General features: G+C 38.5%; 2 protein-coding genes across 5 annotated transcripts in view; one reads left to right on the top strand and one right to left on the bottom strand.

Moving 5' to 3' along the window:
• The window catches only part of soat2 (sterol O-acyltransferase 2), a 71,516-nt gene extending 60,829 nt beyond the window's left edge, over positions 1 to 10,687 (top strand). For both annotated transcript variants that reach the window (XM_062037668.1, XM_062037669.1), the window contains exon 16: positions 10,219 to 10,687. In XM_062037668.1, the coding sequence (XP_061893652.1) occupies positions 10,219 to 10,275 (57 nt within the window). In that variant the 3' untranslated portion in view covers positions 10,276 to 10,687. The remainder of the gene's footprint in view (positions 1 to 10,218) is intronic.
• A 5,597-nt stretch (positions 10,688 to 16,284) lies between these two features.
• On the bottom strand, positions 16,285 to 86,192 carry igsf8 (immunoglobulin superfamily, member 8). Of its 3 annotated transcripts, none has more exons than XM_062037665.1 (8): positions 86,050 to 86,192; positions 85,805 to 85,954; positions 63,699 to 64,079; positions 50,605 to 51,063; positions 35,757 to 35,911; positions 24,027 to 24,279; positions 23,526 to 23,966; positions 16,285 to 18,846 (listed from the first exon to the last, which is right to left on the bottom strand). In XM_062037665.1, exons 2-8 carry the CDS (start codon positions 85,845 to 85,847, stop codon positions 18,719 to 18,721), a joined length of 1,860 nt encoding a protein of 619 aa, XP_061893649.1. In that variant the 5' UTR covers positions 85,848 to 85,954; positions 86,050 to 86,192; the 3' UTR covers positions 16,285 to 18,718. The 3 variants fall into 3 exon arrangements, with proteins under 3 accessions (XP_061893649.1, XP_061893650.1, XP_061893651.1); XM_062037666.1 differs by having other exon boundaries at positions 86,063 to 86,182; XM_062037667.1 differs by lacking the exon at positions 85,805 to 85,954 and having other exon boundaries at positions 86,050 to 86,159.
• Between the last annotated feature and the right edge of the window lie 48,808 nt (positions 86,193 to 135,000).

Below are 135,000 nucleotides of genomic sequence, written 5' to 3'. Positions count from 1 at the left end.
TGCAGTGCTTGGATTTAGAATATTTTCTTCCCATAGAAAACAATGTCAATGAATGAATCTGTTCCAGGGTGAAACAGTCACCATCATAGTATTCATGTTTCAAGCAACATTCAAGTGTAAAAAGAAGTTAAGCACTGTGCATATGAAGACATGTAAACAACAAAACATTACACTTAAGAATAAGTCAACCTTGACTGTTCCTGGAGGTCAGTCCCTTCACATGTGTCATTATTGTCACTTAAACGGTATTGTACTTAGCAGTCAGGACAATATATACTATCATTAGTAGGGGTGCACACAAAACAATCATTTTGCATCCGAATTGCCGTTCTTATTTATCCCGATTCTAAATAGATTTTCAGAAATGTATAATATATATATATATATATATATATATATATATATATATATATATATATATATATATATATATATATATATATATATATATATATATATATATATATATATATATATATATATATATATATATATATACACTTATACAGTATATATATATTATACATGTGTGTATATACATACATATATATATATATATATATATATATATATATATATATATATATATATATATATATATATATATATATATATATATATGTATATATATATATATATATATATATATATATATATATATATATATATATATATATATATATATATATATGTATATATATATGTATATGTATATATATATATATATGTGTATATATATGTATATATATATATGTATATATATATGTATATATGTGTATATGTGTGTATATATGTAAATACATATATGTATATATATATATATATATATATATATATATATATATATATATATATATATATGTGTATATGTGTGTATATATGTAAATACATATATGTATATATATATATATATATGTGTGTGTATATATATATATATATATATATATATATATATATATATATATATATATATATATATATATATATATATATATATATATATATATATATATATATATATATATGTATATATATATATATGTATATATATATATATGTATATATGTATATATATAGTAGGGGTGCACACAAAACAATCATTTTGCATCCGAATTGCCGTTCTTATTTATCCCGATTCTAAATAGATTTTGAGAAATGTATAATATATATATATATATATATATATATATATATATATATATATATATATATATATATATATATATATATATATATATATATATATATATATATATATATATATATATGTGTATATTAGGGCTGCAACTAACGATTAATTTGATAATCGATTAATCTGTCGATTATTACATCGATTAATAATCGTATAAAAGAGACAAACTACATCTATCCTTTCCAGTATTTTATTGAAAAAAACCAGCATACTGGCACCATGTTGTGGACATTGGGGGTGCAGCATACACCAATAATAACACAGAAATGTAACTAATCAGAACTGAATCAGATATTGTACACGTTTCTGTTGTGAATAATAAAGGATTCATTTCAGGCTGCCTCTGAATAATAGCATGAAATATTCCAGCACCTTCATAACGTTTAGTTATACTAAAGCGTCACTCAAATCTAAATATATTTGTATAGCTTTATCGGCCCGGCTACATTGATCCATTATGAAACCAACCTGAGATATTTCTGTCTGTTACGTTTATTTCCTAATTGGTAACCGTGCGTTTTGTCTCTCAAAACGGAGTCAAATGTGCCGGAGACACATTATCATCCCCGCGTTGCAACAAAGGCATAACTTTAAAGTTACTCACAAAAAAGCTGAACTCATGAATGCTTGTTGCCACTATGGACTTAAAAAGTTACATACTGTGAGTTCTTCCCTTCATCCATGGCTCCAACATGTTTCTTCTTCAGGTGCTCCTGAAGCAATGTTGTACTTCCGTGCCATTTTGCAGGAAACGGTCTTCTTTGAAGTCTTTAAAGTGAAGTGTTCCCACACTTTTGTTGACTTAGGTCGTACACTTTTCTCCATTGAAGCAATAACCTCAAGATGTTTCTCCGCTAAACTATCGGTAGTGTTTTCCTGCGCCATTTTTCAAATTTTTCCGGCAAAGGAGACGCCGTCGTCACGTGAGCTGCACATGACCACATCATTGGCTAGCTTACGCCACCTCATGAGACGTAGCCTCACCGCCGCCCTGGCGCTGTTTTGTACTGTTTTTGTACTTATTTTGATTATTGTTTCTCAGCTGTTTGTAAATGTTGCAGTTTATAAATAAAGGTTTATAAAACAAACAAAAAACAACAATAACAAAAAAACAAAAAACAAAAAAAAAGCCTCCGCGCATGTGCATAGCATAGTTCCAACGAATCGATGACTAAATTAATCGCCAACTATTTTGGTAATCGGCTTTAATCGATTTAATCGATTAGTTGTTGCAGCCCTAATATATATATATATATATATATATATATATATATATATATATATATATATATATATATATATATATATATATATATATATATATATATATATGTATATATATATATATATATATATATATGTATATATGTATATATGTATATATGTATATATATATATATATATATATATATATATATATATATATATATATATATATATATATATATATATATATATATATATATATATATAAATAAATAAATGTTGCAGTTTATAAATATATATATATATATATATATATATATGTATATATATATATATATATATATATATATATATATGTATATATGTATATATATATATATATATATATATATATATATATATATATATATATATATATATATATATAAATAAATAAATGTTGCAGTTTATAAATATATATATATATATATATATATATATATATATATATATATATATATATATATATGTATATATATATATATATATATATATATATATATATATATATATATATATATATATATATATATATATATATATACATATATATATATATATATATATATATATACGTGTGTGTATGTGTGTATATATATGTGTGTGTGTATGTGTATATATATATATATATATATATGTGTATATATATATATATATATATATATATATATATATATATATATATATATATATATATATATATATATGTATATGTATATGTATATGTATATATATATATATATATTTATATATATATATATATACAGTATGTGTATTTTTTTTTTCCAAATTTTTTTTTGGAATCAATTAATTCTTAAAATATGGTTCTTAGGCCATCTCTAAGTAACCAGGAGGAGGCTTTCTAACTTGTTTCATTATAATTATTATACCAAGCATTTCATCGCGAAAATCAGTTTGAATCTCGAATCGGTTCTGAATCGAATCGTCACCCCAGGAATCAGAATCGTTGGGTGTCCAAAGTTTCACACCCCTAACTATCCACACTACTTTCCCCCAGTTCTATGGTTATCATCACTATTTTCCTCTTTGCCCTCAGTGCAAGTGTATGTTGTGTCACGCTCAAGAAAAAAAACAAAAAAATGTCTTTAATGTGCTTATTAGCAAGCTAAACAATGACGACCCCAAACTGCGTGAGACTTTTCCCTGAAGTTGAGTTGACAACATAAAATAAATGTGCTTCATAAAACTTTAATAAAATAAAATAAAAAGGTGTGTAGTGTTTTCAGATACATTACACAATGTTGTATTTGTAGCCTCATTCCTGTATGAAGGAATTGAACCTGGATCATCTGCAATGTGCTCAAACAAACACTAGGTAGCACTGTGAGCAGATAATACTGGATCACAGGCCTGGGCAATTATATTGACTCAGGGGCCAAATTTAGAGAAAAAAAATATGTCTGGGGGCCGGTATATCTATTTTTAGGAACAAAACCTCACAATAATGTCTGATTGAAAGCTAAAAACTCCTCCTTAAAAAACGAAATGTATTTTAATTTTTTTTTTTACTGAATGAGACACCCAGAATGTACATTAAAATAAAGAATGTGGGATTTACAATATTAACTACGAAGGATAAAACACTGAATATTGACAAAATATTTTACAATCAAACAAAATGCAAAAAACACAGTGACATATGAACGTGAAGGGTAAAACAAAACCCACCGACAATCTAATATATCTGATACATCACTAAGCTTTAGAACTTTGTTGTACACCGCCTCTAAAAAGTACCGGTCCCCCCTTTGTCGTCACGTCAGGACATTGCTGGTTTTACGAGCAGGGGAGCATGTTTGGCGCCGCACACACACAGAGTACTTACAAGCAGACACAGTGTGTAGACAGAAAAGGGAGAACGGACACATTTTGGCTTAAAAAGTAAAGATAAAGGTGAAGTTATAACACTAAAACACCCTCAGGAAGAGATGCTTTAAAACATGGCTAGCTAGCTAGCGGCTAACGTCCATCCTCAGTGTTTTAGTTACTTCTAAATCACTAATCCTGGTCTCCATGGCGACAAATAAAGTAAGTTTCTTACACGTAACATTATCACTGGAGGACGAGGAATAGCTAAACATGCTTCACTACACACCGTAGCTCGCCCGCGTCACAATGTAAACAAACGCCATTGGTGGATCTACACCTGACATCCACTGTAATGATATCAAGTACAGGCACGTCGATACTACTATGATTACGTCGATATTTGTTGGCGTCACAACATCTTCTTTTTGAAATGTATATTATGTTTGTAAACTCAGGAAATATGTCCCTGGACACATGAGGACTTTGAATATGACCAATGTATGATCCTGTAACTACTTGGTATCGGATTGATACCTAAATGTGTGGTATCATCCAAAACTAATGTAAAGTATCAAACAAGAGAAGAATAAGTGATTATTACATTTTAACAGAAGTGTAGATAGAACATATTAAAAGAGAAAGTAAGCAGATATTAACAGTAAATGAAGAAGTAGATTAATAATCAATTTTTTACAGTTTGTCCTTAATAATGTTGACAAAATAATAGGTAGATAAATGACACAATATGTTACTGTATACGTCAGCAGACTAATTAGGAGCCTTTGTTTGTGTACTTACTACTAAAAGACAAGTTGTCTAGTATGTTCACTATTTTATTTAAAGACTTAACTGCAATAATAAACTAGAGATGCCCGATAATATCGGCCTGCCGATTGCATCGGCCGATAAATGCTTTAAAATGTAATATCGGAAATTATCGGTATCGTTTTTTTTATTATCGGTATCTTTTTTTTTTAATTATTATTTTTGTATTAAATCAACATAAAAAACACAAGATACACTTACAATTAGTGCACCAACCCAAAAAACCTCCCTCCCCCTCATTCACACAAAAGGGTTGTTTCTTTCTGTTATTAATATTCTGGTTCCTACATTATACATCAATATATATCAATACAGTCTGCAAGGGATACAGTCCGTAAGCACACATGATTGTGCGTGCTGCTGGTCCACTAATAGTACTAACCTTTAACAGTTAATTTTACTCCTTTTCATTAATTACTAGTTTCTATGTAACTGTTTTTATATTGTTTTACTTTCTTTTTTATTCAAGAAAATGTTTTTCATTTATTTATCTATTTTATTGTATACATTTTTAAAAAAAGGACCTTATCTTCACTGGTTGTCCAAATTAGGCATAATAATGTGTTAATTCCACGACTGTATATATCAGTATCGGTTGATATTGGTATCGGTAATTAAGAGTTGGACAATATCGGAATATCGGATATCGGCAAAAAAGCCATTATCGGACGTCCCTATAATAAACATATGTTTAATGTACCCTAAGATTTTTTGTTAAAATAAAGCCAATAATGACATTTTTTGTGGTCCCCTTTATTTAGAAAAGTACCGAAAAGTATCGAAATTCATTTTGGTACCGGTACCAAAATATTGGTATGGGGACAACACCAGTAACTAATTAGATGGCCGTAGTAACTAATTCGATTACCATAGTAACTAATTAGATGACCATAGTAACTAATTACATTACCATAGTAACTAATTATATTACCTTATTAACTAATTAGATTACCATAGTAACTAATTATATTACCTTAGTAACTAATTATATTACCAGAGTAACTAATTAGATTACCATAGTAACTAGTATATCATGCAAAAGCGCAGATTTCAACCATTGAAATACTTTGTATAGTTCAAGACTTACGGTCAGTAGAAAACATCACTGCACATCAGAAATTTCCATCTTAAAGATCTAAAAAAAATAATTTGGGAATGTCCGGTGGGCCAGATTGCAAAACTTAAAGGGGCCGCACGTGGCCCCCGGGCCTTAATTTGCCCAGGTCTTCCTCTTTGGGACTTATCAGGTCTGTTCTGCAGTCTTCACTTGTGCTTTCAGTGAGGGACGAGGCAAAAACTAACCCAGACCTACCAGGGTGAGACATCGTGTTTTCATGATCTCTGCTTTGTCCTCCACTCATGTGCACAAGACAAACACACACATGTATCATGTGCACAAGACAAACACACACATGTATCATGTGCACAAGACAAACACACACATGTATCATGTGCACTACAAAGAAGTGTATTTATTCTTAGAAAGCCCTCAGTGTTTGATGAAGTCAAAGCAGGATTTACTGATCACTGACTTACTGACAGATGGCCTACTTAACTATCAATTGTAGGACCTCCCCCTTGTAGGCACATCTGGCGGCGCCACACACACACACACACACACACACACACACACACACACACACACACACACACACACACACACTCTTGTATTTGTTACCTTCTTGAGACTTGCCTCCCTCTTTAGGACCAGCCTTTCTAGATATATAAAGATGTGTATTTACAACATGAATAATATGTACATACTATGCAAATATAAAAAAGCTTGTTGTGAAAAATGAGTTGGAATTGCACTAGAAAAAGGTCACAATTTCACAAGAAAAACTTAGAATTTTGGCAGTTTTATAATAAAAGTCGTCATTTTACTCAACGCAAGTCAAAATTGTACAAGAAAAACGGAACATTTGTGCAATGTTATGCTAAAAGTTGGAATTTTACTCAATAACAGTCGCGATTTTACAAGAAAAGCTTCACATGTTGGCAATTGTAATGTAAAGAGTCGCAATTTTACTCGACAAAAGTCACAATTTTAAAAGAAAACTTAAAAATTATGGGAATGTTATAATAATAATCGGAATTTAACTTGGCAAAATTATGACTATAGTCATAATTTTACTCCAAAAAAATGTCACTATTTTACAAGAACAATAAACTGGAAATTGTGATGTATCATGTTGTATGCTTGCATGTTCGAAATAAACTCAAACTCAACTCAACTCAACTCAATTGGCGACTTTTAAGTCAGAATTTTATTATGACAAATGTCACCATTTTGCATTAAAAAGTAATAATTTTACATAAAAATGTAATAATTGTATGAGAAAATATTGCTGTATTACAGAAACAGAAAGAATATGAGAAATTGTTCCCAATTTTATAAGAAAGAAGTCGACACATTGTGAGAAAAAGACAGCTTTTATTTTTTAAATATTTTTTTAAAAACTTTTTTGTTTGTACTTGTTTTTTAATCATTCATTATTGACTTCAAGTTATTACAGTATGTATACATATTTGTTTTATTTGTTTTATTAATTTTGGCCAAAGGGGGCACATTTCAATTTCTTACACACACTTGTTATTTCATATGTTGACACTTTTAAAAGCGACACAGTCAATTTGAAAAATCCCTCCTTTTTGGGACCACCCTCATTTTGATAGATGTCACCAGCAGGGGTGCAAATGAGACATTCTCTATTAGATGCAATGTTATTGGGACCATGATTTATGTCATCACTTGTTCACACCTCCTCATATGGAAGCTACTTTTCCTTCTTGGTGTCTCAAGAAGGGTAGAAATACAAGAACACACACATTCTTGTATTTGTTACCTTCTTGAGACCTCCGAATAACTCCTCCCTCTTTAGGACCACCTTTTCTAGATATATAAAGATGTGTATTTACAACATTAATAATATATACATACTATGCAAATATAAAAACACTTGTTGTGAAAAATGAGTTGGAATTTCACATGAAAAATGTCACAATTTCACAAGGAAAACTTAGAATTTGGGTAACATTATAATAAAATTTGTCATTTTACTCAACGCAAGTCAACATTTTACAAGAAAAACTGAACATGTGTGCAATATTATAATAAAAGTTGGAATTTTACTCAATAACAGTCGCGATTTTACAAGAAAAGCTTAAAATTTGGGCAATTTTATGAAAAGAGTCATACTTTTACTCGACAAAAGTCACAATTTCATAAGAAAACTTTAAAATGATAGCAATATTATAATAATAATCGGAAATTTATTTGGCAAAATTATGACAAAAGCCATAATTTTACTAAAAAAAATTCACTATTTTATTAGAACAACAATAAAATTGGCAATATTGTGATAAAAGTCAGAGTTTTATATGACAAATGTCACCATTTTGCATTAAAAAGTCATCATTTTACATAAAAAAGTAATAATTGTACGATAACATTTTGCAATATTACAGAAACAGAAAGAATATGAGAAATTGTTCCCAATTTTACTAGAAAGAAGTCAACACATTGTGAGAAAAAGACTGCTTTTAGTTTATTGTTTTTTTTTTTTTAGGACTTTTTTAAATTTGTAATTGTTTTTTAATTCTTCATTATTTACTTCAAGTTATTACAGTATGTCTCTATATACATTTTTATTTAGTTTGTTTAATTAATTTTGGCCAAAGGGGGCGCATTTCAATTTCTTACACACACTTGTTATTTCATATGTTGACACTTTTAAAAGCGACACACAGTCAATTTGAAAAATCCCTCCTTTATGGGACCACCCTCATTTTGATAGATGTCACCACCAGAGACATTCTCTATTAGATGCAATGTTACTGAGACCATGATTTATGTCATCACTTGTTCACACCTCCTCATATGGAAGCTACTTTTCCTTGTTGATGTCTCAAGGGTAGAAATACAAGAACACACACACACACACACACACACACACACACACACACACACACACACACACACACACACACACACACACACACACACACACACACACATTTTCTTGTATTTCTTACCTTCTTGAAACCTCTGAATAACGCCTCCCAAAGATGTGTATTTACAACATTAATAATATATACATAATATGCAAATATAAAAACAGTTGTTGTGAAAAATGAGTTGGAATTGCACAAGAAAAAGCTCACAGTTTCTCAAGGAAAACTTAGAATTTTGGCAGTATTATAATAAAAGTCGTCATTTTACTCAACGCAAGTAAACATTTTACAAGAAAAACTGAACATTTGTGCAATATTATGATACAACTTGGAATTTTACTCAAAAACAGTTGCGATTTTACAAGAAAAGCTTAAAATTTCTCAGTCATAATTTTACTCGACAAAAGTCACAATTTTATAAGAAAACTTTAAAATGATAGCAATATTATAATAATCGTAATTTTACTTGGCAAAATTATGACAAAAGTCATAATTTTACCCCAAAAAATTCACTATTTTACAAGAACAACAAAAAAATTGGCAATATTGTGATAAAAGTCAGAGTTTTATATGACAAATGTCACCATTTTGCATTAAAAATTAATAATTTTAAGATAACATTTTGCAATATTACAGGAACAAAAATAATATGAGAAGTTGTTCCCAATTTTATAAGAAATAAGTAGACATATTGTGAGAAAAAGACGGCTTTTAGTTTATTGTTTTTTTAATTTACTTTTTTTATTTTGTAATTGTTTTTTTTTTTTTTACACACACTTGTTATTTCATATGTTGACACTTTTAAAAGCGACACACAGTCAATTTGAAAAATCCCTCCTTTTTGGGACCACCAGAGACATTCTCCATTAGATGCAATGTTATTGAGACCATGATTTATGTCATTACTTGGTCACACCTCCTCATATGGAAGCTACTTTTCCTTCTACCCTTCTCAAGAAGGGTAGAAATACAAGCACACACACACACACACACACACACACACACACACACACACACACACACACACACACACACACACACACACACACACACACACACACACACACAATGTAAACAACTGTGAGTAGAATGTAACATGCTAATACAGGATAAAGGGTAAGAAGTATAAAAAGGATTATTACTGTTACTGGAAAGTTATTTTCTTCTTGCAGAATAGTGTGTGGGAGTTAGTGACGCCTCGCTCGTGGTCCTGTAGCCAGCAGAGATGAACGTGAAGGACGCAGATGTGACGGAATCGACCATTTATGCTCAGTAAAGCTCACATTTCTGCAGATAAAACACTTGATATAAAGTAGTCAGTGTACAGCTGGTGTAATCATTCTACTTGCATTAATGGCCCCATTCAAATAAGTCAATGCAGAAATGTGAGTAAGTCACTTTTTCCTGAAGAAAAGTCATCAACACACTTTGAGTGAGCTGTTTTAAAGATGTGTAGCAAAGCCTGAAGTGATGGGCGTGTTCTTTTTACTTTTTATGTGTATTGGATCTTATTGTATTGTGTGGTAAAGGTTGTACCTGAGTTGTAAAGTAATGCAGGAGATGTACTGTAATGTACTGCATAAATACTGCATAAATGTACTGTATGTTGGTGCATTTGCCAATAAAGTCTGTCTTTTCTTCTTCTGCTGTGTGAATGTGGAGCATGTCAAACTAAGTTTGGAGAAGTAACAAACATTTCTAACTGTACGTGGAAGAAAGCCCACCGAATTTGCATATGTATTACTGTATATATGTATTATATATGTATTATATATGTATTTACAGGACATGTTGAAGCATTTGATGTGTCCCAGCCAATCAGTGAACAATGACAATGTATCATTATTTGAAATACTTAAACATATTAAGCCCAGCCAATCACGCAATAAAACAAATACATTTGTTAAATATAATTATATATATGAATATATATGTATTTATATATATATATTTTTTAAAACGTTTTTAAATAAAAATCTATAGTATAGTATTATATAGTGTAATGTATGTGCTTTATATACATACACACATATACATGTGTGTGTGTGTGTGTATATAAATATATATATATATACATATATATATATATATATTTATTTTTTTACATTTTTAAATAAAAAAACATTTATAGTATTATATAGTGTAATGTATGTGCTTTATATACATACACATATACGTGTGTGTGTGTGTATATATATATATATATATATATATATATATATATATATATATATATATATATATATATATATATATATATATATAGTATATACAAACCCCGTTTCCATATGAGTTGGGAAATTGTGTTAGATGTAAATATAAACGGAATACAATGATTTGCAAATCCTTTTCAACCCATATTCAGTTGAATGCATTACAAAAACAACATATTTGATGTTCAAACTCATAAACTTAATTTTTTTTTTGCAAATAATAATTAACTCAGAATTTCATGGCTGCAACACGTGCCAAAGTAGTTGGGAAAGGGCATGTTCACCACTGTGTTACATGGCCTTTCCTTTTACCAACACTCACTTAAACGTTTGGGAACTGAGGAGACACATTTTTTAAGCTTCTCAGGTGGAATTCTTTCCCATTCTTGCTTGATGTACAGCTTAAGTTGTTCAACAGTCCGGGGGTCTCCCTTGTGCTATTTTAGGCTTCATAATGCGCCACACATTTTCAATGGGAGACAGGTCTGGACTACAGGCAGGCCAGTCTAGTACCCACACTCTTTTACTATGAAGCCACGTTGATGTAACACGTGGCTTGGCATTGTCTTGCTGAAATAAGCAGGGGCGTCCATGGTAACGTTGCTTGGATGGCAAAATATGTTGCTCCAAAACCTGTATGTACCTTTCAGCATTAATGGCGCCTTCACAGATGTGTAAGTTACCCATGTCTTGGGCACTAATACACCCCCATACCATCACAGATGCTGGCTTTTACACTTTGCGCCTAGAACAATCCGGATGGTTCTTTTCCTCTTTGTTCCGGAGGACACGACGTCCACAGTTTCCAAAAACAATTTGAAATGTGGACTCGTCAGACCACAGAACACTTTTCCACTTTGTATCAGTCCATCTTAGATGAGCTCAGGCCCAGCGAGGCCGACGGCGTTTCTGGGTGTTGTTGATAAACGGTTTTCGCCTTGCATAGGAGAGTATTAACTTGCACTTACAGATGTAGCGACCAACTGTAGTTACTGACAGTGGATTTCTGAGCCTGTGTGGTGATATCCTTTACACACTGATGTCGCTTGTTGATGCAGTACAGCCTGAGGGATGGAAGGTCACGGGCTTAGCTGCTTACGTGCAGTGATTTCTCCAGATTCTCTGAACCCTTTGATGATATTACGGAGCGTAGATGGTGAAATCCCTAAATTCCTTGCAATAGCTGGTTGAGAAAGGTTTTTCTTAAACTGTTCAACAATGTGCTCACACATTAGTTGACAAAGTGGTGACCCTCGCCCCATCCTTGTTTGTGAATGACTGAGCATTTCATGGAATCTACTTTTATACCCAATCATGGCACCCACCTGTTCCCAATTTGCCTGTTCACCTGTGGGATGTTCCAAATAAGTGTTTGAAGAGCATTCCTCAACTTTATCAGTATTTATTGCCACCTTTCCCAACTTCTTTGTCACGTGTTGCTGGCAGCAAATTCTAAAGTTAATGATTATTTGCAAAAAAAAATTTTTTTTATCAGTTTGAACATCAAATATGTTGTCTTTGTAGCATATTCAACTGCATATGGGTTGAAAATTATTTGCAAATCATTGTATTCCATTTATATTTACATCTAACACAATTTCCCAACTCATATGGAAACAGGGTTTGTATATATATATATCAGTGACATGCGGTGAAGTTCATGTCAGGTGAGGCACTGACTTTATCACAGTCAGATTTACAAACATATGAACCCTAAAGAGTATCTTATTCACCATTTGATTGGCAGCAGTTAACGGGTTATGTTTAAAAGCTCATACCAGCATTCTTCCCTGCTTGGCACTCAGCATCAAGGGTTGGAATTGGGGGTTAAATCACCAAAAATGATTCCCGGGCGCGGCACCGCTGCTGCCCACTGCTCCCCTCCCCTCCCAGGGGGTGAGCAAGGGGATGGGTCAAATGCAGAGGACAAATTTCAGTAGCACACAAAAAAGCACATTTAATAAAAAAACCTTATTATGGTCTTACCTTTACTTATAAATGAAGTCCATGAACAAAAGCATCGATAACTTGTTTATAGAAGTCTTCCTTATCTTTCTTCAGTTTTAAAAGTCTCTCTGTCTCGATGGAGATCTTCCTTTAATTATTACCTCCTGCTTCGATTGAAAGTTCAGTTTAGAAAACTGTTTTATTTTAGATATGTAATCCTCCATGTTAATAGTTCAGGCAAAAGGAAAAAATAAACAATCGCTGCTAACTGTTGCTGCTTGTTGTCACTTCTTCTGCAGCCGAGTAGTCACAAGAATGATCTCTGGGATCAGTACTGCCCTCTACCACCATGAGGCGGGATTACTGCAAGCCTCACACAGTGCGTCTTTTGCAGCAGTTTTATGATTGCTCAGCACAAGAAATACGTTACACACATACAGTTGTTGACCAAATACACTGTACATTATATACCTCAGCTAACTAAACTATGGAAAGATATAGTATAATTCATATAGCAATACTGTCAAAGGATCTGCGGGAAAAGGTAATTGAACTGCATAAAACAGGAAAAGGGTATAAAAAGATATCCAATGAATTGAGAATGCCAATCAGCAGTGTTCAAACGCTGATTAAGAAGTAGAAAATGAGGGATTCAGGTAGACCAGCAAAGATTTCAGCCACAACTGCCAGGAAAATTGTTCGAGATGCAAAGAAAAATCCACAAATAACTTCAGCTGAAATACAGGACTCTCTGAAAAATTGTGGTGTGGCTGTTTCAAGATGCACAATAAGGAGGCACTTGGAAAAAAATGGGCTGCATGGTCGAGTCGCCAGAAGAAAGCCATCACTCCAAATTACTTTGTTCCAGAAGTTTTGAGGCTTGTCTCTGTGCTGTTTGGCGTAATGTAAGCGGGATACTTTGTGACATTTGCGCAGAAATGGCTTTAGTAAGAGGGTAATATGTAATTATTTAAATACCAACACATTATTCACCTAGTCAATCAGGTATAAAGGCAAAAATAATATAAGTAATTATGTCAATATTTTATATATATTTAATATTGCATTTTAGAAATAAATATTTATAATATATCTCAGCAAATCAGTGTGGAGAGGCAATGTTATAAAGAAATTATAGTTAAATATTAGGAAATGTTTGAAATGTAAAAAAATGGAAGAAAACATGTTTGCATTGAAAACATGTTTGCATTGATGTCTGATTTATAAACACAGTATAGCAGACACCAGACCATAGTTCTCCTTTATAAAGAAGTTCATATTGTGGTTTTTTGAGATATTGAAGATGTATAATATACACATCTTCCTCAGTGTCAAACAATTCTTCATCCTTGACTTGGAAGATGTTTAAAAATACTGCAGAATCCCACACAAAACCTCCGCTAGGCTGGTTTTAACCCAGAAAAACCTCCATAAGGACCAGAACCTCAGCTGCAGGTCAACTGTGTGTGTGTGTGTGTGTGTGTGTGTGTGTGTTCTTGTATCTCTACCCTTCTTGAGACATCAACAAGGAAAAGTAGTTTCCATATGAGGAGGTGTGAACAAGTTAGGACATAAATCATGGTCCCAATACGGAAAACCATTGCATCTAATAGAGAGCCAAATACTAGAGTCCGTGAACATTGTTCCAAAGTCAGGATGTTTTGTTGATTTAATGTGCATACAAAAGTAAACATTGACAGGTGCAAAAGCAGCAATATATGATAAAACAAGATGGCAGCTAAAGAAGGACTTCCCTATTCATCCCCGAAAAAAAGCCGCCAGGTGAACAGCTGATTTTACCACTTCCGGTGCTGATGTAAGACAACTCATATGTGACCATAGGATGAACAAATACACTACGGTACTAAGACTATAGTGGCCATTAACGGTTAGCGTCTACAGCTGGGTTGCCCAAAGTGCGGCACAGGGGCCATCTGTGGTCCGTGACTCCTTTGTCATCGGCCTTAAGCACATTACAAAAAACAAATAAATAGATATATCATTTGCACCCCTGGTGGTGAAATCTATCAAAATGAGGGTGGTCCCAAAAAGGAGGTGTTTTTCAAATTGACTGTGTGTCGCTTTTAAAAGTGCTCCCCCTCTGGTCAACATAAGAAATAACAAGTGTGTGTAAAAATGTGAAGTGCTCCCCCTCTGGTCAACATATGAAATAACAAGTGTGTGTAAGAAATTGAATTGCGCCCCCTTTTGCCAAAATTAATTTAAATACAATAAAATAAAATAAATATGTATATAGAGACATACTATAATAACTTGAGGTAAATAATGAAGAATTAAAAAACAATTACAAAAAAAAAAAAAACTAAAAAAAAAGAAAGAACTAAAAGCAGTCTATTTCTCACAAGGTGTCGACTTTTTTTCTTATAAAATTGGGAACAATTTCTCATGCTCTTTCTGTTTCTGTAATATTGCAATACTTTCTCGTAAAATCATTACTTTTTTTATGTAAAATTATTACTTTTAAATGCAAAACGGTGATATTTGTCATATACAAATCTGACTTTTATTGACGCAATATTTCAAAATTTTTTGTTGTCCTTGTAAAATAGTGCAATTGTCATAACTTTGCCAAGTAAAATTTTAGTTTTTTTTGTAAAATTGTGACTTTTGTCGAGTAAAATTACAACTCTTTTCATAAAATTGCCAACATTTTGAGCTTTTCTTTTAAAATTGCGGCTGTTTAGTAAAACTCCAACTTTTATCAGAACATTGCGCAAATGTTCAGTTTTTCTTGTAAAATTTTGACTTGCGTTGAGTAAAATGCCGACTTCTATTATAATACTGCCAAAATTCTAACTTTTTCTTGTGAAATTCCAACTCATATTTCACAACAAGATTTTTTATATTTGCATAGTATGTATATATTATTAATGTTGTAAATACTAATCTTTATATATCTAGAAAGGGTGGTCCTAAAGAGGTAGACATTTTTCGGAGATCTCAAGAAGGTAACAAATACAAGTGTGTGAGTGTGTGTGTGTGTGTGTGTGTGTGTGTGTGTGTGTGTGTGTGTGTGTGTGTGTGTGCGCGCGTTCATGAACGACAACAATCATCAGTGACATCAGAAATGCAACAATTTATTAAAGTCAGTTATGGAGTGACACATTTTCCAAGGGCACCATTAGAGTCTTTAAAGACGCGTTCAGGGTCGATGGGGAACGACAGTGACGCTGTAGAGAGAACGAGGTTGGGTGATGACGGGGATTAACGATGTCTTGCATATGGAAAGCAGCCAGCGCTGTGGCGTGCACGTACATCACGCCAACGTGGACTCACCATGCAAAGCGGTAGTCTTTTATTTTAGTCCCCAATGTTCATTAGCAACATGAATAATCAGGATTTAGGACAGGACAGGTGAGCAGGGACAGAAAAGTGACATTTCACAACAAACTCACTCGTTTGTCCGTCACTTGATGGCAGCACATGCACAAAATATCAATAAATTAAAAACATCAACAAAGAAAATCATGCACACAAGGACAGTTTACTCCCAAAATACTTCTCTTTAAATGCAACAATGCTTGTGTCTTACTATCTTGCCACAATGCTAACGTCAGATTGGTTCATCATCCTTCAGGGAAATAAACAAACATTGTGTCTCCTCCAATTTAAAGCTAATTTAGCTACGCCTCATTAGCTAAAAATGGTTAGCATGCTCATGTTAGCATGCGTTACGTATCAAATCGTGTGACTAAGGTGTACGGCTGCGAAATTAACTAAAAAGGTGTGACATTAGCTCAAAAGTTAGCATGCTAGAATATGCGAACCGTTCCAACATACCACTCATCCCGGACATTTAAGACAATGTTTCCCAGTTCCTTAAATTCCCGGATTACCCAGAAATTACCAAAAAATGCGTTAGCATGCTAGATTATGTGAACCGTTCCAACATACCACTCATCCTGGACGTTTAAACCATGTTTCCCAGTTCCTTAAATTCCCAGAAATTACCAAAAAATTAATTAGCATGCTAACGTTAGCATGCTAGATTATGCGATCCGTTCCATCATACCACTCATCCTGGACATTTAAGACAATATGTTTCCCAGTTCCTTAAATTCCCGGATTACCCGGAAATTACCAAAAAAAGCATTAGCATGCTAGATTATGCGAACCGTTCCAACATACCACTCATTCTGGACGTTTAAACCATGTTTCCCAATTCCTTAAATTCTCGGATTACCCGAAAATTACCAAAAAATGAGTTAGCATGCTAGATTATGCGAACCGTTCCAACATACCACTCATACCGGACATTTAAACTAATATGTTTCCAAGTTCCTTAAATTCCCGGATTACCCGGAAATTACCAAAAAATGTGTTAGCATGCTAACGTTAGCACGCTACATTATGCGAACCGTTCCAACATACCACTCATCCTTGACATTTAAGACAATGTTTCCCAGTTCCTTAAATTCCCGGATTACCCTGAAATTACCAAAAAATGCGTTAGCATGCTAGATTATGCGAACCGTTCCAACATACCACTCATCCTGGATGTTTAAACCATGTTTCCCAGTTCCTTAAATTCCCAGAATACCCGAAAATGACCAAAAAATGCGTTAGCATGCTAGATTATGCGAACCGTTCCAACATACCACTCATCCCGGATATTTAAACTAATATGTTTCCAGGTTCCTTAAATTCCCGGATTACCCGGAAATTACCAAAAAATGTGTTAGCATGCTAACGTTAGCACGCTAGATTATGCGAACCGTTCCAACATACCACTCATCCTGGACATTTAAGGCAATATGTTTCCCAGTTCCTTAAATTCCCGGATTACCCGGAAATTACCAAAACATTTTCCGCACTGAAAATAAACAGGCAATATACAAACTTCAGCATAACCCACATTTGTCAACTGTTAGCATTGTAATCTTAGAATGCTAACTAATTTCACACTCTTTATAATATAACTTGGTTACGTGACACATGCTAACTGTTAGAATGCTAACTTTTAGGGCCAATTTTACCGCCGTGCACGTCAAGAGTCATATAACTTGGTACGTGACACATGCTAACTGTTAGCATGCTAACTTTTTTAGTAATTTTCGCAGGCGTACGCACCTTAAAAGCAAGAATGAAAGAAAATAAAAACTGGTAACGCGAGGCAGTAAAAGCGTGAGTAAGAATGCTAACCAACCAACCAACAGACAACTTTCCAAACACACACCTTGCTTCAAAGACGTGCCCGCTACTCTCTGCAGTTGAGTAAATAGGCAGTCACTATGGAAGTGTTTACAGGAAGAAGATGGAAGATGTTCATGTTCACATCTTCAGCTCAGTGCTTTTCCATCAAGTACTCAGTACTCAGTATTTAGCAGGAAGCTGCAGGCAGTGTCACACAAGTGGCTCATTAAGTGGACACAACATTTACATCTTTGTAGAAAAACAAAACCCGTAGAAAAAAAGAAAGAAAAAGGTTTTGACATTTGACACGTTGTGAAATTTCGCCGTCGGCCGCTCGCCGAGTGTCTTGGCGAACAAACTACTTGTGAGCGCGCTGCTTGGCCAGACGCGACATGAAGCAGCACGTTACCGTGGCGATGATGACCACGCCCACTAACAAGGCAGCGCCCGCGCCCGCCACCAGAGGGATGAGGAGCAGGTCGCCAGCTGTGGCAAAGGAAACATTTATTATACTAACATTTATTATCATGTATATACAAAAATTTATTATAATGAATATATACAAACATTTATTATAATGTATATATAATATGTATTATAATGTATATATACTATTTATTATAATGTACACTACCGTTCAAAAGTTTGGGGTCACCCAAACAATTTTGTGGAATAGCCTTCATTTCCAAGAACAAGAATAGACTGTCGAGTTTCAGATGAAAGTTCTCTTTTTCTGGCCATTTTGAGCCCAAAATATATAATAACATTTATTATAATGTATATATAACATGTATTATAATATATACATACTATTTATTATAATGTATATATAATAACATTTATTATAACGTATATATAATATTTATTATAATGTATATATAATAACATTTATTATAATGTATACATAATAACATTTACTATAATGTATATATAATATTATAATGTCTATATAAAAACATGTATTATAATGTATATATACTATTTATTATAATGTATATAAATAACATTTATTATAATGTATATATATGTATTATAATGTATACATAATATGTATTATAATGTATATATAATAACATTTATTATCTATATATAATAAAATGTATCATAATCTATATATAATAAAATGTATTATAATGTATATATAATAAAATGTATTGTATATATAATAACATTTATTATAATGTATATATAATAACATTTATGTATATATAATATTTATAATATTGTATATATATAACATTTATTATAATGTATATATAATAACATTTATGTATATATATTTATTATAATGTAAATATAATAGCATTTATGTATATATAATATTTATTATAATGTGTATATATATATATATATATATATATATATATATATATATATATATAAAATACCATTTATTATAATGTATATATATAATAACATAATGTATGTTATAATGGATATATAATACCATTTATTCCGATTGTAGCTGAGATAGGCTCCAGCGTCCCCCGCGACCCCGAAGGGAATAAGCGGTAGAAAATGGATGGATGGATAATGTATATATAATAACATTCATTATAATGTATATATAATACCATTATGATGTATATATAATAACATTTATTATAATGTATATACCGTAATTTCCGGACTATAAGGCGCTACTTTTTCCCCTCGTTCTGGTCCCTGCGGCTTATACAAGGGTGCGGCTTATATACGGCCTGTTCTTCTCCGACACCGACAAAGAGGATTTCGGTGGTTTTAGTACGCAGGAGGAAGACGATGACACAATGATTAAAGACTAACGTAGGCTGGTTATTTTGATAACGTACAGGTGAGCACTTTGTATTACTTTGCACCGTTGTATTATTTGTACTCTGCATGAATGCTGTTCGCCATGTCAAAGATGTGAAAGTTTGATTGAATGATTGAAAGATTTATTGTTAATAAATGGGACGCTTTGCGTTCCCAAACAGTCATCTCTGTCCCGACAATCCCCTCCGTGGTAGCAGGAACCCCTATATACTACGGTAATTACACATCAAAACCCTGCGGCTTATAGTCGGGTGCGGCTTATATATGGAGCAATCTGTATTTTCCCCTAAGTTTAGCTGGTGCGGCTTATAGTCAGGTGCGGCTTATAGTCCGGAAATTACGGTATATATATATTATAATGTATATATAATAAAATTGATTATAATGTATATTTAATAACATTTATTATAATGTATATATAATATTTATTATAATGAATATATAATAAAATTGATTATAATGTATATATAATAACATTTATTATAATGTATATATAATATTTATTATAATGTATATATATTTAATTTTCCTGAGGGAACTCTCCTGAAGGAATCAATAAAGTACTATCTATCAAATAACATTATAATGTAAATATAATAACATTTATTATAAAGTATACATAATAACATTTATTATAATGTATATAAAATAACATTTATTATAATGTATATAAAATAATAATATAATGTACGTATAATAACATTTATCATACTGTATGTATAATAACATATTTATTACCATGTCACATTAGGAGTTTCCTCATTTGTTTATCATTTCAATGAATTGATCTTCATCAAATACAAATTCTTCTAAAAACTGACATGTAATTATTTAAAAAATTTTAACAAATATTTTTGGACAGTTTCACTTCATGTTATTTAAAAGGTGAGAACATTTCATCACCTGCTCTAAACAACAGCAGAATTTTTAGGAATCTACTGTAAAAAGGCCAGTCCAAGATCCTCTATATGAAAAGAGTGCTTTGCTGTTTATATTTATCTACTCCAAAAAGGCCAGTCCAAGATCCTATATGACAGCTTTCTCTGCTGTTTTTAGGTATCTACTCCAAAAAAGCCAGTTCAAGACCCTCTATATGACAAGAGTGCTTTACTGTTTGTATTAATCTACTCCAAAAAGGCCAGTCAAAGATCCCCTTCATGACAAGAGTGCTTTGCTGTTTATATTTATCAACTCCAAAAAGGCCAGTCCAAGATCCTATATGACAGCCTTCTCTGCTGTTTTTAGGTATCTACTCCAAAAAAGCCAGTTCAAGACCCTCTATATGACAAGATTGCTTTGCTGTTTTTATTTATCTACTCCAAAAAGGCCAGTCTAATATCCTTTATGACATGTTCACTCTGCTGTTTTTAGGTATCTACTCCAAAAAGGCCAGTCCAAGACCCTCTATATGACAAGAGTACTTTGCTGTTTATTCGTCTACTCAAAAAAGGCCAGTCCAAGATCCTATATGACAAAAGCCCTTTGCTGTTTTTAGGTAACTACCCCAAAAAGGCCAGTCCAAGACCCGCTATATGACAAGAGTGTTTTGCTGTTTATATCTATCTACTTCAAAAAGGCCAGTAAAGATCCCAGTATGAAAATAGTGCTTTGCTGTTTATATTTATCTACTCCAAAAAGGCCAGTCCAAGATCACCCTATATGACAAGAGTGCTTTGCTTGGCCAGTCAAAGATTCCCTATATGACAAAGGTGATTTGCTGTTTATTTTTATCTCCTCCAAAACGGCCAGTCCAAGATCCTATATGACAGCCTTACTCTGCTGTTTTTAGGTATCTACTCCAAAAAAGCCAGTTCAAGACCCTCTATGACAACTTTGCTGTTTATTCGTACACTCCAAAAAGGCCAGTGAAAGATCTTATGACAATAGCGCTTTGCTGTTTTTAGGTATCTACCCCAAAAAGGCCAGTCCAAGACCCGCTATATGACGAGAGTGCTTCCCTGTTTATATCTATCTACTTCAAAAAGGCCAGTAAAGATCCCAGTATGAAAATAGCGCTTTGCTGTTTATATTTATCTACTCAAAAAAGGCCAGTCCAAGATCACCCTATATGACAAGAGTGCTTTGCTTGGCCAGTCAAAGATTCCCTATATGACAAGAGGGATTTGCTGTTTATTTTTATCTCCTCCAAAACGGCCAGTCCAAGATCCTATAGGACAGCCTTACTCTGCTGTTTTAGGTATCTACTCCAAAAAAGCCAGTTCAAAACCCTCTATGACAACTTTGCTGTTTATTCGTACACTCCAAAAAGGCCAGTGAAGGATCTTATATGACAAAAGCGCTTTGCTGTTTTTAGGTATCTACCCCAAAAAGGCCAGTCCAAGACCCGCCATATGACGAGAGTGCTTTCCTGTTTATATCTATCTACTTCAAAAAGGTCAGTAAAGATCCCTGTATGAAAATAGTGCTTTGCTATTTTTATTTATCTACTCCAAAAAGGCCAGTCCAAGATCACCCTATATGACAAGAGTGCTTTGCTTGGCCAGTCAAAGATCCCCTATATGACAAGAGTGCTTTGCTGTTTATATTTATCTACTCCTAAAAGGCCAAAGATCAACTATATGACACGAGTGCTTTGCTTGGCCAGTCAAAGATTCCCTATATGATAAGAGTGTGTTGCTGTTTATATTTATCTACTCCAAAAAGGCCAAACCAAGATCCTATATGACAGCCTTACTCTGCTGTTTTTAGGTATCTACTCCAAAAAAGCCAGTTCAAGACCCTCTATATGACAAGAGTGCTTTGCTGTTTTTATTTATGTACTCCAAAAAGGCCAGTCAAAGATTCCCTGTATGAAAATAGTGCTTTGCTATTTTTTATTTATCTACTCCAAAAAGGCCAGTCAAAGATCCCCTGTATGAAAATAGTGCTTTGCTATTTTTTATTTATCTACTCCAAAAAGGCCAGTCAAAGATCACCTATATGACAAGAGTGCTTTGCTGTTTATAATTATCTACTCCAAAAAGGCCAGTCCAAGATCCTATATATGACAAGAGTGCTTTGCTGTTTTTATTTATCTACTCCAAAAAGGCCAGTCAAAGATCCCCTGTATGAAAATAGTGCTTTGCTATTTTTATTTATCTACCCCAAAAAGGCCAGTCAAAGATCACCTATATGACAAGAGTGCTTTGCTGTTTATAATTATCTACTCCAAAAAGGCCAGTCCAAGATCCTATATATGACAAGAGTGCTTTGCTGTTTTTATTTAACTACTCCAAAAAGGCCAGTCAAAGATCCCCTGTATGAAAATAGTGCTTTGCTATTTTTATTTATCTACTCCAAAAAGGCCAGACAAAGATCCCCTATATAACAAGAGCACTGTGCTGTTTTTGGGAAGCAGCTGATGTAGTTACCTCGAGAATACAAGTAGACGGTGACGGTGTTGGACTCCGCCTTGGCGCCGGTGTTGTACCACCCTCCATGGGGGTCTTGGCTCCAGGCCTCGGCGTGGCAGGCGTACAGACCCTGGTCTTGATCGGTGGCGGTGTGGATCCTCAGACGGTATTGGCCAGCAGACAAGCGGTCCACGCTGACCTCGCTGCTGCCATTGTAGATGCTGACCACGCCGTCATACATGAGGGCGGCCACCATTTCAGGGATCACCTCGGCGGCCGCGGCTTCCGTCGGCCCGTCGTCGCCCGTCTTGATCTCCGGGACGGGCCGTCGCAGCCACCGCACCTGAGCTTGGGCGGGGCCTGTGGTCGTCACGGTGACGTTGCAGATGAGGGTGACGGTGCTGCCTCGTTTGAGCAGCGGGCCTCGGGGCAGCTGAGCCACGGCGGCCACCAGAACGTCTAAAGGAAGATGTAGTTCACACGCGTGCTGAGTTTGTGGGGTGAAGAAGAACTACTTACCTTTGCTCTTCAGATTGACGGTGACGCCCTCTGACCGCTGACTGATGGTGGCGGCGGAAGACGCAGCGGGCATCCTTCTTCCTGCGTACACACTCACCACGCACGTGTACTCGCCCGAGTCCGAGGGACGGGCGGAGAACAACTTGAGGGAATATTTCCCCTCAGACACTTTCTCCAGCGAGCCTCCGCTGGATCGGCTCAGGTCGTCGCCCCAACTGACCACACCCTCTGGGCTCATACGGCACACCTCCACCTTCAAAACAACACACACTGTCACTAATGCTGTTTTAAATAGTGTTTCTACAACTTACTTATACTAATACTGTTACTACTTTTACTACTACAACAGTTACTAATACTGTTATTAATAGTGTGTCTACCACTGTTACTCATACTAATACTGTTACTACTACAACTGTTACTAATACTATTACTACTACTGTCGCCCCAACTGACCACGCCCTCTGGGCTCATACAGCACACCTCCACCTTCAAAACAACACACACTGTCACTAATACTGTTACTAATAGTTACTCATACTAATACTACTTTTACTACTACTACAACTGTCACTAATACTATTACTACTACTGTTGGCCCAACTGACCACACCCTCTGGGCTCATACGGCACACCTCCACCTTCAAAACAACACACACTGTCACTAATACTGTTACTAATAGTTACTCATACTAATACTACTTTTACTACTACTACAACTGTCACTAATACTATTACTACTACTGTCGCCCCAACTGACCACGCCCTCTGGGCTCATACGGCACACTTCCACCTTCAAAACAACACACGCTGTCACTAATACAGTTATTAATAATGTTTCTACTACTGTTACATATACTAATACTGTTACTATTTTTAATACTACTACAACTGTTACTAATACTGTCGCTGTTACTAATACTGTCACTGTTACTAATACTGCTTTTAATAGTGTTTCTACTACTGTTATTCAAACTAATACCGTTACTACTTTTACTACTACTACAACTGTCACTAATACTATTACTACTACTGTCACTAATACTATTACTACTACTGTCACTAATACTATTACTACTACTGTCGCCTCAACTGACCACGCCCTCTGGGCTCATACGGCACACCTCCACCTTCAAAACAACACACACTGTCACTAATGCTGTTATTAACGTTACTCATACTAATACTGTTACTACTACTACAACTGTCACTAATACTATTACTACTACTGTCACTAATACTATTACTACTACTGTCGCCCCAACTGACCACACCCTCTGGGCTCATACGGCACACCTCCACCTTCAAAACAACACACACTGTCACTAATGCTGTTTTAAATAGTGTTTCTACAACTTACTTATACTAATACTGTTACTACTTTTACTACTACTACTACAACGGTTACTAATACTGTCACTGTTACTAATACTGTTATTAATAGTGTGTCTACTACTGTTACTCATACTAATACTGTTACTACTACAACTGTTACTAATACTATTACTACTACTGTCGCCCCAACTGACCACGCCCTCTGGGCTCATACGGCACACCTCCACCTTCAAAACAACACACACTGTCACTAATACTGTTACTAATAGTTACTCATACTAATACTATGTTTACTACTACTACAACTGTCACTAATACTATTACTACTACTGTCGCCCCAACTGACCACACCCTCTGGGCTCATACGGCACACCTCCACCTTCAAAACAACACACACTGTCACTAATGCTGTTTTAAATAGTGTTTCTACAACTTACTTATACTAATACTGTTACTACTTTTACTACTACAAGTTACTAATACTGTTATTAATAGTGTGTCTACCACTGTTACTCATACTAATACTGTTACTACTACAACTGTTACTAATACTATTACTACTACTGTCGCCCCAACTGACCACGCCCTCTGGGCTCATACGGCACACCTCCACCTTCAAAACAACACACACTGTCACTAATACAGTTACTAATAGTTACTCATACTAATACTACTTTTACTACTACTACAACTGTCACTAATACTATTACTACTACTGTCGCCCCAACTGACCACGCCCTCTGGGCTCATACGGCACACCTCCACCTTCAAAACAACACACACTGTCACTAATACAGTTATTAATAATGTTTCTACTACTGTTACATATACTAATACTGTTACTATTTTTAATACTACTACAACTGTTACTAATACTGTCACTGTTACTAATACTGCTTTTAATAGTGTTTCTACTACTGTTATTCAAACTAATACCGTTACTACTTTTACTACTACTACAACTGTCACTAATACTATAACTACTACTGTCACTAATACTATTACTACTACTGTCGCCTCAACTGACCACGCCCTCTGGGCTCATACGGCACACCTCCACCTTCAAAACAACACACACTGTCACTAATGCTGTTATTAACGTTACTCATACTAATACTGTTACTACTACTACAACTGTCACTAATACTATTACTACTACTGTCACTAATACTATTACTACTACTGTCGCCCCAACTGACCACGCCCTCCTGGCTCATACGGCACACCTCCACCTTCAAAACAACACACACTGTCACTAATGCTGTTATTAACGTTACTCATACTAATACTGTTACTACTACTACAACTGTCACTAATACTATTACTACTACTGTCACTAATACTATTACTACTACTGTCGCCCCAACTGACCACGCCCTCCTGGCTCATACGGCACACCTCCACCTTCAAAACAACACACACAGTCACTAATGCTGCTTTAAATAGTGTTTCTACAACTTATTTATACTACCGTAATTTCCGGACTATAAGCCGCTACTTTTTCCCCTCGTTCTGGTCCCTGCGGCTTATACAAGGGTGCGGCTTATTTACAGCCTGTTCTTCTCAGACACAGACGAAGAGGATTTCGGTGGTTTTAGTACGCAGGAGGAAGACGATGACACAATGATTAAAGACTGACTTTTCATATACCGGTAGGCTGGTTATTTTGATAACGTACAGGCGAGCACTTTGTATTACTTTGCAGCGTTGTATTATTTGTACTCTGCACGAATGCTGTTCGCCATGTCAAAGATGTGAAAGTTTGATTGAATGATTGAAAGATTTATAGTTAATAAATGGGACGCTTTGCGTTCCCAAACAGTCATCTCTGTCCCGACAATCCCCTCCGTGGTAGCAGGAACCCCTATATACTACGGTAATTACACATCAAAACCCTGCGGCTTATAGTCGGGTGCGGCTTATATATGGAGCAATCTGTCTTTTCCCCTAAATTTAGCTGGTGCGGCTTATAGTCAGGTGCGGCTTATAGTCCGGAAATTACGGTAATACTGTTACTACTTTTACTACTACTACTACAACGGTTACTAATACTGTCACTGTTACTAATACTGTTATTAATAGTGTGTCTACTACTGTTACTCATACTAATACTGTTACTACTACAACTGTTACTAATACTATTACTACTACTGTTGGCCCAACTAATCACGCCCTCTGGGCTCATACGGCACACCTCCACCTTCAAAACAACACACACTGTCACTAATACTGTTACTAATAGTTACTCATACTAATACTACTTTTACTACTACTACAACTGTCACTAATACTATTACTACTACTGTCGCCCCAACTGACCACGCCCTCTGGGCTCATACGGCACACCTCCACCTTCAAAACAACACATGCTGTCACTAATACAGTTATTAATAATGTTTCTACTACTGTTACATATACTAATACTGTTACTATTTTTAATACTACTACAACTGTTACTAATACTGTCACTGTTACTAATAGTGCTTTTAATAGTGTTTCTACTACTGTTATTCAAACTAATACCGTTACTACTTTTACTACTACTACAACTGTCACTAATACTATTACTACTACTGTCACTAATACTATTACTACTACTGTCGCCTCAACTGACCACGCCCTCTGGGCTCATACGGCACACCTCCACCTTCAAAACAACACACACTGTCACTAATGCTGTTATTAACGTTACTCATACTAATACTGTTACTACTACTACAACTGTCACTAATACTATTACTACTACTGTCACTAATACTATTACTACTACTGTCGCCCCAACTGACCACGCCCTCCTGGCTCATACGGCACACCTCCACCTTCAAAACAACACACACTGTCACTAATGCTGTTTTAAATAGTGTTTCTACAACTTACTTATACTAATACTGTTACTACTTTTACTACTACTACTACAACGGTTACTAATACTGTCACTGTTACTAATACTGTTATTAATAGTGTGTCTACTACTGTTACTCATACTAATACTGTTACTACTACAACTGTTACTAATACTATTACTACTACTGTTGGCCCAACTAATCACGCCCTCTGGGCTCATACGGCACACCTCCACCTTCAAAACAACACACACTGTCACTAATACTGTTACTGTTACTAATAGTTACTCATACTAATACTACTTTTACTACTACTACAACTGTCACTAATACTATTACTACTACTGTCGCCCCAACTGACGACGCCCTCTGGGCTCATACGGCACACCTCCACCTTCAAAACAACACACATTCACTAATACTGTTATTAATAGTGTTTCTACTACTGTTACTCATACTAATACTGTTACTACTTTTACTACTACCGTATTTTCCGCACTATAAGACGCACATAAAAACCTCCAATTTTGTCAAAAGCTGACAGTGCGCCTTATAATCCGGTGCGCCTTATATATGGACCAATATTGAGCCTCCAACAGGTAAAAGTTTCAATCAATCAATCAACTACGGTAAGCAGCCGCCCCCGTAGAAGAAGAAGCACGCGGTGCATGCTGGGATATATGACTGCGCGAGGCGTGCCGTTTTGATTTCCATTTGTTTGTTTATGTAAAGACCCCAAAATGTCTCCTATTAAGAGACACGCTTACGACGCAGAGTTTAAAGGCCTACTGAAAGCCACTACTACCGACCACGCAGTCTGATAGTTTATATATCAATGATGAAATCTTAACATTGCAACACATGCCAATACGGCCGGGTTAACTTATAAAGTGCAATTTTAAATTTCCCGCCACACTTCCGGTTGAAAAAGCCTTCGAAGGATGATGTATGCGCGTGACGTAGCCCGAGGAACAGAGGTATGCCTTCTCCATTGAATACAATACAAAAAAGCTCTGTTTTCATTTCATAATTCCACAGTATTCTGGACATCTGTGTTGGTGAATCTTTTGCAATTTGTTTAATGAACAATGGAGGCTGCAAAGAAGAACGTTGTAGGTGGCTGTAGCAACACAAGGACCACTTACTCGGATAGCAGATGCCTAGCCGATGCTAGCAGACGCCTAGCCGATGCTAGCAGACCCACCGCACGGATGATCTGGTGAAGTCCTTCGTCGCGCCGTCAATCGCTGGAACGCAGGTGAACACGGGTGTTGCTGAGCAAAGCAGATGAGGGCTGGCTGGCGTAGGTGGAGCGCTAATGTTTTTATCATAGCTCTGTGAGCTCCGGTTGCTAAGTTAGCCTTAGCGTCGTTAGCAACAGCATTGTTAAGCTTTGCCAGGCTGAGATCTATTAACCGTGTAGTTACATGTCCATGGTTTAATAGTATTGTCGATATTCTGTCTATCCTTCCAGTCAGGGATTTATTTATTTTGTTTCTATCTGCATTTGAGACAGATGCTATCACGTTAGCTCATGCTAAAGATGCTAAAGAGCTTCGCCGATGTATTGTCGTGGAAATAAAAGTCACTGTGAATGTCCATTTCGCGTTCTCGACTCTCATTTTCAAGAGGATATATTATCCGAGGAGGTTTAAAATACAAATTCGTGATCCACAATAGAAAAAGGAGAGAGTGTAGAATCCAATGAGCCATCTTGTACCTAAATTACGGTCAGAGCGGAAAAAAATATGTATTTCACTGCATTCTAGTCCGTCACTCTAACGTTCCTCGTCCACGAATCTTTCATCCTCACTCAAATTAATGGGGTAATCATCACTTTCACGGTCCGAATAGCTCTAGCTGTGTTAAAAACAATAGGAAAATATGAGGGAGTGAACAACTGACAACGTCACGCTACTTCCGGTAGGGGCAAGGTTTTTTTTTAATCAGAGACCAAAAGTTGCGAACTTTATCGACGTTGTTCTATACTAAATCCTTTCAGCAAAAATATGGCACTATCGCAAAATGATCAAGTATGACACATAGAATGGATCTGCTATCCCCGTTTAAATAAAAAAAAATCATTTCAGTAGGCCTTTAAACTTAAGACGATCAGTCACGCATAGGGATAATGTTTGATAGGAAATTATCGAGTTCTAGCCTATTATCGAATCCTATTATCGAATCCTCTTATCGAACCGATTCCTTATCGATTCTCTTATCGAGTCCAGATAGGTTGTTGTACATGGAAAAAAACACACAATATTTGGTTTAACAAAAGCTCACTTTTATTATATAAGAAAAAAATAAAATCTAATAAATAAATAAATATTGACTGTTACCCCCCTAAAAAAATAAAATAAATAAATATTGACTGTTGTTACCCAAAGTATGTATAAATAATAATATAATGTTAAATAAAATCAGTCCCTTGGGCACAAAACTTAAAATAATACAGCTCTCCAAAAAGTGCACTACTGCTGCTATTTGACATAACTGTTTGTTATGATGCTTTGACATTTTTGCACTTAATTTTTTTATTGAAAGAAAATTCTATGAAGAGAAAAGTTGTTTGCAAATGTGGTTACAATGCTAAAAAATTAAAAGTTAAAGCTAAAAAAAGAAATACACTTTATTGAGTTAACATTATTTTTTTATAGGGTAGATAGATAAATGTGATGTTATGTTATGAGCTAGGGCAGAGGTCGGCAACCCGCGGCTCCGGAGCCGCATGCGGCTCTTTGACCACTCTGATGCGGCTCAGCTGCATACTTGCCGACCCCCCCGATTTTCCCAGGAGACTTATGGATCTCAGTGTCTCTCATAGATAACTCCCCGGGAAAATATAATCCTATTTACACTCTAATTACTAAATAAAGGGCGTGCCCTAATAGCACTGCAGTAATTGTCCTCTATAGCATTTACAAACAGCGTGCCAGTCTGGCCACATGTTGCATGTTGTTATTACTTGCACACATAGGAGACAGCAAAGCATACTTACTCATCAGCCACACAGCTTACACTGACGGTAGCCGTATCAAACAACTTTAACATTGTTACGTTACAAATATGCGCCACACTGTGAACCCACACCAAAAAAGAATGAAAAACACATTTCTGGAGAACATCCCACCGTAACACAACATAAACACAACACAACCATTACCCAGAATCCCATGCAGCCCTAACTCTTCCGGTCTACATTATACACCCCCGCTACCACCAAATCCCCCCACACATCAACCCCCCCCCACCCCCCCTCCGTGCGTTGGTTGAGCGGAAGAGTTAGGGCTGCATGGGATTCTGGGTATTGGTACCGTCAGTGTAAGATGTGTGGCTGCTGACGTAGTACGCCTTGCTGTCACTTACGTGAGCAAGCTGAAACTGCATTCTACATGTGGTCAAGCAGGTGCACTGTTAGGGCAGACTGTAGAGGGCGCCAAATGCAGTGTCATCACGATCTGATATTCGGGAGTCTCCCGGGAAAAATGAGAGGGTTGGCAAGTATGACGCTTGATAGCGTCATTCAGTACTCGCGGGCTGCACTAACATCAAATTTCCACATTAAAGTGCGTGCCGGTGCGTGTGTCGGAGACCCCTGGTTAACATAGCACAAAGCATTTAAACTTTGTATGCGGTGATTTTCATTTTAAAAATTTTTTTGTGGCTCCCATTACTTTCTTTAATTTGTGAAACTTGCCAAAATGGCTCTTTGAGTGGTAAAGGTTGCCGACCCCTGAGCTAGGGAATATTACAACTACACTACCCAGCATGCAACGGGAGTGACGAGCATGCGCGGTAGCCCCGAAAAGTGTTGTTGCATGTCGTCACCCGGCAGCTAAGAATGAGGTTATGAGCACGCTGTGAAAGTAAACGTCAAGAACTCAGCCAACACGCCTCGTCTGCATTATTTATAATTAGACAGACAACACATATACAGTGTGATTTCGTTTTGTTTACAAGGAAAGAAAAACAAAAGTTAAAAAAGGGACATGTGTTGTATATATATGTATGTGCTGCGGTTGCTTTAAGAACGTTGCGACAGCTTTTTCAGGTCCATTTTTTTCCTGTTTTCCCTATCTGCGCCTAATGACTGAGCTACGTGACGTCATTTCTTGTGATGTCTCAAGGGGCATTTCTGGTCGGGACGGGATTCGTTCCCAGCGATTCGAATAAAGAACCAACTCTTTTTCTTTACTATAGTGGTCTCGATAACGGGTACCGGTTCTCAAAAAGGAATTCGAGTCCGAGGACTCGGTTCTTTTCTTATCGAACAACCGGGAAAAACGGTTTCGAGTATCATCCCTAGTCACGCAGTAGAACACGGGAATAGAGCAGCAGCGACACTGACTCGATTAATGACGACTTCGACGAGACGGATGCCGTATTTGCCCAACTGTTTAATTCGGACACTGAAGAAGAAGAATTTGAGGGATTCGTGGATGAGGAATAACTTCATAAAGTGAGCTTTACATGTTTATTTTGTGTGTTGTGTTGTGTGACATTAACGTTTGAGCAACGTTGAGTTATAGGTATATTGTTATTGCTCTGCACTATTTTGAGTGTTACTATATTGTGATTGCACTAACGTTTGATTTACCGTAACAGTATCACTGTTTTTTACGTGTTTATTGAATCAGGGAAAAGTTCCCCTCCACTATGTGATATAAATGTTGCACTACTGTTATACCTTGCTGTTGTTAAAAGATAAACAAAACACCACGTCACTGACTTTACCTCGGGGAAAATAATAAAACAGCTGTTTATTCATTTTGGGAGTGAACGGAGTTGTCAGAACGCTGGTTTGTAATCTGTTAATAAAGTTTGACTGACCTATCTGACTGTTTTGTTGACATTACCTTAAGCGCAGCTCCATCTAATGGATGCATAGGTGCGCCTTATAATCCGGTGCGCCTTATATATGAACAAAGTTTTGAAATATGCCATTCATTGAAGGTGCGCCTTATAATCCGGTGCGCCTTATAGTGCGGAAAATAGGGTACTACAACGGTTACTAATACTGTCACTGTTACTAATGCTGGCATGAATAGTGTGACTACTACTGTTCGTACTACTACTGTTACTAAGAATGTCACTACTACTACAACGTTACTAATACTATTACTATTACTACTACTACTACAACTGTTACTTATACTGTCACCATTACTAACCGCACCCTCTGGGTTCACACGGCACACCTCATTACAACACGCACTGTCACTAATATTATTATTAGTGTTTCTACTACTGTTACTTATACTAATACTGTTACTACTTTTACTACTACTACAACGGTTACTATAACTGTCAGTGTTACTAATGCTGGCACAAATAGTGTGACTACTACTGTTACTAAAAATGTCACTACTACTACTACGTTACTAATACTATTACTACTACTACTACTACTACTACAACTGTTACTAATATTGTTACTACTACTGTCACCATTACTAACCGCACCCTCTGGGCTCATACGGCACACCTCATAACAACACGCACTGTCACTAATATTATTATTAGTGTTTCTACTACTGTTACTTATACTAATACTGTTACTACTTTTACTACTACTACAACGGTTACTATAACTGTCAGTGTTACTAATGCTGGCACAAATAGTGTGACTACTACTGTTACTAAAAATGTCACTACTACTACTACGTTACTAATACTATTACTACTACTACTACTACTCATACTTGCCAACCTTGAGACCTCCAATATCGGGAGGTGGGGGGTAGGGGGTGGGGGGGGGGCTTGGTCGGGGTTGGGGGCGGCGTGGTTATTTACAGCTAGAATTCACCAACTCGAGTATTTCATATATATATATATATATATATATATATATATATATATATATATATATATTTATTTATTTTATTTACATAAAAGAAATACTTGAATTTCAGTGTTCCGGTGGCTAACCATTAGATGGCAGTATTGTCCTGTTTAACTTCTCCGTTCATGAATGAGTATATCATTTCGGCCACCGTGTTCAATGGAGAAGTCTGTTCTACATATTTACAGGCAACATACACCTTCCCCTTCGAACTGACCTGGATGAACTGAAATTCTTGTTTCCATTCGTTTGAATTCGTTAGGCAAGCTGTTTATATTGCGTGAGAACAGGCTGTCCCCCACTCAGTCTCAGGTCCGCAATGAGCTGGAGGGGGCGTGGCCTCCAGCTCCGGCTGAATACCGGGAGTTTGTCGGGAGAAAATCTCTGCCGGGAGGTTGTCGGGAGAGGCGCTGAATACCGGGATTCTCCCGCTAAAAACGGGAGGGTTGGCAAGTATGCTACTACTCCTACAACTGTTACTAATATTGTTACTACTACTGTCACCATTACTAACCGCACCCTCTGGGCTCATACGGCACACCTCATAACAACACGCACTGTCACTAATATTATTATTAGTGTTTCTACTACTATTACTCATACTAATACTGTTACTACTACTACAAATGTTACTAATACTATTACTACTACTGTTGGCCCAACTAATCACACTCTCTGTGGGCTCATACGGCACGCCTCTGCCTTCAAAACAACACACAGTTACTGTTACTAATAGCGTTACTACTACTTTTACTTATACTGTTACTACTACTACTATTACTACAGTTACTAATCCTTTTACTACTACTGTCGCCCCAACTATTTACACCCTCTGGGCTCATTTGGCACACCTCCCCTTAAAAAAACCACGCACACGTCTTGTCAACGTTACTATTCCTACTATTGTTACTACTACTACTACTACTATTCCTACTACTGTTACTAATACTACTAATGTTGCCCCAACTAACCACACCTTTGGGCTAAAACGGGACACCTACGACTACAGTACATTACATACGTCTTGCCAACGTTACTACTACTATTACTGTTATTACAACTAATACTGTTACTACTACTGTTATTACTACTACTACTGTTACTACTAATACTACTGTCACTACTAATACTGTTACTAATACTACCAATACTATTCCTACTACTGTTACTACTACTACTACTACTACTGTTACTACTTCTGCTAATACTACTACTACCACTGATACCAATACTGTTACTACTAATACCAATACTTCTACTATTACTGTTACTACTATTACTACTACCCACTGTTGCTACTACTACTACTACCACCAATACTGCTACTAATACTGTCACTACTTCTACGGTTATTGTTACTACTGGTACTACTACTCCTGCTAATACTACGACTACGGCTAATGGTACTACTACATATACCTATACTGCTACTACTACTGTTACTACTACTACTAATACTGCTACTATTTAATACTACCACTACTGCTAATGATCACTGCTGATGCTACTACTACCTCTAATACCACTACTACTATTGTTACTAATACTACTCATACAACTACTTCTACTGTTATTACTACTGCTAATACTGCTACTTATGTTACTAATATTACTACTATTGATACCAATACCGATACTACTACTGTTACTACGACTGCTACTTGTTTTGGTGCTTCACTTACTGTAGACTTTTCAAACCAAACTGACCTCCACACCCGCATTGCTGGTCTTCATCCACTGAACCAGCATGCCAGAGTTGCCGTCAGAAGGCAGCCCGTTGATCTGGCAGCTCAGCAGCACAGGTGAGCCCACTTGCAGGGTCACCTGGCCATTGGGGGATGACTCCACACTCATAGACTGAGCTGCAGGGAGAGAAAGTGTCAAGTCAGCACATTTTGTGACTATTTGATGTTTCGGTCATCTCCTGACAATTTGACAATACGTCAACACTTTCAACAGGGACTGAATAGAAACCTTTTTTAAAATAGTTGTGTATTTATCGTCATGAAAATACTGAAAAACTACTTTTATTAGACTAAATATGACTTGCATATTTACAAAAAATAAAATGTATATATAGTCATGAAAATACTGAAAAACTTTCAGACTAAATGACTTCCATTATTTAAAAAAAATAAATATATATATATATATATATATATATATATATATATATATATATATATATATATATATATATATATATATATATATATATATATATATATATAATGTGGCTGATTAAAATATTTAATTGCGATTAATCACATTTTGTTCATAGTTAATCAAAATTAATCATGATTAATCGCAGAAAGATAAAGTGTTTTGTCATTAATAAGTGTACCCTAGACAGATATTTTTCAAGTTTTTAATACCATGACTGGACAATGAATTTGCTTTAATGAAAATTAAAGCAAATTTTCATTAAAATTTTGCAAATTATTAATGTTTGTATTTCTATGTATCGGTTACAACAGGGGTGGGCAATTAATTTTCACCGGGGGCCGCATAAGCAACCCGAGCACTGCTGGAGGGCCACACGACAATATTTCAATTAAATTTTGCTCAATATTATTTTTGATATACCATAAGATAAATAATAATGATGATAATAATTAATAATAATAATAATAATTTCATTTAACCTAACTTAACTTTATACAAAAGCAGATTGCTTTTTAAGGTCACTTTATCCTGCATTATCCAACATTTTTCCCCATCAGATTTGGACAACCATCTGTTGTTAAAAATAGTTTTTAATCATATCTATTCTATATTGTTTTTTATATTGGTTTTATATGTAATTGTTTTTTCTTTTTATTCAGTCATTGGTGGAGCTAAGGATAATATTTGAATATTGTTTGTAATATTGTTGTGCAGCACTTTGGAAACATTTTGTTGTTTAAATGTGCTATATAAATAAAGTGGATTGGATTGTCACACCTGCCAGCTTGTCCCAACACGCATTTACCTCTGTGAACAAGTCATTACCTGTGGTTGTCTCTTTAATTGACTGCATCAGAGCTCTCATCCAAAGTTAGCGAAACACAGTCCATGTCTCCGGGCATTATCAGCGCAACAAAGTCCAATAAGCACTCCTTAATAAACTCTCCGTCAGAAAACGCCTTACTTTTTCTGGCGCTTTTGTGAGAAATGACGAAACTTGTCCTGACGGCTGCATCTCTGGGGGTGTGAAATATGGCACAAAGTCCTTGTTGGGTTTGCAGTTTTACCATCAACGCATCAGCCTCCCTTGCGCGCGCTTCATCAGACACATTCCGGTATTTTCCCTCGTGTTTCTTCGTGTAGTGGCGATTAAAATGATATTTAAACACAGCAACCTGTGTACCACACATTAAGCACACGGCTTTACCATTAATTTATGTAAAGAAATACTTGGCAGTCCATGTCTTGTTGGAAACACGCCATTCCTCATCAACTTTTCTTTTTTTAGCGTCTCATCACTTGTCTCTATGCACCTTCACTCACAGGTTCCCCCCGGACATACGGCATAAATAACACATTTCAAAATAAAAGCAGCACAGTTGTATTGCGCGCACGACATAGATGTTTTTTAAACTTTATTTTGTAATTTGTAATTGCGCCGTTCAATTCACTCACAATCGCACACGCGCATACGTCCACACGGAAGTAATACAAATAACGCTTTTCAAAACAAAAGCAGCACCGTTGTATTGCACACTCGACATAGATACTTTTTGAAATTTATTTTGTAATTTATGATTGGCCTCACGCGGGCCGGACAGGGATGCGCAAAGGGCCGGATGCGGCCCGCGGGCCGTACAATGCCCAGGTCTGGGTTACAAGATACAGACATGTTGCAAAAGCCTACATGTTTTTTTTGTTTGTTTTGTGTTGAGCTTTTTTTAAAACAGCTCAACACAAAAAGGATGTATACACGCTTTTAAAGAGAATTTCCAAAAAAAATACCTGCAGTGCGTTGGTGTCTTGCCAGATTTTGTATTTTGTAGGAATACACAATTTGTATTCCTGCTTTAGGAGCACTTGCTTGCATTTAGAGGAGAGGAGCTGCACTTCCATGTTTACATAGCAGTTTCACGCATTGGTAACACAAAATGTGGATTGTTACGATCATGCTTTGATTGTCAAAAATGTTAGGTGATATTTTTCTATCTGAATACATGTTTCTGAAATTCTGTACTTTACATGTTGTACAAGTTAATGACATTCATATCTCTGCATGACAATGTTTTAACCTTCTCGGTACTTACTTACTAAAATGTAATATTCAGCCTGTTAAACATTCTGTAATTGAGGACTATCAATCAGAACAGGTTATAAAATAACTTACCATAGGGATTGTAATATTCTGTAGTGAACTGTAGTTACCCAATGTGGGCTGCAGAGGGCAGTAGCAGGAATTCCTGCAGTATTAAACCTAGTCTCAGTGGTAGCGAAGATGCCAATTGTTCAAAGACAATCTTCCTCCTTCATATCGCCGCTATTACAATACACTTGAATTCAATCTGCCAGAAAACATTTATTTAGATAGAAATATCACAGAATATCTTTTCGTTGTTTTGTTAGTTAGACCGGATGTGAAGCGTAGCGCTATTATTGTGAAGCCGCTAACCGAAGGTGTGTGATTGGTATGAGAAAAGACCTGACATGTTTTGACGAAAATCCCAGATAAATGTGACTTTAGACTTCTTCTCTACCATCTTTGTTTTTGCTGAGCTTGTATTCCGAATCCATCTTACTAAAGCAGTTTGAGTAAAAATCTACTTTCTATGTAAAAAATGCACTTTGACTGTAATTTAAACATGGACATGAAGCTCCTGCATTCTACAAGCAGCAATGCACGCTCAGCGTTCGCTCCAATTATGTTGTCTCACGGCGATTGAAATACATATATATATACTGTATATTTATTTATATGTATATATATATATATATATATATATATATATATATATATATATATATATATATATATATATATATATATATATATATATATATATATATATATATATACACTACCGTTCAAAAGTTTGGGGTCACCCAAACAATTTGGTGGATTAGCCTTCATTTCTAAGAACAAGAATAGACTGTCGAGTTTCAGATGAAAGTTCTCTTTTTCTGGCCATTTTGAGCGTTTAATTGACCCCACAAATGTGATGCTCCAGAAACTCAATCTGCTCAAAGGAAGGTCAGTTTTGTAGCTTCTGTAACGAGCTAAACTGTTTTCAGATGTGTGAACATGATTGCACAAGGGTTTTCTAATCATCAATTAGCCTTCTGAGCCAATGAGCAAACACATTGTACCATTAGAACACTGGAGTGATAGTTGCTGGAAATGGACCTCTATACACCTATGTAGATATTGCACCAAAAACCAGACATTTGCAGCTAGAATAGTCATTCACCACATTAGCAATGTATAGAGTGTATTTCTTTAAAGTTAAGACTAGTTTAAAGTTATCTTCATTGAAAAGTACAGTGCTTTTCCTTCAAAAATAAGGACATTTTAATGTGACCCCAAACTTTTGAACGGTAGTGTATATATATACATATATATATATATATATATACATATATATATATATATATATATATATATATATATATATATATATATATATATATATATATATATATATATATATATATATATATATATTATATTTATTATATATAACATACAGAAAAATAATATATGTGTCACAGCAATTCATCTGAGGCTGTCATATTGACCATGCCTCTAACCACACCCCCACAGGTATTTTTGCAATTAAGGGGAAACCCTGCGAGTACATTCTATAATAACACCAGAAGAAGATGCTACATTTATTGCTAGTTGTTTTTCATTTTAAAAATCTCAACCCTACCTTGTACAAAAAGCACCAACAATTGAAAATATGGCAAAACGATCAACAAATATATATCTTCCCGCTAGTTAATAAAAACAGATGTTTTAATGTATGTTTTTTGAGCCTTTTTAAAAGAGGATCATATCATCATAGCAAATTATGCAAATTACTCGATGATGTCATTGTGACCACCCCCACCGCCACAGGTATCTTGGCAGCTTAGATAAAACCCTGTATATGTATGTATTTTAATCCGTGTATCATTTGTTCACAGGGATTATATATATTGTATAGCTGCCTACAATGTATAATAGTATAAACACTCCTCCTCCCCGACTATCATGCACATTTTGTTCCATCCAGGTTCTTATGTTTTTGTTTTTTTTATTTAAATGTACTCATTAAAAATGCTGCTATTGCAAAGATTATAAAGATCAGTTTTGATTGGATGTCAGTTTGTGCAGCTGTCCCCATTTAAAGTGTCATCAACAGCCCTACTAATAAAAGATGCATTATCTTTCCAAACAAAGGATGATGTGTTGGACGATTGTTCAACCAGAGAGCTTGTCACTGTGCACACACACACTGGTTTGTACACATAATAAGTACAACTATTTGACCTAAATTAAATACGTACGACCATAGAAAAGAGGATATGAAGTAAAAACCAACAACCGAGGAAATGGTCGGCACTACAACACAGAAAAGAGGCTGTAGAGTTCATGATATTTTGTGGCCTCCACCTTTATATAAAATTGTAATGTTAGTGCGGCCCGCACATTTTATATGAATGGCACTTTACAGTTTACGGAGCTGAAGGAACCTACCAATCACGGTGGTGTACCTGGCTCTCGGGGGCGGGATATCGACCGAGCTTGATGCAAGCAGAGAAACATGCCTCAACTAGAAGAGGCAATTCCTGTTGGAATTGCGTGTGAATGCTCCAATGCTGAAGTTGAAGTGAAATGCTGACAGAATGTAGCTTGAATGTAAGAATAGTTTAAATGTTGGAATGGTTTGAATGTTGAAGAGCTGACGCTGAACTGAAAGGCTAATGGAATGTAGGATGAATGTAGAAATGGTTTAAATGTTGAAATCGTTTAAACGCTGAAATGGTTTGAATGTTTGAATGTTGAAGCAGTGTTTCCCATAAACTGCCAAGATACCTGTGGCGGTGGGGGCGTGGCTATGGGCGTGGTCACCATGACATCATCGAGTAATTTGCATAATGTACTACAATGATATGATTTTCTCTAAAAAGGCTCAAAAAGTGTATACTTACTAATTAATAATAACAGTTTTGTTTTAAACGTCCATCCATCCATCCATCCATCCATTTTACAATATAATTACAACACTTTATGTACATATTTATAGACAGATTTGAACAATAAGTTATTCACTGAAATATATTTAGTAATTGTGGTTCTTACAAAAAATATATCTTATAAAATATAAAAGCTAAAATGTCTCTTAAAGCTCTGCCCCTTTAATTAGTGCATACTAAATAATTTAACTTTAACCTACTACTACAACCATATTATTTACCAGCAACATAAAGTGAAACAGAGGCAGAGGTGTCCTGCCACAGTCAGTAACAAATAAACAGAAAACAGTAGTGGTCAAATACAAATAAGGCAACAAGAGAAGTATCCTACACTTCTCTTTTGTAAAGTAAATCTGAACAGCCTATATGGGCATCTACATCAACTATATGATTTTCCTGAGAAGCTGGACAGGACAAAAAAACAAACAAACAAACAAACAAACAAAAAAAGTATTTAAATTTTTTTTTTTTTTTAATTTGTGGCGGACGTAATTCTTTCGTGGCGGACCGCCACAAATAAATGAATGTGTGGGAAACACTGAAGAGTTTGAATTTCCAGGAAAACCGGAATTTGGTTTGGAACTTGGGAAAGTATTAGTTTAAATGTCCAAGATAAGAGGAATGTGTTGATGTTGGAATGGTTTGTATAGATTGAAAAATGTCCTATTCATTTAAATGGGAAGTTCCTGGAAATTTGGGAATTTTGGCAAAAGCGAGATTTTTTGAAAATGATTAGGACCATGAATGTCCTAAATGAGCTGAATTGTTTGGTGTTGGAATTGTTTAAATCGGGCAAGAAATGTTGAAGTAATAAATGGTATTAGGGAATTTCGGGAAAATCTGGACTTTTTTTTTAACTTGGAAAAAGGGTAGTTTGAATTTCCAGAATGGTGGAATGTGTTGAAGGTGGAATGGTTTGAATGGGTTGAAGAATGTGGAAGTTTGAAAAATGGCCAATTCGTTTTGAATGGGGAAAATGCACAAAAAAAAAAGGAATTATTGGAAATCCGGAGAATTTTTTTTTTTAGAATTGTTGAAGTAGAGCACACAATTCCTGAACAGGCGGAATATTTTGAAGTTGGAACGGTTTGAATCTGATGAAAAATGTGGGAATTGTGGAACCTTGAAGAATGTCCCATTGATTTCAATGGGGATTTCCGAAAAAATGGGGAATTTCGGAAAAAGCAGGATTTTTTTTTTTTAATGTTAAAAAAAAAATGTAATGGTCTGAATGAGTTGAAATGGTTGGTGTGAAAATGTTTCGAATCGGTCCAGAAATGTTGAAGTAGTAACATGTTGAATTGAGAAATGGTATTACGGAATTCCTGGAATTTCAGGAAAACTGGGGAATTTTTCCAGTTCCAAAAATAACTCTGTTTAAGCGGAATGATTTCACGGTAAAATGGTTGAAATGCATTGATAATTTGGAAGGAGTAGTCGCCAAAAAAAAGGGTGGAAATAGGGCTTTGGAAAACCAGGAACTCTGGAAAATCCTGGATTTTTTTGGGACTTAGAAAAAGGGAAGTTTGATTTTCCAGAATGGTGGAATATGTTGAAGGTGGTATGGTTTGAATAGGTTGAAAAATGTGGACATGGTGGAAGTTTCAAAAATGGCCAATTCATTTTGAATGGGAAACATGTCCCGGAAAACCTGGAATTCTGGGAAACCTGGGAATTGGAATTTGTCAAGGGAAAGCCTGCAATTTCTGAATAGGCTGAACAGTTAGAAGTTGGAACAGTTTGAATCGGGTGAAAAATGTGCGAGGTAGAACGCGCCAAAATCCGGAGAAGAAGAAGAAGAAGAAAAACAGGAATAAACAGATGAATTTTAGTGTAGAAAACCATATGTGTGAATACTTTGGAGCATTCACACAATGAGTGAAAGTTACAGCAGCGTTGCCATGGAGAGTTTTCTTCCCTGCCTGGCTGGATGCCTCGTTTCTATCGTGCACACGCGGACATTTGTATCATGCCCAGCGGGACATTATACGTATATATTTCTCTCTCAGACAAAATAAATCTAAATGATGCGTATGCGGTGGGTCTGCAGTCACATAGCGACACCTGTGTAACAACGTGAAGGCTTTCATGGGCAACATGCAAACATGCAAACATGGACCAAGCACAAGGAGACGGGTCATCAACAACAAGAAAGCTCAACTCAGGCCAACAAGCTAAAGTGGACCAAGATGTGAAAGAGCAGGAAGACTTCCGCCAAACAAACAGTGAACTGAAAACTGCTTAGCAGGCGTAGACGCTGGCTTCAAATTGCAACACAAACAAGACTGGACTACAAAGGAGTCCCAAAAAAGCCAACAAAACTGTCTGACTCAACATGTTTTTAAAAAGACGCCTTTTATCTGCATTTTCCACACAACTGCAGTTTAAATTGTACATTTTAAGAGATCCTACAAAAATGTTGTGCTTGTTAGTTTTTGACATTCAAACCATTCTGGCTGTCTTGAAGGATATGATATTTAATCTGACACAATAGTTTACACTGTTTTTCACTTTTTTTATTTTTTTTTAACATGTTATTTATTGTTGTTCCTCTATTTTAACTGCACCTAACAGAGTAGTCACATGTATTTACGGCATGCTCTCCTGTTCAATGACAATAAAGCATGGGTATAAATTAGGGCTGGGCGATATAGCGATATACTCGATATATCGCGGGTTTGTGCGATATAGAAAATGAATATATCGTGATATTCGAGTATACACTACCGTTCAAAAGTTTGGGGTCACCCAAACAATTTTGTGGATTAGCCTTCATTTCTAAGAACAAGAATAGACTGTCGAGTTTCAGATGAAAGTTCTCTTTTTCTGGCCATTTTGAGCGTTTAATTGACCCCACAAATGTGATGCTCCAGAAACTCAATCTGCTCAAAGGAAGGTCAGTTTTGTAGCTTCTGTAACGAGCTAAACTGTTTTCAGATGTGTGAACATGATTGCACAAGGGTTTTCTAATCATCAATTAGCCTTCTGAGCCAATGAGCAAACACATTGTACCATTAGAACACTGGAGTGATAGTTGCTGGAAATGGGCCTCTATACACCTATGTAGATATTGCACCAAAAACCAGACATTTGCAGCTAGAATAGTCATTTACCACATTAGCAATGTATAGAGTGTATTTCTTTAAAGTTAAGACTAGTTTAAAGTTATCTTCATTGAAAAGTACAGTGCTTTTCCTTCCAAAAGAAGGACATTTCAATGTGACCCCAAACTTTTGAACGGTAGTGTACGTTCCACGCAGTTGTTTTCAGCTGTAGGCATTACACTACATGCAGGCTTTTGTCACTCTTTCTAGTCTCTATGGCGTGGCGAAGTTGGTAGAGTGGCCGGGCCAGCAATCGGAGGGTTGCTGGTTACTGGGGTTCAATCCCCACCTTCTAACATCCTAGTCACGTCCGTTGTGTCCTTGGGCAAGACACTTCACCCTTGCTCCTGATGGCTGCTGGTTAGCGCCTTGCATGGCAGCTCCCGCCATCAGTGTGTGAATGTGTGTGTGAATGGGTGAATGTGGAAATACTGTCAAAGCGCTTTGAGTACCTTGAAGGTAGAAAAGCGCTATACAAGTATAACCCATTTATCTTATATATATACTTCTCACAGCGACTTAAAGGGCTACTGAAAGCCACTACTACCGACCACGCAGTCTGATAGTTTATATATCAATGATGAAATCTTAACATTGCAACACATGCCAATACGGCCGTGTTAACTTATAAAGTGCAAGTTTAAATTTCCCGCCACACTTCCAGTTGAAAACGTCTAGATATGATGACGTATGTGCGTGACGTCAACGGTTGATACGGAAGTATAGGTACCCCATTGAATACAATACAAAAAAGCTCTGTTTTCATTTCAAAATTCCACAGTATTCTGGACATCTGTGTTGGTGAATCTTTTGCAATTTGTTTAATGAACAATGGAGACTGCAAAGAAGAAAGTTGTAGGTGCGATCGGTGTATTAGCGGCGGACTACAGCAACACAACCATGAGCACTTTGAGGATAGCAGACGCGCTAGCCGAACGACCTCACCTTGACTTCCTCCGTCTCCGGGCCGCCAACCGCAGCGGTGAAGGGGTGAAGTCCTTCGTCGTACCGTCGATCGCTGGAATGCAGGTGAGCACGGGTCGTGATGAGCAGATGAGAGCTGGCGTAGGTGCAGAGCTAATGTTTTTAGCATAGCTCTGTCGAGGTTCCGTAGCTAAGTTAGCTTCAATGGCGTCGTTAGCAACAGCATTGTTAAGCTTCGCCAAGCTGGAAAGCATTAACCGTGTAGTTACATGTCCAGAGTTTGGTAGTATTGTCAGGGACTTATGTTTTGTTTCTATATGCAGTAAAGCATGATGCTATCACGTTAGCTCAGTAGCTAAAGAGCTTCACCGATGTATTGTCGTGGAGATAAAAGTCACTGTGAATGTTCATTTCGCGTTCTCGACTCTCATTTTCAAGAGGATATAGTATCCGAGGTGGTTTGAAATACAAATCCGTGATCCACAATAGAAAAAGGAGAGAGTGTGGAATCCAATGAACCCTTGTACCTAAGTTACGGTCAGAGCGAAAAAAGATAAGTTCTGCACTGCACGCTAGTCCTTCACTTTCACGTTCCTCATCCACAAATCTTTCATCCTCGCTCAAATTAATGGGGTAATCGTCGCTTTCTCGGTCCGAATCTCTCTCGCTGCTGGTGTAAACAATAGGAAAATATAAGCAGTCCTTCCTCCGGTGTCGTCACGCTACTTCCGGTAGGGGCAAGGCTTTTTTTTTATCAGAGACCAAAAGTTGCGAACTTTATCGTCGTTGTTCTCTACTAAATCCTTTCAGCAAAAATATGGCAATATCGCGAAATGATCAAGTATGACACATAGAATGGATCTGCTATCCCCGGTTAAATAAAAAAATGTCATTTCAGTAGGCCTTTAAACAAGCGCACCTTCTTACATACATCACATACGTATACGCCCTCGCGAAGCAGAGAGGTAGCGACATGGGTAACATTAGTTGTGGTGCGAGTGGTAATACGAGAGAAAGGTGCGAATCTGATAACAAATGAAGGAAGAATTAATTCCCAAGAAAAACAGCACGGGGTCCATCGTCTGGCGGTGGTTTGGCTTCAAGTGGGAATACGTCGAACAGACAACCGTAATTTGTCAAGTGTGGGGCAAAAGCGATGCTATAAAAAGTAGCATTACTGCTAATATGTAGCATCATTTGAAAAGTCACCTGCTAGAGAATGAAGAGTGCTTACTCCGCATGTCAACATCTCCGTTCGGTGCCACACCAACAAAATGCCGAGGCAACCATTTCCACATCAACACCGAATGAAAAAAATAGTCCACAACATAAGGAGATAACGTCCGCCGGAACCTACCACATAGCGAAGGACATACACTATTTGATTTCCTATTATGCAGCTCATTTTTATTTGACAGTTATTGAAATATCTTGTGTGACATCATGCACAAAAGTGCACTTTATTTGTTTTAAACTATTGTAGTGGCGTTCTGTACAAAAAGTGCACTTTCATTTAGTGTTGTTTTGATTTGTCATCTTAGTGACATCATGCACAAAAGTGCACTAATAGCTTGTTTTAAAATGTCTTTGACAATCTTGCACTTTCTGTTTTGAAATGACATGAATGTTTGTGCCACTGCTTAATAACTCTTTAATAAATACACTTTTGGTCAATTGACTTAGTTGTGATTTCCCTCTCTGCATGAAAGTTTAAAATGAGCATTTATTAATGCAGTATGAACAAGAATGTTTTAATGTAGACACATAGAATCATCATACTGCTGTGATTATATGCATCAAGTGTTCATTCAAGGCTAAGGCAAAATAACGCGATATATATCGTGTATCGTGACATGGCCTAAAAATATCGAGATATTAAAAAAAGGCCATATCGCCCAGCCCTAGTATAAATATTAATAATAATTTATACAATACATAGTCTATGATATTCTATGGGTCCTTCAATCACACTACATGTACAGTCGTGGTCAAAAGTTTACATACACTTGTAAAGAGCATAATGTAATGGCTGTCTTGATTTTACAGTTATTTCAACAACTCTTTTTTTTGTGGTATAGTGATTGGAGCACATACTTGTTGGTCACAAAAAACATTCATGAAGTTTGGTAATTTTATGAATTTATTATGGTTCTACTGAAAATATGAGCAAATATGCTGGGTCAAAAGTGTAATACATACAGCAATGTTAATATTTGGTTACATGTCCCTTGGCAAGTTTCACTGCAAAAAGGTGCTTTAGGTAGCCATCCTCAAGCTTCTGGTTGAATTTTTGACCACTTTTCTTGACAAAATTTTCTCTCAGCAGCAAGTGATAGTTTTCTTCCTGAGTGTGGCAGTGACAAAACTGTGCCATGTACTTTATACTTACAAACAATTGTCTGCACAGTTGCTCTTGGGACCCTTAAGCTGCTTTGAAATGGCTCCAAGTGACTTTCCTGACTTGTTCAAGTCAATGATTAGTTTTTTCAGATCTGTGCTGAGTTCCTTGGACTTTCCCATTGTCGCGTTTCTAACCGAGTCTAATGACTGCTACACATGAGCCCTATTTAAATGGGCTCAGTGAAGTCAGCAGGTGTCGTCAATCACATGAAGTTGAGAGGCCATGCCATGGACCTAATTTGATTTGATTGTAACTTTTCTACATCACCAAAATAGATAATGTATGTTGCTGTATGTATACTTTTGATAAATAATAATACATTCATAAAAGAACCAAACTTCATGAATATTTTTTGTGACAAACAAGTATGTGCTCCAATAATTCTATCACAAAAAAATAAGTTGTAGAAATGATTGGAAACTCAAGACAGCCATGACATTATGTTCTTTACAAGTGTATGTAAACTTTTGACCACGACTGTACATAGATGAGATAAAGAGGATAAGAATAATGCTATACATTCTATATACTGTATCCATATCTCCTTCAATGCACTTTTGTCTAAGCTCGATATTTGGAAACATTTTCACTATGTTTGGGGTTAGTTTCTCTGCTGTAGCAGGTGTTCATCTGTTAAATTTTGAAGATAGTGTACATGTCATTGCACATCTAATATAGTGTCATATATTGAGTTTGTCGGCCCTCCAACCATCCCCGATAGTCTTGTGCATGGAGCGGCAACTGCGGCAGAGTCATGCTGAAGACGCCAACATTAACAAGCTGTCCAAATTGTGGGACTTGCTAACATTATATTATCACCTGACTCTCCAACCGACCATGGATATAAAAACAACCTCGTTGAATGATATGAAACCGTGTGTTAATCACAGAGATGATTAGTTATTTAGCACATAAACCTTAGGTTTAGGTCAGGCGGATTAGAAAGATATGTAGTGGCCAAATATACAGCATAAGAAGAAACTCAAATAACTGATCAAAAATAAATGTACACAGTTATGTTGTGCTAAAGTAAACTAAACAAATAATAAATATGTTTGTTTACTAAACTGTCAATAAAATGAAAGTGCAAATGAAAATACAGCTTGATCACTTTAGTCATAATCTTTGCGCTTAAGAAACTTCTCTATAGCTTTAGCTCCAGATTTCTTCGGTTTGTTTAATATTGTCATTACTGCCCCAAGTGGTGGAAAAGTGTATTACAACTAAGTACCGCTGCGACGAATACGGCCCGCAGTTGAAAAACAGATATTTTTCGGTAGTCCTTTGGGGGTCGCTCACGACTAGGGCAGCAACTAACGATTAATTTGATAATCGATTAATCTGTCGATTATTACTTCGATTAATCGATTGATAATCGGCGTGTGTGCATCGGTTGGGGACGTTTCTGCGCTACTGACCTGTCTCCGCCCGGGATGGTCTTCTGCTGGCCCCACTATGGACTGGACTCTCACTGTTATGTTGGATCCACTAGGGACTGTACTTAGAGGGGGGGTTACCCACATATGTGATCCTCCCCAAGGTTTCTCATAGTCTTTCACATCGACGTCCCTTGTGTGTTTTGTGATTTAGGGCTATATAAATAAACATTGATTGATTGATTGATAAGAGAGACAAACTACATTTCTATCCTATCCAGTATTTTATTGAAAAAAAAACAGCATACTGGCACCATACTTATTTTGATTGTTTCTCAGCTGTTTGTAAATGTTGCAGTTTATAAATAAAGGTTTAAAAAAATAAAATAAATAAATAATACAAAAAAAAAATTCTTTAAATTTTTTTTTAAAAAAAACTCTGCGCATGCGCATAGCATAGATCCAACGAATCGATGACTAAATTAATCGGCAACTATTTTAATAATCGATTTTAATCGATTTAATCGATTAGTTGTTGCAGCCCTACTCCCGACTAAACGCATGCGCAGTCCCGCATGCCTTCTGCTGCTCGCTCCTCCCGCATCACGGCCACGCCCCTGCTTGGCTGCAAGCAATCTGCAATCAGCGCACCTGGGTCTGATGAGGGCAGACGGCATAAAGACCAGTGTACCCGAAGATCCGGGGCCGGAACGTAGTTCTCTGTACACAGTAAGCTATCGCGTCTCTGGCTCCCCTCCCGCATACTTGCTCTCTCTCTGTGCCTTCCCAGTTCCCGTGTCTTTATGTCCTTTGTGTTTTCCGCAGTGCTTTCCCTGTCTCCCGTGATCCTCGACCCCTGCTTGGACACGGACCTTTTGACGCCTCGCTATCACCCCCGGACAACCTGCCTGTCTCACTGACATTCGAGCCTGCCTATCCCCTCCCGGACTTCTGCCTCTCACTTAACACTCACGGTAACACACAACAGTTAATTCCACACATAGTCTCACACACACACACACGTTTGGATTTTTGTCACACTACAATCACTAGTCATTGTTTATTATTATATATATATAGTGTTTATATATATATAATAAATCATAGCGCTACTACGCCCCCTTGTGGTCTGTGCCGTCTACTCCTCCTGTACGTAACACAATGGGCCCTATTGTAACTAAACTCTGTTTTAAACGACTGACTTGTTAAAAGTGGAAGTTTTTGGGAAGCTATGGGCCCTATTGTTAAGAAACACTGTTTTAAACGACTGACTCGTTAAAAGTGGAAGTTTTTGGGAAGCTGATATTTTTCGCTATTTTTTGCTCATCGAGTGTGTGATATAAATATCAAGCAATTATTCCTTGAAATGTATTTTATGAATGTTATTTCATTTTCTATAAATGTTAAAAACAGTGGAGTTAAGTTATAATATTTGACATGTAAATTTAACCTTAGCAATTTTGAAAGCTTGACTTGTTTTACGTGTAAAAAAAAATAATTTTCACAGCATGTATAAGGAATAATTTTAGTCGTGTTGAAATATTTCAAAAGAATGCGATGACACTCACAGAGTGGTTGAACAGTCAGGTTGCCTATGTCCAGCGTCCTGTGTGCAATCTTCTGCCAGGTGCGGTCCAGGTCCCGGATCCACTGTGCGGCCTCACAGTAATAAGAACCGCTGTCGTCTGGCTGCAGCGCTCTCATCTTCATCACGTACACGCCCTGGCCGCCCTCCCCGTTGCGCTTCTCCAGCGTGAGCTCGCCGTCGTCGTAGCGCTTCCTGTAGGCGCTTCCCGACACCACGCCCAGAAGCTTGTCGATGGAGACGATTTCCTGCATGGTGCTCGCCTCCGCGCCACCGCCATCGGAGCCCACTTGGCCACCTCGCTTCCCAAAGGTGACAGACAGGTGGGTGAGCTGCTCGGAGCGGATGGTGGCCGAGCAGGTCAGAGTTAGTTCTGCACCCTCCGGTACGGGCTGGCCGGCGAGGGAACGGGTATAGCTGATCTGGAGCGTGTCTGGGATTACTGCGGGAGGACAAAGACAGACATTTTGATCACATCTAGGAAGAAGACAAGGGAAGACAATTAGGGTAGTTTTTGTGAATTTTATAGTGGTTACATTTGAACTTTTGTATACCAGGTGATGTAAAAAAACTGTTTAATTTCAGTTTCAATATATTGATATTTACAAAACATATTGATATCGATTGATATTATTGATATTTCTGATTGAGTACAAAGCTTTGAAGAGGTCGTCACAGAAGTAAAAAGTCTTAATATTCAATTATAATAATTATTAATTATATATACAGTCGCGATCAAAAGTTTGCATACACTTGTAAAGAACATAATGTCATGGCTGTCTTGAGTTTCCAATACTTTCTACAACTCTTATTTTTTTGTGATAGTGATTGGAGCACATACTTGTTGGTCACAAAAAACATTCATGAAGTTTGGCTCTTTTATGATTTTATTATGGGTCTACTGAAAATGTGAGCAAATCTGCTGGGTCAAAAGTATACATACAGCAATGTTAATATTTGCTTACATGTCCCTTGGCAAGTTTCACTGCAATAAGGAGGTTTTGGTAGCCATCCACAAGCTTCTGGCAAGCTTCTGGTTGAATTTTTGACCACTCCTCTTGACAAAAATTGTGCAGTTCAGCTAAATTTGTTGGTTTAACGTCATTAATAAAGTATTTCTGATTCTGATTCTGATTTTCCCTCGCTTGCCGGCGTGTGTAAGAGTGCACTGATGTGTTTAGATGGAGACAGGTGTGGACAATATTGGAGACAGACACACTTGTCCCCACACTAAAAGTATACAGCGAAGAAGAAAACTATTTGATGTTTTGCAAGCAGGCGATGTGTCGTGAACGTTGTCACAATTTGTTTATAAAGTATTTACTTTGTTTACTGGGATGTTCACTCGTCCTTTATTTAACTGCAAACTGTATCAGTGTTCAAATAACATCAATACTGGCTAAAATGTTGTCATCTCATCGAATTGAACGCAGGCTGTGAAGATTGTTCATTTGATGTGTTAGTTAAGTTAAAGTTAAGTTAAAGTACCAATGATTGTCACACACACACTAGGTGTGGTGAAATTTGTCCTCTGCATTTGACCCATCCCCTTGATCACCCCCTGGGAGGTGAGGGGAGCAGTGGGCAGCAGCGTAGCCGCGCCCGGGAATCATTTTTGGTGATTTAACCCCCAATTCCATGTGAAAGGTATCACTCCAGTATTTTTTTTGTTGGACAAACTGTTGTACTAAACCACTAGGGAGTGGTTTAGTACACAATAGATCCACAATAGAAAAAGGAGAGAGTGTGGAATCCAATGAGCCAGCTTGTACCTAAGTTACGGTCAGAGCGAAAAAAGATGCGTCCTGCACTGCACTCTAGTCCTCCCCTGCACTCTAGTCCTCCACTCTCACGTTCCTCATCCACAAATCTTTCATCCTGGCTCAAATTAATGGGGTAATCGTTGCTTTCTCGGTCCGAATCGCTCTCGCTGCTGGTGTAAACATACAGCAATGTTAATATTTGCTTACATGTACCTTGGCAAGTTTCACTGCAATAAGGAGCTTTTGGTAGCCATCCACAAGCTTCTGGCAAGCTTCTGGTTGAATTTTTGACCACTCTTCTTGACAAAAATTGTGCAGTTCAGCTAAATTTGTTGGTTTAACGTCATTAATAAAGTATTTCTGATTCTGATTCTGATTTTCCCTCGCTTGCCGGCGTGTGTAAGAGTGCACTGATGTGTTTAGATGGAGACAGGTGTGGACAATATTGGAGACAGACACACTTGTCCCCACACTAAAAGTATACACCGAAGAAGAAAACTATTTGATGTTTTGCAAGCAGGCGATGTGTCGTGAACGTTGTCACAACTTGTTTATAAAGTCTTTACTTTGTTTACTGGGATGTTCACTCGTCCTTTATTTAACTGCAAACTGTATCAGTGTTCAAATAACATCAATACTGGCTAAAATGTTGTCATCTCATCGAATTGAACGCAGGCTGTGAAGATTGTTTATTTGATGTGAAAGGTATCACTCCGGGATTTTATTTGTTGGCCAAACTGTTGTACTAAAGCACTAGGGAGTGGTTTAGTACACAATAGAAAAAGGAGAGAGTGTGGAATCCAATGAGCCAGCTTGTACCAAAGTTACGGTCAGAGCAAAAAAAGATGCGTCCTGCACTGCACTCTAGTCCTCCAATCTCACGTTCCTCATCCACGAATCTTTCATCCTGGCTCAAATTAATGGGGTAATCGTCGCTTTCTCGGTCCGAATCGCTCTCGCTGCTGGTGTAAACAATGGGGAAATGTGACGGAGCCTTTCAACCTGTGACGTCACGCTACTTCCGGTACAGCAAGGCTTTTTTTATCAGTGACCTAAAGTTGCGAACTTTATCGTCAATGTTCTCTACTAAATCCTTTCAGCAAAAATATGGCAATATCGCGAAATGATCAAGTATGACACATAGAATGGATCTGCTATCCCCATTTAAATAAAATCATTTCAGTAGGCCTTTAATTCCTATATGACATATTTCTGCTCAAACTCTTAATGGATCTGTCCCGATACATCATCTACATGTACATATAAATGTACATAACTTAAAAATAACCAACAAAAAAAACTATCAAAATGTAAAAATAGAGATAAAGGCATCATGTAATGACAAAAAGCTGACAAGTTGATGTTATTAAAGAATTAAAAAATATATATATTTGTCTATAGATTTATGGATAACAATTATCTATAGTCTTTTTAATCGACATTACAAATGACATGATGGTATTACGTTCACACCCCAACACTGCTTTACCTAACAATAATAATAATTCATTATTACTTTGGCCATAATTGGCAGCCCAAATCGAAAGAATATCTTGTTTTCCTTGGTGCACTTCTAACTTGCCTTGGTGCCCTAAAATATGAGCCCTCCTTTAAGGCAACACTTGCCTTGACCTTAAAAAGTTACAATTCGAGGCCTGACATTGTAGTAACAAAATAAGCAGCATCAAATGAAAAATACAGCACAACTAAATACTATTACAAGAAAAAGATATGAAGATACTAATATCAGATATGTCTTTGTATGTAAAAATTGTTTTTGGGTTTCTAAAAAAAAATACACATGTTTTTGCCAATTATGCAAATGATACAATGATGTCACATTGTCATCACTCTGACCACACCCCTGCCACCACAAACTCTGTGGGAAACACGGCTTGTATCACGGATACAAATGTTTAAAATGTTACTGAAAACATCGCATGTACCAATAAAGGTTTTATGTTTGTCATAGTTTGACCCTGGAACAGGTTGTTTCTATGTCCATTATGTTCTATAGCAGGGGTCCCCAAACTTTTTGACTCGGGGGGCCGCATTGGGTTAAAAATATATATATATAAATATAGTCCTCACGCACTATTTGACTTCAAGAGTGCGCACTTGCCGCACGCTCGCCCGACATTGCAGCGCGAGTGCAATTATGTCATGTTATCGATGAAAAAAATTAATTTTTAGACAATATGATTTGACAGAGCGGTTAAGAGACCCACAGAGTAACACGCGGTAGAAAATAGTTTAGAAAGGACAAATTAAAAAAAAAACCTTGAGACTTCCCACGGGCTGGATTTTGGATGCTGGTAGTTTGGGGACCCCTGATATACAGTATAGTCTAAGGCAGGCCTGGGCAATTATTTTGACTCGGGGGCCAAATTTAGAGAAAAAAAAATGTGTCTGGTGGCATCTATTTTTAGGAACACTTAAAAAGCGGAATATCATTTTACATTTTCTTACTGAATGAGACACCCAGAATGTACATGAAAATAAAGAATGTGGGATTTACAATATTAACTATGAACGGTAAAACACTGAATATTGACAACATATGAACGTCACACCCCCTTTTGATCGACATATTTTACAACCAAGCGAAACGCAACAAAAATGCAACAAACACAGCGAAATATGAACGTGAAGGGTAAAAAAAACCCACCTACAATCTGATATATCACTAAGCTTTAGAACTTTGTTGTAAAAATATCCTTCCGCGTCTGTCCCCGACACCCGCATTTCAGGCTCTGGAAACACTCTGTGGAAACGCTCCCCACCCACACTGCTTGGTGCCTCGTCTGAGCTGCTGTGACTTAGATTACCATAGTAACTAATTAGATGACCATAGTAACTAGTATATAAGTTAAAAAGTTAAAGTTTAAGTGCCAATAATTGTCACACACACACTGGGTGCGGTGAAATTATCCTCTGCATTTGACCCATCCCCAAAGGGGAGCAGTGAGCAGCAGCGGTGGCGACACCCGGGAATCATTCGGTGATTTAAGCAGGGAGGTAATGGGTCCCATTTTTATAGTCTTTGGTATGACTCGGCCAGGGTTTGAACTCACGACCTACCAATCTCAGGGCGGACACTCTAACCACAAGGCAATAGTTTAGAGACCTCTGATCTAAACTTCACCGCTGCCGGGTATTTTTTTCTATACTTTTATTGTCATATTTTCAGAATGTGTTTGTTCTATTTTTGGCCAAAGCAAAACAAAGAAAACAATCTGAAGTTGTTTCAGCTTATTTTTTAGTTTCAATGCCATGGTTTTAATAGTCTGGCCCGCATGTGCACAGATTTCCCTCCATGCGGCCCCTATATTTATATTTATATTTCAATATTCATTTATTTATTTACAGACAGACATAATTTTGTATTTCATTATTGTTTCTTTTCTAATATCAGCTCAGTTAATATACTGTAAGCTCCAATGAGTTGGACACCCCCGATGTACAGTATTACAGCAAAAAGAGGGGAGCATAACATAGAGAGTAGATCCAGCAGAAAATAGACATTATAAACAAAGAGAGGTAGCTAACATAGAAGCGTCGGACAAAAAAAAAAAAAAAAAAAGTGAGACTTCTCGCTGGCCGGATTTTGGGGACCCCTGTTCTATAGGATAAATGGTTTCAAAATGTAAACAAAGCTGTTCATTAATTAACAGTTTATCGTGACATGATCTTGGGCGTGTCATTCATCTTTGTTAGAAAAAAAATCCAAGATTTTAGAGTCTTGAAAGCTGATGGTGAATTAACTATATGAATTAACCCAACTCCAATGACTACCTCTCCCCACTTAACACCTCACCCTCAGCTTGATGAACCCCCCCTCCCCCAATCACCTGAGACCCCCCCAGTGTGTCTGTCTGCAGAACAGGTGAATGCACAGCTAAATAAGCTACAAACAGGCAAGGCCGCGGGTCCTGACGGTGTGAGCCCCAGAGTACTCAAAGCCTGCGCCCCACAGCTGTGTGGTGTGCTCCAGCACATTTTCAACATGAGCCTTAGGCTGCAGAAAGTCCCCACACTGTGGAAAACCTCATGCGTGGTCCCCATCCCCAAGTGCACGCGACCCAGCACGTCGAAGGACTACAGGCCGGTGGCTCTAACCTCCCATATCATGAAGACCATGGAGAGGTTGGTCCTGGAACAACTCCACCCTATAGTCAAGCCCCACCTGGACCCACTCCAATTCGCCTACCAGCCCCGACTGGGAGTGGAGGACGCAGTCATCTACCTGCTGAACCGAGCCCACACCCACCTAGACAAGCCTGCGAGCAGTGTGAGGGTCATGTTTTTTTACTTCTCCAGTGCTTTCAATACCATACGGCCTGGGCTACTGGGTGTGAAGTTGGAGATGATGCAGGTGGAGGCCCCCTTGGTGTCCTGGGTTGTTGATTACCTGACTGACAGACCACAGTACGTGCGACTGCAGGACTGTGTCTCTGACAGGCTGGTCAGCAACACCGGGGCCCCGCAGGGCACAGTCCTCTCCCCCTTCCTCTTCACCATCTACACCACCGATTTCCACTATCACTCAGAGTCCTGCCACCTTCAGAAGTTTTCTGATGACTCTGCGATAGTGGGGTGTTTTGAGGAAAGTGATGATGAGGAATACAGGGCACTGGTGGAGGACTTTGTCACATGGTGTGGAAAGAACCACCTCCAGCTTAATGTGATGAAGACCAAGGAGTTGGTTGTGGACCTGGGAAGGAGGAGGAGTACTCCGGCGACCCCTGTTTCCATCAGGGGGGTCGATGTGGCCATGGTTGAGGATTATAAATACCTGGGAGTACACATCGACATCAAGCTGAATGGGTCAAAACACGCTGAGGTACTCTACAAGAAGGGACACTCTACTTCCTCAGGAGGCTAGGATCCTTCAACGTCTGTACAAAGATGTTGAAGATGTTCTACGAGTCGGTGGTGGCGGACGCCTTCTTGTACGCCGTGGCCTGCTGGGGCAGAGGGCTGAGAGCGAGGGACGCAAACAGACTGGGCAAGTTGGTAGAGAACTAGACTCTCTGGCGGTGGTGTCAGAGAGGAGAAGTCTAGCAAAACTCCTAGCCATTAGGGACAACACCTCCCACCCACTACACTCGGACCTTGCGGAGAGAATGAGCACGTTCAGTGGAAGGCTCAGACTCCCAAAATGCAACACGGAACGACACAAAAGGTCCTTCATACCAACAGCCATCAGACTGTGTAATGCATATGTTCCTTCTTGACTGCACTTAAATGTAGAGTATATGTAGAATATATTTATATTATTTATATATTATATATATAATGTTTTACATATATTATATTATTTATTATTATTCTTGTCTATTGTGAGCGAACTGTGGTGCTGAATTTCCCCCAGGGATCAATAAAGTACTTTCTATTCTATTCTATTCAGTACACATGGGTAATGTTGTAATCAAAGTGGAATGTACCATTGAAGTATTGAGAGCCCACAAATAACACACAGTGTTGGTGTGATGCAGTCAGTGAAAATTGTCACCTAACAGGTTGCTATCAACATCTTCTTAGCACAATTTGGACTTCCCGCTTTAAAGGCCTACTGAAAGCCACTACTACCAACCACGCAGTCTGATAGTTTATATATCAATGATGAAATCTTAACATTGCAACACATGCCAATACGGCCGGGTTAACTTATAAAGTGCAATTTTAAAATTCCCGCCACACTTCCGCTTGAAAAACTCCTTTGGATATGATTTATGCGCGTGACGTCACAAAAGCAACGGATGTGGTTGGACCCCATCGGACCCGATAGAAAAGCCTCTTGTTTTCTTCGACAAAATTCCACAGTATTCTGGACATCTGTGTTGGTGAATCTTTTGCAATTTGTTTAATGAACAATGGAGACTGCAAAGAAGAACGTTGTAGGTGGGATCGATCGGTGTCTTAGCGGCTAAGTACAATACTGTAATATCTGTGATATTTGCATTAGTGTACTGTGTCTTTAAGGGTTTGGGGAACGAGCATGCGCGAGTGAGTTGGCGGAGAACTTGAGTGTGTGTGAGCATGAGTTTTGGCTAACAGCAGCTCGTGTATGTGTGTGCGTTACTTTTTGAACTACAACCAGTTACCGCTTGTTAATAAAGCGATTGAGCAGCGCATCCTCGTCTGTGTGACTCCTTCTCCACTGCGGGGCATTACAATACTTACAGCAACACAACAAGGACTACTTACCCTGGCGCCTAGCCGATGCTTGCCGCCAAACCCACGGATGAAGTCCTTCGTCGCGCCGTTGATCGCTGGAATGCAGGTGAGCACGGCTGTTGATGGGAAGATGAGGGCTGGCTGGCGTAGGTGGAGCGCTAATGTTTTATCATAGTTCTGTGAGGTCCGGTTGCTAAGTTGCTAAATTAGCCTTAGCGTCGTTAGCAACAGCATAGTTAAGCCTTACCAGGCTGAGAATTTTTAACCGTGTAGTTACATGTACATGGTTTAATAGTATTGTTGGTCTTCTGTCTATCCTTCCAGTCAGGGGTTTATTTATTTTGTTTCTATCTTCATTTGAGAACGATGCTAGCACGTTAGCTCAGTAGCTAAGTGTGTCACCGATGTATTGTCTTGGAGATAAAAGTCACTTTAAATGTCCATTTCGCGTGCTCGACTCTCATTTTCAAGAGGATATAGTATCCGAGGTGGTTTGAAATACAAATCCGTGATCCACAATAGAAAAAGGAGAGTGTGGAATCCAATGAGCCAGCTTGTCTAAGTTACGGTCAGAGCGAAAAAAGATACGTCCATCACTGCCTCTCAAGTCCTTCACTGTAACGTTCCTCATCTACGAATCTTTCATCCTCGCTCAAATTAATGGGGTAATCGTCACTTTCTCGGTCCGAATCTCTCGCTCCATTGTAAACAACGGGGAATTGTGAGGAATCCTAGCTCCTGTGACGTCACGCTACTTCCGGTACAGGCAAGGCTTTTTTTTTTATCAGCGAGCAAAAGTTGCGAACTTTATCGTCGATTTTCTCTACTAAATCCTTTCAGCAAAAATATGGCAATATCGCGAAATTATCAAGTATGCCACATAGAATGGATCTGCTATTCCCGTTTAAATAAAAAAAAATCATTTCAGTAGGCCTTTAAACTTTGACTGACGGTCACACAGTGTGTACAGCTAATCTGTAATGGATCAATACAGGAGCTGCATCCAAACACTGAACAACACATTTATTATTGTGCTCAAAGTTTGGCAGATATTTGTAAGCGTTTTGAAAACAAATGATAAATGTATGCATTATCCTGAAATCTCACGTTCTATATTGTGTTTTGGAAAAAGGTTGTCATAAACGTTATTTAATTAATTAAAATAATTATACAAAAGAAAACATATTTTTATTCATATGTCAATGTATTCAGTTATAAACATTCATTCACTTTCTTCTTACCTTCATGGATCTAAACTTTACCGCTGCCGATAGTTTTGTCGATATTTGTATTTAATAAGTTGTAGGTGTATTTATTTTAGTATAAAAGTGTAAAAAAGTGTTTTGCTTCGGTTGTGAAATGATGATAATGGTGTGCCAGGGCATACATACATTATTAATTTAAGGCTTAAATCTCTAGAGTCTACATCAACTTCACATCTATCCGTCAATTTGAAGTTGTTTTTTTGTTGTTGTTTTTTGTTTGTTTGTTTTCTGCCCTTTTTGTCAAAGAAAACTTTTTTTTTTTTTTTTTATGGCAAACACAAAATATGCAAAATCTTCCACCAAAAATATTTTTCAAAGTGGGATATTTGATGTGAAGTAATCAGAGCCTTGGATAGGTCCGTAATTCATAAAAACATTGATTTAGATTCAATATTATGTTTTGAGCAATGACAGTTTTAAAGAAAAAAAACAGCTTTGTTTTATTAGTCAACATTGCAACTTTTTCTAAATTACATTTCACCTGTAAGCTTTTTTATTCCACTTTAGTTGTTTTTGTTTATTTTAATAGTATTTTTAGAATGTGTCATGGGCCTTTAAAACATCAGCTGCGGGCCGCAAATGGCTTCCGGGCCACACTTTTGACACCCCTGCTATAGATAATAAAAAATGTAATCTAATAAGTCTATCAATAAAAATCCGAGCCTGACAACGCATGCGCGTTTATCATAACGCAGTCAGCATCTTTGCTTCAGTAAACAATGACGGTGATGATGTCAGTGATGCGAGCGACACTCGCTAACTTGTCAGCCACTTCTCCAATAGACTCCTTTTGAACACTCCTCGCACATTAAAACTTCAAAAGGCACATATTCGCCCCGTTTGTTGACCTGCAAAGTATGTTTTTGGGGTGGAGGAGTCTGGTCGGGTGCTTTTTAGCTTGAAGCTAACAACTAGCCTGACTCCATCCTCGACGATGTCGATGCAGCAGGAGATAAAAGTGAAGTTTCCATGGACTCACAAAGACTAAAACAAGTCATTTACTGGAGACATGGCACAGGATGAAGTTAAAAAGGTTGACTTTACACTCACCAAAGTGTTTACCATGAAGTCCTTCTTTAGACAGCCCCTCACGGTAAAGTAAAGTAAATACTGCAAACTGAGGCAGTATTTGTAATTGATAAAACTTTCGGCGAATCAAAATTTACGGCCAATAAGAACGCAATAAACGGGGACGGAATTTGATCCAGAAAATACAAACAAAACAAAACACCGGCGAAAAGCGATAATCGATCAAATAAAAAAAAAAAACAAGCAAACCGGGCAGTAAAAATGTTAAATACATTTGCTCCGTGGAATTTTGCTTCTGGAATTGCGCGCCCTTTCTGATTTCAATGCGTCAAAAGACAGAAAAAGTGCGTTAACGGCAACAATGATGTCAGCTTCCCAAAAACTGCTGTAAATACATTGCAAATAATTATTTTTACACTTTTTAACAATAAGATGTTTTACAACTAATTCAGCCTGAAATATTACATATCAAATAGTTTACCTCTTCAAAGGCGGTACATTTTCATCACCAAAAAATTATTTCTATATACAGACGACGTCCCTCGCCACGAAACCAGTTGTAAGCCACAGCAAAGTTTGCGGCTTCACTCTTTTGTGGATTATGTTTGGTTTTTATTTTGTAAGTATTTTTTAAGTATTTGGGCCTACATTTTCAATCATAAAAATGGCTAAATGAGCTAAAAATATAAATATTTCCTTAGAACAGTAGTATAAACCATATTTAAAAGGTAACCAACAAGCGTTTATGCACCAGCTATGAAAATATTCCATTTATAATGAATAATTCCTACTTTGTGAAAATGTCTTTACCACGTCCGGGCCTGGAACTAACTAACAGCAATAAACAAGGCTTTATTGTAGATCACATAAAAAATGAAAAATACATACCCAGGAAAAAAATGTCAGCTTCCTAAAATTTGTATTGTTTTTTTCTACCATTTTAACAACTCAGTCTTTTAAAACTAGTTTTGCATAAATATGCATATCAGATATTATTTATTTATATTTATGGTGGTTTAGTAGGCCTTTTAGGGCCAGAATATGTTGTATAAATATTTGTCTTTAAATATGGAAAATATATACAGGTAAGTAGGGGCGGTATAGCTCGGTTGGTAGAGTGGCCGTTGAGGGTTCCAGGTTCGATTCCTGCTTACGTCATCCTAGTCACTGCCGTTGTTTCTTTGGGCAAGACACTTTACCCACCTGCTCCCAGTGCCACCCACACTGGTTTAAATGTAACTTAGATTATTGAGTTTCACTATGTAAAGCGCTTTGAGTCACTAGAGAAAAGCGCTATATAAATATAATTCACTTCACTAAATATGAAGTTTTTCTAATTTACATGTGCCATGGCCAATAATGCAAATGAGACGATAACGTGATATCACATCCTCCCTCTAACACAAATAGATTGCTGTCCAGTGGGAAAGTCTGCTGTGTAATGCTAATTTAAAGGTACAGCGACGACAATTGTTGAAATTATTTGTCCTATATTTATTTTAAACGGCCAAAATGACTTAAAACAATATACTGATTGGCACAAAAAGTATTTCCAGGGTTGGTACACCTTTTCCATGGCCAAATTCAAGCACTTTTTAAGGACTTTCAAGATCAATTTTCCAGTTTTTCCATTACCCTTCAAAGGCGAAAACCAGTGTGAATCAATCCATAGCCTTGTTGTTTGAAGTCACCAAATGCTGTCTGTAGGAAAAACACGGAAAATCTGCTAAAACCTAAGCCTAACATTGAACCAGCAGTTGTCATTAACTGAATGGGGAAAAGAAAATGAAGCATTGTTTCTGTAGACTATTCAATGTCATTGGTGTTTGCAAACGTGTCTCCATTTTTGTTGTTTTTCAAATTTCTTGTTCTTTTTCTTACTTACAGCACTCAATGACATCGAACAGCACGGATTGATTCACACCGTATTTGTGCTTGTAAACTGCATAAAGTGATATGAATACACGCACCATCAAAATGTCAATTTCACTCATTTATTAACAAAACTGTTCCACATTAATATACGGATAATAAATTAAAGGAAAATATTTACTTTGTTTCACTACACCTCAGTCACCTTTCATTCAGCATATCTAGCCTTATAACTGTGGCTATGATAACAAATCGATTTTTAGTCGAGGGAAGTTCTTAACCACTTCTAGATTCACTCGACGTCCATTGCACCGGTCGCCCTGGGGCAGTTAATAACTGTCCGTAATTAACATGTAATCTAGCGCTGATCTCACAGTTTAGGTCTAGCATGTAGCAAAAGGTTAGAAAACAAAACTTTAGCTAAAGTTAGTTAACTTGTAAGGCAAGTAATCTCAGGCTACACGTGCCACGTTTTATCCAAAGTTTGTATTTGTCATTTTCCATCCAATGTTCATTAAAACGACAACATCCCGGCATGATGGAGCGATGCACCACTGTCCTCTTGGGGGCGACACAGATATATACGGCTCTGGCATGACAACAACCTAATTAATGTAAGGGCTCGTGCAAAGCCAACTGATCAAGCGTGTAGCTTTAATTTTTAAGGAAACGTATTTTGGTTTTTTCCATTTTATAAATAGCCTATTGTGTCAGACTGCCGAGAAATATGATGAACATTTCCAAGCATTTACAAACACTTTACCCAAAATTCAAGCATTTTTCAAACCTTGAAAACACAGCATTAAAATCCAAGCCTTTTCAAGGTTTTTAAGCACTCGTACGAACCCTGGATTTCTTAAGAGTTTATACCTTTCAGACAAAAGTGAGCGTTATAATTTTTGTACATGTTTGATACAGCTGTTGTATTGGACTTTAGAGTGCCTAATGAAATGTCCAATGAGTCTCACCTTTAACGACGACAGATGCACCGTAGGTACCCAAGTATTTACTGTCGGTGTTGGGCGTCGTGCACTCATACGCCCCCTGGTCGTCTGTGCGGAGCTTCTGGACCACCAGTCGTACCTTGTCCCCCGAGTCACGGTCCACCCTCACCTCTCCATTTGCCACCCGGGATTGAAAGGGCTTGTAGGGGAAGCTTTCGTCTGCGGTGGACACCACTCCCATCTGCCTGTCGCCAGAGTCGTCCCTGGTCAAATACCACTCAAAGTTTTGCGTGCGTGGGCCTTCGTAGCCGGAGACGTTGCAGGGCAGGGAGAGGGAGAAGCCGGCCACGCGGTACAAGGGTCCCTTGGGGACGGTTACTTCGCGGCAGGCGGCGGGCTGAAGCACTGTGGACAGAAAATAATGCAAGTGTGAAAACTATGCAATTGTTAAAATTTCATTTCCTGTGTGTTGAGTGGTGCCTCGCAGCAGAGTTAGCACTCTGTGTGATCAATAAAGGAGGGAGGATCAATACATTATAGCTGAGGGGGAAATACGGCATGACAGTTTGGACAGCTATCACTTTCAATATTTGACCACTCCATAACAATTCATGAAATATTCATTCTTGTTTGCAATACTTTTAAAATGCAATCATATTTATACGCAGTATGTTGTGTTGCCACTTGCCAGTTGCTTTACGGATTAGACCACATGGTTCAAACTCAAGGCCTCCTGTGGCCAGATTTGGTCTGCCACATCATTTAACGCGGCCCGCGAAAGCCCTGAAATAATGTGCCAAAGCATTTATCGTTTACTAAATGTAATATTTTCATTGTGACAGACAGAAATACATGTATTGCATGCTATTGAGTATATTTTAAACTGTATTATCTTATAAGGTTGGTTAGTGAAAAAAAACAAAAGTTATGGCAAATTCCATGGTACCTCATGGACCTGTGACTGTTAATGGAAATGAAATTGATGAAGTTAATGAATATATCTATCTGGGGCAGAGATTTAGCCTGAAAGAAAAGAGTCAAGAACAGGAGATAGGGAGGAGAATCAGATTGGGCTGGTGCCAATATGGAAAACTGAGCAACATCATGAGAGGAGAAATACCGTTAAGCCTAAAAAGAAAGGTCTTTAATCAATGCGTGTTACCAACCATGACATATGGAGCTGAAACCTGGGCATTGTCAAATAAAATGGAAAAGAAAATAGCAGCAGCACAACACAACATGGAAAGAAATATGCTCGGAATCACATATAAAGACAGAAAAACAAATGAATGGGTGAGAAAACAAACGCAAGTCCAAGACATTATGAGAACTATCAAATTCAGTAAGTGGAAGTGGGCTGGACATATCAGTAGAACAGATAATAGATGGACTTCCCTAATGACATCATGGAGACCCATGGATGGGAGCAGAAATAGAGGAAGACCAAGAGTGAGATGGCGAGATGAGATAGACAAATATTGGGGAACAGTGCAGTGGCAGGGAGCAGCTAGAGATCGTTCACTATGGCAGAAACATGCTGAGGCTTTCGTCCAGCAGTGGACTGACAATGGCTGATGATGATGATGATGATGATGATGATCTTATAAGGCAACAAATATAATACCATCATTAATTTCAAACTTTTTAAAATTAAAACCAAATAAATATCTGCTCGAGTTATACCAAAGCAAGTTATTCATCAAATTGTACACTTTAGAAATAGATTTTACAGTAAAAAAAAAACGGCAGCTCAGTTGCCAGGATTTTACAGTAAAAAAACCCAACTATAGCATTGCTTTTCCATTTACAGTAATATGCTGTAAAAACCATCGTCAATTTTACTGTGAAGTTGGGACGACTCAGATGGCAGGTTTTTTTTTTTTTCCTGAAAAATAGATTTTATTTTACAGTGTATGTAATACAAATATAATAATCAGATGCTCAGCAATTAATTAATTTGCTTTGTACCTCATTTACATCGTTTTGTCGAGTTCCTAATAACGCTTTGAAGTCCGGTTCCACTTCAAGCAAAGCTGTACTGCTCCGCTGACGACTTATTGTCGTGCTCATGGTTGCTCGGGAGCGAAGTGAAGCCGTTGGTGTTTTCGGCGGAAAGCGGCGCTCTTCTAGTTTTCCCAGGAGAGTTCCCATTTTTTGAAACGCAATTGTTGATGCTCCTCTTAAGACACACGTAACAAAGATGTTTGTGAAATCCCTCGACACTGTTTGGTGCTAGATTAACCACACCATTAGTGCCTCATGAAAATTATGTCGCTACTGGTCGTAGAAAAATAAAAATAGCGCTTTGTCCAACTGTTTACTGATGTATACTATCCATCTTTAAATAACTTTTACTGCAAATGAAGATCAGCTCCAAATATCTCTAATCGGCCTCCTTGACTACTAAAAATCGGTATCTGCCCTGAAAAAACACGTATAGGTCGGTCTCTACCTATGACTATCTGTTGGCTTCCTGATGGACTTGACTCCCACATTGTCTATTAATGTAACAATTCAATAATTATACCCACTCGACATCAATTGCAGCCGATCCCTTCTCAAGGTTTCTTCTTTTTCCCCAGTCTTTAGTTTTTTTGTGCCTGGATGTTGTGAGTTTGTGAAGCCTTTTGAGACACTTGTGATTGATTGATTGATTGACTTCATAGCAGCAAATAAATATGTGGTACTTCATAAAAAAATTTAAATAACTTATCATGCAATTGTTTGGTTTTTACTAGAGATGTCCGATAATATCGGTCTGCCGATATTATCGGCCGATAAATGCGTTAAAATGTAATATCGGAAATTATCGTTATCGTTTTTTTTAAATTATCAGTATCGTTTTTTTTTGTTTTTTTAATTAAATCCACATAAAAAACACAAGATACACTTACAATTAGTGCACCAACCCAAAAAACCTCCCTCCCCCATTTACACTCATTCACACAAAAGGGTTGTTTCTTTCTGTTATTAATATTCTGGTTCCTACATTATATATCAATATATATCAATACAGTCTGCAAGGGATACAGTCCGTAAGCACACATGATTGTGCGTGCTGCTGGTCCACTAATAATACTAACCTTTAACAGTAGGGATGTCCGATAATGGCTTTTTGCCGATATCCAATATGCCGATATTGTCCAACTCTTTAATTACCGATACCGATATCAACCGATACCGATATCAACCGATATATACAGTCGTGGAATTAACACATTATTATGCCTAATTTGGACAACCAGGTATGATGAAGATAAGGTACTTTTTAAAAAAATTAATAAAATAAAATAAGATAAATAAATTAAAAACATTTTCTTGAGTAAAAAAGAAAGTAAAACAATATAAAAAAAGTTACATAGAAACTAGTAATTAATGAAAATGTGTAAAATTAACTGTTAAAGGTTAGTATTATTAGTGGACCAGCAGCACGCACAATCATGTGTGCTTACGGACTGTATCCCTTGCAGACTGTATTGATATATATTGATATATAATGTAGGAACCAGAATATTAATAACAGAAAGAAACAACCCTTTTGTGTGAATGAGTGTAAATGGGGGAGGGAGGTTTTTTGGGTTGGTGCACTAATTGTAAGTGTATCTTGTGTTTTTTATGTGGATTTAATTAAAAAAAAACAAAAAAACGATACTGATAAAAAAAACAACGATACCGATAATTTCCGATATTACATTTTAACGCATATCCATATCCAGACCGATATTATCGGACATCTCTATTTAACAGTTAATTTTACACATTTTCATTAATTACTAGTTTCTATGTAACTGTTTTTATATTGTTTTACTTTCTTTTTTATTCAAGAAAATGTTTTTAATTTATTTATCTTATTTTATTTGATTCATTTAAAAAAAAAAAACCTTATCTTCACCATACCTGGTTGTCCAAATTAGGCATAATAATGTGTTAATTCCACGACTGTATACTGTATATCGGTTGATATCGGTATCGGTAATTAAAGAGTTGGACAATATCGGCATATCGGATATCGGCAAAAAGCCATTATCGGACATCCCTAGTTTTTACTGATGTCCCAAAAGTAATGTGTCCTTAGAGCTTGTCTCTGAGAAAAATGTATCATCTCCCTAATTTGTTTGTGCCACTTTTGAGAGAAAAGACGCTCAAACGCCTGATTTTAAAGCCGAGTTCTTTCAAGACGTCAGTGGTAATTTTGACAGCAGTTTTTAATTTAGTTTTAGTTAGTCTTTTGACGAAAATATACTCAGGTTTTAATCAAATGTTAGGCATCTATATTGATATTAGTTTAGTCAAGTTTAAGTCACACCTTAGTCTGCTAAAATTACAGTTAATTTAGTCAACTAAAATATAAAGTGAAAGAGATAAGGCCTTTTATAAATGGTTGATTTATATAGGCTAGTAAGGTAAAGTTTTGTACCTGACAAGTTTCGGCTATCTTGCTTCTGCGGAAGGCTGCAGAAGCAAGATAGCCGGAACTTGTCAGGTACAAAACTTTACCTTACTAGCCTATATAAATCAATCATTTATAAATACACATTAGTAGGCTAAATTAACCTCTTCAACAGAGATAAGGCCTCTTTGAAGTTTCTTTGAAAGCACCTTTATTTAGACCAGTGGTGTCCAAACCACGGCCCACGGGCTAAGTGTGGCCCGCCGGCGCCTTCAGTTTGGCACGCCAGACGTCATGAGTTCATTAATAATGAATCTGGCCGGCGCCTTCAGTTTTGCACGCCAGACGTCATGAGTTTATTAATAATGAATCTGGCCGACGCCTTCAGTTTGGCACGCCAGACGTCATGAATTTATTAATAATGACTCTGGCCCGCCGGCTGTTGCCAAAGTAATTTTAAATATCTAGCAATTTGTTTGCTGCAAAGTTTTTGCCATCTTGTGGACAACGAGAGTACATAAGGTCAATACCAATGAATTGTGTTTTGAAGTTCACAAAGCGCAGCATTTCCCTGTATAACATAATCCAAACAACCTTCCCTACTCATGCGCAAAAAAACAAAAAAAGACAACACAGAACCAACCTCCTGCTTCACACATTACACAACTTGCACACTGAAATTTGTGGATATTATAGAAACGTCCAAACACCATACAAAATTACAAATTGCACCCATTTAAATCCATTACAATGCATGATGGGGGAAATGAAAAACACTCCCTACACCATTCCATGTTTGTCAGTTTATTTGCTTGATATTTCTGATTGATTACAAAACTTTGAGGTCATCACGGTAGGAGTCAAACTTTCACACACTCTTAATATACAATTATATTATTCAATAATGATTTGTTATACATGTATGATATGTACACATATATATGGTTAGGATTAGAGATGTCCGATAATATCGGCCGATAAATGCTTTAAAATGTAATATCGGAAATTATCGGTATCGGTTTAAAAAAGTACAATTTATGACTTTTTAGAACGCCGCTGTGTACACGGACGTAGGGAGAAGTACAGTGCGCCAATAAACCTTAAAAGCACTGCCTTTGCGTGCCGGCCCAGTCACATAATATCTACGGCTTTTCACACTGAGGGTAGCCGTATAAACAACTTTAACACTGTTACAAATATGCGCCACACTGTGAACCCACACCAAAGAAGAATGACAAACACATTTCGGGAGAACATCTGCACCGTAACAACATAAACACAACAGAACAAATACCCAGAACCCCTTGCAGCACTTACTCTTCCGGGACGCTACAATATACACCCCCCGCTACCCCCTACCCCAAAAACCCTGCCCCCCTCAACCTCCTCATGCTCTCTTAGGGAGAGCATGTCCCAAATTCCAAGCTGCTGTTTTGAGGCATGTTAAAAAAAATAATGCACTTTGTGACTTTAATAATAAATATGGCAGTGCCATGTTGGCATTTTTTTTCCATAACATGAGTTGATTTATTTTGGAAAACCTTGTTACATTGTTTAATGCATCCAGCGGGGCATCACAACAAAATTAGGCATAATAATGTGTTGATTCCACGACTGTATATATCGTATCGGTATCGGTTGGACAATATCGGAATATTGGATATCGGCAAAAAAGCAATTATCGAACATCTCTAGTTAGGATATATATTATGTTACTTTACATGCAGTCGGCTTTCGGCCGAATTATTTTATCCAAATGTGTCCTCTAAGTCAAAAAGTTTGGACACCCCTGATTTAGACCATCTGCAACTAATTTATTCAACACAAAAGTGGCATGAACTTAAGGTCAGGAATGATGCAGTTAGGGTAGTAACTTTTGCTTCACAGGTCAATGCCAAAAGATATCTTAACTTTTCCCTATTTATGCATGCTACGGCTCTGGCAAAGCAAGTGTGCATGTGTGTTGTGAAACGGATTAAGTTACGATGCATGCATTTATCATAATTTGTTTATGAGTGCAGGAGAACCGGAAGCAGGAAATACACATCCATCCATCTTCTACCGCTTGTGCCTCTTGGGTTCGCGGGGGGCAGGAACCTTTCATTTGTTAATAAATGTCCGCCTCCAATAAATAAAAAAATAGGAAACACTGCACCCACTTCCTCTTTTTGCCGCGCGTGTGACATAATTGCATTGGACCACATTAAATATTGTCATGTCTTCAGATTTACCATTAAATAAACGATTCCTTGAGGCAGTAACAATTACTTGAGCGTTCATTGTAAAGAAGTAAATACACTATATTGCCAAAAGTATTTCGCCACCCATTAAATGATCAGAATCAGGTGTCCTAATCACTTGGGATGGAGACTGTTTCTACAAACATTTGTGAAAGAATGGGCCGCTCTCAGGGATTTCCAGCGTGGAACTGTCATAGGAAGCCACCTGTGCAACAAATCCAGTCGTGAAATTTCCTCGCTTTTAAATATTCCAAAGTCAACTGTCGGCTTCATAATAAGAAAATGGAAGAGTTTGGGAACAACAGCAACTCAGCCACCAAGTGGTAGGCCACGTAAACTGACAGAGATGGGTCAGCGGATGCTGAAGCGCATAGTGCAAAGACTTTCTGCACAGTCAGTTGCTACAGAGCTCCAAACTTCATGTGACCTTCCAGTTAGCCCACGTACAGTACGCAGAGAGCTTCATGGAATGGGTTTCCATGGCTGAGCAGCTGCATCTAATCCATATATCACCAAGTCCAATGCAAAGCGTGGGATGCAGTGGTGTAAAGCACTGGACTCTAGAGGAGTGGAGACACGTTCTCTGGAGTGATGAATCACGCTTTTCCATCTGGCAATCTGAAGGACGAGTCTGGGTTTGGAGGTTGCCAGGAGAACGCTACATTTCGGACTGCATTGTGCCAAGTGTGAGATTTGGTGGAGGAGGAATTATGGTGTGGGGTTGTTTTTCAGGAGTTGGGCTTGGCCCCTTAGTTCCAGTGAAAGGAACTTTGAATACTCCAGGATCCCAAAACATTTTGGACAATTCCGTGCTCAAACCTTGTGGGAACAGTTTGGAGCGGGCCCCTTCCTCTTCCAACATGACTGTGCACCAGTGCACAAAGCAAGGTCCATAAAGACATGGATGACAGAGTCTGGTGTGGATGAACGCGTGTGGATGAACTTGACTGGCTTGCACAGAGTCCTGACCTGAAACCGATAGAACACCTTTGGGATGAATTAGAACGTAGGCTGAGAGCCAGGCCTCCTCGACCAACATCAGTGTGTGACCTCACCAATGTGCTTTTGGAAAAATGGTTAAAAATTCCTATAAACACACTCTGCAACCTTGTGGACAGCCTTACCAGAAGAGTTGAAGCTGTAATAGCTGCAAAAGGTGGACCGAACTCATATTGAACCCTATGGGTTAGGAATTGGATGGCACTTCAAGGCAGGTGGCCAAATACTTTTGGCAATATAGTGTATGTTAGAATTAGCTTTAACTTACAATTGTGTAGATGTCACGATAACTCGCCGGCTGATGACATTCTAGCATCAAAAATGAAATGTGTCCTCTTCACTTTGTCCCAGGTGTATCAATCAATCAATCAATGTTTATTTATATAGCCCTAAATCACCAGTGTCTCAAAGGGCTGCACAAGCCACAACGACATCCTCGGTACAGAGCCCACATACGGGCAAGGAAAAACTCACCCCAGTGGGACGTCGATGTGAATGACTATGAGAAACCTTGGAGAGGACCGCATATGTGGGTAACCCCCCCCCCCCCCCCCCCCCCCCCCCCCTCTAGGGGAGACCGAAAGCAATGGATGTCGAGTGGGTCTGACATAATATTGTGAAAGTCCAGTCCACAGTGGATCCAACACATCAGCGAGAGTCCAGTCCATAGTAGGGCCAGCAGGAAACCATCCCGAAGGGAGACGGGTCAGCAGCGCAGAGATGTCCCCAACCGATGCACAGGCTAGTGGTCCACCCGGGGTCCCGACTCTGGACAGCCAGGACTTCATCCATGGCCACCGGACCTGTGCAACTCCCCCTCCACAAGGGAGAGGGGAGCAGAGGAGAGAAGAAAAGAAACGGCAGATCAACTGGTCTAAAAAGGGGGTCTATTTAAAGGCTAGAGTATACAAATGAGTTTTAAGATGGGACTTAAATGCTTCTACTGAGGTAGCATCTCTAACTGTTACCGGGAGGGCATTCCAGAGTACTGGAGCCCGAATAGAAAACGCTCTATAGCCCGCAGACTTTTTTTGGGCTCTGGGAATCACTAATAGGCCGGAGTTCTTTGAACGCAGATTTCTTGCCGGGACATATGGTACAATACAATCGGCAAGATAGGATGGAGCTAGACCAGGGGTCACCAACCTTTTTGAAACCAAGAGCTACTTCTTGGGTACTGATTAATGCGAAGGGCTACCAGTTTGATACACACTTAAATAAATTGCCAGAAATAGCCAATTTGCTCAATTTACCTTTAACTCTATGTTATTATTAATAATTAATGATATTTACACTTAATTGAACGGTTTAAAATAGGAGAAAACACGAAAAAAATGAAAATTAAATTTTAAAACAGTTTATCTTCAATTTTGACTCTTTAAAATTCAAAATTAAACCGAAAAAAAGAGAAAAACTTAAAAAAAGAATTAGTAATTTTTCCTGATTAAGATTAATTTTAGAATTTTGATGAAATGTTTTAAATAGGTTAAAATCCAATCTACACTTTGTTAGAATATATAACAAACAATATATAACAAACAAAGCTATATTTCTAACAAAGACAAATCATTATTTCTTCTAGATTTTCCAGAACAAAAATTTTAAAAGAAAATCAAAAGACTTTGAAATAAGATTTAAATTTGATTCTACAGATTTTCTAGATTTGCCAGAATAATTTTTTTGAATTTTAATCATAATAAGTTTGAAGAAATATTTCACAAACATTCTTCGTCGAAAAAACAGAAGCTAAAATGAAGAATTAAATTAAAATGTATTTATTATTCTTTACAATAAAAAAAAATGTTTTCCTTGAACATTGATTTAAATTGTCAGGAAAGAAGACGAAGGAATTTAAAATGTAAAAAGGTATATGTGTTTAAAAATCCTAAAATCATTTTTAAGGTTGTATTTTTTCTCTAAAATTGTCTTTCTGAAAGTTATGAGGAGCAAAGTAAAAAAATTAATGAATTTATTTAAACAAGTGAAGACCAAGTCTTTAAAATATTTTCTTGGATTTTGAAATTCTATTTGAGTTTTGTCTCTCTTAGAATTAAAAATGTCGGGCAAAGCGAGACCAGCTTGCTAGTAAATAAATACAATTTAAAAAATAGAGGCAGCTCACTGGTTAGTGCTGCTATTTCAGCTATTTTTAGAACAGGCCGGCGGGCTACTCATCTGGTCCTTACGGGCTACCTGGTGCCCGCGGGCACCGCGTTGGTGACCCCTGAGCTAGACCGTGTAGTATTTTATACGCAAGTAGTAAAACTTTAAAGGCCTACTGAAATGAATTTGTTTTATTTAAACGGGGATAGCAGATCCATTCTATGTGTCATACTTGATCATTTCGCGATATTGCCATATTTTTGCTGAAAGGATTTAGTATAGAACAACGACGATAAAGTTCGCAACTTTTGGTCGCTGATGAAAAAAAAGCCTTGCCTATACCGGAAGTAGCGTGACGTCACAGGAGGAAGGATTCCTCACAATTCCCCGTTGTTTACAATGGAGCGAGAGAGATTCGAACTGAGAAAGCGACGATTACCCCATTAATTTGAGCGATGATGAAAGATTTGTGGATGAGGAACGTTAGAGTGAAGAACTAGAGAGGCAGTGCAGGGTGTATCTTTTTTCGCTCTGACTATTGTGGATCACGGATTTGTATTTTAAACCACCTCAGATACTATATCCTCTTGAAAACGAGAGTCGAGAACGCGAAATGGACATTCACAGTGACTTATCTCCACGACAATACATCAGCAAAGCTCTTTAGCTACTGAGCTAACGTGATAGCATCTGGCTCAAATGCAGATAGAAACAAAATAAATAAATCCCTGACTGGAAGGATAGACAGAAGAGCAACAATACTATTAAACCATGGACATGTAACTACACGGTTAATAATTCTCAGCCTGGCAAAGCTTAACAATGCTGTTGCTAACGACGCTGAAGCTAACTTAGCAACCGGACCTCACAGAGCTATGATAAAAACATTAGCGCTCCACCTACGCCAGCCAGCCCTCATCTGCTCATCAATACCCGTGCTCACCTGCATTCCAGCGATCGACGGCGCAACAAAGGACTTCACCCGGTCACAGATGCGGTTGGCGGCTAGCATCGGCTAGCGCGTCTGTTATCCAAGTAAGTCCTCTTTGTTGTGTTGCTAAAGCCGGCCGCTAATACACCGATCCCACCTACAACTTTCTTCTTTGCAATCTCCATTGTTCATTAAACAAATTGCAAAAGATTCACCAACACAGATGTCCAGAATACTGTGGAATTGTTCGATGAAAACAGAGCAGTTTGTATGGTGACACATTGGGTACGAATACTTCCGTTGCCGTCGTGACGTCACACGCATACGCATCATACATAGACGTTTCCAACCGGAAGTTTAGCGGGAAATTTAAAATTGCACTTTATAAGTTAACACGGATGTATTGGCATGTGTTGCAATGTTAAGATTTCATCATTGATATATAAACTTATCAGACTGCGTGGTCGGTAGTAGTGGCTTTCAGTAGGCCTTTAAAGTCACATCTTAAGTGCACAGGAAGCCATTGCAGGTGAGCCAGTATAGGCGTAATATGATCAAACGTTCTTGTTTTTGTCAAAAGTCTAGCAGCCGCATTTTGTATACATATTACGATGTGGAACATGTTAAATCCATACATTTTGGTTTAGGCGATAAACTGGTGTTTTTTTGGTTGTTTCTATTGCTGCTATTTAGACTGTCCTTTGATTCTTTGTTTTATCAAGACTTTGCCTGACCCTCCCTTTAAACAGACAACAGGCTATAAAATAAGTTAGTATTTTTTGTAACAATCTAATGAGCAGCATAGTTACAGTATAAATAAATATTTCTGAATAAGGTTAATCTTTATTGTCTTGAGTGTTACTTGGCAGTAGGGCTGGGATATACGGCTGGAAACTATCGGTCGATATCGATAATTATTGATATTTTTTATGACCTATCGAAAATAAGGATCATAAGTAAAATATACTAAATGTAAATATTTTTTATTTCAAACATGTATGTCCTCTAATTATAATCCCCTCAGCTATCAAGGCCGAAAGAAAAGAAAAGGTTAACACAAACATGGATAACACTAAGAAAAATAAAAATAATTCAAAAATCACATTAAACACTTAAGGGGAACTGAACTTTTTGGAGGAATTTTGCCTATCATTCACAATCATTAGACAAAATGTGGCTAATGGAAGTCACCGTTGTAGCCTTCAAATTCCTCTAAAAACAACTTAAAAACCTTCCATCAATGTTTTATATACACGCTGCAAGTCTATATATAATGTAGTACCAGGCACGTTCATAACAATATGTAATATGTTCAATATTTGCCGTATTTGGGTCATTTTGTGCATTACTGGAACTTCTTTCCAAATCGCGTTTATTTTCGTTTCCATAACAGCGTACTTTCGACTTCCGGCAACAAATGTGCGTTCCTGCTTCCAGAAACAAACGAGCATGTTTTCTAATCATGGCAGACTTAGTAACAGACAACGAAGACGACAATTTTTGGATAAATGAGAATTTACAACCTTATCTTTTTCAACCTGAATATACGGAGGATGAACTGTTGCTTAGAGAAAGCGAGCTTGAACAGAGGGTGAAACATTGGAGCAGGCGGAAGCTGAGCGAGTGAGGTTGGCATGATTTGCGGGTATAAATGTGGAACTTGGAGCCAAGCTACGCGTGCTTACCCAAAGTCAACTTGAAAAAACTTCCCCAGCCAGATGGACCAAACAGACAACTGTCCATTGAGTGAGTCACATGCCTGTTATTACAACTACAGTACATACGCTATCGAGCAAGCTGTGTACAAACAAAACATGAAATGTGCGCTAATACTTTACAGATACTGTAATATAATTGTTAACATTTTTCAGCTAATGCCGTCCCAAGACGCTACTAGACGCTACTACGCTAGAAAAAGAGTTCCTCAGTGTTCGCTCTTACAATAGCAATGTCGCTACAGCCTGGTTATAAACAGGTTAAGGAACTAATTTAAGATGAATAAATTGTTGGCGGTTTTTGTATGCATTTTTAAAAGTGATTTAGCGCCAGGATGGATTGCTCCCATTAGCTAAATTGCCAGCCATCAAAAACAAGCAGATATCTACAAATTGGAAAACAAAAAAAACCTAAAAACTTTTGCCTTCTTGTCGCTCATTAGGATTGTGAACGATAGGCACATTTTTTTTTTTTTTAAGTGCAGTTCCCCTTTAACAACGGCCTCTAAAAATTAAGGGGAAAAAATAAGAAATGTGTAAGAAATGCGTATCAAGTGTAACAAATAGTGCAAAGTGTGAAAATGTAAATCCAGAGCAACCTGATGAGAACTATTTTCTGCAGGTTTAGTGCTGGCTGTGTTCAAAGCCGCGCTCATCCTAAGGTGGTGTGGCATTACTAATTGCGAGCACCTTGGTCTGACTACGGTCCGTTTAAAAAAAAACTTAAAACTGCCATACTGTCGGGGTGACTTTTCCTGTTTTATCAAATATTTATTCGCTCTCCGCAGCACTCCTTTTTAGTCTTTTGTCTTCTCAGTCCATGCAAAGAATCAACCGCGCCACATCAAGACGGCGCAACCAGACTTGATAGTTGCTATATTACCTGATTGGCTGTGAGCGTATCACTCCCGTTGATCAGTGATCACTTCCTGCATTGCTCGGTTAGCGAATGCCTTTGTCTCTTCCTCGAACACATTTCATATTGATTTTGATTACATGTCTATTGCGATATAAATTTATATTGTTTTTTTATTGCCCAGCCCTAGTCAGCAGATAGCTAAAACTATCTCAAACTGAAGTCAAAAGTCGATGGCTAAATTAGAGCCACTGACAATGTAATTCTTTATAGTCAATGATTAGTCCACTATCAAAATAGTCATTAGTTTAAAGGCCTACTGAAACCCACTACTACCGACCACGCAGTCTGATAGTTTATATATCAATGATGAAATCTTAACATTGCAACACATGCCAATACGGCCGGGTTAGATTAGTAAAGTGCAATTTTAAATTTCCCGCGAAATATTCTGCTGAAAACGTCTCGGTATGATGACGTTTGCGCGTGACGTCACGGATTGTGCGGACATATTGTGACACCATTGTGGCCAGCTATTAAGTCGTCTATTTTCATCGCAAAATTCCACAGTATTCTGGACATTTGTGTTGGTGAATCTTTTGCAATTTGTTTAATGCATAATGAAGACTGCAAAGAAGAAAGCTGTAGGTGGGATCGCTGTATTAGCGGCTGGCTGCAGCAACACAACCAGGAGGACTTTGAGTTGGATAGCAGACGCGCTACCGTGAGTACGCAGCTTTGGCTTCCAAACATTTGATCGCTTGCCCGTACGTGCGTGCCGCTATGTGCATGTCACGTACGTAACTTTGGGGAAATATATGTGCTGTATGAACTTTACGGAGGTGATCGGTACATTGGGCTGTGGGATTGAGTGTGTTGTGCGGGTGTTTGAGTTGTATTGGTGGGTTATATGGACAGGAGAGAGGAGGTGTTTGTTATACGGATTAATTTGTGGCATATTAAATATATGCCTGGTTGTGTTGTGGCTAATAGAGTATATATATGTCTTGTGTTTATTTACTGTTTTAGTCATTCCCAGCTGCATATCAGGTCCCACCCGCCTCTCACAGCATCTTCCCTATCTGAATCGCTTCCACTGCCCTCTAATCCTTCACTCTCACTTTCCTCATCCACGAATCTTTCATCCTTGCTCAAATTAATGGGGTAATTGTCGCTTTCTTGGTCCGAATCGCTCTCGCTGCTGCTGGCCATGATTGTAAACAATGTGCAGATGTGAGGAGCTCCACAACCTGTGACGTCACGCTACTTCCGGTACAGGCAAGGCTTTTTTTATCAGCGACCAAAAGTTGCGAACTTTATCGTTGATGTTCTCTACTAAATCCTTTCAGCAAAAATATGGCAATATCGCGAAATGATCAAGTATGACACATAGAATGGACCTGCTATCCCCGTTCAAATAAGAAAATTTCATTTTAGTAGGCCTTTCAGCTTTATTATATAATAACAGCGCCAGAATTTTACAGCGGCACCGCTGCATTTACCGCGACCGCACTCGTCATTTGCCATAATGCACAAAAAATGGACCAACATTTGCGGCAAGAACATGCTGTGACCGCCCATGACTTTTTACTTGTTAATGGACGAGGAATGTAACAGTAAACGGTATAATGATAATTTGCAAGTTTAATTTTTTAATTACCAAAAAAACGTCATTTATTAATGCATTTTCAGCAACACAAAGCCAGGCGCAAGCGCACTAGCGTCGTTTGGCTTGATAACCATGGCGGACCAACGACACCAACTTTGCTGCGGAGATTTCCCCTCGCAGTAAACGGAGCCAAGCGCTTGGTTTAACGTAATTTTCCCTCGCTTCCCGCCGTGCGTTTAAGAGCGCACTGCTGTGTTTAGATGGAGACAGGTGTGGACAATATTGGAGACACTTGTCCCCACACTAAAAGTATACGGCGAAGGAGAAAACTACGGTATTTGATGTTTTGCAGCAGGCGATGTGTCGTGAACGTTGTCACAACTTGTTTATATCCGGGGATGTTCACTCCTTCACCTGCAAACTGTATCAGTGTTCAAATAACATCAATAATAGCTAAAATGTTTTTTCATCTCATCGAATTGAACGCAGGCTGTGAAGATTGTTTATTCGATGTGAGAGGTGTCACTCCAAGGTTTTTTTTTGTTGGCCAAACTGTTGTACTGAATCATTTGGGAGGCGTTGGAGAAGAACAAAGCTTGTTTATTAGACTTCATCTTCATTAGCCAAACTGCGTTGTGTTTTATTTTGATATCAAAAAGTAAACACCAGGTTTTGTTTACATTGTGGTTTTTTTCATGTCACTTCAAAAATCATTCATGTGACATCATTTTGTTAATGTGTTATTGTGTATAGTTAATTCCTATATGACATATTTCTGCACAATTTCATAATGGATCCGTCCCAATACATCATCTGCATGATGTACATAACTTTAAAAAAAAATACAAATAAAAACTATCTATAAATGTAAAAATAGAGATAATGGCATCATGTATGTGTATGTATATATATATATATAAATATATATATGTATATATATATATTATATATCTCCTGCCTCGAAAGAAAATAATGTTTGCCTTGGTGCCCTTATAACTTGCCTTGGTGCCCTAAAATATGAGCCTTCCTTTAAGGCAACACTTGCCTTGACCTTAAAAAGTTAAAATTTGAGGCCTGTAATAATATACATATTCATTTTAGAATAAATAGTGTCCTTACTTTGCGGAAATGTGCCACTACAAAAGGGGTCTGGAACCTAACTCCCACGTTAAAGGAGGTAACACTAAACTTACCATGAGCGCTAAAATTTATTTTAGACAATAAGCTTCCAATACACTACTAAGATGTATTCATTTGTTGAAAATACTATATTTTGGGACCTTTGGTTTTCTTTTAGAGTCATTTGCTGGTAAAAAAAAAAAAAAAAAAAGTAAAAAATAAGCTTGGCAGTTAAAGCTCTCGTGTTCGCAGCACGTTTTTGGCAGCAGCAATGGTTGTGTTAAGAGGGACTCATCCGGCCTGGGGAATGTAATCTGCAAGCAAAAGTGGAGTACCAAATACGCCATCTCTGGATGACAGAACACTCCCTCTAACCCGCACCTAAACTGGATTACTACTACTACAAACCTGATATACTGGTGTGTGTGTGTGTGTGTTGTAGCCTAACAGTGACACGCCCATGGATGATGACATGGTGGACGACTCAGCGGGAGGTTTAAGCGGATCAGGACCTAATTAATATGGCGCTGGGACTGATAGGGACAACGCAGCTTTGTGTGTCTCTCAATCAGACTGCGGGGGCAAAGATGCAACCTCATCGTTGTTACCTTTTTTAATCATTCATAATAAAGTGTACCGTATTTCCTTGAATTGGCGCCGGGAATATAGTATTCGCCTGCCTAGAATTACAGCCGGGTCAAACTCGTTTCGCAAAATAATTAGCGCATGCTTGGCACTTCCGCCGGGTCAAATATGAGTCATTAAATGACTCCCGCCTCCAGGTGGTAGAGGGCGCTAGTGATCCTTCTTGCGACTACCAGTACTGCAGGAGACAGGTACTGCAGAAGAAGACAACAAGCAGCAAGCATGCAGCAATTGTTTGCTTGCACTTTTACCATGGAGGATTACATATCTAAAAAAAAACCGTTTTCTAAACTGGACTTTCAATCGAAGCAGGAGGTAATAATTAAAGGAATATCTCCAGAGACTTTTAAAATTGAAGAAAGATGAGAAAGACTGCCTTTGATCAGAAGCAGCTGCACATGGACCCATCTACAAGTAAAGGTAAGATCATAATAACGTTTTTTTTATTAAATGTGTTTTTAATGATAAGGTATGCGCCGGAGTGAGAAGAGGTTTTAAAATAATTAGAGCATGCTTGCTCATTCCGCATGGTTTTGGTAACCGCAGGAGTGAGAAGAGGTTTTAAATTAATTAGCGCCCCTGCGGCTATTCAAGGAAATACGGTAACATGAATAAGGGGACGAGCAGTAAAGTAGAAGTATTTTAGTAGTTAGTCTAAGTAGTTTAGGGCAGGGCTCAAATTGAACAACGGCAACCGCCCTCTCATTTGCCGTAGTGCCCTAAAAAATGGACCCAACATTTGCGGCAACAACTTGCCGTGACCGCCCTTGACTTTTTACTTGTTAATGGACGAGGGATATAATATAATGGTCAACAGCATAATGATGACTCGCGATAAAATACCAGACGGTTAGTCATACAGGAGGGGTTAGTCATACCGTCTCCTGTCTCCTTTATAAATTACCATAACCCAGTCATTTGTTAATGCCTTTATGGCAACACAAAGTCAGGCGCATGCGCACTAGCATCGGTTGGCTTATAAATCATGGCGGACAAACAACGTTAATCTCGCTCGAAGGGTATCACCTCGGAGTATACTTAGTCAACAGACCTACATGTCACACTAAGGGTGGCCGTATAAACAATGCCAACACTGTCATAAACCTGTGCCATATAGTGAGACCACACTAAACAACAATGACAAACACATTTCGGGAGAATATTTGCACCGCAACAAAACAGAGCACATTCCCAGAAATCCTTGCAGCAACTCTTCCAGGACGCTAGTCATTTTCCCTAGCTTCCCATTGTGTGTTTAAGAGCGCACTACTGTTAGATGGAGACAGGTGTGGACAATATTGGAGACAATTGTCCCCTCCACTCTAAGTAAACAGCGAAGGAGAAAAACTATATTATGTTGCTTTCATTTTGACAATACAGTGTCCATCAGCTGCTGTAACAGAGTTAATGAGATGAGGAAACACGCTGTCACTCCTGTTTTATTTTGTTGTTGGTCAAACTGTTGTACTGAACCACAAGGTGGCGTTGGAGAAGAACACATGTTGTTTATTAGACTTTATCTTAATTAGCCAAACTGCTTTGTGTTTTACTTTGATATCAAAAAGTAAACACCATGGGTTTTTTTTACAACACTTGTGTTAATGGCTTCACTTTCATTAAGCCAAAATATGTCTATTGTTCTTGTTCTGTCTCTACACTGTTTCTGCTTCTAAGTGTTCTGTGTGTGTGTAGACTACAATGCCCACGCTCTTATTACTAATTATGTCACCACGGCGTGCAATCATGTCTATTAAAAAAAAAAACGTACAGGTATTTTTCTAAAGGCAGTATAGTACCTTTTTTATTAATTAATTAGTACCGCAATACTTTATTAGCACCTGTATACTATTCTACCCTACTATTGGCTCTGATATTTATAAAAATGCATTTTTTTTTGCACACTTATATCCAAACAGCATTTACTAAGAAATTACTAACACCAATAAAAGCCAAAAAACAAGCTATTTTCAAAGTGCCATCCATCACACCTTATCAAAAATTCATTACACCTTATCAAAAATTCAACAGCTTTTAAAAACCTTGAAAATTCAGCCTTTAAAAGCATGTCCAGCCTATAAAAACATAGTGGTACACGGGCTCTATCTAGTGGTAGGCCAACAAATCTCTTGGTTATAGTACTGTTTTACTTACTTCAATTAAAATACAGTGTTACTGTTCGAACTGTGTGTAATGTAAGTGGCCAAAAATATTAAATATAATAGTTAAATAAAGCCTCTGCCTTGTTTTTAATGAATACTTAGGCCTAAACCAAAATACAGTGTTACTGTTCGAACTGTCTGTAATGTAACAGTGGCCAAAAATATTAGATATACTTGTTAAATAAAGCCTCTGCCTTATTCTTAATGAATACTTAGCCCTAAATTAAAATACAGTGTTACTGTTCTAACTGTGTGTACTGTAACAGTGGCCAAAAATATTAAATATAATAGTTAAATAAAGCCTCTGCCTTGTTTTTAATGAATACTTAGGCCTGAATCAAAATACAGTGTTACTGTTCGAACTGTCTGTAATGTAACAGTGGCCAAAAATATTAGATATACTTGTTAAATAAAGCTTCTGTCTTATTTTTAATGAATACTTAGCCCTAAATTAAAATACAGTGTTACTGTTCTAACTGTGTGTACTGTAACAGTGGCCAAAAATATTAAATATAATAGTTAAATAAAGCCTCTGCCTTGTTTTTAATGAATACTTAGGCCTAAATTAAAATACAGTGTTACTGTTCGAACTGTCTGTAATGTAACAGTGGCCAACAATATTAGATATACTTGTTAAATAAAGCATCTGCCTTATTTTTAATGAATACTTAGCCCTAAATTAAAATACAGTGTTATTGTTTAAACCGTGTGTACTGTAACAGTGGCCAAAAATATTAAATATACTAGTTAAATAAAGCTTCTGCCTTGTTTTTAATGAATACTTAGGCCTAAATTAAAATACATTGTTACTGTTCGAACTGTGTGTAATGTAGGTGGCCAAACATTTTAAATATACTTGTTAAATAAAGCCTCTGCCTTGTTTTTAATGAATAATTAGGCCTTAATACGCTACTGTATTTTAATGTTGGTCATTATAGTGGTACTTGGAGAGTCAATGTTATTGCTGAGGTGGTACATGGTGAAACACTGCTCTAGTGTAGTGTTTTTCAACCACTGTGCCGCCGTGAGAGATTATCTAATTTCACCTATTTGGGTTAAAAATATTTTTTGCAAACCAGTAATTATATGTTAAATGTCGGTGCTGTCTAGAGTTCGGCAGAGTAACCGTGTAATACTCTTCCATATCAGTGGTGGCAGCCGGTAGCTAATTGCTTTGTAGATGTCGGAAACAGCGGGAGGCAGTATGCAGGTAAAAAGTTGTCTAATGCCTAAACCAAAAATAAACAAAAGGCGAGTGCCCCTAAGAAAAGGCATTGAAGCTTAGGGAAGGCTATGCAGAATGAAACTAAAGCTGAACTGGCTACAAAGTAAACAAAAACAGAATGCTGGACGACAGCAAAGATTTACTGTGGAGCAAAGACGGCGTCCACAATGTACATCTGAACATGACATGACAATCAACAATGTCCCCACAAAGGATAAAAACAACTGAAATATTCTTGATTGCTAAAACAAAGTAGATGCGGGAAATATCGCTCAAAGGAAGACATGAAACTGCTACAGGAAAATACCAAAAAAAGAGAAAAAGCCACCAAAATAGGAGCGCAAAACAAGAACTAAAACACTACACACAGGAAAACAGCAAAAAACTCAAAATAAGTCACGGCGTGATGTGACAGGTGGTGACAGTACACCTACTTTGAGACAAGAGCTATGTTGGGTTATGGTTTAAATTCATACCCAACAAACGGCTTTTTACTGTCAACTGAGTTTCGTTTTTTAATGATTTCTGCTGGTGGTGTGCCTCTGGAAAAAAATGTGCCTTGGCTCAAAAAAGGTTGAAAAATACGGAGCCCCTAAAGGGACATGGAAGGGAAAAAATGTTTTGCAAGATATGTCAGTGAACCGGAAGTAAAACAGACACAGCGATGGTGAACCGGAAGTGAAACAGACAAAGCGATGGAGGAGCCTACCCATCATCTGTGGGAGGGAGAAGTGTATTGATATCTATTTTAGTATCGGCCTAACATATGAAGACATCAAATCCGTTCTTGCACGCAGACATGGCTTTGACATAAGCGAGAGACATCTGAAAAGAATACTCAGGGCGAGGGGGCTTCCTCGTCGTAACGGGTACCTGTGTCTGTTATACTTCCGGTTCACTGACATAGGAAAAAAAACCTTTTGCGAGGTCTTGCAAAACATCCATGGCCTGGGCAATTATTTTGACTCGGGGGCCAAATTTAGAGAAAAAAATGTGTCTGGGGGCCGGTATATCTATTTTTAGGAAAACTAATACAAAACCTCACAATAAAGTCGGATTGAATGCTAAAAATGTTATGACAGACCGCCTTAAAAACGGAATGGAATTTTTAATTTTTGTATGAACGATAAAACCCTGAATATTGAGAACATATGAATGTTACACCCCCTCTCAATCGACATATTTTACAATCAAGCCAAATGCAACAAAAATGCAACAAACACAGCAAAATATGAACGCGAAGGGTAAAAAAATAAAAAAGACCTACAATCTGATACATCTGATACATCACTAAGCTTTAGAACTTTCTTGTAAAAATCATTTCAGGCTGGCCTCTCTGAAAACACTCTGTGGAAACGCTCCCCACCCACACTGCTTGGTGCCTCGTCTGACCTGCTGTGACGTAGATTACCATAGTAACTACAGTATACCTGTATTAGTATAGTACCGCGATACTAATGAAGCATATTCGGTACTATACCTCCTCTGAAAAGTACCGGTCTGCCACACCCTAAGATTTTTTGTTAAAATAAAGCCAATAATGCAATTTTTTCTGGTCCCCTTTATTTAGAAAAGTATCGAAAAGTACAAAAAAGTATCGAAATAATATTGGTATCAGGACAACACTAATCACTAAAATATCATGCAAAAGCGCAGATTCCAACCATTGAAATACTTTGTATAGTTCAAGACTTAGTCATTAGAAAACATCAGTGCACATCATAATGGCAGCTACACTTTCCATCTTAAAGATCTAAAAAAAATGTTTGGGAATGTCCGGCGGGCCAGATTGAAAAGCTTAAAGGGCCGCGTGTGGCCCCCGGGCCTTAATTTGCCCAGGTCTGCTTTAGGGGCTCCGTAGAAAAACACTGCTCTAATGCATAATAAAGCAACAAGTAAAAAACTTCACTTTAAAGTCCTTTAGTCCTGCAGAGCAGGGGTGATGTGGGCCATATTCCATATTTTATCCCCCACGATGTAAACATCTAGATTTCATTAGGCAGAGAAAACTAGCGACATCCTGGCATAAGATGGCTGCTGCATCCTATGACAAGTGCATCCATACTGCAAATAAACGGAACACAATCATGCAAATGAGTGTGACAGATGGAGGGAAATTAAATAAATAAAAAAACTCACCATATTGCAGACAGACAAGTAAAGCTGTTTTCATTAAAGCCATGGCACCTATTATCTCCCTCTCTGGGCTCCCGCTAATGATAGACTACTCTCTCGGTGTTGCTCCTCTCCTGGCTCGCTACCGATCATCCCGACACTGCCACGGAGCGTCTACGAACCGACATGAGCGGATTATTGCAACACACATGAACAAACAACACATCATTGACGCCAAGGCGGGAATGCAAACGTGTGTAAAGTACTACCTTCGTCACGTACCAGTGGCAGGTCTCACATACAATGGCGGGCGTTCAATCCAAACGCAAATGTAATTTGTTGCCGCGCCGTCCGGTTAGCGTCCTAAAGTGATGCCCGCGTCATTGTCGCGATCATCAGAGGGGGCGGGGGCAAGAACTGCTTCAAAGAAGGCAGACCTGTTTCTATTGGTCGAACAAGTGACGTCATCAGACCGTCAACCGGAAACGGACGCTACTTAGAAAAATACAGCCAAACGAGGAACCGGAAGTAGCTATATAGCACAATGTATTTTTTGTTTGTTTATTTAAAAAAATAATAGAATCAATTTGTTTTATTCAACGTAATCAAAACCGGCGTTGTCGTCACCATGCTCACAGCATACGTTTATGTTGTCCCTGCCCGGTTTAATGAGCTGTCCGATCCCCTTTGCCAGGAGTACAGTACTGAGCCTAAAATATATATATATATATATATATATATATATATATATATATATATATATATATATATATATATATATATATATATATATATATATATATATATATATATATATATATATAGTCAGTATCTTATTAATAATTGTATTCATCCATCCATTTTATACCGCTTGTGCCATATTAATAAAAATAAATAAATAAATATATATATATATATATATATATATATATATATATATATATATATATATATATATATATATATATATATATATATATATATATATATATATATATATATATATATATATATATATATATATATATATATATATATAAATGGATTGATGGCTGGATAATATATATCCATCCATTCATTTTCTACCGCTTGTCCCGTTCGGGGTTGCAGGGGTGCTGGAGCCTATCTCAGCTGTGCTGGAGCCTATCTCAGCTGCATTCGGGCAGGAGGCGGGGTACACCCTGGACAATTTGCCTCCTCATCAGGGCCAACACAGATAGACAGACAACATTCACACTCACATTCACACACTAGGGCAAATTTAGTGTTCTAATCAACCTATCTTTGGAGGTGGGAGGAAGCCGGAGTACCCGGCCAGCCATCACAGTGAAAACATGCACCAGGGGGTCAAACTACGCCACTCTTTAGGTGTGGTCATTGAAGGCAAGTACATCCCTTTTTTTTGTTTGTGCACATCACAATATATATACAGGTATGTATATGTATGTATGTATGTATGTATGTATGTGTGTGTTGTTTTTAATAAGGGTTAAAATTAATCCACCAAAAAGCAACATCGTCGTCATCCTCTCATGTGTTATCTAAACATTGCTATTTCAATTAGAGCACTAAATAATTCATGAACCTTTCAAGATAATTTTAGAGCAAACAATGCCTCGATTACATACTGTTTAAATACTGATATATGTGTGTATGTGTATATATATATATATTTATATATATACATACACACACTATATTGCCAAAAGGCTCCCCGCCTCTTACCATGCCGTTGTGTCCTTGGGCAGGACACTTCACCCTTGCCCCCGGTGCCGCTCACACCGGTGAATGAATGATAGGTGGTGGTCGGAGGGGCCGTAGGCGCAAATTGGCAGCCACGCTTCCGTCAGTCTACCCCAGGGCAGCTGTGGCTACGAAAGTAGCTTACCACCACTAGGTGTGAATGAATGATGGGTTTTTAACATGTAAAGCGACTTTGGGTACTTAGAAAAGCGCTATATAAATCCCAGTTATTATTATTATTATTAAAAGTATGTGGCCACCATCCCATTCCTAACCCATAGGGTTCAATATGATGTTGTTCCCCTTTTTTGCAGCTATTACAGCTTCAACTCTTCTGGGAAGGCTGTCCACAAGTTTGCGGAGTGTGTTCATAGTAATTAACGACCATTCTTCCAAAAGCGCATTGGTGAGGTCACACACTGATGTTGGTCGAGAAGGCCTGGCTCACAGTCTCTATTGTAATTAATTCCAAAGGTGTTATATCAGGTTCAGGTCAGGACTCTGTACAAGCCAGTCAAGTTCCCATAAAGTTGGGAGCATGGAATTGTCCAAAATGTTTTGGTATCCTGGAGCATTCAAAGTTCATTTCACTGGAACTAAGGGGCCAAGCCCAAATCCTGAAAAACAGTTGACTTTGGAATTTTTAGGAAAGAGGAAATTTCTCGACTGGATTTGTTGCACAGGTGGCATCCTATGACAGTTCCACGCTGGAAATCACTGAGCTCCAGAGAGCGGCCCATTCTTTCACAAATGTTTGTAGAAACAGTCTCCATGCCTAAGTGCTTGATTTTATACACCTGTGGCCGGGCCAAGTGATTAGGACACCTGATTATGATCATTTGGACCGGCGGCCAAATACTTTGGGCAATATAGTGTGTATATATATGACATTATTGCCCACTTTCGGCTTTTTAATTAAAAAGAGAAGCATTAAGACAAGGTAGTTAATTTTGTAAAACCATTGCAACAAAGGAATAAAACGATTATACAAGATTATATCCATCCATCCATCCAGCTGTATAATAACTCGCCATACAGCAATAGATGGAGTCATACCAAAGACTATGAAAATGGGACCCATTACCTCCCTGCTTGGCACTCAGCATCAAGGGTTGGAGTTGGGGATTAAATCACCAAAATGATTCCCGGGCGCGGCGCCGCTGCTGCCCACTGCTCCCCAAGGGGATGGGTCAAATGCAGAGGACACATTTCACCACATCTAGTGTGTGTGTGACAATCATTGGTACTTTAATCTTTAATCTTAATGATATCTGTCTATAATTACCTGACCCCTTCTTTGTTAGCTACCTCTCTTTGTTTATAATGTCTATTTTCTGGTGGATCTACTCTCTATTTTATGCTGCAGCTGTTACATATACTGTAATATTGCACATGGTAATTGTTATATATTGTATATATGATATAAACACATAATATAATTAGGGATGTCCGATAATATCGGCCTGCCGATATTATCGGCCGATAAATGCGTTAAAATGTAATATCGGAAATGATTGGTATCGGTTTTTTTTATTATCTGTATCGGTTTTTTGTTTTTTTTGTTTTTGTTTTTTTATTAAATCAACATAAAAAACACAAGATACACTTACAATTAGTGCACCAACCCAAAAAACCTCCCTCCCCCCATTTCTTTCTGTTATCAATATTCTGGTTCCTACATTATATATCAATATATATCAATACAGTCTACAAGGGATACAGTCTGTAAGCACACATGATTGTGCGTGCTGCTGGTCCACTAATAGTACTAACCTTTAACAGTTAATTTTACTCATTTTCATTAATTACTAGTTTCTATGTAACTGTTTTTATATTGTTTTACTTTCTTTTTTATTCAAGAAAATGTTTTTAATTTAGTTATCTTATTTTATTATTATTTTTAAAAAGTACCTTATCTTCACCATACATGGTTGTCCAAATTAGGCATAATAATGTGTTAATCCCACGACTGCATATATCGGTTGATATCGGTATCGGTTGATATCGGTATCGGTAATTAAAGAGTTGGACAATATCTGAATATCGAATATCGGCAAAAAGCCATTATTGGACATCCCTAAATATAACATATCGGTATATATCATATACTGTAGATATATTATGTAAACATTACATATATGTCATATTTTATATTGCTACTAGTCTATTTTATACCTGCATTGTCCTTTCCATCATTGTAACTGAGCTACTGTGTGGAACAATTTCCCTTGTGGATCATTAAAGTGTGTCCAAGTCTAAGTCTAAGTAATATAGATTCAATTACAGTGTCATCATAGCTGATCCAACCAGTTGTGCTAATAAAGAATCCACCACAGAAACAAAACAAAAGATGAAATAACTCAATAAATTGATATCATTTGTGTAAAAGAGCAGCCGGTTATACAACTGAATCACCTTCTTTACTGAATTAAATTATAAATGATATCAGTATAATAGTGTGTGTCTTCATTTATACCACCAGATGGCGACAAACACTCACCCATTCAAACAGTCCTGTGTTCTGGGCTTATTGTCGTCGACTGTGCACAGCAAACTCAAAAGTAAGGAATTAAAGTAGAATCTTGTGGTTAGCTACTTTTTACACTTAACATGTCAAAATGTCACTTACAAAGTACAGCGAATGCAAGTTATATATTGATGGGAAATTGTGTTTACTATTATTTACAATTCACACGATTAATGGCCTTCAACCTCACGGGCCTGCGTTGTACTTGGCGTTTGCTTTGTGACTGACGGAAGAAAAGCTTGTGCATCAGAGAAGAAAGCGTCTTTAGTGTGACACGTGGTGCGTGTCCAGAGAGCACGTCGTAGCCATGGTATGACGTAGCATGCTTCCTTTCCTCCCCGGGCAGACGCTCTTCCTCGCAGGCTTCTCTTCCAACTTGCAGCTACATGGAAAAGTGGATGAGTTCACAGTGTGGCTCAGCACACAGCGAGGAAGTCATTAGGCTATTCTCATGTTGCGGAATATGCAGACTTCAGCATTGACAACTTGAACTCAACCTTTAATAGTTTAGATGATGCAACGCTCTCTAAAACTCCTCCGTTTACTCGGTGTGCTCTTGCTCAGCCTGTGCAGGTAGTGCAACGAAACAGGAATACAAAGCTGCAAACTGCTGCTACTAGAAATAGTTTATTGAGGGTGGTGTTTGTGGCCCAAAACCATACAAGACTGGAATTGAAGGGTGGAAAAACCATGATTTGGCAGCCGCTGCTTTGAAACTGCATTGTATTTACTATCCACATCAAATCATTTTGTCAAGATTCTAGTTGTTTTCTCAACTATTTCCACCAAGCAGTACGGTCGGAGTTAGGGTATACCGGTACTATTATACAGAGGTGTGGACTCGAGTCACATGACTTGGACTCGAGTCAGACTCGAGTCATGAATTTGATGACTTTAGACTCGACTTGACAAAATGTAAAGAGACTTGCAACTCGACTTAGACTTTAACATCAATGACTTGTGACTTCACTTGGACTTGAGCCTTTTGACTTGACATGACTTGCTACTTTCCCCAAAACCCAAAGCTTAAAAAGTTATTTGGGAGCGCTCCGTATCTTTCATTTTGTACGTGTCTGTCTGTCTATCAGCGTGTGTGCTGCTTGTCAGCTGGTGTGCTGTCAGTACAACAGCCAATCAAATTAGTTGTACGTTGTTTTCATCACACAGCATTCATCCAATCAAATTGCAGGACAACCACCGAACATGAGTTGTCAAACAATGCGGCAGAGAGAAACAATTATGCCAAAGTTGGTTTCGTTCGGGTATAAAAACTACGACTTGGTCAACAAAAAACGAATTGCGTATGCAAATCACGCAGTTCGAATATTACAGACGGAGATGCAACAACTTCCAACTTCGTTCGACATTTGAAGTTGCACAAAGAAGGGTAGGTTTTGAATGTAAGATAACGTTTATTGGCTAAGTAACATGACTTTTATTTGCTGTGTAGTTAAATCAGTGAGGCTGTAAACTCACTGCTAACGTTATAACCATAGACATCTTATAAGGGTACGCAGCATCGAGCGCTACTGCCTACTGGCGCAGACGAGACGCGGGGCCGCCATCTTGGAGTGGTGATCCGCTCCACTCAGTGCAATTCATTTGGCAGGAGCAATGAACTGTCAGCGCATTTAATTCATTTTACCTCACTGAATACCACTGATTTTCACGCGGTTTTTTGTCATACGTGTAGCTATGATAACGGACACATGTTTTGGCAAGTTTTATTATTCATAGTTTGCTTAACAGTAATATAATATTCTTATACGCTATAAGTGACCAGACGTCCGAGATCAAAACTGGGAATATAATCCCAGAGAAGGGGGAAAAAACGGTAAGCTATTTTTAAATTGAAGCAACAATATGATTAGGTTATGTATACATGCGTATATCCTACATAAACAATGTATGAATACATTAGATATCTATATATCTTATAGACTGTATCTCTGTTGCTGCAGCAGCAGAGAGTTTATTCTGTCTTGACACTTTGTATTGATATTTTGTATTACATTCTTCCCTTAAATGATAATGTTTACAGTGATTGTTATGTATGTATTTTTTATGTATGTCGCTTTGGATAAAAGCGTCTGCCAAATACTTAAACATACATAAACACCTGAAAGTCTTTATATCAGCTAAAACCACCAATTTGTTTCACTACATTCAGAATAAAACCAAATGCTGTTTTACCCAACAATGTTAGTATTTGAATATTGTTACTTGAAGACTTATTCCTGGTTACAATTATACTGTTAAGAAAGTATTGTCTTATATTTTGCCTAAAATGAGAATGCATCATAATCAGTGGCGGCTGGTGAAGTTTGTTTTAGGTGGGGCTGAAAGTTTGTAAACCAAACCCCTGTAGGGGGGTCATCCTCCCCCAGAAGATTTATTTGTGATTTTCACATACAAATATTGAAGATCTTTGCTCCTTCTCAACTCTGTGGTAATATTATTTTCATAAAATACAACCAATAGTATGTTAATGTTTGTTTTTGCAAATGTGTTTATTCTGTAAAGGAATGAGTTAAATGTTTAAAATTGTTTAAACTATTAAAATGACTGGTTAATAGTGCTGTTATGAATTGCAATGTCAGCACTATTTTTTTTCTTGCAATTTCAAATGCACTTGTTTTAATAAATAAAAACAGCGTTTTAAAAGCATACACAATCTGTGTAAAAATATTAGTCTGTGGTTAAAAGGACTTGAAAGGACTCGAAACTCAAAATGCAGGACTTGTGACTTGACTTGAGACTTTCCAGTCTTGACTTTGGACTTGACTCGGGACTTGCCTGTCTTGACTCGGGACTTGACTCGAGACTTGAGGGCAAAGACTTGAGACTTACTTGTGACTTGCAAAGCAATGACTTGGTCCCACCTCTGCTATTATAGTACCGCAATACTAATTAATCGTATTCGGTACTATACCACCTCTAAAAAGAACAGTGTCTCCCCCCTCCTGCCCCCTCCTTTTTTTAATTGGCATGTGCGTTGTCGTCACGTCGTGACATTGCTGGTTTTAGGAGTAGAGGAGCATGTTCGGCAGTGCACACATACAGAGTACTTACAAGCAGACACAGTGTGTAGACAGAAAAGGGAGAACAGACGCATTTTTGGCTTAAAAACTAAAGATAAAGGTGAAGTTATAACACTGAAACGCCCTCAGGAAGAGGTGCTTTAAAACATGGCTAGCGAGCTAGCAGCTAACGTCCATCCGCAGTCGGCAGTGTTTTAGCTACTTCTAAATCACTAATCCTGGTCTCCATGGCGACAAATAAAGTACGTTTCTTACATGTACCATTATCACGGGAGGACGAGGAATAGCTAAACATGTTTCACTACACACCGTAGGAGAATACAATAGCACACAGGCATCACAATGTAAACAAATGCCATGGGGGGATCTACACATGACATCCACTGTAATGATACCATGTACAGGAGCGTATCTAGTCAATACCACTATGATTACATCGATATTTTTTAGCATCACAAAATATTTTTTCATTTAAAAAAAAATGTATATTATGTTTATAAACTCAGGAAATATGTCCCTGGACACATGAGTACTGTGAATATGACCAATGTATGATCCTGTAACTACTTGGTATCGAATCGATACCTAAATGTGTGCAAACTAATGTAAAGTATCAAACAACAGAAGAATAAGTGATTATTACATTTTAACAGAGGTGTAGATAGAACATGTTAAAACTGAAAATAAGCAGATATTAACAGTACATGAACAAGTAGATTAATAATCTCTTTTTACAGTTTGTCCTTCATAATTATTGACGAAATAATAATATGATTAATGACACAATATGTTACTGCATATGTCAGCAGACTAATTAGGAGCCTTTGTTTGTTTACTTACTACTAAAAGACAAGTTGTCTCGTATGTTCACTATTTTATTTAAGGACTAAATTGCAATAATAAACATTTATATTAATCTTATTATACCCTAAGATTTTTTGTTCAAATAAAGACAATAATGAAATTTTTTTTGGTCCCCTTTATGTAGAAAAGTATCGAAATACATTTTTGTATATTGGTATTGGGACAACTACTCTGAGTAGACAGTTGTTTTCAGAGTTCAACTGCGTTTGCATTGTTTTAATCACGGCTGTACACCAATACTCATAATGTAAAACACATTTACTAGTTAATCCAGAATATTGAAATGTTCGATGCAACAAGTGCGCCACAAATCTCTGACAAAATCTGACAAGTTTACACATGACAAAACTCCCCTGCAAAAACTTTACGGTGAATTAAATGTTCATTGGATTCTGTATTATAGTATAAGTTATTCATGTTTTTGTGAGCAGCTCATTAATATTGTATCCAGTAACATATGTGTCTGCATCACTCCACTTACTACGTCAAAAAAAAAAAAAAAATACCACTTCACTTCAATTTAAGGACAGCATAATTCCAAACAGTTGATTATAAAGAGGTGAGTAAATAAGTCGCCAGCTCATCACAGAGCTAGCACAGAGAGAAAGACAAGCATTTGGGCTGATATTGTATCAGATTCATATCATTATCGGCCTATACTAAAGGCTTTCATATCGGTATCGTATAAGAATAACAATGTATATTTTGAAGTATATATGCCAGGGGTGGGCAATTAATTTTTACCGGGGGCCGCATGAGCAACCCGAGCACTGCTGGAGGGCCACATCGACAATATTTCAATTAAATTTTGCTCAATATTATTTTTGATATATACCGTAAGATAAATAATAATAATAATAATAATAATAATGAATAATAATAGTAATACTTCAACATAGTGTATGTAACAGCATTTCATGACAAATATAAATAAATTAACATGAATAATAAATGACAGTAAAATAAGCACACGTATGACTGAGGAGTCATAGTGTAACTTTGTGTGATGTTTGAGTTGTCCGACTTTTTGTGTGGCCATAAACGCACCAGTGGTTTAGTGCTATGCGTGTTGGTGACAGATGACAAGTTGGTTTTGGCCTGGTTTGTACGGCAGAAAATGACTAGTTTTTCGAGATAGAAGTGTTTTACTTATGTTTTTGGTGTGGTTATGGCCGAATATAAACAGTTTTGCTCAATAAAGTGATCGATATAATTCCTGGCCTCGAAGCATCTCGATAGACGTTACAATAATTGAACGGTGTTCAATTGAACGGTGTTGACGAACACCGTTAGGGCCGCTTGTTGTCACTGTCACTCAAAGTTGCATTGCAAAATTACATAGAATAAATATGTTTATTTTGTTTAGAATTCAGATGGGATTTGATTTGGTGCGCGGCATATATTTGCTGCGCGCAGCAGACGCTTGAGCAGTGCGCAATTGCGCAGGCGCGCACCTTAGAGGGAACGTTGCTTGGCAGTCCATGTCTTGTTGGAAACACGCCATTCTTCATCAACTTTTCTCTTTTTAGCGTCTCGGGTGTAAACCGTGCATCACTTGTCGCTGCATGTGCACCTTCACTCGCAGGTTACACACTGACACACGCCCATAAATAATAATTTTCAAAATAAAAGCAGCACAGTTGTATTGCGCGCACGACATAGATGTTTTTTCAACTTTATTTTGTAATTAATGATTGCAGCTGTTCACATTCACTCACAATCACGCACACGCATACGTCCACACGGAAGTAATACAAATAACGATTTTCAAAACAAAAGCAGCACCGTTGTATTGCACACTCGACATAGATACTTTTTAAAATGTATTTTGTAATTTATAATTGGCCTCACGCGGGCCGGACAGGGACGCACAAAGGGCCGGATGCGGCCCGCGGGCCGCAGAATGCCCAGGTCTGATATATGCCGATATGGGCATCTCCATCAACTATATGATTTGCCTGAGAAGCTGGACAGGACAAAAAAATAAATAAATAATAAAATAATAAAATAAAATAAAATAAAAATATATATTTTTTTTTAATTTAATTGTATTTATTTTTTTTAAGTATATTTTTGCATTTTTTATAGAAAAAAAAATGCCTGAGAAGCTGGACAGGACAAAACATTTTTTATACATATATACATATATATATATATATATATATATATATATATATATATATATATATATATATATATATATATATATATATATATATATATATATATATTTTTTTTTTTTTATTTTTTTTTTTTATTTGTTATTTATTTTTAAGTATATTTTTGCATTTTTTATACAATAAAAAACAAAAATGGCCCCCACATGCATTGACTTTTTAGTACGTGGCCTTTGGTATAAAAAAAATGTATACATTGTTCAGGGCCACTATCACTAGAAGGACACATGATCATGTCCTGGGCTTTTGTAAATATCTAAAGTTTTTTTTTTTTCATTTCACTCCGTCAGTTACAGAATGTGTCATAAAAGATGAGATAAAACACAATTGTCTGTCATAGTTCCACAATAAGGTTGCGTGAATCAAATAAGAATGTGTAACACAACCTTCACACCCTTGAAAAAATACAAAATGGTTCAATTATTCTAATAGCAGCAGAACCAGCATGGAACACTTCGCTGTTCACGCAACACAGATGTCATAAGACCATCAAAGCTCACATTTATTCATTCACACTCAGCACCAACATTTGGCAACCAGGATGAGGAAAAAAATCAAACATATATTACATCTATTTGTGGCAGCATCGGAAAAAGTTATGTTTAAGTTTCACTTTTGCATGGCATAGCATGACTGCTGCGTCAGGTGCACTATTAACCACATTGTGAAGTATGCGGACGACACAACTGTAGTGGGCCTCATCCGTGACAACAACGACATGGACTACAGGGAGGAGGTGAAACATCTAGTTGACTGGTGCAGAACCATCAACCTGGTCTTGAACGTCGTCAAGACCGAGGAGATCATCGTCGACTTCAGGAGGCACCAGTCCAGCCACACTCCACTCTTCATCAACGGCACAGCAGTGGAGATCGTAAGCAGCACCAAGTTCCTGGGGGTGCAGATAACTGACAATATGACCCGGTCCCTACACATCAGCTCTTGTAAAAAGAGCTCAGCAGCGCACGCACTTTTTGCGTCGGAAGAAAAGAGCACAGCTCCCTCCCCCCATTCTCCCCACATTCTACGGAGGCACTATAGAGAGCCTACTGACCAACTGCATCTCTGTCTGGACTGGAGCCTGCAGTGCCTCAGACTGGAAGTCTCTGCAGAGAGTGGTGAGGACGGCGGAAAAGATCCTCAGGACTCCTCTTCCTCCTATCCGGGAAATCGCAAAAAGCCGCTGCCTGACCAGGGCTCAGAAAATCTGCAGAGACTCCTCCCACCCCCACCAAGGACTGTTTTCACTGCTGGACTCTAGGAAGAGATTCCGTAGCAGAACCTCCAGATTCTGTAACAGCTTCTTCCCTCAGGCCATAAGACTCTTGAACGCATCATAATAATCCCCTCAATTCCCCCCAAAAACGAATTAAGTGGCTGGAATATAAAGACAATATAACATACATCCATAAACGTGGATGCATATGCAAAAGTGCAATATATTTATCTGTACAGTAATCTATTTATTTATATCTGCACCTTATTGCTCTTTTATCCTGCACTATAATGAGCTAATGCAACAAAATATCGTTCTTATCTGTACTGTAAAGTTCAAATTTGAATGACAATAAAAGGAAGTCTAATAAGTTTAAGCATAGCACATAACTGTGATGCGTTCAAGGTCCCTTGATTAAAGTTTGAAACAGAGACATCAACCCCGCCCCAGTGGATGCACTAATAATAATACTTATCATAATAATGTTGATTTATTGTGATTATCCACTGATGATAATCCTCAAATAATTCCTGCATTACACTGCGAAGTAAAGGGAACGTTGATATATTTACTACATGCAGATGAATAATGGCAAGTTGCATGGTTATAAACACCCATTCTGGCTACTTTATGAAAAACCCCACCAAAAAAAAAAACAACTTAAAAAAAAAATTAAACACCACCGAATAATATTGGGGGGGGGGGGGGGTTAAGGACATTTTAAAGAGCATTCAGCCCCCCTAAAAAGGCCGAATGACACCACTGGTTTGAACGCTAGATAGAAAAACATTGGTGATGAAACAAAACACATGATATAAATATCGTGAACTTCCATGGAGTGCGCCATGACTGCCTGGGTTTTCGCTGAGTACTCTAGCTTCCTCCCACCTCCAATTACACGCACCTGGGGATAGGCTCCTCCCACCTCCAAAGACATGCACCTGGGGATAGGCTCCTCCCACCTCCAAAGACATGCACCTGGGGATAGGCTCCTCCTACCTCCAAATACATGCACCTGGGGATAGGCTCCTCCCACCTCCAAAGACATACACCTGGGGATAGGTTGATTGGCAACACTAAATGGTCCCTAGTGTGTGAATGTGAGTGTGAATGTTGTCTGTCTGTGTTGGCCCTGTGATGTGCTGGCGACCTATCCAGGGTAGGGTTGTACGGTATACCGGTACTAGTATAGTATCGCGGTACTAATGGATCAAAAATGGTACTACAATCTGTTTGAAAAGTATATGCCATATTTTTTTTCTTACAGGCATGACGGTGTGTCGTCATGTCATGACATTGCTGGTTTTACGAGCAGAGGAGCATGTTCGGCAGCGCGCACACACGGAGTACTTACAAGCAGACACATCGTGTAGACAGAAAAGGGAGAATGGACGCATTTTGGCTTAAGAACTAAAGATAAAGGTGAAGTTATAACACTGAATCACCCTCAGGAAGAGGTGCTTTAAAACATGGAAACATAAGCTAGCTGAATTCTGATTGGATACAAACTCTAACCTAAAAACAACAGCACTGGAAGGAGCATAATATGACATGAAGAGTATATGAGTACTTAAGGAAAGTAAATAAAAAAATACTTTTATCTTTAATTATGATCTTGATTTCTGGTTATGTTAGGCCAGCAGAGAAGGCCTTGCTGGACCTGGTGGTCCACCACTGTGCATACGTCAGCAGACTAATTAGGAATCTTTGTTTGTTTACTTACTACTAAAAGACAAGTTGTGTAGTATGTTCACTATTTTATTTAAGGACTAAATTGCAATAATAAACATATGTTTAATGTACCCTAAGATTTGTTGTTAAAATAAAGACAATAATGGCATTTTTTGTGGTCCCCTTTAGTTAGAAAAGTATCAAAAAGTATCGAAATACATTTTGGTACCGGTGTCCCCAAAAATAGAAAAATCTCAGATTTTAATTTGTACTGCATGTCATTGTTGACTACTGTGATATGTTACTTAATAAATATTTGCAGTTTGCAGCATCATTTTTGAGCAGTTCTTGAAAAGATTACAGGATATTTTTACTTTCTCTTTAGGTCCTCACGTATAGGCCCACTTCAAAATAAACACTGACGATTGCTATGGATTTGCCAATATATGTTGTCAAGTTACAGTAATCATTCATCACATATGAAAAAGGTCCCCCAAGATGGGAAGGTGTGTGTAAAGTATTGTGTGTAATATTTTGCAAAAAATGTGAAGCAGAGTCTATGCCTAATATGCACAGTGGTTTTGTTTACTGTGTGTTAGTGTTGTAACGATACCAATATTTTAGTACCGGTACCGGTACTAAAATGATTTCAATACTTTTTTGTACTATTGGGTACTTTTCTAAATAAAGGGCACCACAAAAAAATTGCATTATCGGCTTTATTTTAACAAAAAATCTTAGGGTACATTAAACATATGTTTCTTATTGCAGTTAAGTCTTTAAATAAAATAGTGAACATACTAGACAACTTGTCTTTTAGTAGTAAGTAAACAAACAAAGGCTCCTAATTAGTCTGCTGACATATGCAGTAACGTATTGTGTCATTTATCATTCTATTATTTTGTCAACATTATTAAGGACAAGTGGTAGAAAATTAATTATTAATTTATTTGTTTATTAACTCTTAATATCTGCTTACTTTCTCTTTTAACATGTTCTGTCTACACTTCTGTTAAAATGTAATAATCACTTATTCTTCTGTTGTTTTGATACTTTACATTAGTTTTGGATGATACCACAAATTTGGGTATCAATCCGATACCAAGTAGTTACAGGATCATACATTGGTCATATTCAAAGTCCTCATGTGTCCAGGGTCATATTTCCTGAGTTTATAAACATAATATACATTTTTTAAAAACGAAAGAAGATGTTGTGATGCCAAAAAATATGGACGTAATCATAGTAGTATCGACGAGATACGTGCCTGTACTTGATATCATTACAGTGGATGTTAGGTGTAGATCCACCCATGGCGTTTGTTTACATTTTGATGCCGGTGCGCTACGGTGTGTAGTGAAGCATGTTTAGCTATTCCTCGTCCTGCAGGGATGATACTTGTAAGAAACTTACTTTATTTGTCGCCATGGAGACCAGGATTAGTGATTTAGAAGTCGCTAAAACACTGCAGACGGCGGATGGACTTTAGCCGCTAGCTAGCTAGCCATGTCTTAAAGCATCTCTTCCTGAGGGCGTTTCAGTGTTATAACTTCACCTTTATCGTTAGTTTTTAAGCCAAAATGCGTCCGTTCTCCCTTTTCTGTCTACACACTGTGTCTGTTTGTAAGTACTCCGTGTGTGTGTGTGTGTGCTGCCGAACATGCTCCTCCGCTCGTAAAACCAGCAATGACTCGACGTGACTTTGACGCGGGCGCGGGCGGATGCGGGACCGGTACGTTTCACAGACGGTAAAATGATTAATTAGTATCACGGTACTATACTAATACCCGTATATCGTACAACCCTACTGTGTGTAGACTTTTGTTAACTGTGTGAAAATGTAACATTTTGTGCGTAAGCAATTGGAAAAAAAGTGTAAAGACAAACATGAATCTTGTGGGACCGTAGCACTTCAGGTCCCCACAAAGCCTGCACCGTGACTCTGGTGCTTCCCATGCATGCACTTCACATCCTCCCACTCTGTCTCCTTTAGGGCAGCTATAGACTAAACTGTGACCAACAGGAGACTGCCTCTAATTACAAAGTCACCCCCTGTGACGCTGCCACTGTCCACCTGACACTGTGTGTGGCACGGCTTTGTAACGTTTGTTTCTTTAGCTACTTCCACATCCACGTTCCCTACCAAGCACGCCGTCTGGCGACCGCTCGCTCCAAATCCGTCCTGGGTTTATTTGACTCACGTATGGATAGAAACATACACAAACACAGCTCTTCCTCTTTCTCACACCACTGTGCTGCTACTAGACACAAATAAAGAATGCACACAGACGTTGTAATTTATTGCTGGAAGTATATCCGTCATGGTCTCTCTGAGGATCATGCAGGTTTTCCTCTATTAAGGAATGCAAAGTCAATGTTTAGCTAAGCTTTGGAGCGCAACGTACTGAACTGGGATTTACTGTGTGAGGCTTCATGATGCTTGTGAATCGGACATAAAAGGGGAAAAACGAAAAGCTAAATATTTTCTGGACCAAAAATCACTTCATATTCTGTACTAGGGTTGTAACAATACCAATATTTTGGTACCGGTACCGGTACTAAAATTATTTTGATACTTTTCGGTACTTTTCTAAATAAAGGGCACTGTAGGAGGTCTCAACACTTCAAAGTAAAAGCACCTTTGCACCTATGCAAGTAAACATGGGCTAGAACGCAGTGAATTATAACCGTAATAATTAATAAGTGTCCTGTGTGTGTATATCCACCACAGCACCACAAAAAAATTGCATTATTGGCTTTATTTTAACAAAAAATCTTAGGGTACATTAAAACATATGTTTCTTATTGCAGTTAAGTCCTTAAATAAAATAGTGAACATACTAGACAACTTGTCTTTTAATAGTAAGTAAACAAACAAAGACTCCTAATTAGTCTGCTGACATATGCAGTAACATATTGTGTCATTTATCATTATATTATTTTGTCAACATTATTAAGGACAAGTGGTAGAAAATGAATTATTATTCTACATGTTCTTTTTAACATGTTCTATCTACACTTCTGTTAAAATTTTATAATCAGTTATTCTTCTCTTGTTTGATACTTTACATTAATGTTGGATGACACCACAAATTTGGGTATCAATCCGATACCAAGTAGTTACAGGATCATACATTGGTCATATTCAAAGTTCTCATGTGTCTAGGGACATATTTCCTGAAATTATAAACATAAACGACATTTTAAAAAAACAAAAGAAGATGTTGTGATGCCAAAAAATATCGATGTAATCATAGCAGTATCGACTAGATACGCGGCTGTACATGATATCATTACAGTGGATGCTAGGTGTAGATCCACCCATGGCGTTTGTTTACATTTTGATGCCGGTGAGCTACGGTGTGTAGTGAAGCATGTTTAGCTATTCCTAGTCCTGCAGGGATGATACTTGTAAGAAACTTACTTTATTTATTGCCATGGAGACCAGGATTAGTGATTTAGAAGTAGCTAAAACATTGCCGACGGCGGATGGATTTTAGCCGCTAGCTAGCTAGCCATGTTTTAAAGCATCTCTTCCTGAGGGCTTCACCTTTAAGCCAAAATGCGTCCGTTCTCCCTTTTCTGTCTACACACTGTGTCTGCTTGTAAGTACTCTCTGTGTGTGTGCTAGCGAACATGCGCGTCTGCTCGTAAAACCAGCAATGTCCCGACGTGAATTTGACGCGGGCGCGGGGTGGTGTGGGACCGGTACTTTTCAGAGGCGGTATCGTACCGGAAATCATTCATTAGTATCGCGGTACTATACTAATACCGGTATACCGTACAACCCTAGTCTCAACTAATTGCTAAAGTTACCATATCTCAGTTATTGTGTAGAAATATGGCAAATAACTACAAATGTGCGGCTTCATTCACTAACTGTGTTACAAAAAAGATCAATTAGAATAATACCTAATGTTGGATATAAAGAACACTCAAACCCTTTATTCATTGAATCAAAAAATATTGGAATTTAATGATTTGGTGCATTTGCAAACATCTAAAATGATGTATAAAGAAAACTATAACCTGCTAGCCAAGAATGTATAGCAATTATTCTCAACAAAAGAGGAAAATCTAATTTAAACATTTGTATGCACGTACAACACTTAAGACCTTTAGGCCATGTATACACTAAGTCGTTTAACCCCTTAAATTAATAATTATTTAGCCTAAGCCCCGTTTCAGCCACACTAAACCAGCATTTAAGGTCCCCATCCTCGGACCAATTTTTACACGGGTAAATCCGCTGTGTATTTCTTGAATCTCCGGCACTTAGCTTTGTATGGACTCATTGATCGTTTACAAACTGAGTTCGGAGAGGAAGTGACGCCAGAAAGACCACGCCCACACAGGTAGTGACGCCACAAAGCCAGCTTCATAACAACCGGAGCTAAAAAGATGGAGGCAATTCAACTAAGACATGCTGTGTTTCTCCTTCTACATGTACAGATGCTTATGGAAATCACAAATAAATACCTTAAGTGAAGGAAACGCACGATTGCAGCTATTTTGGATACAACACTTTTCAGACAGCAAGATAACTTTCCAATGTCCAGGTCAGCTGTGATTCTTAAGACCCACTTTTTTTCTTTGGCTTTTAACACTATGTGAGTTGTGTGGTCCTCTGTCCTCTGTTGTCCTCTGTTTTTTTTTTTTTTTATAAATTTTGATTTCTATTTACTGTTTTAATTGGTTTTACCCTTAAAATGTTTTTAATCATATTTATTTTCATATTGTTTTTATATTGGTTTTATATTGATTTATTTTTTGTTTTTATTCAGTCATTGGTGGAGCTAAGGATAATTTTTGAATATTGTTTTGAATATTGTTTTTAATATTGTTGTGCAGCACTTTGGAAACATTTTTGTTGTTTAAATGTGCTATATAAATAAAGTGGATTGGATTGGATTGGATTTTACTTAGCGAAAAACTTTGTCCCTTCCTCCCGTGGATGTGATACAGACAGTGTTTGACTACAAATATTGCTTTATGGATGTGACTGTGAAATGGCCAGGCAGCGTGCATGATGCCCGCATCTTCGCTAACTCCACCTCAGCGCGCAGCTGAAAGATGGAACCATCCCCTCGTGTCCCAAACAACTGCTGGAAGATGAAGATCCGGTCCCTGTTTTTCTTTTGGGTGACCCAGCTTATCCCCTGACGCCATAGCTCATTAAAGAATACCCCATCGGCGCAGTCAACCCACAACAATGGTTATATATATATATATATATATATATATATATATATATATATATATATATATATATATATATATATATATATATATATATATATATATATATATATATATATATATTGTGGAGAATGCACATATGTTTAAGAGTTCTTGTTTAAAGCAGCTAGTGTTTTTCCATTTGTACTCTTTCTATTTTTTCATTTTATGTCCGCAAGTAAACTGTGTGTGTTACCTTGAAGGCTTGGAATGTAGGAGTTGGAGTACTCCCTTATATATTTTATCTGTATTAGAACAATGAGGCTGTATTCCTTTCTGGACAGGGTGGGGGGTTTCTTCGTATGCAAGAAGTTGTCTCTTCCGTTTGAATGTTAGACCAATTCGAGAAGCCGGTATGAATGTATTGGTGTGGGCTGGTCTCCTGAAGCTTTAGTAAAACTTGATAATATTCTTATTCTGTCTTGATGGTCCTTCTTACTCTGCATATATGTCATCTGAAAGAACTTGGGATTGACCAGTGACTTTAATTCTCTGAGAGGGAATACTGGTCAGACACAACAATTTATATATATAGATACCTAGATTAATTGTTGTAATTGTTGTAAAATGTTCTTTATCGCATTGTCTGCTTTCTCATGTCGATTAAAGATTTGATTCATGTATGATGTCTCAGCTGTGATTCACTACAATAGGGCCCTACAGCACACTGGATCACAGTTCATTAAAATACCACAACACTGGATATTGTTCAAAGGAGATACATTTTAATTTAAAAACTTGCACACAAAACACAGCAAACAAATGTAAAATGCACAGCAAACTATTTACAATATGGCTCTTTTAAATAACAACTTCACAGTGCAGTAAAATCATCTACTGGAGAGCTTGGAGCAGATGGACGCTCAGGTGGATTTTATTAATTTTTTTCCGCGCATGCGTACTAGGTCGCGTTGTGCCCGCGGACGGACGGGGGCGGGGGTCTTAAATCGGTGACGTTGTTGTGTGTGGACACGGATAAGGTTAGGTGTGATTTACCCTGGATAACCTTATCCCGCTTAGTGTAAACGGGGCCTTAGTATATCAGTATGTGGACGATCAATGATGGAATGGATTAAGCAAAGAAATCAAACAAAGTACCAACATGATTCAGTTTAAGAAACTGTTCAAACTACAAGTGTTCACAAAGTACAAAGCAGAAGAATCCTAATACACATCTTGAAGATAAAACAAAAAACAAAAAAAGATAATCTCATTCATATCATAGGGCTGCTACAAACTGGGCTAGTCAGCTCGCTACAGCTAACGCTAGCAAACGTGTCCACGGCGTCTAAAGTTACGAAATAACTCTGCTCTGACTGGCGGACACGGTCCTCGAGTAGGGCCAACCTATGTACAAAGAACATGGAACCATACTCACCTTGTTTCTTTCACCGAGTCGAGTTCTTGTTGTCTTGGGAGCAATAGGCCAAGAGTGGCAGCGGCGTGATGGAGCAGACGCCTTCGGAGCGCAGTGGCTTCTGACCGGGACTAGCTTAGCTTTGCTAGCTTAGCAGCTAGCTGGCTGGAAGAGAGGCGGTGAACCAGAGAGTGGGTGCTGTGTAAGTTTGATAAGGCGACTGAATATGTTGGCGAAAAGGATTAAAGAAAGCTGTGAAACAATTAGAAGCACACAGATAGAATGATAGCACTTAGCTTTGGACCGGCAGCGAGCAGCAGTGGGTAAACTGGTTATATAAAATATTGCCCCTCCGCAATCTATAGAGGGACAATTGCGGTTCGAATTAGGATTAGTTTGAAATATTTTACTTTTAAACATGCCACTATATCACAAAGGATTTGAAACACTTTGACTCTTGTTTATTACTCAATTTATTAATAAAGCCCAGGAGAGCTTGTTGCGGTAGCAGCCACGACCACTCATGTTATTCTGTGTTGAAGCCACCACATTAAACTCTCTCGGTCACTTGATGTAAGTAAATGTTCATGTTTTAGCAGCAACTTAGTTTGTCAGAACTATTTTAGTCTTCTTCAAATACTGTAAGTTATCAGTAATGTTATATGCGAACAATTGAGGTTTTCTCGGTGTGTGCATTGTGCGTGTCACTGAGAATCTAATGTGGTGGCTTCAACACATCAACATGAGTCAGTGAGCGAGTATGGCGAACTCCTTTTTAAAAGTTGGCCTCAAAATGGTGCCGTGTAGTAACGTGAGGAGCCTTTGACAAATCATTTAGGAGAACCTACCCTCTCTGATAGGTCAACATTCCCTCACGTGACGACAGGGCGCCATATTGAGGTGAGAAAAAAATAAATAATTCAGTCTAAGCCTGGGCCAAGGGAAAACAACCTCATAGCCATATCACACATAAGCATGTGTGTAAGAGGGAAACATCAAACATCAAAGAACACAAAGGACATTAGAGACATTAAAAGAGCAGAGCTGATGCAACCAGCCATTTCTACATTTGTACAAAAGTAAAACAACAACAACAAAAAACTACAAAATGAAAAAAAAAAACATATACACTGCTGTGGCCTCTACGGTGGGGTGGGGGAAGCATGGCCAGAGACAGGAGCAGACCCAACAAAGCAACCAAGCGAGCCGACTCCACCCTCGGCCGCCCACTAACTCTCGGCCAGTATCCAGTCCGCATGGATGAGCGAGGATGCGTCCAAGGAGACCGAGGTGTCCGATACCTGCTCATTCTGCCAAGACACTGTGAAAGCTAAGCTAAGCTAATCAAAAATTCAAAAGTAGTTTGAAAGTGTGTGATGAGTTTTAATGACCAAAACAAATATGGTTGCCATCTGGATGCAAGTGGATAAAGCCGACATGTACAACTATGTTCGCATAGCTAGTGGTACGGTTAGCCTTTCGTACATGTTTACTAGGCCGGTTGCGAGTCAGTGCCCTAAGACTAGTTTCAATGTTGGGCGCTCTGGCCCCGAGAATACACTTAATTATGGTTGGGTTGCTTCCTGGTGATGGAGTCCCTAAGGTGTGGTGTCTAGCCATTTTAAAAATGTTTGACATGCTGACGATAAAATGTAATTTGTGTCTAAATAATGGGCTCTTTTTAGGCTAATTTAAATTAATTAAGCAATTTACTGTGATTAATCCAAATTCAATCAATCAATCAATCAATCAATGTTTATTTATATAGCCCTAAATCACAAGTGTCTCAAAGGGCTGTTTCAAAAGAAGTTTAAAAGTGTGTGATGAGTTTTAATGACCAAAACAAATATACCGTATTTTCCGCACTATAAGGCGCATCGGGATTATAAGGCGCACCTTCAATGAATGGCCTATTTTAAAACTGTGTTCATATATAAGGCGCACCGCAATATAAGGCGCATAGAATAGACGCTACAGTAGAGGCGGGGGTTATGTTATGCATCCCGTAGTTGCGAGACCTGTTGTGGCTCAATATTAGTCCACATATAAGGCGCACCGGATTATAAGGCGCACTGTCAGCTTTTGAGAAAATTGGAGGTTTTTAGGTGCGCCTTATTGTGCGGAAAATACGGTAGTTGCCATCTGGAATGCAAGTGGATGAATAAAATAAAGTAGACACCTCTGTCTCCTTGGACGCATCCTCGCTCGTCCATGCGGACTGGACACTGACAGAGAGTTAGTGGGCGGCCGAGGGTGCAGTCGGCTCTCTTGGTTGCTTTGTTGGGTCTGCTCCTGTCTCTGGCCATGCTTCCCCCACCCCAGCAGACGACGGTGTGGAACACGGCAGAGGCCACCGCAGCGTGTATGTTTTTTATTTTATTTGTGTTGTTTTTTTGTTGTTGTTGTTTTACTTTTGTAGCTGTATGTAAAAATGGCTGGTTGCATCAGCTCTGTTCTTTTAATGTCTTTACTGTCCTTTGGGGACGGCGTGACGCGGTTGGGAGAGCGGCTGTTTTTCAGCAACCTGAGTGTTCCTGGTTCAATCCCCACCTACTACCAGCCTTGAGCAAGAGACTCCTGATGGGTCAAGGTTAGGGCCTTGCATGGCAACTCCCGCCATGAATGGGTGAATGTGGAAATAGTGTCAAATTCCTGTTTATTTTTTTTCATGCTAAAGTATATGCAAGTTTATTTTTTACAATCTTGTCCCTTGAAAATATGTACTGTAACACAACTGGTTGCTAAAATGTCAGGAGTGGTGGTGCTGTACACATCCTTGCATGCCCACAAGGGAGCGAGTGTGCGGCTAGAGAGCGCCTAGATATGTGTGAGGGAGTCCGCCACGACAAGGTTACGTATCAATCATGAGTGTGGTGATGGTGGTGATGGGCAGTGAGGGAGGACTAAGAAGAACTAAAGAAAATGACAGAATTGTAATTGTAGCTGTAAGAAAGAAAAGTGATGCAGGGTGTCAAAGAGGAGGAAGAGAAGGAAGGAAGTTGAGGGGGAGCAACAAGAAAAGGAAAGATTCAACTGATGTGCTGGAGGGAGGAGGGGGAAGGAAGGAGGAGAGGGGGCTCATTAAGCGGTGCGAGATGGAAGTTTCAGTCGCTTGCTGGCATTCGACCACACTGATCCTTTGATGAGGCCTGCATCCTCCAGCTCAATCAGTCCCACATGAGTCCAACTGAGAGGCACACCGAGATGCCACAGAGACACTTTGGAGATGACAAGAAGGAAAGAAAAGAGCCATGAGGGAAGCAAACGGGCTGAGCAGACATTGATACCTAACAACAAAAAGCCACATTGAGAAATGGTTTGCAACTCTTGTGTCTGGGGAGGAGATTTGTTTTCTCAACTACTTGAGTGGACGCGAGTCATTGTGAGGACGAAAACACGCACAAGAATGCAGTGACTGCACGCAGATTTGCATAACTGTGGACTGGAAGCAAGAGTCTCTCTTGTCTCGGTTAGGCTGCCATGAAGCAATGCAGCCTGGGATTGTTTCATGTGTGCTCATGCATATTTTAGAAGCAGGCACACTCTCAAGTATCCACACACACTTCATTTTCCACGCTAAAAACACTTTTATATGAATTGGTTTTGGCCAGAAAACGTTTTGCCCTGGTTTTTATATCCTGCTGAGAACCAGCGTCCACTGCAGTGCACGTTTGTTTGCAGTCTGTTGTCAAATGTTGTCCAGGGTTAAACATTTGAGAAAAATATATCCCTGTTTTGCAAAACCCAAATGTCCAGATATAAAGTCTTGGTTATCATGCAAATGTAGCGGTTGTCGGCTCGCCGGCATGACAAACGAGCGTGCTAGCAACCGAGCTAAAAGCCCGGGATATCAACCCGATAGCCAGCACTGCTCTTAAGGATGTCAGGAAGTACAAACCCCGTTTCCATATGAGTTGGGAAATTGTGTTAGATGTAAATATAAACGGAATACAATGATTTGCAAATCCTTTTCAACCCATATTCAGTTGAATATGCTACAAAGACAACATATTTGATGTTCAAACTGATAAACTTTTTTTTTTTTTGCAAATAATCATTAACTTTAGAATTTGATGCCAGCAACACATGACAAAGAAGCTGGGAAAGGTGGCAATAAATACTGATAAAGTTGAGGAATGCTCATCAAACACTTATTTGGAACATCCCACAGGTGAACGGGCAAATTGGGAACAGGTGGGTGCCATGATTGGGTATAAAAGTAGATTCCATGAAATGCTCAGTCATTCACAAACAAAGATGGGGCGAGGGTTTTGATTGATTGAGATTGATTGATTGATTGAGACTTTTATTAGTAGGTTGCACAGTGAAGTACATATTCCGTACAATTGACCACTAAATGGTAACACCCGAATACGTTTTTCAACTTGTTTAAGTCGGGGTCCACTTAAATTGATTCATGATACAGATATATACTAGCATATATACTATCATCATAATACAGTCATCACATAAGATAATCACATTGAATTATTTACATTATTTACAATCAGGGGTGTGGAGGGGGGGGGGAGGATATGGACATCAAGTAGTGGACATAGAGAGAGAGAGAGAGAGAGAGAGAGAGAGAGAGAGAGAGATAGAGAGAGAGATCAGAAGGCATAAGAAAAAGAAAAAGTATCTGCATTTGATTGTTTACATTTGATTATTGGCAATCCGGGGAGGGTGTTAGTTTAGGGTTGTAGCTGCCTGGAGGTGAACTTTTAATACGGTTTTGAAGGAGGATAGAGATGCTCTTTCTTTTATACCTGTTGGGAGGGCATTCCACATTGATGTGGCATAGAAAGAGAATGAGTTAAGACCTTTGTTAGTTCGGAATCTGGGTTTAACATGGTTAGTGGAGCACCCCCTGGTGTTGTGATTATGGCGGTCATTTACGTTAAGGAAGTAGTTTGACATGTACTTCGGTATCAGGGAGGTGTAGCGGATTTTATAGACTAGGCTCAGTGCAAGTTGTTTAACTCTGTCCTCCACCTTGAGCCAGCCCACTTTAGAGAAGTGGGTAGGAGTGAGGTGGGATCTGGGGTGGAGGTCTAGAAGTAACCTGACTTGCTTGTTCTGAGATGTTTGGAGTTTAGATTTGAGGGTTTTGGAGGTGTTAGGGTACCAGGAGGTGCATGCGTAATCGAAAAAGGGTTAAACGAGAGTTCCCGCCAGAATCCTCAAGGTGCTTTTGTTGACCAGAGAGGAAATTCTGTAGAGAAATCTCGTTCGTTGGTTAACCTTTTTGATTACCTTGGTTGCTATTTTATCACAGGATAGGTTAGCCTCTAAAATGGAACCTAGGTAGGTGACCTCATCTTTCCTGGTGATAACAATGTCACCTACTTTTATGGTGAAGTCATTGACTTTCTTAAGTTTGATGTGGGACCCAAACAGGATGGATTCTGTTTTACCCAAGTGTATGGATAGCTTGTTGTCAGCGAGCCAGGTGCAAGTTCTATAGAGCTCAGCACTGAGGATTTTCTCCACCTGTGACTTGTCCTTGCCGGATACCAGCAAGGCAGAGTCATCCGCAAACAAAAACAATTCACAGTCGCATGACGATGACATGTCGTTTATGTATATTAGGAACAGTAAAGGTCCCAATATACTGCCTTGGGGGACTCCACAGCTCACCGAGAGAGAGGGGGGGGGGGGGGGGGGGGGCACGGTGCCGTTCACCTCTACCACCTGCTCCCTCCCCTCCAAGTAAGATTGCATCCAGCTCCATGAGGTTTTGTTAAATCTGATTGCTCTGATCTTATCCAACAGTATAGCGTGGTTAACGGTGTCAAAGGCCTTCTGAAGGTCCAGCATGACCATGCCGCAGTATTTGCCCGCGTCCACCTCATGTTTGATGTGGTCGGTCAGATAGAGAAGGCATGTGTCAGTGGAGTGGTTAGTTCTGAAGCCGGATTGGAATTTGTACATGAGTTTATTAGTGGCAAGGTAACTATCGACCTGTTCATAAACTATTTTCTCCATTACTTTCGAAACGGAACTGAGAATAGAAACAGGTCGGTAGTTGCCAGGTTCCAATTTGCTTCCTTTTTTAAAGAGGGGAGTTACTCTTGCTATCTTAAAATCTTTAGGTACTTGGCCTTGTGTAATTGATAGGTTTATTATGTGCGTGATGATCGGGGCAATGATGGAGGCAGAGTCCCTGAGGAATCTGGAGGGAATATTATCAAGGCCGGTGGCCTTGTTAGGGTGGAGCGCGCTCAATTTTTTAAACACCTCATCAGCTGTGACCATTTCTAATTTGAAATCATCGTTGGATACTCCTAGCTTTCTGTAGAAGGCTTTAATGTGTTCTACACCAAAGCGACCAGAGTGGTAGGACAGCTTGTTGACAAGAGTTGCGGCTATGCTGGTGAAAAAGATGTTAAGTCTGCTAGCTACCTCCATTTTGTCTGTAATGAGGGAGTCACCCTCCTTGATGCTGATGTTGGTGAGTCTTGTTTTAAGTTTCTGGCTGCAACCAGGAAGCTGGTTGTTGAGAATTTTCCAGAGCTCACGTGGCTTATTTGTGTTTTCCTCTATTTTGTCGTTAATGTAATTTTTTTTTAAGGATTTAGTCAGGTTGGTTGACTTATTTCTTAATTTATTGCATTGCTTTTTGAGAGTTGAAAGGAGTAATTTGAGGTTGATATTATTGGGTTGTTTATCTACTTCTGTTTTACATTTTTGGTATTCAGAGTATTTCCTGTCTCTGTCTTTTATGGCAACTAATAGGTCCGGATTCAATCAATCAATCAATCAATGTTTATTTATATAGCCCTAAATCACAAGTGTCTCAAAGGGCTGTACAAGCCACAACGACATCCTCGGTACAGAGCCCACATACGGGCAAGGAAAACTCACCCCAGTGGGACGTCAATGTGAATGACTATGAGAAACCTTGGAGAGGACCGCATATGTGGGTAACCCCCCCCCCCCCTCTAGGGGAGACCAAAAGCAATGGATGTCGAGTGGGTCTGACATAATATTGTGAAAGTCCAACACATCAGCGAAAGTCCAGTCCATGGTGGGGCCAGCAGGAACCATCCCGAGCGGAGACAGGTCAGCAGCGTAGAGATGTCCCCATCCGATGAACAGGCTAGCGGTCCACCCCGGAGCAGAGTAGAAAAGAAAAGAAAAGAAACGGCAGATCAACTGGTCTAAAAAGGGAGTCTATTTAAAGGCTAGAGTATACAAATGAGTTTTAAGATGAGACTTAAATGCTTCTACTGAGGTAGCATCTCTAACTTTTACCGGGAGGGCATTCCATAGTATTGGAGCCCGAATAGAAAACGCTCTATAGCCCGCAGACTTTTTTTGGGCTCTGGGAATCACTAATAAGCCGGAGTTCTTTGAACGCAGATTTCTTGCCGGGACATATGGTACAATACAATCGGCAAGATAGGCAGGAGCTTGACCGTGCAGTATTTTATACGTAAGTAGTAAAACCTTAAAGTCGCATCTTAGGTGCACAGGCAGCCAGTGCAGGTGAGCCAGTATAGGCGTAATATGATCGAACTTTCTTGTTTTTGTCAAAAGTCTAGCAGCCGCATTTTGTACCATCTGTAATCTTTTAATGCTAGACATAGGGAGGCCCGAAAATAAAACGTTACAGTAATCGAGACCAGATGTAACGAACGCATGGATAATGATCTCAGCATCGCTTGTGGACAAAATGGAATGAATTTTAGCGATATTACGGAGATGAAAGAAGGCCGTTTTAGTAACACTCTTAATGTGTGACTCAAACGAGAGAGTTGGGTCGAAGATAATACCTAGATTCTTTACCGAGTCGCCTTGTTTAATTGTTTGGTTGTCAAATGTTAAGGTGGTATTATTAAATAGATGTCGGTGTTGAGCAGGACCGATAATCAGCATTTCCGTTTTCTTAGCGTTGAGTTGCAAAAAGTTAGCGGACATCCATTGTTTAATTTCATTAAGACACGCCTTCAGTTGACTACAATCCGGCGTGTTGGTCAGCTTTAGGGGCATGTAGAGTTGAGTGTCATCCGCATAACAGTGAAAGCTAACACCGTATTTGCGTATGATGTCACCTAGCGGCAGCATGTAAGTACTAAAGAGTGCAGGGCCAAGAACCGAACCCTGGGGAACTCCGCACGTTACCTTAACATAGTCCGAGGTCACATTGTTATGGGAGACACACTGCATCCTGTCAGTAAGATAAGAGTTAAACCAAGACAAGGCTAAGTCTGACATCCCAATACGCGTTTTGATACGCTCTAATAAAATATTATGATCAACAGTATCGAAAGCGGCGCTAAGATCAAGAAGCAGCAACATAGATGATGCATCAGAATCCATCGTTAGCAATAGATCATTAGTCATTTTTGCGAGGGCTGTCTCCGTAGAGTGATTTGCCCTGAAACCGGATTGAAAAGGTTCACAGAGATTGTTAGACGCTAGTGTTCATTTAGCTGCTGTGCGAAAAAAATTTCGAGGATTTTCGAGATAAACGGAAAGTGGGACACCGGCCGGTAGTTCACCATGAGGTCAGGATCGAGGTTAGGTAGGGGAACAGTGACAGTGATAAGTTTAGAATATTTAACACTGATGGACCTAATAAAACAAAAAGCTCCTTGATAAGTTTCCCAGGAATTGGGTCAAGTAAACATGTTGTTTGTTTTGTCCCATTTACACATTTTAACAATTCCTCCAATGTTATTTCATCAAAGAGAGAGAAACTATTTTGGAGGGCAGTGTCCGTCGTATATACAGTCGTATCTGTGTTAATAGAACCCAGTTGTAGCTGAGATGCATTGTCTTTAATCTCTTTTCTAATGACTTCAATTTTCTTATTAAAGAAATTCATAAAGTCATCTGCTGAGTGGGTGGAGCTACTGGGAGGAGTCCCTTGTTGGGTTAGCGATGCTACTGTACTAAACAAAAATTTAGGATAATTTTTGTTGAGGTGGATGAGATTTGAGTAATATTTAGCTTTAGCTGACGTAAGCATGCGTTTATAAGTTATTAAACTATCACTCCATGCTTGATGGAAAACCTCAAGTTTAGTCGCACGCCGTTTTTGTTCCAGCTTTCTACATGATAATTTCTGGGCTTTAGTTTCTTCTGTAAACCATTGGGTACGCCTTTTAGGGGCCCTTTTTAGCTTTAGCGGTGCTACACTATCAATGGTGTCGCGCAGGGCGTCGTTAAAGTTGTTAGTGAGGTTATCAATAGAGCCCACATAATTTGGGAATGGTGCCATTACCGAAGGCAGTAGGTCAGTAAGAGCCGTCGTTGTGGCAGCATTAATGTTGCGGCTGCTATAGTAGTTATTATTATTATTATTAGTTTGTTGACAATGAGTCAGAACTTCGAATTTTATAAGGTAATGATCGGACATTACTTTAGTGTACGGGAGTATCGTAACTTTGGAGGTGGTGACACCCCTGACAAGCACTAGATCTATCGTATTACCGTTGCGATGCGTGGGTTCATTTATTATTTGTGTAAGACCACAGCTATCAATTATAGTCTGGAGCGCCACGCATGGAGGGTCCGATGGGGTATTCATATGGATGTTAAAGTCTCCCATTATGATTATATTGTCGGCGTGCGTCACTAGATCAGCAACGAACTCTGAAAATTCATTGATAAAGTCCGAATAGGGCCCTGGGGGGCGGTAGATGACAGCCAGGTGCAGAGGCAGCGGTGTGACAAACCTCACAGTAAGCACCTCAAACGAGTTATATTTATTATTTAGGTCCGAGGTAAGGCTAAAGTTTTTGTTGTATATTAGTGCAACACCCCCACCCCTTTTAATGGGACGGGCAATATGCGTTCCCGTATAGCCAGGAGGAGACACCTCACCCAGCGCAAAAAATTTGTCTGGTTTGAGCCAGGTCTCGGCTAGACAAACGACATCAAGATTGTTGTCTCTAATGACTTCATTAACTTATAACGTTTTGGAAGACAATGACCTTATGTTTAAAAAGCCCATATTATAGGTAGTGGGCTGTTTTGAGGAGTTTTTGTTGAAAGTATCCGTAGTAGCAATATTAATAATGTTACGTTTATTATGCGTAGTGCACTTTAAATAATTTCGACCATATCTAGGAATTGATATGACAGGAATTTTTAGATTGTTTGCCACCTCAGTAAAATGCATGTCCACCTCTGACGCAGAAAAAACATTATGTGAGTTGTATATTATTCTAAGAGAATTGCTATGTGTGCAGGGATTATCCAGCCTGGCGCTGGCTAGTTCTAGCTTAACAGACTCCTTATTAGCGCTTCTTTGTGGATTAGCATTTAGCTTTTTCGTTAGCCCCACTAACAACAACGCCTTTAGCTTTGTTGTTAGCCCCGCCCGACATCCCCGCTTCTGCTTCCAAGCGCACCGCTTACGTCTCTTTCATTGACGGTCTCCGCTGGTAGTGGACGCCGCTGCTTCAAAGACCACTGCTGGATGTAGCTCGCGAAGAATTCCCAAGCTAGCGAGTAGGTCCACCGTACACGCATCTTTCAGCCCAAAATGGCCCGATCTCTCCACATCCAGAATCGTAAGTCGGTCGTAAGTGATCACGGAGTGAACACGCTGTGAGCCAGCCATGAAATTGACTGAATTGACGGGTATTTTTGCCAAATCGGTCTACACTTCCAAGAGCGCTCGCAAGAAGCTGCCGCCGTGAAGCGCCGCCATCTTGATTCATCCATGGTTCCGAGCGGGCTTTTATCTTGACTGTTTTCATGGGAGCCATGTCATTTAGTATCTTTAGGAACGCCGTTTTGAAGCGATCCCAAGCAACATCGACCAGGTTGCTCGCGAGCACAGGGGACCAGTCCCACTCATCCAATTTTAAATTGAAATTGTCATTGGAGTATTTTTTGAGGGATCTGGATTGGGCTGTTATGTGGCCATTGGCTTTAGGTTTAGCTATTTTACGGGTGCAGAAGGTTAGATAGTGGTCGCTAAGACCACAGATCATGACCCCACTATTTTTTATTTTTGGCCGGTCTGAAGTGAGAATGAGATCTATGGTTGATTGGGTGGAATCACACACCCTTGTGGGTAGCGCTATTAGCTGGGAAAGACCGTGCAGATTACAAAACTTGCTGAAGGATCTGAAGACAGGCGCATCTTTGCGTTGAATATATGTGTTCAGATCCCCAGTCATAATTTTCTCCATGTTGTCTGTCCCTGCCAAGCATTCTTCCAAAGCCCCATAGAAATCACTCTGATTAGGGGGTCTATAAACAGTCCCTATTAGTACCGGCTTAGCGTTTTTAAATTTGATTTCCGCCCACACAGATTCCAGGTCATTGTGGTTAAGATCAGTGCGAGTTATGTATTTAATATCCTGGTGAATATACATACAAACGCCCCCACCATGTTTATTCCTATCCTTTCTGATAACCGAAAAGTTTTGTAATTCTATCTCTGAGTCAGAAATACTTTGATCAAATTTGGTTTCAGAGAAACACAAGATTTTTACCTTCGTGTTGAGGAACATTTCTCTGATTTGGTCAAGTTTGGCTCCAGAGAGGCTGTTCACATTAAGGTGGATGATGTGTAGTCCACTGGAACCAAAAAGAGCATAAGAGTCCGCTGTGTTGTGGTACTGACCAGAAAAATTGTTGGTTATTATTGCTGTTGAAGTTGAAGAGCAAGGAGAGAGAGGAGAGAGAGGCATATTATTTGTCCTCCAGGTGAAGGGGGAGGGAGAGGGAGGGGGAGGGGTGGAGTTGGAGAGGGGGAGAGGGGGAGGCCAGGTAGGGTTGCTGGGGGTGGGGTTGGGTTTCCTTTTGGCGGGCTTTTTTGAAGACAAAGAGAAAGAGAATAACGAAAATGTTTGTGTAAAGGCGCCTCTAAATCCTGTGTATGCCGTGTCCTCGACCGTCTGGGACCGGGGAGAGGCCGCGTGGACCCCCGCCATCTCGTGCAGTTCCCCGCAATCACCGAAGTCTGGGTCGCCGTCCGCCGCAGCCGCGTCGTTCACCGCCGCTGAGTCGCTGCCTTCTCTGATGACTGGGTCGTCCTCCACCGCCGCCGCCGAGCCTCCGACCGTGTCGATGAACGGGGCGAAGTCCTCCGCCGAGCCGCCGATCACTGGAGCACAGGTGAGCTTGAGCTGAGATGAGCCGGTAGCCGAGTTAGCTTCGATGGCGACGCTAGCAGTAGCATTGCTAGTCTTCGCCAGTCGGGACAACATTAACCGTGTTGTTGCAGGTCCAGGGTTGAGTTCAGTGTCTCCTGATAGTAGAAGTAATAGTAGTATTATTGACTTTCTGTCTATCCTTCCAGTCAGGGGCATGTTTCTTCTGCCTCGATGTGCAGACAAGCATGATGCTAACACGTTAGCTCCAAAGCCAAGGTGCTTCGCTGATGTATTGTCGTGGAGATAAAAGTCACTGTGTATGTCCATTTCGCGTTCTTGACTCTCATTTTCAAGAGGGTAGAGTATCCGAGGAGGTTTAAAATATAAATCCGTGATCCACAGTAGAAAAAGGAGGAAGTGGGGGATAATCCGAGCAGTTGTTTGGATTCCCGATCGGGAGCGAAAGAGAGTGCGACCGCTCATCTCGGCGTCCAGAGCTAAAAAGTCACCACTTTGTCAACAAATGCGTGAGCAAATTGTTGAACAGTTTAAGAAAAACCTTTCTCAACCAGCTATTGCAAGGAATTTAGGGATTTCACCATCTACGGTCCGTAATATCATCAAAGGGTTCAGAGAATCTGGAGAAATCACAGCACGTCAGCAGCTAAGCCTGTGACCTTCGATCCCTCAGGCTGTACTCCATCAACAAGCGACATCATTGTGTAAAGGATATCACCACATGGGCTCAGGAACACTTCAGAAACCCACTGTCAGTAACTACAGATGGTCGCTACATCTGTAAGTGCAAGTTAAAACTCTCCTATGCAAGGCGAAAACCGTTTATCAACAACACCCAGAAACGCCGTCGGCTTTGCTGGGCCTGAGCTCATCTAAGATGGACTGATACAAAGTAGAAAAGTGTTCTGTGGTCTGACGAGTCCACATTTCAAATTGTTTTTGGAAACTGTGGACGTCGTGTCCTCCGGACCAAAGAGGAAAAGAACCATCCGAATTGTTATAGGCGCAAAGTTGAAAAGCCAGCATCTGTGATGGTATGGGGGTGTATTAGTGCCCAAGACATGGGTAACTTACACATCTGTGAAGGCGCCATTAATGCTGAAAGGTACATACAGGTTTTGGAGCAACATATGTTGCCATCCAAGCAACGTTACCATGGACGCCCCTGCTTATTTCAGCAAGACAATGCCAAGCCTCGTGTTACATCAACTTGGCTTCATAGTAAAAGAGTGCGGGTACGAGACTGGCCTGCCTGTAGTCCAGACCTGTCTCCCATTGAAAATGTGTGGCGCATTATGAAGCCTAAAATACCACAAGGGAGACCCCCGGACTGTTGAACAACTTAAGCTGTACATCAAGCAAGAATGGGAAAGAATTCCACCTGAGAAGCTTAAAAAATGTGTCTCCTCAGTTCCCAAACGTTTACTGAGTGTTGTTAAAAAGAAAGGTCATGTAACACAGTGGTGAACATGCCCTTTCCCAACTACTTTGGCACGTGTTGCAGCCATGAAATTCTAAGTTAATTATTATATGCAAAAAAAAATAAAGTTTATGAGTTTGAACATCAAATATGTTGTCTTTGTAGTGCATTCAATTGAATATGGGTTGAAAAGGATTAGCAAATCATTGTATTCTGTTTATATTTACATCTAACACAATTTCCCAACTCATATGGAAACGGGGTTTGTACAAGAGGAACATTGATGACAAACAGACGAATAGTACGCACAGGACAAAGTATGACAGCGTTCAAGAATGATCTGAGAGATCAAAGTTGGGACAACGTCTACAGTGAAAATTAATCGATGATGCATGTGGTATTTTTCTAATACTTTCATGATGCTTTATGACAAACATTGTCCTTTGAAAAAACTTAGTAAGACGCAAAAGAAAACTAATCAACCATGGATGACAAAAGGACTAATAAATGCTTGCAACAAGAGTAATACATTATATATAACATTTACAACACAAAGATCTACAGAAGCAGAAAACAAGTACAAAACGTATAACAAGCTAACTGGCATACTACGAACATTTAGGAAATAATATTTTAGTCAATTATTAGACCGGGACAAAAACATTATGAGAGCAACATGGGGCATCCTAAATAGCATTATTAAAATAGTGCTAAAAAGGACTATGCTAAATACTTCTTAGATGGAAATGTAAAAAAATGACAATAGGAACGAAGTAGTTGAAAGCTTCTATAAGTACTTTGTGAACATTGGACCAAATCTGGAGGACAAGATTACAGATCCTGAGTCAGTTGAGGACTTGAATGACACCATAGACAGAAATCCTGACTCGATGTTCCTCAAAGGAGTGACAAAAGAGGAAATAGTCAATATTATGAAAAAATGTAAATACAAGACCTCAACTGATGGTTACAGAACTGGTATGGAAATGATAAAAAAGGTTATTGAAGGGACTTCAGAACCTTTAACATATATCAGCAACCTATCATTTCAAACAGGCAAATTACCAGATAAAATGAAAATAGCAAAAATCTAACCGATTTATAAGACTGGAGACAAACACCAGTTTACAAACTACAGACCTGTTTCTCTACTTACACAAATTTCTAAAATCATTGAAAAACTGTTTAACAACAGATTGGATACATTCATGAATAGAAATTAAACACTCACAGACAACCAATAAGGATACAGAGCCAACATCTCAACATCAATGGTATTAATCAAAATAACGGAAGAGATCACCAACACAATAGATAGTAAAAAATGTGCTGCTGCTGCAGTATTTATGGATTTAACAAAAGCATTTGACAAAAAAATCATGATATCTTAATAAACAAATTAAAAAGGTATGGAATCAGAGGGTTGGTCTTGAACTTGGTAAGAAGCTACTTAACCAACAGGAAACAATACGTGAAGATATGAGAACAAACGTCTACAGAGTTAAAAATATCTTGTGGCGTACCCCAAGGATCAATACTGGGACCAACATTTTTACAAACAACATTTCGAAAGTTACAAAAGACTTAAGGTTAGTACGATTTGCAGATGACAGGGTATCAATCAATCAATCGAAGTTTATTTTTATAGCCCTAAATCACTAGTGTCTCAAAGGGCTACACAAGCCACAACGACATCCTTGGCTCAGATCTGACATCACATGGACAAAGATGAGACCTTCTGGAGGAAAGTTCTGTGGTCAGATGAAACAAAAATTGAGCTGTTTGGCCACAATACCCAGCAATATGTTTGGAGAAGAAAAGGTGAGGCCTTTAACCCCAGGAACACAAGACCCAACCCGGAGGTTGGGTCTTGTGTTCCTGGGGCAATGTGGACAATGCTGAAGAAACAAGTCAATGTCAGAAAACCAACAAATTTAGCTGAACTGCACCAATTTTGTCAAGAGGAGTGGTCAAAAATGCAATCAGAAGCTTGCCAGAAGCTGGTGGATGGCTACCAAAAGCGCCTTATTGCAGTGAAACTTGCCAAGGGACATGTAAGCAAATATTAACATTGCTGTATGTATACTTTTGACCCAGCAGATTTGGTCACATTTTCAGTAGATCTATAATAAATTCATAAAAGAACCAAACTTCATGAATGTTTTTTGTGACGAGCAAGCATGTGCTCCAATCAGTCTATCACAAAAAAATAAGAGTTGTAGAAATTATTGGAAACTCAAGACAGCCATGACATTATGTTCTTTACAAGTGTATGTAGACTTTTGATCGCGACTGTAGATATATATATTTATATATATATATATATATGTGTGTGTGTGTGTGTGTGTGTGTGTGTGTGTGTGTGTGTGTATCATGTAAATATATATTGTGTATGGTCAAAGATTGCCATATAGTAAGTATCAATAGCACACAACTGTCTGATGTTATCAGTATGTTGAAGTAACTGAAGACATTTGCAACACAAATCACCACTTGGCAAACGTATGCAACAGAGCTTTCTTTATTGGTTTCCCTAATTGGTGCCAGTTTCCATTTTCATTTCCAGAAATGTACATTGGTTTTCTTTCCGCTCACATCCAGGCACGTAACGGGAGACGGCGGACAAAGAAAAACAGATAGTGCTAGCAGACACACGACGCTGTGCTGCGTACGCAAACATATTCCACCACTGTTGGTGCTCTGTTGTGTTGACTGATGTTGTTGTGTAATGACTCATCAGTGATTGTGGCCACTTTACAGTAAATGCATCAGTGGAAAATAAGAATAAAATGGGGGGGGGGATGGGGTTGGAACACAGAGTAGCACAATATTTCTCCAGTTGTGGGGTAAGTGACACAACAAAAATACACAAAGTCACCACAATTGAGCACAGAAGCCACCATGATGAAGAGTGTGCAGTTCAAACACAAGCAGGATCTGCAAGAAAAGTAAACAAGGCAAACTTTTGCATTTGGATGTACAAAGGATGCGATACAAGATGTTTGAAATGCATTAAGTGACACATGTTTACTTTCTGGGACAAGAAGTTGGTAGAAAATGGTACAAACAAGTTCTAACCTGTGGGGTCGAGCACTATCTGTTACGTCACATTGCCTCATAGGAAATAACAGAAATAAAAAAAAAATTGTTGCCATCATAAAACTTTATAGGCCTTGTAATAGGGCTGGGAGATAAAATGATACCAATATACAGTCCAGGCCAAAAGTTTGGACAAACTTTCTCATTCAATGTTTTCTTTATTTTCATGACTATTTACATTGTAGATTGTAACATCAAAACTATGAATGAACACATGGGGAGTTATGTACCTAACAAAAAAAGGTAAAATTGTTATGCACAGGAGGAGTAGACGGCACAGACCACAAGGGGGCGTAGTGCTCTATGATTTATTATATATATATATATATATATATATATATATATATATATATATATATATATATATATATATATATATATATATATATATATATATATATATAATGATAAATAATACTAATCTAAACTAGAGAATGTAGTGTGACAGAAATCAAAATGTGTGTGTGAGACTATGTGTGGAATTAACTGTTGTGTGTTACCGTGAGTGTTGAGCGAGAGGCGGAAGTCCTGGAGGGGAAAGGCAGGCTTGAATGTCCGTGAAACAGGCAGGTTGTATAGCGAGGCGTCAAAAGGTCCGTGTCCAAGCAAGGGTCGAGGATCGAGAGAGGCAGTCCGGAATCCAACAGAGGCACACATCTCGATCACGGGAGACAGGGAAAGCACTGCGGAAAACACAAAGGACATAAGACACGGGTACTGGGAAGGCACAGAGAGAGAGCCAGTATGCGGGAGGGGAGCCAGAGACGCGATAGCTTACTGTGTACAGAGAACTACGTTCCGGCACCAGATCTTCGGGTATGCTGGTCTTCATGCCGTCTACCCTCATCAGACCCAGGTGCGCGGATTGCAGATTGCTTGCAGCCGAGCAGGGGCGTGGCCGTGATGCGGGGAGACAGAGCAGAGGCGTGTCCCGGCCGTGCTCGCAGCAGAAGGCATGCGGGACTGCGCATGCGGCGTGACAAAAATAACTGAAAACATGTTGTGTATTCTAGTTTCTTCAAAATAGCCGTTTTTTTCTCTGATTACTGCTTTGCACACTCTTGACACAGGCACAGGGAAGGCACAGAGAGAGAGCAAGTACGCAGGAGGAAAGCCAGAGGCGGGATGCTTACTACGAAGAGTGAACTACGTTCCGGCACTGGATCTTTGGGTCCGGTGGTCTTTATGCTGTCTGTCTTCATTAGTCCCAGGTGCACAGATTAGTGATTGCCTGCAGCTTTGCAGGCGTGTGGCCGCGATGCGGGCAGAGCGAGCAGGGGCATGTCCAGACGGACTTCTAGCGGAGGTGCCGGCAGAGCTCGCAGCAGAAGACATGCAGGATTGCGTATGCGCCGTGACATCATCTATTTACATGAACCGCAAAGAGGATGTTGATCTACATATACTTTTTAACCTTAGCAACGATTTGGAGTGCATGAGAAAGACGGCTCTCTTTGACCGCATGGCCACTTTTTGAAAGTATATTGCAGAACACAGCAGCACCTGGAGTGGGAGTACCAGTCAGGTGACCTGGACACAGGTTTAAAAATCCTAAACACATGTTAAGACTGAGGCAGACAGGACGAAAGATAGCGCCTGCTAGCTCACGTACGCCATTACACTACATACTGACTCAGAGTCATGGCCAGGTGCACACTGGTGCGCAGTATGTATTATTTATTGCAAATGTTGGATTTGTTTCCTTGTGTTTTGCTTCTGTAGCTGTGTGGAGAAATGGCTCCCTTGAAGTGGTAGCTGGTTGCATCAGCTCAGGGATCTTCTAATGTCCTCTGGGTTCTTTAATGTTTCCTTCTTGTTTGAATGTTTTACCTTCTTTTTAGTGGACTTTTCAATCTGCACTGCAACTTCATAATTTATTCGGTGCATGGGACAATCATATCCTATAACAGAGGTGTCAAAGTGGTTTTCACTGAGGGCCACATCGCAGTTACACTATATTGCCAGAAGTATATGGCCACCTGCCTTGACTCACATAGGAACTTAAAGTGCCATCCCATTCCTTATTCATAGGGTTCAATAAGATGTGGGGCCACCCAGGGCCGGCCCGTGGCATAGGCCGTATAGGCAAATGCTAAGGGTGTCGTCCATCAGGGGGCGCCACGCCAGTGCCACAAATGTTGGAGAAAAAAAAAAAAAAAAAAAAAAAAAAAAAAGTTGGTACTATTATTTCTAAATACAAAAAATAATCCCACGTTAATTAAAATGCAAAGTAAAGCCTATTTAATAGAAATATTATTTGTTACAACATTACGCCCCCCCCTCCCTTCCCGTATCATGACTCTTTTTGGACGTCACCTCATCAAAAAATCAACACAAGATGTCAAAACGGCCAAAACTGTCAGGTGCCCAGGGAAGAAAAAATAGAAAAGAAGAGGAGGAGAAACGAGAAAAAGACAGAGGTAGCAGGTAGGTAACGTTAGCCTACATGAAATTATTTGTCTGTTACAGAATGTGATAACCTGGCTTTTTAGCATTAAGCTAATGTTACATGATTCGGCAATTGTTAATCAATAAATAGCTAGTTCTGTTTTAACGTCGGGTTAATATTGTGGAGGGGGCTACATTGTTATGGAAAATAATAATGTAACGTTAGGTAGTTACAGTACTCCCACCTTACATTCCTCAGAGACATTTGTATTAGATCTTTTAAGCAGGTGTTTTTTGTTTACATTGTTATTGCCTTCTGGTTAGCTAATGTTTGCCCTGCAGGTAATAGTCACTTTTCCACCCCTTTATATATTAGGTATAGTTGTAAGTCTAGTTGTTAAAGTGCACATTATTAATGTTAATTAAGCAATATTACATGAGAGGGAATGCTGTTTTTTAATTTGAGCACTGCTGTGATTCGGTTAAAGATAATCATAACATAACATTCTCATATAATATATTATACTGTTACTTTGCATTCTGCTATTCAGCATTTCACTGTAATGATGACAATAAACTGATTGTTAGATATTCATTTTATATTTTTTGTATTCATTTATTTATTCACATTTTTTTTAATCTTGTTAACTATTCTGATTGTTAATTTGCTTTCTTTAAGTAAAAAAAAAGGTCCAAGACAAAGCTATTCATTTTTTTGTGAGTATATACACTTCACTGCCGATGTGGGGGGGGCGCCACCTAAAATCTTGCCTAGGGCGCCAGATTGGTTAGGGCCGGGCCTGGGGCCACCTTTTGCAGCTATTACAGCTTCAACTCTTCTGAGAAGGCTGTCCACAAGGTGGGTTTATGGGAATTTTCCACCATTCTTCCAAAAGCGCATTGGTAAGGTCACACACTGATGTTGGTGGAGAAGGCCTGGCTCTCAGTCTCCGTTCTAATTCATCCCAAAGGTGTTCTATCGGGTTCAGGTCAGGACTCTGTGCAAGCCAGTCAAGTTCATCCACACCAGACTCTGTCATCCATATCTTTATGGACCTTGCTTTGAGCAGTGGCGCACAGTCATGTTGGAAGAGGAAGGGGCCCGCTCCAAACTGTTCCCACAAGGTTGGGAGCATGGAATTGTCCAAATTGTTTTGGTATCCTGGAGCATTCAAAATTACTTTCACTGGAACTAATGGGCCAAGCCCAACTCCTGAAAAACAACCCCACACCATAATTCCTACCACTTCGTGGCTGAGTTGCTGTTGTTCCCAAACTCTTCCATTTTCTTATAATAAAGCTGACAGTTGACTTTGGAATATTTAGGAGCGAGGAAATTTCACGACTGGATTTGTTGCACAGGTGGCATCCTATGACAGTTCCACGCTGGAAATCACTGAGAGCGGCCCATTCTTTCACAAATGTTTGTCGAAACGGTCTCCATGCCTAAGTAATTGATTTTATACACCTGCGGCCGGGCCAAGTGATTGGAACACCTGATTCTGATTATTTGAATGGGTGGTCAAATACTTTTGGCAATATAGTGTATGTTTGGCCCCAGAGTTCCGCTTCTAACAATGAATACTATTATTATGCTTCTTTTTTTTAATGCATTTTATTAGTAGATTTTTTTAAACTAAAATGTAAAAAAAATATGGTAAGTTGCAATAATTTCACCTTAAAATGTAGTTTGTATTACTGTAAATGGAAAAACAGTACTGCTGTTTTTATGGTATAAAAAAAGGCAGCTCAGTAGCCAGAATTTTACTGTAAAATTTACATTCGTTTTTTTACTGTAAATAAAAAAAACAACATTTGTACAGTAACATTTTGACACCTGACTGCCAGTTTTTTTTTTCTTCACAAATCAACAACTGTAGATTTTTCGGTGTATTACTGTAAATGCCAAAACAACACCAGAGTTTATTACAGTAAGAAAAGTACTGTTTTTTTCATATAGAAAAAAATGCTGTAAAAACCACAGTAAATTTCACAAGTTTACCATGAAATCTATTGCTACTTTTACATTGCACAATTTGATGGATAACTTGTCTTACGGCATATGCGCATACCATCTTTTCCTCCGCTGCAGGAGCAGCTGGAAGCTCCGCTGAGAGCCTCGCTCAGACCTAAACGGCTGTGGGCAATCTGCAATCAGCACACCTGGATCTAATGAGGCTCGACGGCATAAAGACCAAGGCAGCCGACGATCCAGTGCCGGAACGTAGTTCTCTGTCCGACAGTAAGTTTCGCGTCTCTGCCTTCCCTCCTGTGTTTGCTATTCCTCTGCTCCTTGTTCCTGTCATTTCCCTGTTCCCGCAGTATCCTCCGTCGCCTTGGAAGTGAGCTGTGCGTCTCACTTCCCTGGATCCCCCTCTGGACTCTGACTGCCCCCCTCGATCCTCGACCCCCGCTTTGGACACGGACCTCAAGACACCTCTCTCCAGCCTCACGGACCTTCTGCTTGGATCAAGGACCTTCTTCTGGCCAGGCCCTTTGGACTTGTTTGCCTTTCCAACCAACACGCACTTACAACAAGCTCCTGGTAATATTACCTTTTTAATTCCTGCACATAGTCTTGCATGCACACACATAGTAACATACACACTCCAATCCCTCACGAAGCTCAATAAAATCCTGTTGAGCGATACTTCCTGTGCCGTGCTGTCTCCTTCCGCCGCAGTTCATAACAACTTGCTGTGAATTCATTATTATTAGTATTTATTTATATTTTAAAAAATGGTTTGAATGTTTGATCACATATTTTTGCATAATTAGACAATATTTAAGTTAACATAATTTGCGATTACATGGAGTACATATAGTTTTTTCTCTCCCAAAATAGAAAGAAAGATACATTTAGTAAGAAAAGCTACAGTACTTTAGCAAACCTCGGCATTAAGTGGGGAGGGGGCAGACTGGCAGATCTGGACTTTGCGGACGACTTGGCTCTGCTTAGCCATTCCTACGCTGCGCTCCAAAAATTGACCAACAATCTGCATGAGCAAGGGGAAAAAGTCAGCCTACGTATAAGCCAAGAGAAGACCAAGGCCATGACCGTCGCACAAGACCAAAACGTTCCACTGATCATCGCAGGCGAACAAGTCATAGAGTACGTTGAGAGCTTCACGTATCTTGGAAGCAACATCTCAAACATTGGAGACGCAGAAAAGGATGTACAGACCAGAATCGGAAAAGCAGCAGGAGTCTCCCAACGCCTCCGGAACATCTGGTCATCAAAATCTATCTGTACGTCCACAAAGCTGCGCCTCTATATGTCAGTGGTCATCCCTACAATGACCTATGCCTGTGAGACGTGGATTACTAACTCGGCAAAGCTGGATGTCTTCCACCGACGGTGCCTCAGATACATCTTGAGGATCTCATGGAGAGACCACATCACCAATGAAGAGGTGATGAGAAGGGCAGGGCTAGCACCATTGTCTGACATAGTCTCTAACATGAGAAGGAGAATGGCTGGACACATACTCCGACTGCCAAGAGAGAGACCGGCAAGTGTGGCAATGGACTGGGTGCCAGAAGGGGGAAAGAGGAAGAGAGGATGGCCAAAGAAGACGTGGAGACAAACAGCCAAGAAAGACCTGAGAGAGATGGGAGTCAGCTGGCATGGAGCAAGAAGGGTCGCCAGTGACCGGAACAAATGGAGGGGACTCGTCGCCCAATGTTCCAACAGGAATGGGAGGAACTAAGTCTAAGTCTAAGTCTACAGTACTTTGATACATATTATTTCCAGGCTTTCGAGGGCCAAATAAAATGAAGTGGCGGGCCACATTTGGCCCCCGGGCCTTGAGTTAGACACCTGTGTCCTATAATATACTACTAATGCTATAATGTTCTAACAGTATGAATTTATTGACGTTCGCAGACAACACCACTGTCATGGGTCTCATCCAGGACGGCAATGAGTCTGCCTACAGACGGGAGGTGGAACAGCTGGCGGATCCCTCTGAAACTGAACCCTCTCAAGACTGTGGAGATGACAGCAGAGTCAGTCTCACTCTTCCCCCTCACCATTCTCAACAGCAGTGTCTGCTCTGGACCTCTTTTCAGGTTCCTGGGATCCGCAATCTCACGACGCCTGAAGTGGACCGCCAATATAGACACAATCCGAAAGAAGCTTAACATGCCCCAGGAGCTGCTGAACATGTTCTACACATCCATCATTCAGTCTGTCCTATGCACCTCCATCACTGTCTGGTTTGGATCTGCAACCAAGCTGGACAGACACAGGTCCCATCCCTGCAGAAACCTTACACCCTGGTCATAAACTGTATAAGGCGTTACGAATCCCAGTACGCCACAACAAGCCATCATAAGAACAGTTTCCTCCTCTAGGCCAGGGGTGACAAACTCATTTTAGATCGGGGGCCACGTGGAGAAAAATCTACTCCCAAGTGGGCCGGACTGGTTAAATCCTGGCACGATAACTTCCAAATAAAGGCAACTTCAGATTGTTTTCTTTGTTTAAAAATAGTACAAGCACATTCTGAAAATGTACAAATCCTAATGTTGTTGGGTTTTTTTTACACTTACATGTTGCGGTTAATAGTATTCTATCTTTATTTGTCGTTATTTATACTTTCTGAATACATGATGGGATAATGTTCATCAGCCAAGTCTTTGCTGTTAGTTTTCAATCTATCAAGATAAAACATATTATATCAAAATCTAATTACAGAATGTTATTCATGTAGTTTGATCATTTTCCTCGACTGATGTACTAGCATGTGGTTCATTTTGTACATACTCTATATTGCCAAAAGTATTTGCAACCACATATGAACTTGAAGTGCCATCCCATGGAATTGTCCAAAATGTTTTGGTATCCTGGAGCATTCAAAGTTCCTTTCACTGGAACTAAGGGGCCAAGCCCAACTCCTGAAAAACCAACCCCACACCATAATTCCTCCTCCACAAAATTTCACACTCGGCACAATGCAGTCCGAAATGTAGCGTTCTCCTGGCAACCTCCAAACCCAGACTGGTCCATCAGATTGCCAGATGGAAAAGTGTGATTCATCACTCCAGAGAACACGTCTCCACTGCTCTAGAGTCCAGTGGCGACGTGCTTTACACCACTGCATCCCACGCTTTGCATTGAACTTGGTGATGTATGGCTTAGACACAGCTGCACGGCCATGGAAACCCATTCCATGAAGCTCTCTGCGTACTGTACGTGGGCTAATTGGAAGGTCACATGAAGTTTGGAGCTCTGTAGCAACTGACTGTGCAGAAAGTCTTTGCACTATGCGCTTCAGCATCCGCTGACCCCTCTCTGTCAGTTTACGTGGCCTACCACTTGGTGGCTGAGTTGCTGTTGTTCCCAAACTCTTCACTTTTCTTATCATAAAGTTGACTTTGGAATATTGAGGAGCGAGGAAATTTCACGACTGGATTTGTTGCACAGGTGGCATCCTATGACAGTTCCACGCTGGAAATCACTGAGAGCGGCCCATTCTTTCACAAATGTTTGTAGAAACAGTCTCCATGCCTAAGTGCTTGATTTTATACACCTGTGGCCAGGCCAAGTGACTAGGACACCTGATTCTCATCATTTGGATGGGTGGCCAAATACTTTTTGGCAATGTAGTGTATATAGTACCATCTACAAAGATACAAATAATTGCTATTGTGACATCTAGTGGACACATTTAGAACAGCTGTTTATTTCATTAAAACATTTCAGGTAAATTTTTATACTTTGCAAACAAAAAAACGTACTTTATTTGTCACCATGGAGACCAGGATTAGTGATTTTGAAGTAGCTAAAACACCGCCGACTGCGGACGGACGTTAGCCGCTAGCTAGCTAGCCATATATATTTTCCTGAGGGCGTTTCAGTGTTATAACTTCACCTTTATCGTTAGTTTTTAGGCCAAAATGCGTACATTCTCCCTTTTCTGTCTACACATTGTGTCTGTTTGTAAGTACTCAGTGTGTGTGCGCTGCCGAACATGCTCATCTGCTCGTAAAACCAGCAATGTCACGACGTAATGACGACGCGCCGTTATTCCTGTAAAAAAAAAGGGTTGGTGCCAACCAGTACTTTTTAGAGGCGGTGTCGTACCGAATATGATACGTTAGTATCGCGGTACTTTACTAGTACCGGTATACCGTACATCCCTACTGAAATTTTTTGGAAATTATGTTTTTTCGAGCCAACACAAGAAAATATGTTTTTAGGGTTTTATAAGAAAATTATGCCTACCTCTTTAGGACCACCCTTTCTAGATATATAAAGATGTGTATTTACAACATTAATAATATATACATACTATGCAAATATAAAAATGCTTGTTGTGAAAAATGAGTTGGAATTTCACAAGAAAAAGGTCACGATTTCACAAGAAAAACTTACATTTTGGCAGCATTATAATAAAAGTCGTATTTTTTCTCAACACAAGTCAAAAGAAGAAAAACTGAACATTTGTACAATATTATGATAAAAGTTGGAATTTTACTCAATAACAGTCGCAGTTTTACAAGAAAAGCTTAAAATGTTGGCAATTTTATGAAAAGAGTCGTAATTTTACTCGGCAAAAGTCACAATGTTATAGGAAATCTTTACAATTTTGGCAACGTTATAATAATAATCGGAATTTTTACTTGGCAAAATTATGATAAAAGTCATTTTACTCAAAAAATGTCATTATTTTACAAGAACAACAAAGAAATTGGCAATATTGTGATTAAAGTCAGAGTTTTATATGACAAATGTCACAATTTTGCATTAAAAAGTAATAATTTTAAATAAAATCATAATTTTGCAATATTACAGAAACAGAAAGAATATGAGTTATTGTTCCCAATTTCATAAAAAAAAAGTTGACACAATGTGAGAAAAAGACTGCTTTTAGTTATTTTTGTTTTGTTTCATTTGTAATTGGTCTTTAATTATTCATTATTTACTTTGAATTATTACAGTATGTCTCTATATACATATTCATTATATTTTTTTTAAATTATTTTTGGCCAGAGGGGGTGCATTTCAATTTCTTACACACACTTGTTATTACATATGTTGACCAGAGGGAGAGCAATTTTTAAGCAGACACACAATCAACTTGAAAAATCCCTCCTTTTTGGGTCCACCCTCATTTAGATAGATGTCACCAGCAGGGGTGCAAATGAGACATTCTCTATTAGATGCAATGTTATTGGGACCATGATTTATGTCATCACTTTTTCACACCTCCTCATATGGAAGCATAGGCGCGGAGCACCCACGTGGGATTGATGGCAATTTTAAAATGCATTTTGAAGAATTAACCTTTTTGTTGCTAATTTTCTGGCAAGTTTGGTGCATTTTAACTATTAAAAAGTATTTAAATCACATAGTCTGTAACTAGCAAAGTCTAACTGATATTGCATTGTGCCCTTTATGAACTAACGACACAATCATTTTCACTTTGAACACAATATATACAGTGAATGCAGGGCATACTTACTCAACAGCCATGTCACACTAAGGGTGGCAGTATGAACAATGCCAACACTGTCATAAAAATGTGCCATATAGTGAAACCTCACTAAATAACGACAAACACATTTTGGAAGAATATTTGCACCGCAACACAACATAAACACTACAAAACAAATTCCCAGAATTCATACCATTGGGGGATCTACACCTAACATCCACTGTAATGATACCACGTACAGTAGCGTATCTAGTCGATACTACTATGATTACATCGATATTTTTTAACATCACAAAATCTTCTTTCGTTTTTTTTAATTTGTATTATGTTTATAAACTCAGGAAATATGTCCCTTGACACTTTGAATATGACCAATGTATGATCCTGTAACTACTAGGTATCAGATTGATACCCAAATGTGTGGTATCATCCAAAACTAATGTAAAGTATCAAACAACAGAAGAATAAGTGATTATTACATTTTAACAGAAGTGTAGATAGAACATGTTGAAACAGAAAGTAAGCAGATATTAACAGTAAATGAACAAGTAGATTAATAATTCATTTTCTACCACTTGTCCCTCATAATGTTGACAAAATAATAGCATGATAAATGACACAATATGTTACTGCATACGTCAGCAGCTAAATTAGGAGCCTTTGTTTGTTTACTTACTACTAAAAGACAAGTTTTCTTGTATGTTCACTATTTTATATTAGGACAAATTTGCAATAATAAACATGTTTAATGTACCCTAAGATTTGTTTTGTTAAAATAAAGCCAATAATGACATTTTTTGTGGCATTTAGAAAAGTACCGAAAAACTTTTGGTACCAAAATACTGGTATGGGGACAACACTAATACACACACACACTGAGCACCCACTGGCAGAAATGTAGATTGGTGCCTATGGATGGGAGGTACTTTTCCTTGTTGATGTCTTAAGAAGGGTAGAAATACAAGAACACACACACACACACACACACACACTCACACACACACACACACGGCCCCGCGCCCCCATTATGCAGCAACTGTTCCCAATCCTCACAAATGCGATAATGATAGGCTTTGGCCTTTGACAAAACAGCAGCCACGCACAAAGCGTGTAGCTTCTGTCCACCATCCTTTTTATTTACCCCCCACGTGAACTTTTTTTTTTTTTCAAACACAGAAATGCTGAATTCGGAGCATGAAGGTGCAGATAGGGAGTGTACGTGTGCAGACAAAGAGCACAGAGGACCCCCGTCTCTGCACTCGCCACAACAAAGAGCAATTAAACGGCGCTGCGCTGCCAGCTGAGGGCCGACCGCCAGCCACACTTCCACAAACAGGCACAAACCAAAGGATAGAAGCAATAAAAGCTAACCTACCAAGGCGACCCCCCTCCTCGGCACCCCTTTTCCCCCCTGATTCAAACCAGAAGGTGACTGGCTGGCTTTGTCGTATCGTTTACTATCACCGCTCCGGCTGCATTACAATCACATGTGCACCTTTTACACGCACACGCAATGATGCTGGTGCATCACATCTGCTTGGTCCATGGGGAGGGGTCAAAGGGCAACATCAGAGGTCTTACTACTCCACTATATGACCGTAGCAACTGGAAACATTACAGTCATTTAAGGCGTTTTTTGTGGGGCATGCTTGTTTACGCAAGGTTTGCTTTGCATTTATAAAACTATTCTAATCACTTATATATTTACAGTCACGATACACTTGTAAAGAACATCATGTCATGGCTGTCTTGAGTTCCCAATCATTTCTACAACTCTTATTTTTTTGTGATAGAGTGATTGGAGCACATACTTGTTGGTCACAAAAAAACATTCATGAAGTTTGGTTCTTTTATGAATTTATTATGGGTCTACTGAAAATGTGAGCAAATGTGCTGGGTCAAAAGTATACATACAGCAATGTTAATATTTGCTTACATGTCCCTTGGCAAGTTTACCTGCAATAAGGCACTTTTGGTAGCCATCCACAAGCTTCTGATTGAATTTTTGACCACTTCTCTTGACAAAATTGCTGCAGTTCAGCTAAATGTGTTGGTGTTCTGACATGGACGTGTTTCTTCAGCATTGTCCACACGTTTAAGTCAGGACTTTGGGAAGGCCATTCCAAAACCTTCATTCTAGCGTGATTTAGCTATTCCTTTACCACTTTTGACGTGTGTTTGGGGTCATTGTCCTGTTGGAACACCCAACTGCGCCCAAGACCCAACCTCCGGGATGATGATTTTAGGTTGTCCTGAAGAATTTGGAGGTAATCCTCCTTTTTCATTGTCCCATTTACTCTCTGTAAAGCACCAGTTCCATTGGCAGCAAAACAGGCCCAGAGCATAATACTACCACCACCATGCTTTTGTTTCATCTGACCAAAGAACTTTCCTCCAGAAGGTCTTATCTTTGTCCATGTGATGTCAGATGAAACACAAATTTAGCTGTTTGGCCACAATACCCACGAATAAGTTTGGAGGAGAAAAGGTGAGGCCTTTAATCCCAGGAACACCATCCCTACCATCAAGCATGGTTTTGCTGATTTACAGAGAGTAAATGGGACAACGTTTTTACACACACCCTGTACGTGTATGTAATGTAGTAACAGGTACATTCATAATAGCATTTAATATTTATGTATTTTGCTCATTTTAAGCATACACCGGTGTATTAATTTCCCAGATGCGTCATGTTTTGTTTTGTGTCATGTTGGTGCGTCCTCTCAATTGCTCTGTCGATTGCTATTCTGAATGTTGCTGGGCCAATTTGGTTTTGGGATTGGAATTGTATTATTATTGTTATATTGTGTATTATTTTGTTGAATTGATTAATTAATTCAAGAGAAAAAATAAACAAATTAAAAAAATTAATACAATTAATTAGACAGAATCTGTGAGGACTAATCACTCCTAAAAGGGAGGGGGTTTAATATTATCCATTTTTATGCTTAAAAAGACCT

Source organism: Entelurus aequoreus, linkage group LG26, assembly GCF_033978785.1.
Source record: "Entelurus aequoreus isolate RoL-2023_Sb linkage group LG26, RoL_Eaeq_v1.1, whole genome shotgun sequence".
Classification (NCBI taxonomy): domain Eukaryota; kingdom Metazoa; phylum Chordata; class Actinopteri; order Syngnathiformes; family Syngnathidae; genus Entelurus; species Entelurus aequoreus.
Note: the sequence above shows the minus strand (reverse complement) of the source record. Positions and strands in the feature narration are given on the sequence as shown.

What these genes read in the sequence shown, in the direction of transcription:
- igsf8 (XM_062037665.1), bottom strand. Translation starts at nt 85,847, where the DNA reads ATGGCTTTAATGAAAACAGCTTTACTTGTCTGTCTGCAATATG. An exon ending in CCTGACTGTTCAACCACTCT is followed by an intron (nt 35,912 to 50,604) that starts GTGAGTGTCATC and finishes CTCTCCCTGCAG; the next exon opens with CTCAGTCTATGAGTGTGGAG. An exon ending in CCAGCAATGCGGGTGTGGAG is followed by an intron (nt 24,280 to 35,756) that starts GTCAGTTTGGTT and finishes GTTGTTTTGAAG; the next exon opens with GTGGAGGTGTGCCGTATGAG.